The sequence below is a fragment of the Amia ocellicauda genome, chromosome 4 (assembly GCF_036373705.1).
Source record: "Amia ocellicauda isolate fAmiCal2 chromosome 4, fAmiCal2.hap1, whole genome shotgun sequence".
NCBI lineage: Eukaryota > Metazoa > Chordata > Actinopteri > Amiiformes > Amiidae > Amia > Amia ocellicauda.
The window spans coordinates 10,837,667-10,942,084 of NC_089853.1; the positions used below are offsets into that span (position 1 = coordinate 10,837,667).

A 104,418-nucleotide genomic window follows, 5' to 3' on the forward strand; every position below is an offset into this window, starting at 1 on the left:
TTGTGCTTACCATGAAGCCTAGTAATAGCAGCCTCCTGCTCTACTAGCAGGGCTAAGAGTGGGGCCAATACCAAGACCACACCATATAAGCACAGGGTGTAGTCTCGCACCCCGTGCTCAACATACAGCGGGCTAACCAGACTAGATAGCCACAGCTGGATAGTTCAATTATTAATAATGGAACTACACTCACCTAAAGGATTATTAGGAACACCATACTAATACTGTGTTTGACCCCCTTTCGCCTTCAGAACTGCCTTAATTCTACGTGGCATTGATTCAACAAGGTGCTGAAAGCATTCTTTAGAAATGTTGGCCCATATTGATAGGATAGCATCTTGCAGTTGATGGAGATTTGTGGGATGCACATCCAGGGCACGAAGCTCCCGTTCCACCACATCCCAAAGATGCTCTATTGGGTTGAGATCTGGTGACTGTGGGGGCCAGTTTAGTACAGTGAACTCATTGTCATGTTCAAGAAACCAATTTGAAATGATTCGACCTTTGTGACATGGTGCATTATCCTGCTGGAAGTAGCCATCAGAGGATGGGTACATGGTGGTCATAAAGGGATGGACATGGTCAGAAACAATGCTCAGGTAGGCCGTGGCATTTAAACGATGCCCAATTGGCACTAAGGGGCCTAAAGTGTGCCAAGAAAACATCCCCCACACCATTACACCACCACCACCAGCCTGCACAGTGGTAACAAGGCATGATGGATCCATGTTCTCATTCTGTTTACGCCAAATTCTGACTCTACCATCTGAATGTCTCAACAGAAATCGAGACTCATCAGACCAGGCAACATTTTTCCAGTCTTCAACTGTCCAATTTTGGTGAGCTTGTGCAAATTGTAGCCTCTTTTTCCTATTTGTAGTGGAGATGAGTGGTACCCGGTGGGGTCTTCTGCTGTTGTAGCCCATCCGCCTCAAGGTTGTACGTGTTGTACAAATGCTTTGCTGCATACCTCGGTTGTAACGAGTGGTTATTTCAGTCAAAGTTGCTCTTCTATCAGCTTGAATCAGTCGGCCCATTCTCCTCTGACCTCTAGCATCAACAAGGTATTTTCACCCACTGGACTGTCGCATACTGGATGTTTTTCCCTTTTCACACCATTCTTTGTAAACCCTAGAAATGGTTGTGCGTGAAAATCCCAGTAACTGAGCAGATTGTGAAATACTCAGACCGGCCCGTCTGGCACCAACAACCATGCCATGTTCAAAATTGCTTAAATCACCTTTCTTTCCCATTCAGACATTCAGTTTGGAGTTCAGGAGATTGTCTTGACCAGGACCACACCCCTAAATGCATTGAAGCAACTGCCATGTGATTGGTTGGTTAGATAATTGCATTAATGAGAAATTGAACAGGTGTTCCTAAGAATCCTTTAGGTGAGTGTATATACAGAGCGGACCAACAAGAACCAACTCAAGTGCCTTCCACTGGACAGCAGTGGCCTCCAGCACATCTAGCATAGCTAGGGCGGGGCCACAGACTGCTGCCAAAGGAACTATATACATAGCGAAGCACGAGTGCCCTCGCTAACAACAGGAGCAGTTGTCCACGGTCAACTTAATAAGGAGTGGACAAGCTCAACTGTCTATTCTAAAGAACTATATACACTACGGGGTGCAGGAGCCAGTTCATGCACCACATGCAGGACACAGGAGCAAGTTACCCACTGCCGACCAGCAGCTAGCGGCAACAGATGCTCTACTGATGTCAATAAATGAACTATATACACAGCGGGGCACAAGAATAAACTCAAAGCCTACCGCTGAATACAGCAGCAGCGGCCCTCAGCACAGCTAGTATAGCTAGGGCGGGGCCACTGGCCTGCTGACAGAGGAACTATGTACAATGGCAGGGTACAGGTGTAGAAAAAAAAACACATGCACTCCCACCTACTGAATGAACTGTATACAAGTCACAGTCCAGTAGGAAGGGATAACGGTTCTGCATTGCTTTTCGCAAGCATGCTCAACAGGGGCAGACAGGGATAGAAAAGCTAGGAGCCAGTGCCTGACAGGCTACTGAGACTCAACTGAAGCCAACACCGGATTTCCAATAGAAGGAACTGGGCCCATCACGTCCAGCCTGTAGAACCGAACAAAGGTGTGCGGTGAGACCCAACTCGCAGCCGCACAGATGTCTGCCAGTGGGGCGCCTTGAAAAAGGGCCCACAACGTGGCTACATCTCGAGTCGAGTGGGCCACCAGGTGTTCAGGCACCGGGACTCCAGTTGACTCATAAGCCATGGTAATTGTGTCCATAATCCAGTGCGATAGGCGCTGCTTTGAAAGCGCGTGGCCCCGCGTCTGTGCTCCGTAGGACACAAACAATTGATCCGAGCATCGAATGTCCTTGGTGCGCTCCAAATAGCACCTGAGAGCCCGCAGCGGGCACAACAGGTGTAGCCTACTCTCCTCCTCCAAAGAGAAGGGAGGAGGATGGAAAGCCATCAACTCAATAGGCCTGTTGATATGGAAAGGAGACAGCACTTTCGGGAGGAATGCAGGATTAGGCCAAAGCGTAACCCTGGAACCATCTCCCACAAAACGGACACACGCAGGGTGAACGGACAGGGCGTGTAACTCGCTCACATGTTTGGCTGACGTGATTGCCAGCAAAAACGCTGTCTTCAGTGACACTAATCTTAAGTCAGCTGACTGCAAGGGCCCAAATGGGACCTTGGAAAGCGCGTCCAGCACTACATCAATGCGCCATGCGGGCAGAGAAGGAGTGCGGGTAGGCCTCAGCCTGCGCGCACCTTTCAGAAACTGCGCCGCTAATAGATAACTTAGCGTCTAGATAATTTAGTATGCGGACCCCCGGCAACACAAGGGGGCCAGCACTGCGTCCATGCACTTGGAGAAAGTGCGAGGGGCTAGAGACAGGCCAAATGGGAGAACAGCGAACTCGAACACTTGGCGTGCCTGGGGGCTGGCCTTCTAGGCCCTGCAGTTTGTCTGCGGGCCTGGCCCAGAGGTACTGCTTGGGGGTACACTCGGGCTAGCTGTAGCGACTGCTCTCTCTCCTGAAGGGAGCGTGCCAACATGCCCTCCACGGACAGTCCAAATGTGAACCCGGGTGAGATGGGGGCATCCATCAGCTGAGTCCTGTCTGCGTCCAGGACTCGCCTCGCCTGAGAAAGCCAGAGTTGACGTCGTGCCGCCACAATGGCTGCCAGGGAACGGCCATTCGCACGTGCCCCATGGTGCATGACCATCACTAGGACGTCTGCTGCCACAGCCTACTCTCCAGTAGGCTATGGGGCCCCTGAGGGCCTCGCATCGGGGGCCTCCACCAGCTGGGAAATGTAGAGGGCCAGCAGGGACTCCGTATTGCGGAGGCGGGCCGCCTGGGCTCCAGCCTCATATGCTCGGCAGAGCATTGCCTCTGTCACCCTGCACTGCCTGTTAGGACAGGACAGGTCCCTTGGCGTCGGAGAGAGAGGGGGCAAAGACACCAACGCCGAGATGGGCACAGATGGGCGCAGCCAGTAGGGCACAGATCTGGTCCTTCCAGGTTTTGAGAGCCAGGATAGCAGCATCTCGCCCCCTGTCCACAGCGCTCAGCCCCTGCACCAGTGACTCGGTGGAGGGGAGACCGATGGTGAGGGAGAAGAGGGGGATGGGGCCCGGGGACGCCTCTCCGCGGGCCTCCCTCTATGTCCCCTAATTGTCGCAGCCAACGGTGGGACAGAAGCCCTCTGGCCTGACAGAGGAGACAGAGGGGCTAAGGGCTAGGTGGAAAGCAGAATCCACCAAAGCCCTACCTTTGCTTGGAGAAGTGGAGAGCCTGACGACACGGCGGCCACGCTGGCTTCCAGGACGTGACTGGGACCCCACATGCTCCCGTGCGCACTCCTGTGTGCGTGCACGGACAGGGAGGGGCCCACAGTTGTTCCGCTCCCCTGGTCCGGTCCCGGAGAGAGGGGGCAGATCACGTCACCACTCCAAGCCGGTAGCGTGCGGTGGCCACATGTGGCATAGCGGCGGGGGCGGGAGGAGGAGGAACAGGGTCTCTCCATACCGTCAGTATTACGCTCGTGCACTGCGACGTGCGCACGCAGCGAGTGCTCCAGTCAGCGCAGGCACCGAAGGCACACCAGCAGCCAAGGAGCTCTTGCAACAGTGGAGCGCCTAGTGGGATTTGCCACTGTAAGCACGACTCCACCGGCAAAGCAGCACAACACAGTGGGGGAGGGGCACTACACGCCGACCACATGCTACTGCATTGGGGCGCTGGGTTAAAAAAACAGGGAACACTTCTACCAAATTGTGCCTTTTCTTTTGTGGCAACAACACGGGAGGTCCCGAGGAGTAACACCAAGCACTGCCAAAGTGCGCTGAACAAAGCACTGCACACTGCAAGAGCCGCTCGGGCCGTACAAGCCTAGTCACACCACGTGTGCCGGGGGGGGGGGGGGGTACCAGGGACACAGGGCGTCACGCTGTTCAGGATCCGGAGGGCTCACGGTAGAAAAACCACCTGCCGATGCGGGGCTTAACACACCAGAACCACTGCACGGATGAGTGAGCGCAGCAGAGCTCAATCCAGTAAACTGGAAGAGCGAGACCTCCTACAGCCGCAGGCGCAGGCTGTAGTGCGCCTGGCGGAGGAGCCCCTCTCTTACGACAGACCGAGGCTTAGGCCGGGCAGCTGGCCTCGGCTATTTCTGCCGCTGCGTACACTCTCGCTGTGGAGGAAAAAGTCCTGTGGACAGAAAACCAAAAGAGTGAACTAGCCTGAATAATAATAATAATAATAATAATAATAATATTAATATTAAATGACTAGTAGTCGTGTGAAAGCCGAGATGAACCGAGGCGCCAACGGACTTCCACGGCGTGGACTGAACAAAACAGCGTGGCTAATTAAAATAAAATTAAAATAGCACAACAACACACAACTGTAGCGAATCGGTGGAAGGAAAGCACAGTATGTGCTGCCAGCCAACCGAAAAACGCAGATTTCTGGTTTGGACAAACACAGAGGCTCACTTACACGTCTTGACAAACCAAGGCGAAGGGCAAAAAGAGGAAGTCCTTTTGCAGACGTCACCTTTTATACAAACAGGAAGCGGAAGGGTCCTGTTTGAGTGACAGGCACAAGGGCCAATGGCAGCTTTGATAGACAAAAGTCTACGATGCGTTCCAGCGATGCGCGCTGAAAACTCCTCCCTCTTGGGCAGTGCTTCTGACTCGAAAGATAACACATATATATATATATATATATATATAGTGAAATTACCAGGGTGAATGCTCAGAAGAGAGTAACCCATTTTGTCTCACTGATTTAATAAGCCTGGTGTATAGGCTTGTTAGTCTAGTAATGAGCAATTTGCACATTAAAATATCTGAAGGTTCAAGGGCTGTGCTAAGAAGACTGACACAGCACAACAGTCACAGCAACTGGAGTATCAGTTGGGCTGACAACTACTGCAGTCACAATTACAGAATGCTAAAGTGTGAGACTTTGTTTTCACACAACCAATGCATTGTGTGCTAGGATCAGCTATAGTGCTGTTTGCCGCTTTCATCTTGTCGCAGTGTCCATGCTGCTATTTTTGTAGAAGGATGTTACGGATGCATTAAAGAAAAAAAGCAAGGAGTATTACGTTGTTGCTGCTGTAGTCTGCAGCCATCAATAGCTCTGAGAAGAAGAGAGCTGTCTGTCCCTTCTGTTTGTGCCCCTACCGGCTACTGTAGGCTCTGTCAACTTGGTGGGAATACGAATTGGAGCAAGTGAAGGGGGAAATACGGTTTGTGAAAAGCACTGCTTGTTTCCTGGTAGGGTAAGCTTCTACTTTCCATTTAAAGTCAAAATCAATGTTGGCGCTGATCATCTTTTAAAACATTTTGTGATACTACATCCTCCACGATATTTATAAAAATAAGTAAATAAATACACCAATAAACCACAAATATCAACAACAGGAATATAGTGGAAAAGATTACAACAAGATTCTGTGTTGAGTGGCCTGTTTTAATCAAAAACCGTCTGAACCGTCACACTTTCCCTTACTGTATGAAAATGTATAGTAGGCTTAAGGGTGATATTTTTTAATGTAATGAAAATTGGGAGGGGCATTACAGTAAAAGGATAACCTAACAAGAGTGGTGCCGTTCCAGTTATCAATGTCCCTGTCCCTGTCACAGTTACAATCAGTTGCTTTCAAGGGGTGATAAAAACAACCAAAAAAAGCAGTAGAGGCGTCATTCAGCTAAAATATTTGTGAGAGCATAGTCAGAAAAATAAATCATACAAATATTGCATAATACGTACCTTTCCTTACATCTAGGTTATTGTATTTATCAATGTTTTTAACATAATATAAACTGTAGGGTGAAAAAGACAACAAAGCCTCTGTAGTTTACAACTATTTAATTTTAACTATGTATTTAATTTACACTTCTTAAAATGACTTATATTAACTTTACCAGATCATATCCCCCACAAAAATATGAAATTCTGAGTTACAAAATGTTAACCTTCATTGTAATAGGCTGGTCATTACATTTTTCAAATTTAATAAAATAAAGTTTAAAGTTGGAGACAATAAAAGTAATAATCTTAGACCTTGTCAATTTACCAAAACAAAAAGTCCCATGATAAAGATGGCTTTTCTGTGCAAAAAGTTTAGATTTGATAATATTACTTGTTAATTTCAATCTCCCACTGTGGATGAACAGTTTAAATCCAGGGTGATCTATAGTCTAAGTTTAACAATGATGGTGCATAATTTGTAGCCTTCAAACTTCCACCGAATATACACGCAAACATTCAGACTACACAAGATCGACAACATTATAAATCAAATTGAATTTTTATGAACATTTTTCAACAATCAGCATGTTCAGTATATAATGTACCTTGCCACCTCACACTCAACTTCTAAATGACACACCAGATACAAACTGATACAAACTACGTATGCGCTGATTAAGGCTCTGTCACAAAATGATATACTGTATTTCAAAACAGTGAGGGGCCATCTTATTTACTGAAATGTTCATAGGAAAATATGATTTGGTTATATTTTGGGGGTGCACATGCCGTCCCGTACCCCAGGGGCATGACGCCACTCATAGGCAGATAAGAGATGATCAAATACCTAAGGAGGTATACAATTAGTGGGTTTCTCTGGGAACAGGAATCAGTTCTGTTACAAGTTAGTGGGACAAAAAGCACTATACACTATTATGATACTATTACCGATTCGTTGTTACTCCTCAAGAATGATATTGACCACATGGGAGAGCATTTTATATTAAACTCTGAAACCACATTGGAAGCTTCTAATGGATGTGTTTGGGTGTTTGGCTAACGAAGGTTCATGAGAGTTCAATCACCCCAAGTCTAATATTCTCCTTAGTGGGGATGTCATTAGATTGAAGTCCTTGAAATCTGGTGCTTTTGACATACCTTCCAAGTAATGAAGCCTCAAAGAGAATGTCAAAACAAATTACATTATTTGGCCAATGAATGTTGGAAAACTTCCCCAGCTTTTAAAGAATTTTATCTTCCATACAAATATCTACCTCAGCTGTGTTCTTTAGAAAAACGTGGTTACCACTCTCATTCCTATCCAATACTTTTGAACTTTTGCCCTTTGTCATTGTTATCCTTACAGAAACATCGTGTTTTTAAATTTTTAATTTTTATAGGATTTGCAGTTTGTTTAGTGAATGTAGAGTGAACATCCTCATGATGTCCTGAAAAATCAAGTTCCTTCATGTTCTTATATTGAGCAGATGTTCCACGGTGTTCAGAAAACTCCCAGTCAGAAAAAGGTTTGCCATCTCTATATATCTCTACATATCTCTAGATATACATAATTCATTTAAAGACAACAGACCCTTTGTTAAGCTGATCTAGTTAATTTTGCTGAATACAAGTGTGTTTGATTTTAACGGCAGCTTTTGTGTTTTGCTTCAGTGTTATTTACATGCCAAGAAAACATTGCATTGAGCCGGGTCCTGGAGCAGCAAGAGCTCTCTCAAGTCCAAAATCGGACTTGTGTGGAAAAATACATTCTTCTTTTGATGCTGGTGAGTGATAGGAGATCAGAAGTACTCTCTGAGCCCATCTGAGGGTGCCAGTTTCAGAGTTGTCTGTTACTTTGCTCCAGGATCCGTACATTCACAGGTAATAGCAAAACAGACTTAAATGATGTGTTCCACTGCATTGCCACACAATGAAGATAGAAAAGTGAACAATTAGTCTTGCATTCTGTTTTGGTTCCCTTCCATTTGGCCATTAACAGTCTCCAGAACTCTCTTCTGTTGTGCTTTTTTAAACAGTCACTGTTTATTTACAAATTCCTTTATACAATTGTGTAGAGGATACATAGTTATTGGTGGTTTTGTAGCTCTTTGAGTCTTTAATCCTCGTTTTCCATTTGTTTTAACACAATTTCCTGGCCCCGTTTTTGAGACTATTCTAAAATAATCTGTCTATGACATCTATACAACATACACACAGAACACACAGATAATTAATATTTTGTCTCCATATTTAATGCAAAACAATCATATATCAAACTAAAGCAGAACTTGAATGCAGATAGAGATGCACTATTTATTAGACATAGTCATGGCAAGCTTTTGTTTCAGCTGTGAAAACTGTTTCTGTGTGAGGTTTGTTTCCTGGCAGGTAAAGCAAAGAGTGCTTTGTTTCATCAAGCGCTTCAATAAGGCATCCATTTTCGTCTGGACGAAGTTCGAATAATTTATATGTTGATTTCCTTCAATTGAAGGGAAAATGTTACACTCTTCCCTGAAAATCTCCAGGAAAGGGTTCAGTAAGCCATCTTATTCAAGAGGCTTTCACATTCACAGGGCACTCCTTTCAAGGCTTGTAAAATACACTGTAATATGGCATTGTGTTGTTGCCTGATCTGTCCCACTCTTTGTCCTCCTTTGCAGGGAAGTATCAGATCCCACTGACCACTGTACGAAAGCAGTAAACTTCAGGACAGGAATGTCAAACTCTATTCCAGGCGGGATTCAATGTCGTCTGATTTTTGTTCCAACTGCGATACTCAGTTACTTAATTAATGTAAGTATATTTTAATTTCTGATTTTAGATATATATATTTACTTGCTTGATTTGTTTTAATTACTTTAAAGTTGAAAGCTTAAACACACCTGATGAATCAGTCCTCACAGAACTTTGTGCGGAGCGAGGGAAGGGATGTTCAATCCCTCCAGTTTTTCGTTTCATTACAACAATTAAGTAGCTGAGAGCTGCACTAGACCAAGATACAGAAGATACACACCCCTCCCACCCCCAGGAACTGAGTCGGACACCCTGACTCTAACCTGCCTCTGTAAGATGATTGAACACTGCTCTTGTATCATTTTACTGGACACCATTTAGATCGACATCTAGCTAGTGTTTCTTCATGGATATCGGGGAATGATTATTTCAGCTTACCAGGGTAAGCCCCCCCCATTGGTCTTCCATGATGTCACATGACCACAGCAGGCAATCCACTTCAGTGATATCACAGATCTATTTATAGCAATCTTCTCTGGTGCTAGATGCTCTCCAAAGAGTTTCCCCTTGTACTCTCTGACTGCGGCTGTTAGTAGGCTGTTAGATGGCCGATCCTGACACAAGGTGATAAAAATAAACCCTTTAGTGTGGTAGCAAATGTACTGGCATCTGTCTTCTCATGAAGGGGAAAGATTCATATCAGCGTGGTAGAAATTGATCGAGATGACTCCTTTAGCTCCCCTAAAGGTCCTGTCACATACTGTATCGTCAGAATAGCAGAGCACTCAACAAGGACTTTATTCAAGAGGCTATAATTTCCTTTATATTATTATTATTATTATTATTATTATTATTATTATTATGAGCAGCAGCAGCATCGGCACTGATTTAGGATACAAACCATAGGAGCATATAATATTATGTGTGTGTTTTTTTTGTTAGAGACTTTGTTTGTCCACTTTACATGAGCTGTGTTATACATTACCTATAGATTATAAGGTAAGATTTAAGGGCAAGGCAAATCTATCTGTAACTAGCAAGGGCTGCCCAATCAGTTTATCAGTGCTTAACAAAACTTTATTCATCAGCAGCCCACTAATACATCAGTTGAGCCAGTTAGGCTGCAGAAGAATTCTGTAGGCATATTAGAAAAGCCAACACCCCAACAGACAGACACACTCACCAAAAAACATTCATAAAATAAGTAATTTGTTATTTCTTTAAGCTCACCTATCAGTTCTGCTCAGTGCTGTTTAGCTTGACTGTTGAAAGCGTTCCTCTATCTCCTTGCCTCTGATAAAAGCAGTGCAGTGAAGGAAGTTGATGAGGAAGGGGCTCCCTTTGGGGATGGCTTTCACCCCAAGCTGCCCCATTAATATGAGGAGGAAAACAGAACAATTTGATAACCAGTCAGACATGCCATGTGAAGGGAGTAGTATTGTCAGTAAAGAGCTGATACAGTTATTAGGTATGATTAATAGAAGAAACATTTGGGGATTAATATAATGCTTTTATACCTAAGTTGCTCTGCAAAAAAACTTCTGAAGAATTTTGGGGTTAGTTAAATGAACCAAGGATTAATTAGTGATGGTCTGTTTTGAGATTGAGAAAAAAAAACTGTTTGATATTCTAAAACTTTCAATATATTTCAAATATATCATGGCATTTATTTACAGCTTAGAAGGTAGTTGACACTTTTATTTCTGCGGCTTAAGTGTGCCAATGACATTGACTTACTTTGCCACGTCATGTGGACAACTGCAGCCACTATTGTGATGTGAAAATAAACTGCCGTACTGTTAAATAAATATGGGGTTCAATATATGATTTTCTATCAGTTAGGTTCCCCATAAGAAGACCTCTCAAAGGATACTGAAATTAACTTTTTTTTTTTTTAAATTCTAAGGATATATGCCGTTGGTCATGATTCATTCAGAAGAAAAAAACATGAAATTATGTTACCTAAGGTTTGGAGTTGGGAGACATAATTCATAATCCATGAACCCATATACACAACTATAGACCTAAAATAGAAACCTGTGAAATAGAATACATTTCTCTGTTCTTCTAAGTGAAATAAATGTACAAGCATTAAATTATGTATTAATAATAATAATAATAATAATAATATTATTATTATTATTATTATTATTATTATTGTTATTATTATTATTATTATTATTATTATTATTATTATTATTATTATTTTCAGTTACCATAAACAGTTACCTGGATAAGGTCGTATGCTAAGAAAGAAAGAAATAATAATAAAACATAACAAATGGATCAAGTTTTAATGCTTGTTTCAAAATCTTTCTACTCCTAATACTCAACAAAGTAATGTATTCCCCCCCAACCAGAAATTATTGATATTATAACCCTAGTATAACCCTTTTGTAATATAATTTAAATACTTACATTTAAATGTACACTTACATTTCAATACCCCCACCCTAACATTTAACTTTTTAACTTCACACAGCATCTGGCTTTAACTAAACTAAAATATCATGCCTCTTGAATATCCAAACACTTAAATCATGAATAATAATAATAATAATAATAATAATAATAATAATAATAATAAATAGTATAGAATAATATAGTTAATTAATATATGTTCTTCTTCATGTGTTTTCATCAAATGGTAAAGACTTTCACCTCCTCGTGTATTCTTACATTGTAAAGAGTTTCATTTAAAATTGTTAAAGCTTTTTATTCAAATCACGGTGACAGCATTACTGCTCAATTGATTAGATTTTTGTTTCTTTATAAAAACATCTAAATAAATACGACAGACATACAATAACTAGACAAATGTGTTTATGAATGCCTTTTCAGTTTAGCATTTTTGATGCACTCAAAAGCAACAAAATCAACAACAACAAACAATAATAATAATAATAATAATAATAATAATAATAATATTAATAATAATAATAATAATATTTTTGTTTTATTCACTTAAAATTTTAACTCTATTAAAAAGTGAGTTTGGTGATTTTCCTAAAAATAAAGAAAATATATTTGCAACCACATTCTCAAATATCATTTTTTTTCTTTAGTAAAGCTAGACACAGCTAATGTAGATAAGGTAGAAGGCTTCCCTTAAATATTAAGACACCATTTTCTGCCCATTTAAAATTGACATATCTGTTTATATTTGTCTTTATTAATTCACCACAGAACATCTTATAAAACATAACATGAAAAACATGTGTAACATGCATTAGAAAAAACCCTGGCTACACTAGCCACAGAGATCAGAATAGTTTTTTCACATTGTAACAGCATTTGTTACAGAACTCAGCAGGAAGCCATGGAAAAACTAAAACATGTATGGAAAATAAATGCTATTAGCTTCTGTGGAAATTTACAGATGAATTGAGTACACTGTTTATTAGGTCTTAATAAGGTATCTGATCAACCATATTCCCTGTCTCTACAAAACAAACAAATATGTGTCTGGTTGGTTTGCTTTATTTAAAAATACCATTCATGTTAACAATTAAGAACTGTCTTGTGGGCTGTTGATGAATTCTTATGAACATATTTGATAAAATACGTTCCTTTTTATATATAACACATAATTTATATCTGTATTGCTATTTCCTGTGAATGTATGAAACCTGGAGAAGAATACCGAGACAAGCCAGGAGTGTTCGGTCTACTGATGATCACAAAGTCAAGGCTGAGGAGAATTGGTGTCTGCACCAACATGTCCTGCTATGTATGCCTAGAAACCAGTCAGACTGGGACCTGCAATACAGAACAAGATAAAAATGAGGCTGCATTGTTAATAAAAGTTTGTGGGTCTAATTCCAGCTCAGAACCCACCTTGTGGGCAACAAGCAACAAAGAAAAGATGGTAAGAGGTAGGACGTCAACACAAGTATGCAAGTGAGAAGTATGCCACCAGAGAATTTGATATATCTGTAGAAGCCTATACCTATGAGGGGCCATTCAATAAAAAAAAAAGTGGATATGTTATATAGCAGAAAAAATAAATCATATACCAAAATGGATATATACAGAAGCGTATTGCTGCCACCCAAAAAAAGAAATACTTTTTTTTTTTAGGCGTGTTGTTACCCATAAGAACTACAAATAGTTTTGGACTACATTTTTTTTTTTTTTTTTTTTGGCAACAACACGCACCGCAAAAATAAATAAATAAATAAATAAATAAATAAATAATCCTATGGCAGCAACACGCCCCCAAAATATGAAAAAAAAAAAAAAAACTTTCCCTTTGATGAAAAGGAGTTTCCAACTCCACTGGTTAAATACATAGTCCTAGTCAGTTAGTCTGTTTAGTATTTATTTTGTCAGGAGTCTCCTGATTTTATTCTTGAAAAAAATTGTACATACAATTTCCCGTGTTCACAGTTAACCAGCTTTAAACCAAACACAGTGATCAGCAGAGATCCACCCAATGGTCCAGTGCCAGACTTCCAATGAAATGACACAGGTGCATTTGTGTCCCCATGTAGATTTCAGCCAAACTATTCACTTGAAAGATCATATGCATTTTGTAGTCTTTGGCTAGGATGAATGAAATCTTATTTAAGTCAAAGTCAACAGCTAAAATGTTACATACAAGTAACAATACAAATAAAAATACTACTGCTAATATATTATTATTCATGTGACAGAAGTGTATTCCAGCTAAATTGAATTATTAAAGTATTTATTATGATTTATACTCTGGAAATTCCTACCACAGCTTCCAGATATGTGGGATAAGGCATCAGGTCCTCTGAGCAAAGTCAGTCTGCACAATGGTGAGATACCTACACACACAAGGACACACACACACACACACACATTTAAACACATTGTACTGGGGATCGAAATGCACAGCCTTTATAGTCAAATGGTGGGGCAAGGTTAGAGTGGTCTTACATTTTTTCGTATTTCTATCAGTCTTTGTTCTGATTGCCAACTTGTAGCAGTAATACAATGCAAATATAGACACCATTCACATGTTTCATAATTAAGATTCATAATTAAAATATCCCAAGTTGATCTACTTGAAACTGGGCAGGAATTTTCTAAACACAGGAAATAGTGCTGAAATATTTATTTTTTCATTAAAAAAGAGACAACTGATTCTTCAAAACAAAACTCTTTATAGCTCATCTGTTCAGCAGACTATGAGTTTACATAAAATGTCTACTGGTGACTAAGACTGTCAAAAATTGGAGCTGCTTTTTCCATTGTGTATTTATAAATCAGAAGATTACCAAAGAGAGTAGTTGAATTTGGTTGACCAAATAAAAGTTTTTTGTTTTGAAGAAATTAATATTTTTTATGACATTTTCCATGATTTTTGTAATGGCTTGTTGATAAGCCAATATAATGGTCCTTGAACTTTTTAAAGTTTAATCCAAACTATATCCTTTCCTTCTTTTTTTCTCCCCTTCCTCATTCCCAAATAAGCAGTTATCATGTCCTTATTATACAATACATAGTTTAGTAAGGAATTGTTGATCAGTAGGTTTTCATCTCTTGTTTCAAACATACAGTGATGTTTTTGTGATCAAGATCCCAAAAGTTTTAAAAAGGGAAGATTTATATTTTTCCCAGGTGCTTTTTTAAATACATATCAATGTAACAGCAATGTATTATGTATGTATGTATTAATTTATATTTAATAATCTATATTTAATATAGACTAAATAATTTGCTGATGTTTTTAGTTTCTTCTTTTTCTATATCAGATCAGTATGACTAGTTTTAGTTGACAATATGTCTTTCTCCAGGACACTCCTGACATGAAGAATGTATTTTTCAGAGAATAATTTATTCAAAACTAAGTCATTTTATAGCTATAGGCAACTATATAACTCTAGAAAATAGAAACAAAGTCTTCTCTAAATATTGTGTCAAATAAATGTTGCTGAAGAGTTTAAATCCTCTCATCCTTTTTATTTTTTATTGCATAAAGCCAGTACTGTGGAGCCATAGAAACCAGCAGAGGTAATTATCAGTTTTTTTATTTTTGGAAAATGTCCGTAACATGCCTGAGAATCAGTAATTATGTCAGGAAAGAGACAGCTGGGTTGTCTAATAAACACTAATACACAATAATGGCAAATAAAAACAGAGGACAGAAGTACAAAGGTACAAATTTCACAATGCAGGTTTTCAGCTATGTTTATTTACTTTGTAATTCAGGAATGTAGAAACCTGAAGAATGTCTGGCATCTGAATTTTGTGGAAATCATTGCTTTACAGATCTGTATGTATACAGAATTAAGTTCTGCTTAGAGAGTTACCGAACTGGACCAAGTAAACAAACTAAAGCACATTTTGTCTATTATTTTCTATTTTATGAAGGAACCCAAGCCATACATACATTGATAAATTCCACACAATTGTATTTACAAAATAACGGGCATAATTCCTGAGCCTGTAAAACCAATAATTGAACTCAAAACCAATTTAAAAACAACCTATTTGTGACCATGTGCTATAAGCACATTAAACAAAAGTGTTGTACGGAATTATCCAAAATGTTTATTGATTTTTCATTTCACTTTCATCCACATAGTAATTTTCCTGTTGCCAAATACTATTTATACATGTAGCACAAATGAAGCACAACATAAACCTGCCACATGCATGCATGCATATATATATGTTTTGTGTGTATAAACAGATGATATAACCATTGCGTATTGTTGACATTTAAAGCTGTAATACTGAACCTTCAGAAACAGTGTATAAACTCCACCAAATTGCTATTATCAGTGATCTGCCTTAGAGCTTGTAAGCACTCTTGAAATATTCAAAAATTGTTTTTTGTTTTTTTTGGTATTCTTTGTTTTTCTAAAGTACTAAACTGCGTCACATTTGAGGCTTTTAATGCATGCACTAAATAGGACTTGCTCGTTGTCTATGTGCTCATAGCTGTGTCCCAGCCAGGGTGCGTATTATGTTTTTATTTTCATCAACAGGAAAATAAATTCTGAAGAGTCTCATTAATTACTAATCAACAGAGCTTGGCCAGCATAACAAAATCGACGTCAAAAATACATTTAATTCACTAGACATTTAGGTAGTCCAGACGCACAGATATATTTTAATCATGTTGTTTCAAATGATAGTAACGAAGGATCAGGGTATATAGTACTTTACTATGGTTATTACGCATTAAAAATAATAATAATCTAGACAACATTTTAGAGCTAGTTAGTGGTGTAGACATTTTTACATTTTGTTGGCAGGATACTAACGGCTGAACAAAACATTTGTTTGTCAAACAATTTAGGACATATATGTTTAAGCATGAAAGATGGCTATTTGCAAGTCTTTGAATGGTAGTCTGGATTTGTTCATTTTGTTTTTTCTGCTCTGTAAAAAGCAACACTTCCAATTCCAACACTTCCAATTTTAATTTTATTTGGTTTGGTTAACACAAACAGACAGGGCTTTTTTCATATTCATATTCTAAATCTATGACATGAAGATGTTATATTTATATATACACACACGAAAAGAGAGACCTGGTATATTGCTCAGTCAATCTCTAAAATGTAATCTGAAATAAAAATAAATATGGGGAATAAATGTCCAGTTATTTCTCCTCAATACTGGGTATTGCTCTTATAATGTATTTTGAATAATCCATGTTGAGCCAGGTTTGGTATTGAAATCAGCCTGTATGTGTTTACAAATGACGTCACGGACCTAATGGTGTACAAAGAAAACAAAGACTACGCAAATGCACGGCCTAGAATAGCATAAAATGGGCCTTCATTTGCGTCCCATATTACTCACTTTCCTCCCCCCTATTGCATAATGTAACACAAGGGTAACAATAAAGTATTTGCTGCATAATACACATAACAAAGCTTCAGTTCTGTAGTTGCAGGCTGCTACTCCAAGGTAATAGTCTAAACCAGTGGTGGGCAACCCACAGCCCACAGGCCACGGGCCACAAAATGCATCAACTTGTGGCCAACGACCACCCCCACCCTCCCACCCAAAAAAATATTTTTAAAATGATCAATTTGAATCCCTTAATAGATTGTTGATATTTATTTACTGTATTATTTTGCTCTTTTTAAATTAAAATTGTGGCTTTTAACTGTGCTAAAAAGGGGTCTTCTGGCCCAGGCAATCAGTTATTGGACAGCAGGACTTACAGCCCACTGAGCCCCTTGCTCACCACTGGTCTAAACCAATGGCAGGCTGTCATTTGGTTATCAGACATTTTGTCATGGTGTAAGTCGTGTGAGTAAGAGGGCCCTCTCAGCCCTGAGGCACAAAAATAGTGACAGTTGTTTCTGTGCTTTCATACACAGTACCTTGATTCAAAAGTGTTTAGAGGAGTGGTAATTATGATAATTGTCTTAATTTTGGCCAAAATAATACCTTGCCAAATTTGTAAAGTGATGTATTGTAATTCGTAAGTTTTTAATATAGGGAAAAAGGCACTGATTGTTTTGCTTTTCGCAGCACTCTTTGTTTATTCTTACAATAGCTTTGAGTTTTTTTCTTCCTGAAGAAAGGAAGAAACTTTTGACAGCCCCCAAATACATAAAGACCTCACTTTTGGATTTGGACTGGTCTGAAAATACAAAGACAAAAAGGTGGCTGTGCTTCACCTGTTTTTTTTTGTTTTGTTTATGTATTTACTTTGGAAAAAGTTTGATATCAATTTTAAAATGGTTTCCTTGGTGTATTGAATGGGCAATAATTAGTATATGTCTATCAAAAGAAGTCTTTCTATTCCATCAATCAATCACACACTTGATATACAGTTAGGTCCATAACTATTTGGACAGTGACACAATCGTCATCATTTTGGCTCTGTACACCACCACAATGGATTTGAAAGGAAACAGAATTTTAAGAATGTACCAAATAGTTGATTTGGCCACACCTAATGTTTTTGCTATCTCTCTGAGACAATGCAAAACTGAAGAAAAATGTCCCAAGAACAAGCAGGAACTAAAGACAGCTGCAGTGCAGGCCTGGCAGAGCATCACCAGGGAAGAAACCCAGCATCTGCTGATGTCTATGGGTTCCAGACTTCAGGCAGTCATTGACTGCAAAGGATTTGCAACCAAGTATTGAAACTCACAATTTAATTCATGATTATGTTAGTTTGTCCAAATACTTTTGAGCTGCTAAATTTGGGGGGACCCACATGAAAATTGGTGTAATTCCTACACCGTTCACCCAATTTGAATGTAACTACCCTCAAATTAAAGATGAAAGTCTACACATCTTGTTTCCTTTCAAATCCATTGTGGTGGTGTACAGAGCCAAAATGATGACAATTGTGTCACTGTCCAAAAATGTATGGACCTAACTGTATCTATATATATATATATATATATATATACACTCACCTAAAGGATTATTAGGAACACCATACTAATACTGTGTTTGACCCCCTTTCGCCTTCAGAACTGCCTTAATTCTACGTGGCATTGATTCAACAAGGTGCTGAAAGCATTCTTTAGAAATGTTGGCCCATATTGATAGGATAGCATCTTGCAGTTGATGGAGATTTGTGGGATGCACATCCAGGGCACGAAGCTCCCGTTCCACCACATCCCAAAGATGCTCTATTGGGTTGAGATCTGGTGACTGTGGGGGCCAGTTTAGTACAGTGAACTCATTGTCATGTTCAAGAAACCAATTTGAAATGATTCGACCTTTGTGACATGGTGCATTATCCTGCTGGAAGTAGCCATCAGAGGATGGGTACATGGTGGTCATAAAGGGATGGACATGGTCAGAAACAATGCTCAGGTAGGCCGTGGCATTTAAACGATGCCCAATTGGCACTAAGGGGCCTAAAGTGTGCCAAGAAAACATCCCCCACACCATTACACCACCACCACCAGCCTGCACAGTGGTAACAAGGCATGATGGATCCATGTTCTCATTCTGTTTACGCCAAATTCTGACTCTACCATCTGAATGTCTCAACAGAAATCGAGACTCATCAGACCAGGCAACATTTTTCCAGTCTTCAACTGTCCAATTTTGGTGAGCTTGTGCAAATTGTAGCCTCTTTTTCCTATTTGTAGTGGAGATGAGTGGTACCCGGTGGGGTCTTCTGCTGTTGTAGCCCATCCGCCTCAAGGTTGTACGTGTTGTGGCTTCACAAATGCTTTGCTGCATACCTCGGTTGTAACGAGTGGTTATTTCAGTCAAAGTTGCTCTTCTATCAGCTTGAATCAGTCGGCCCATTCTCCTCTGACCTCTAGCATCAACAAGGCATTTTCGCCCACAGGACTGCCGCATACTGGATGTTTTTCCCTTTTCACACCATTCTTTGTAAACCCTAGAAATGGTTGTGCGTGAAAATCCCAGTAACTGAGCAGATTGTGAAATACTCAGACCGGCCCGTCTGGCACCAACAACCATGCCACGCTCAAAATTGCTTAAATCACCTTTCTTTCCCATTCAGACATTCAGTTTGGAGTTCAGGAGATTGTCTTGACCAGGACCACACCCCTAAATGCATTGAAGCAACTGCCATGTGATTGGTTGGTTAGATAATTGCATTAATGAGAAATTGAACAGGTGTTCCTAATAATCCTTTAGGTGAGTGTATATATATATATATATATATATATATATATATATATATATATATATATATATATCCTGTAAATATGTTGACAGTAAAATCACAGTAGAAACAGAAAGGTCTTGGTAAAATTATATCAAGGGAGATTATGTCTGAAGTCTCCCTCTTTTACTGTAACTTAATTCAAACTTGATATTGTGTGGGGTAACATGACTTAAATAAATTCACTAGCATGTTTTGTCTTTTGAATAAAGCTGACTGACCAGCATCTATTTGTGATTGAAATCTTGCTAATATGTGTTCTTTCTCAAAAAGGCAGGATATCATGGAATGCACTACATCTACACAAAGATTAATTGAATCAGCTGTAAAATAAAATATACATTCATTATGAAAAAGAACACCCCTTTACATTGGATCACATATAAGCAACTATAGCCAAATTGACTGATCTGTCTTCAGCCTATTTGCCAAGGCAAACTCTTTGTCACAGTTCTGTTGGAATGCATTTTGTTGTGTGAAATCCTTGCTGGTATTTACAGACACTGTTATTAAAGGTGATTTCATCTGTTTGGTATTTGTTTAAATATAAAACAATTGAATGAAACACATTGTCAAAACTTCATTGTCATCAACTGCCACTTTGACTGTCCTGTTCTGCTTTGTCTATAATAACAGAAAGTTAGGCAAATGGTAGGTTATAGATTCTGAATTTACCTCTAAAAATATGATTGAGCACGAGTCTGAACATACATACAATAGCAGCAACAATGAGAAAAATATGGTTTAAAGCTAGAATATAACTAAGAAATGCAGAATCAGGACAGATTGTTTGCTTGCACAAGGAAGTGCAACAGAGGAAAATGTAGTTGCATTTGGTGAAAAACTTTCCTCATCTAAACATCTCCCCCTGTTAGTCATAGTATCACACCTACAAATACACTTGGCATGCAGTCTCTCAGCTTTAGCAGTGTATCATCGGCTATTTTTGCTCATTCATTTTGAATCATCTGCCGTAGCATTTTTTAGATTGCTTGCGATCGTATTCTTCCCTCGCCTGTTAAGCTTATCCTATAACATCATAACAAGATTGGGATCAGTCACTTGGAGGGAAGGGCCAGTGTTTCAAATAATTTAGGTTGAGTTTTGTAGCTTATTTAGGGCGATTCTCATCCAAACCAACACCCTTACTGATGAAACAGCCTCAAACATACACTTCCTGAACTTGTCTCAATTAGTTCAGGTTCTGAAAGATGCCAATAGCTTTCTGACTCAGAGGGCAGAGGAATTTAAAGTTTCATGGCTGTATAACTGTTACATTTTCTTTAAAAGGTGTATATTTCTATCGAAGCATAGTTTTCTTAGATTCATTTTGAAGGGTTTTCCTTTACACTTTCCAAATCATGAGATTATAGAAATCTGTATCAAAGATATATTCAAGGAGGGGAAAACATATAAAAATGGCTTGTCTGTAGACTTGCAATGAACCATTTAAAAGTTTAACTACAGATTCATTATATAAAAGTAAAGCTTTGGAAAACTTTTTGTAGTACAATTACATTTAGCAAAACAGCTTGATTTTCCTGAGTTTTACTTATCAGTATATGTTGGTTGTTTTTGGACAGATGGTACCAGGGAGATGTAGGAATGTTGTTTTTAAAGCCCTGTTAGAGTTTTGATCATTTTTCTTTATTACACGTCACAAACTATGGTGGAATTGTAATTGTAAGTGCAAGACTTGTTTTCAGAAAAGAGGAGTGCATCCATTCAGATTAAACTTACATGCATAACATAAGAAAACAATTAATGGAAATTATGTATTTTAAACAGATTCCATCTTATTTTATCTGTGTGTTTGAGAGAGAATGGCAATGGGAATTTCAGTGAGTAAAGGGAACCCTTTTAACAATACCTTTTTTATTTTTCTTGCACTTAGATTTTATACTGAGTTATATGTGTTTTTTGTCCCATATTTGTAGATATGAAATTGTGCAAGAGGTCTCCTTGTCAGTGCTAGTCGATCCATTGTCTAAAGACAAAAATGTCATGGGATTTTAGTACTTAATTTTCACTGATAGGAAAAGTAAACTTTTTTCCACCAGTAATGTCAAAATGGGAATGGGTTAATTACAAGAGACTACCAGGGTAAATGTTAGCAGTAGTTTCAAGGTTTCCCATTATGTTATTTTATTTTTATTCTGGTCTGTTACCAATGTTAACTTTTAATGTAATTCTATATTAATTCTATTCTATTAAGGCAAAAGATTACTGTATTTTTTTTTCAAAAGAATATCCCAATTATACAAATACACCTCCACCAAAATGTTGATATAATAAAGTTATTTTTGGCTATGAAAATTTACTATTGAATTGGAATTGGAAGTCGCTAGTAATTGATAACGTCAGAATTGGGCTTATTGCTGGATCCTGCAGTGAGAGATGTGTCTAATTTTAAACACAATAACAACAAGAGGGGAAATGAAAACAGGATCTATTGTAGGGGCAGGTTTGGTATATTTTAAGTTGTAAACAACTCTTATGCTCAGATTACTGAAAGAGTGAATGTTTAGTTAAATAACCCTATAAACAGCGGATTCAACTATCAGAATGTCTGACTTCAAGTTTAGCCTAATACCAGTAGAAAAAGTAACTGATATATTCACTAAATCTATTTTACTAATACAATTCCCAATAGTTCTATAGGGAACATAATATATATTATTTTATTATTATTATTATTTATTATTTATTTATTTATTTATAACTGAATTATTCTATTATTATTTTTAATAATCTGCTTGGAAAAAGATGTGTTGACAGAAAGATAGGTGTCAATGAATAAATCACTGCTTTTTCACTCTCCTAATTATCAGACTACTAAATTATTGGTCACCTGAATATTATCTATCAATTCAGATTCAAAGTAATATTGCCCTTTTTGAGCAAGACTGCCTGCATACCGTAGATACATGTTTTACATTTGTTTAGAAACTCTGCCCTTCCTGAAAGGAGAATACAGTCAGCCACGTTAACAACATTCTGGAGGAAGAACATTTTTGACATGCTATTGCAAACCTTTTTGTGTTTCAAACAAGAAGGTTCTACTCTTTACAAAAGATCTGTGCTTGTGATTTAATTTTGGAAGAACAGGTTAGAAAGATTGCACCCCACCCCCCAACTCTGGCCATTGATGCTTTTTTCTACTTTTTTCAGCAAGAAAGTTTAAAGCATTTATGTCATTATCAGGGTTATATCAGCACTGAACAATCACAAGACAAAGGGACAGTAAGGAAGTGACCAATGGGGAATGCCAGAAGGGTTTATCCAGCAGTTTATGCATCTGTGTTAAATTTGCAAAATGGTTTTTGCTCTCTTGAAGTAAATCTTCCAAAGCTAACTCTTAGGTTAAACAGACAAGCAAACTAAACCAAAAGATTATGAATTTGTGTTTCCTGTTTCCAGCACTGCTGTTGTCAGTTGCTAGATTTGTACTTTGTAAAAGTATAACAATTGGTTTCAGAAAACTGAGGGGGAGAATGTGACTTTAGATCACAAAACCTTTTCAAAATGACTGACTGATCTTTTTTGTTTGTTTGGGGTGTTGTTGGTAGTGGGGGGGGGGTATTGTAGCATTTAAAGTAATCAAAAATTGGGACTTGTAATGTACTTTGGCATCTTATTGCACTGGTTTATTTTTGTATCTCCTGTTCAAAGCAGTATTAACAGTGTAAAAACACCCAAGGCTAGCTTGTTTAGATTTCAAGGCCAGTGCCATGTACAGGAAAGTTTTCAATTGTGTACCAAACCCTGGTCTTATAGTAATGGTAAAATTATACAGATTGCTTATATTCAAAAAGCAATGTGGTTTTAATTATTTCATTATTGTGTAAAAGTTCTTTGAAAACCTGAGAAGGAAGACTTTTTTGGTCAAATGGTTGGGATCTTCCTATAAGGATTCTCAATTGTTTCTGAGAGAAAAGGTGCATATAGTATATGTATGTAAAACTAATATTAATACTTTTTTTACAGATTTTGAGAGCATTAATAATAATTATCATCATCATCAGTTGTTTTATCAGTTTTAATATAATACACATTTTCATGAGCAAGCAGTCAAAACCCAGTTACAACAGAATGTGGCGGGAATACAGCCTTAAAGTAAAGAGGACCGAATGAGTTTAAGAACTGAAATTATACAAAGATCACAAGCCTAAAATTTAAATAACAACTTCAGCTGACAATTGGCAGAGATGCTAGCAGCTGTTGATAGAAGACTCGATTCCAAGGGTTCCTATGATACAAAAGCAGCTACCAATATAAGCAAGTCTTCAATACATGTTAAGGGAGAGAGAAGAAAATACTACAACAACAAGAATCTTGGTGGGTTTAGATTTAGTGGGCTGTGTAATTCTGCAGGGTGTTAAGTACATATACACTGTACTCATACAAGAGGTCATTCATAGCACTTTCCTTCAACTTATAAAAACATACAAAGAGACAATTAAATTTGACCAGTACTGGAGGATCATTTTTTTCCTGTCTGTCTTTAATTTGTACAGATCAACATGAGAAAGACTTGGCGTCACCAGAATAAAAATGTGAAAATTACCAAAGATGATTACATGCCCCGAATAGCATCTTTGGTGAATTGAACAGAGAAGCTCCTGTGCACAGTGTCAGGTAAAGGATCCCAAGTGACTACCTTGTTGTTTTTTCCTTCTCATTTTTTTTTCAGTTATATCCAAAAGAGCTTACTATGTGGTGGATGAGAAGTTAGTTAAATAAAGTGACAGACCAAGGATGTTTAATTTAGAATTGTTCTTGTTGGAGTTCTAATAATCTAGTTTCAATGCCCAACAGATATCATGACAAGAGATGCATGATATATAGTGATTGTATTTTTAACATGATATTACTGCAATGATATTATGTAAGCAGATATATCAATGGTTTTATCATGTCAATAGATACCTATTCATTTTGATTGTCTTTTTTGGATACTGCTCTTTTGGTTTTCTCTTATTTCAAGCAGGAGAAATATTATGCATCCTTTGTTCACATGATTGATTACCATTGGGTTAATTAAATCTAGAAAATCCAAAAGGTTTACTGCATATTTAATGCATTAATACAACAGTTCTATGGTACAGGAGTGTAAGTTCTTAGGAAATTAATATTAATCAGTAGGTTGGCTTACTCTCTAGTCTAAAATGAAACCAACAAGACAAAGTTACAAAAATATTGAATAGTGAATATTGCTGAATTTATCACAGACTCACATGCATGCAAATGCAATGTGAAAAAGTGTATAGTCATGAAAAAGTACAAACATTTTGATCAGTGCTTCAGTCAAAAAGGGGCTTTAATCATTGTACTTTCTTATCATTGTGCATTTTTATACCTTCACAAATATCTGTGACAATGGCCTACTTGGAGAAATACATAGAGTAACCAAAGCAATAGTCTGATTGATAATATATATATATATATATATATATATATATATATATATATATATTGTCCAATTCTTAAATTAATTAACATTTTAAAATTGTAGAGAACAAATAGCAACTAAATGACATGACAGTTTAACCCATTAATGTATGGAACTCTATTTTGAACATTTGCATTCACAAAATAAAAATACATGGTCCCTGGAAATTGCTAATAAATCACTGGGCATGACACGGACAAACACACACACACACATATATTGGCTAGTTTGTTAATATCAATATACCATACTATATTTCAAAGGTTTTAACTGGTTCTTAAGGACCATGGATTTTAAAGGCTCATGTACTGAATGATATGAATTACATTTCAGTAACATAATTTTCTGTGGGCAGGTAGAAATCTGCCAGTTAAATGAGGTAGTAGAATTATATACGTTATATTGTTTATATATATATATATATATATATATATATATGTGTGTGTGTGTGTGTATGTGCGCATATATATATATTAACTCTAAATTAAACTTAAGAAGCTCCCATTTAGAAAACATGTATATTTGAACAATAATTTCTAATTGTTGCTTAACATTTCTAAACAATTAAACATCAGTAATAAGAATATGAGTAGTGAATATTCATTTTTTAGATTGATTATGTTGTAATGGCTCTGTATAGTTTTTGTTATAATTATATGAATAACCTTGACAAATGTCAGACAGCCTGCATTTGTTCTTGATACAGGCTTGAAAGGGAAACAGATCAGTAAGATGGCACTAAATATGGGGATTAATTGAGAACAATATAGAAAAGCTTCTAGAGAAAAAAGTGTAACTAATTAAGGAAAACACTACTGCTCTATAAATATATATATATATTTGTTAATCATGATTTCCAGCTGCTTAAGAGTGATAGAAATGTGTTTCTTGTTTTCAGATTCAATGTCTTATTTCAGCACAGTGGAATTTATACGGAAGGGCCTGGCAATGCCCAGCATGACACTGACTGAGGGACAGAGAAAGAGATGGCAGGGGTATGTTCAAATTGGAGAACAGCAAAATGTATGGACACATACATACATACACACAGTTTACATGATATATTAATTCCTATCTAATTTGGGGGGAAATGCAGATGGGAAGTAAAATGACAAGAACTGCAGTTGAAACACGTATATGTACAAATATAGATTTTACAGGACCTATTTTGTATATACTGCACATAAATATAAATTCTGCATTTAAAAAAAAACCTGATTTGGACTATTAAAAATTATACTCTTTAATTTACAGGTTAAATTTGGTAGATTTGAATTTAGCCTTGTATTATTTTATACTTTTGAAAAAATCTAATTTTGTATCAGAAGGTTATAAAAAAGAAAGAAATGTAGTGATTATCCCTATGTTGATAGGGGAATATCGGCTATTCACAAAAGAACGAAAAAATAAGTTGTTACATGTTAGTTTTCCATGTAATTGTCTTTCTGTTGAGCACTGTCCTTTTTACAATGTTTATTTCTTTGAGAAATTTCTTTACAGTGAAGTAGCTGTCACTTAGGTAGATGACAACAGATTTTCCCACTTTTTTCTTTGCACAGGTAAACTTAATTTCCCCAATTACTGGTATGTTGGTTTATGAGATTCTGTTATTATTATTATTATTATTATTATTATTATTATTATTATTAAAATATTAAGAATACAATAATTTGACATGTTTGAAAAAAATATATGTGCTCATTCATAGACCACATTTTTTTCTCACTGGTCTAGTTGATAAATCTCTAAAATTATATTAGTATCAATTTTGATTCAGAGGTACCTTTGGAAGCCAGCTATTTTGAACAGAGCAATATACTGTTTTTAGTGATTACATTGTATATACATTTAAGTTAAAATCTCTGAAATTATATTAATATATAGTCTGTAAATTGTGACTCGTTGCTAAATTTGGAAGCTGGCTTTTAATACACTGTTTTTAGATACAAAATGATAGCATTTTAAATAAATATGCATTACATTGTAAAAAAAAAATACTTAAAATATATGTAAGTTACTTTTATTTCAGTTTATTTCAGGTATGCTAATTTCCTCATGTTTTATTCAGCTATATGCTTCAAAATATATAAAAGATCCTCAACTGGAAAATCGAAGGGGCTGCCAAATATAGGAATAAAAGTGTTATAATTATAATGTTTGCTATTTTAAAATAGCTCGCTTTTTAGATGCAGTCTTTATCGAAGGGTTAAGTATTTTCTTTAAAAGCTGCCTACTTGGGTAATATACCATTACTTTACATAAAAAGTATATTTATTAATAGATACATATTTCGGTGCTTAGGCACACAGACAAACATGCAGCGCAAATCTGGCATTACTCATTCTGCAGACATTTTATGTTCAGATAAATATTATTTTTAGTTTAAAAATAGTTAAATTGTTAACCACATTAGACAATTAGAGGCCGTTTGAAAATCACGTACTCGACACTTGGTTCAGTCAAATCATATAATGAATGGCTTAAAAAACATACAGTACTTCAATTGGTATGTTAAAAGAAAATCTCAATAATGCAATTAGAGCACAAATAAAAAGCTAATGAGGTTGCAAAGGTACATCATTTCAAGTCATTCCATAAAGAATAATCTTATATAAATCACAAACCTGCAAACAGAAACAGCACACAGACAGAGATTTTTGAATCCATCTATAATGTAAGTAGGATACAGGTGCAGCACCTTAGTAACTTTATCTTGAGATTGTCGCACACAGCAGGCGTGTGTCAGGCAAAGATTAAATATAGAATCGCGCTGTCCGCATCCTATAATGCTGATTCTAGGAAGGGAATAAACATCTAGTAACAGCATGAAAAACATCATCATGTTGAGTGAAAATAAATGTAATTCATTTACTTTATATATTAAGAAATGTGTTATTATGTTATACTTTATTCTAATTGTTTTACAGTCCGAATTGTTGTGAGAAAGGAAGCTGAAACACAAGTGAGATAACATATAGTAGTACTGCGCTGTCTATGTACATGAATGGCTATACTTTTGATCTAATCGTTATTTAAAATCAGTTGTTCTAAGTTCATATTCTGACTTGTAAATACATGTATTCTGGACAATTACGATTGTGGTAGTATGATTACATTTTCTTGTTGAACTACACGCAGGAAGATTAGTAGATAAATTAGATATTCTCAAATTCTCTGCATGTTACAGGTCTAGTATATATCGTGTAAAAGTGTCTCAGAATTGTATTGTATTTTTTTTTTTTAATAAAGGTTCGTTTGTCATGTGTGGGCATTTAGATTTATATAATGTGGATTGTAAAATAAAAACCTGTGCTGATTATTGAAATGTTGTATGCTTTCTTCTTCCAAAGGGTTAATACATTACGGTCTGTGTTAAAATACCATTGTAAATTATTATTAAAATACCATTATAAAAATAAAGTAAAGGGGGCTGTTTACATAATACAATTATGTAACTATCTGATTAAACAATACAGTATTTTTAGACAACGATGAATTATACTAATATGCTGAGGGGCAGTGCATTTTAAATATGGGTTGAAGAACTGAGAGTTTTTAAATGTGTCTATTGTCGGTACAATGTTGTGTTTTTTGTTTTCTGTGTTTTTGTTGTATTCTTCAGGCTTTAAAATATCCTTATTTAACACACATTTGAGTGCATTATTAAAAAAAATATTTCCTTCAACAAATACATGTATGCAATATACAATAGCATGTCTATGGATAGTGGGAAAATATTTTGTATTATTTTAATAAATTTGTAAGTGTAGGGACAATGGGGAAAAACATGCACACAACAATATATATTATCCTACAATACATAGTTTTTTCTAAAGGCTACTTTGATCTGGGACATTGCTTAATATATAGGCTAGCACATACTGTTCTCCTCTGTATTACCTTGCAGAAATATGAAGTGCTTTCCCTGCTTGTAGCAGTGAGTTAGATGTGCGTATGTGTGTGCATATCTGCGTGGTGTGTGTGTGTGTGTGTGTGTGTTTAACCAGATAATCAGATGTGTTTATTAAATTGTTCTTAAATTGTATCTCAATATTGGTGTTATATAGAGAGCTAGAAAATGCATGTTTGAATTTACCATTGTATGGATATGATGTATATTAACGTGTTATTGTGTTGTGTTTTTCTTTTTTATACTTACACACAGTAAATAAATTAAATTATAAATATTTACCCTAATCTAATTGTACTTAATACAAACCACACAGCTAGCCGTCTTCCATGCATTTAATGCGTTTGTTTTTTTAATCAAATACAAATAAACTATGAACTGTATAGTTTCTGAAAACTGCTGATATAACTTCTCTACTTCCGTGTTTGAAAGCTGCTTCTGTTTCGCGAGACTTTCCAGGAGAGAAGTGGCGAATCAGGCGGCTTGCTTTGGGATTCTGGGAATTGCAGTTTTTGTAGCACGTATTTTTTTAAAAGACGCAGCAACACCTGCCACTGAAATTCGGTGTTTGGACAGAATAACACACTCACTTTTCTCTGCCTAGACGACACATGGCAGGTCTGAAATTCAGAATTTGAGACGTAACATCAAAAACATTAGTCGAAAGGCATATAAAAAAAATGTTGGATATTTTTCTTTAGGGGAGGGGGGAGCTGAAAACTATGGGCGTGACGTAAAAAGGGCCTGATCTGTAAAGTATTTTCTATTTGACGATGGAACATCAGTTGTTAAAGATTGACATGTTTGTGGACCTATAGCGTCTTTGAAAAAGCGCGCTAGGGGGCGAGAATGGACGGGCACTTATTTTGACCAATCAGGGCAATCTTCCATTTATGACAGCTACCCATTCATAAACTGTCGTGGGCAGCTCTGCGGGCGCGTGGGTGTGGGGGTCAGTCCTACCCTGACAGAACTCCGCTGCCCAACCAATCCGAGGGCTAGAAATCAGTTGGCTGTCATTTGTAGCCAATCAGATCCCTCTAAGAGTGGTAAGTGATGCCCTTCTCCCTCCCCTTGCTCAGTCTGTAAACTGCATGAATGAGAGTGGCGTTGTAAATGACAGGTAGTTTATCCAATGAGAGAAAGGCGTGACTTGACAGACTCTCAGATAGTCCAATGATCAGCGGAGGTGGGCGACTCGGAGGAGCGGAGTAGGAGGGGGCGTAACTTGCTGCTTCTGGAAGACGGTTAAGAGTGTGAGTGTTGATGGTGCAGCCTCGGCTCCAGCGGGTCTTGCTCTGTTTTCCACGCTTCCCACTCTGAAACGCGGCGTCTCACCTCAGATTAGCAGTCATGTCGGCCTCCTGCGAAGCCTTCCTGCGCTTCGTCGAAACCCCTCTCTACTGGATTGGAGCGCTGACCGCGGCCTGGGTGTCCCTAGTACTTGTCTACCGGCTCCTGGCTGGTTTTCGTGTGTGGGTGTTGGGTAACGGGCAGCAGGTGGGAACACAGCTCGGCAAATGGGCAGGTGAGTCTCCCACATTGCTCTCATTTCCTCCTAGTCCCAATATGAGACGTGATGGGCTGCGCGGTTGCAAGTGCGGCCCGTAAATTAAAGCCAGATTTACATAGACCTAACTGGTATAGTTTGAACAAATGCGGGTGTATAGTAGCAATACTTGGAAGCACAGAGTTCAATCCGGTTCCTGCCGGGGAGAAGGCGGCAGGCGTCCCCGATTACAGCCCCCCCGGCTTAATTTAAGTCTGGCTTTGGGAATCCAGTCTTAAGCTCATCAGCTAAGCAGCACCGCACTATTTAAGTCATTAGGTCATAGGTGATCCTCCTACCACACTTTTCTTTCGAGGTAAAAATAAGACGCGGTTATGTTTTTATTTGTGTTTGTCTGCTAATTTTGTAAATAGTTTTGTATTTAAAGCGTTTTGCACTTGTATATCCGTGTTTTGTGAGATGCATCTGAAATGCCTCGGCGTGTGTAAGGGGGTGGGGGTTGGGCTGGTTAGGCAACAGTACAGTGGAAAGCGCAGCAGCAGCAAATGCAGTTTGACCCAGTAATCCAGTTCTGGATTCAGTGCCGTGATTCCCCATTCATCTGCCCTGTCCGATTCGTATTCATATGTGCTTACAACCTTACAGTCACAATCCTGGACCTTTTTGCCTCTGTTGTCCTGTTTACACGGCCACTTCGCTCCAGTGAATCTGCGTTGTCGTCGTACTGCTCTGTTTAACATGCAGGTTTCAATGATGCACATCTCGTCGCGTCGTTGAGGGGCTACACAGCAACAATTGCAAGTGATGTAGAAAAGTGTTTCAGGGGAGTGTAGCCTTAATCAGTTACATGCCGATTGTAAATCAAATAAGTAATGTTGTTCTCTGCAATGCGAGACACCCCCCATGCATGCTAGTTTAAAACGTGTTTTGATCAGGTAACGTCGCCTAAGTGAGAAATTAAACTAAAGTGAAGGTGTTCTAGTTTTCATGCCTCTGGTGCAAATCACTGTCTACATTACTTTATTGGTGCGGTTATATTAAAGTGAGGCATGGTGGGCTGAGTTGAAATTAAAAAATAAAATAAAAATCAGTAAGGGAATATGGCTGCCAACTGCAGCCCTGGGGTGAACAGTATCCTATCAAGTGAATATATTAAAGTGCTGCAGTGTTTGGTTTAATTTCTTTGGAAGAACCCAAGATGGGAGCCACTCTACTGGCTACCATTGATCTTGGAAGTAGACTGTGACAAGAGTTGGGCAGTGTTTGGGGTTATCCCATTAGACAGGTACAGGTAAAGTGCTTATTTAATCCCACACCACCTGTTTGGGCTTCAATCAGGTTTTTCCAGTGCGACCTCAAAGATGTTATCCTGATGTTGAAATGAGGAAGAATAGGAGACCTCTTGACTTCGACAACTGTCTCCATCTTACACCTGTCCTTGTGGAGGACCACTATACCCTGGCCACTGTAGGTGCTTATTTTTCTGTAATTTCAGCACCTTTCTGTGACTTCTGGTATAAGCAACATGTATACAAGCTTGCACACATTACACTTTAATGGGGGAGAATTACAGAAACTTGTTCAGTTTACAGAATTAGGCATGGGCTGATCCACACTGGACTACCCTTGATAGAGAAATTGGCATCTTCAAAGATCCCTTTGACTTCATACAGTTCATAATGATGGTTTCTGTCATTCTCTGGTAGAAGCTGTGGCTTTTCCCATCCAAGTTGGAGTATTTTATGAGTACCTAACAAAATATATTAAAGTAAAAATAAATGAATACTATGCTATTACTATAAAAACAAACATGATGAAGACTGCTCTCTTTGAATGAAACTGCCTTCTGTGGAACATATGAATGTCAGTTTTGCTTGTTAAAATTATTTATTGATCAATTTACCTGGAAGATTTTTTTTATTTTTTTTTCAAGCTAAGGAATAAATAATCCTTCCTTGTTGATTTATCACAATTGAGGTTATTTCCTGGCTAGTAAATGTAGTAGATCTGCCTTGCTTATTTTATTTTTCTAGTTACTACCTTTTACATGTACACTACTGGTCAAAAGTTTTACAACACCTACATTTTTCCAGTTTTCATTTAAATGTATGCAGTTCAGCATACATAGCAAAGCATAGAACAAAGAAACCGTTTAAAACTATTCCATGATTTATTTTTAACAATTTAACCCCTCTCTTGCACCAAATCTGTGTACTTCTATTTTATCCCATGTGTACTCTTCACTGTTGTGGTGTTTGCCAAGTGTTTGGCCACACAGTCTACTGATCAAAACAAGACCGTCCACGTTTTGGTAAAAACTTCCCCCTGGAGCAGACTGCATGTTCACCCCCAAGGCTCTGAATGACGGCGTGCAACACGGAAACTGTAAATCAGATGTATCTGAGAATGAAATGCCAAGAGTAAAAGCTTTCAAACGATGTGCGCATTGTAGGAGTGCAGTGTAACTTCTATGCACAGGAGCTGTGTGTAACACTGCAAAATAATGCTTAAGAGGGTGTAGTAACAGTATATAACTATGACATGTACAATTATTTTTCTGTTTTTGGTAAACTAAACTTTTTTTTAACCTGGCAGTTTACTGCTTACCTTTTGTACCATTTCAGGTTATTCACTGGACATGAACTGCTTAAATTTCAATAAAAACTGGACAGATGGGGGTGTTCTATAACGTTTGACTGGTAGTGTAGCTTCTTGGGAATTAATATCAACTGAAGTTGTTTTACAGGCAAACCTTGTGTGGGGGAGGAGCAGGTGTTGAATTGTAATGAGAAGGTTCTTTCCTGTAATTCCTGCAGCACAGGTCTCGCTTACTAGGGTCACTCATAGTCTGATGGAATGAGGCAAGAGAGTTGGAAATGTGCTGTAGCACATCTGTTAATTATTGACTGAGAGATAGACAGGACTCCAAAGCAGATTTTTATAGTGGTATTGCTGTGGGTCAAATGGAAATGGAAACCAAATTTTAAAAATGTGCCAAAGACTTAATGGCCTGAATTTAATTGAGTGCCCAACTAATTCCTTTCCATTATGAAGGCAGTGGTGTCCACTAGGCCAGCACCTAAGGAGTCCTAGCTGAAATCGATCCACTCCCTTCTGCAATGAGTTGTCCTCACTGTGATCATATTTATACTGCAACTCTACATCTACAATTATACCGCTACCCTTGCACATCACCGCTTTCCCCTTTTGAGTGGTTGTCCTGGTTGAACCTCTGCATATGGCTTATTCCAAGACTTGGCAGTATTGAGGAGGAGGACTTGGGTTTCTCAAAATGTGAAGGTAAATAACTTCAGTTTAATGAGTTACCCTACTAAATGTCGGGTAGTCTTAAATAGTCTTTTTCAAATTTCAAGCTACATACAAAAGTTGAAATTAATGATTTATGCAAATTCAGACATGGATTGGTGTCGTACCCCTCAGCTTTGTAATCGTAAGGTCATTGTTAACCTTTTCAATGTATTTTCTATAGGGAGCTTCTGTCCCCTTTATTGCTTAAAAAGCTAGTCCGTTTTAAATGTTAATTAGCAACAGTCTAACGAAGTTTTGAGCACTGCATAACCAGAGATCATGTAGGCTGGTGGAAGATTTGAGGGCGTTTCCACCTCTTTCAACACTGGCAATGGTGTACTCCAATGACCCCCGTCTAGATCTCGTCTGAACTTTCCTCTCAAATTGCAGCTGCGATAGACAGGGTGGTGTTGTGTGTACATAGTTCAATTAACTTTGCAGTGGTATCTTGTTGATTTTAGATCTAGATCTTTAGTCATAGAATTGATATCTGCTCTCAACAGGCTTCTAGATCTATTACATTTACAAGTGTACTATAGATTCTTAGCTGAAGCACCAAGAATGCAACATGTTGCTTAAAATGTACATTTACACTATGCCTTTGTTAAAACCTAATTTAAGAAACTGGATGGGAATTTTTGTGTGTTAATGTAAATGAAATTCCATTATCTGGGTCTTCTTACAGCAACTGCTGTCTTCGTACCCCCCCAATGTGTGCAGACATCAATTTAGTTCCTGAAATACCAGTCCTAGGGAACTACTACAGGCTATAGCATTGTAACCTTTGAATATGTACAATAAGCATGCATCATCCCAGTGGAGTACCAATACTCAGTTAAGAAGTAAGGCTTAAATGACTTGTGTGGTGTAGTTAATCAGTTTACAAAAGCATACCTTTGTTGGCTGGGGTGGGGGAAGCTATTTGTACACTTCCCTTCCCTTCCCTTTGCTATGATTGTGTTATGGTGGGCAGACACATTTGAAATGTTTTTTTTTTTAAAGTTCCCAGGAGTGCTTAAAACTGATAAATTCTTCTTGGAAAGGCCTACTCTGCTAACATTGTTAGTTTGTCTTTAACAGATCCATGTTGCCTGTCCTGTGCATAGTTTGAGAATCACTTTTAATGAACTCCAGTGTTGTATTTTTCTTTGTACTTGGGTTTTCCAGTCCTATTACATTCATGCATCCCATCTTCAGTTGGTTACATTCACAAAGTGGGGAGAGTTCTTGCAAAATTAAAAACCTTCCAAATCTAAACTGTTTCTAATGTAAGTTCTTATTTTGGGAGCAGGAATGCAATGCTTGTCAAACTTTCATACTTGAAGAACTGCCAGTTCTGATAGTTAATTGCCAAGTAATCTTACTCAGACTCAACAGATTCTTGGTATACAATATAAACTTGTCAACAATCCTGCTATTGCATCCAGTCACTTGCCAGGGGTAATTAATGTGGCTTTTCATTCGGCTTTCATGTATCATTCTATTGTAAGCTCCATGGCAATGTAATGTTAAGTATTTTGTCCAACAGACTGTTTCAAGGTATGTTTCAAATACTTGTGTAGTGCCACATCGACAGCTTCCTGAAGACTCTTAATCCTAATCTCCTAATCCATTAAAGCAGACTTCTGGATGTACAGTTTAATATACTGATGTGTTCTGCCCAGTGCCAGTGTAAGCTTTTAAAAAAGAAAAGTGCAGTCTCTGTACCTGGTCAGTTTGAGATTGTGGTCTCTCTTGTCATAAATTGATCAAAGGCAGAGACAATTCTCTGGATTATTTTAAATGATCTCCTCTGCCCCCCAAAACAATAAATACAGAGCATGAGGTGGCATCATGTCCAACATTGTGGTGAAATGTCTTGCTTCCATTCTATTGTCCTGAAGCATTTATTATGAATGAAACCTTTCCAAGGGTTTAAGTACATTTTTCAGTTTGAGTACATGGCACCTTTGGTGTTGGGTTACATGCACACTTTAGCTTGATGTTTCTGATTAAAATTCCACTGCATGAATAGAAATAAAAAAAAAAAAAAAAAAAAAAAAAAAAGTTGGTGATATTACTTGGTGAAATATTATGTGGATAATTCCTGCTTCTACTTGAATTTCTGCTCTAACTTTCAGTTGAAAGTATTGCGTCATAGTTTCACAATGTACAACTAAGTGAACGAACAGGTGTGGGACTTGTACTTATTTCAAAACTATGTAGCTGAGAATGTGTAACATTTTCACTTGATCCAGTTGCACTCCAAGAACCTGCCTGTTCAGAGCCACTACTGTGTACAGCAAGTGGCCTTTGTTTTAGAAGCACTAACTGTTCCTGAGATTTTAGTTTTCTCCAGAGAATAGAGTATTGGTGTGACTTTATCATTATGACTTTATGATTGTATGTATGCTTCATGTTCAATTTGAGAACTATCTGGGAAGGATTGTGAAAGTATTTTGGGCGGGGGGTCAAGTAGCCTGCCTTAAGGTGAAACAGTGAGGGTCTGGATCACCCAAAAGACATGCTACTTTACTGTGGACCAGGTTGAGTGTTTTATAGAACAACTTTATTGCTTGCACTTTTTTAAATATAAATCTGAAATTGGGAATCTTTCAACATGGGGGTATGCTCTTGTATACATTTTGGGGGAAAAAAAAGAAGAAACTTGGGGTCTCAAAGTTTTAAAGTGTTTTGATAGTCTAATCTAAATTAACAAGTTACAAAGCTTTAACTTCTTGCAAGTGTAATCCTGTGATACTTTGTGTCTGGAAACATACATATTTCCAAGCTCCACCTTACACTTGCAGTGCTGAGTTGTAGATCACTGCCTTAAAATGTTACGATTTGTGGTGGGTTAATTACCTCTGTCAACACAATAATTCACAAGGGGTAGAATCAGGTTTTGTTAGTTTCTTAACCAGTCACTGATTCTTTTGTACAACAGTCGGTTTCACAACTTGTTAAGCTAGGTGTCTTAACCGGTTTTTTCCCCTTGTCTCTGGAATGTGCTCTCTGAAGTTCTTGATGTAATTAAAGTTCAAGTCAGCCTTTAAGATCTGATTTGACTTGGTACCTGCCAATTGCAAATCACAAACCATGCACTTCATGGCAGGTTTCCATTTAGTAGATGTCTATAGCAAACCACAAGCTAATGTCTGTGCAGGTGTTTGGTTGGTGAGTACATCTCCCGGCACTCCAGGTTGAAGTGTCTTCCCCAAATGAGCACCTTCTTAAAATTGCTTATTTGTCACATTTGACAACACCATTTCATTTTTTTTGCTAGCTAGAAATTCCTCACTTAATCTCCAACTTTAGGAAAATTTGTTTAACCACACAGTATGTTGAATGATTCACCCACCCCGTGTTTTTGCCTTCTTAAAGACTACGGTGTTGCATGAATTATTCTGTAATGTTCCAGCACTTAATTTGTAGCACAGTGTATTTTAGAACTAGCAGGTTTAATATATTAGTTCAGTTAAGTTAAATGTGTATAATGCTGATAATCCAGCAGACAAGTCTGAATTGTTCCTCCTGTTACGAAAACCCAAATGTAGATCTTTGTTCATGTCGCACAGTTCTGTTAGCCACTGTACTTTGCTCTGTTTTATGGAGACACCTTCTGGAGAACTATAGTAGTGCATCTTGCTCAGAGGACACTTCTGCTTTGGTCTCCTGAAATGCTTTTGAAAATTATGAATGACTTCTGCAAGAACATTCTTAAAAATTAGATTATTTTGTTACACAATAATGGCCATTTAGACAATTCCTTTTTTTTTTACATGCTATTTAAAGAGTAATCTCAGTTTGTGATGTTTTTTGGGCAGGAGAGTGGTGCCTTATCACTTTTACTTGGTCTAGGAAAAGGTAGTTTTGTAGTAAAACAAGCATCTCGTATTAGATGGTTAATCCTCACTTCTGATGAGACCTGGCTATACCAGTCTGTTAATCAGCTGTACATTGAGTCAATTCCTTTTTTCCTGTATCGCTTGAATGGCATCTTTAAGGTCCAACAAATGGTAGCTATAGTAGATCATATATTTGTAGGGAATGTTGTATTACATGTGATAGTCTAAACCAAGTAAGTCCTCTCAAAGCAATCTGTTTCTATGTGCTCTGTTGCCATTTTCATAACTCCAAACATTAACTGAAAATTTAGTCACGTGTACCCTGGTTACACTAGTATATACCCCCCCCCCCACACACACACACACACACACACACACACACACACACTATGACTACTATTGTTTATAGTACAGTAATGGCCATTTTTGCCTCTCGATGCTGTGACCCCCTTCTGGAAGGGGGTAATGACCGTGAGATGCAAAGGGGGTCTGTTCGTCGCCTCCCTCTCTGCACAAACGGTTAAGATGGAGAGATCCTCCCTCCGTGAGCCAACAGCAGCAGGGCGATATTATATAAGAGTGCCAGGGTGCATTATAGCAGCTGATCCAGCATACATGTGGTACGGGGTGGGGCTCTGGGCCTCTCAAATGCCCTGTGTGTTCTCTTGTTTTGATTGGGTGATGGGGAGCTGTGTTCCCAGGGGGCCAACACCACTGCTAATGGTTGCTGCACCCCTCCTATTTTTAAAGCTTTTAGTTTTGAGCTGTGGGTGGGGTGGACAGTATTTTGTCAAGGGTCAGTCTAGCGTCTACCATGTAATGGGGAAACGTCCACTACTGAGACTGAGCCCTCTCTGGGTCAATAGGGTTCACTTGCGAAGTGTCCTCCCCTGCCTCCCATTGTATTTCTGCTTCCCGGCCCTCATGAATGTGAAGGTGGTTTAATTGAGAAGATCTCTCGTGGTTATGCAAGAGGAATACTCGCCATTCATGAATCGCTGTGCACTGTGGGAATGAGAGGCTCGATACAGAGCACAAAGGGTTAAAGTGTGTGTGTGTGTGTGTGTGTGTGTGTGTGTGTGTATAATAATAAATATATATATATTTTTTTAAAGAGCACTTCCCCCCCAGGCCCCTCTAGAATATACTGGGGATTGATTTGTTTGAAATACAAGTGTGTGTGTGTGTATATGTATGTGTGTATATATACACAAAGATGGGGAGAGATCCTGTTTTATATTTGAGAATCGGTTTGTTGGTTTTTTGCATTTTCCTCCCCTTTTTGTGAATTGGGGAGCGTCATTCATGCTGAGAGGTGCGTGTGTGTGTGTTGAATGGTGACTCGATGTGACTGGCTCCACAGCAGAGATGCGGGGGGAGGGGGAGGGCAGATGCAGCTATTCACGTGACAGGTAAACAGTCTAGGACACGTGCCATTACTGGGGCTGCTGGATGAAGTGCATTGCTAACATCCGGCCCCTTCCCTCGGGCTATTCCTATCTCCATTCTCCATCTCGCCACTCCGATCTCTCCCCGCTACCCCTCCTCCTTCTCTCCTGTTTGTGTCACGACTCTTTTATTTATTTATCTCCAAGAGGAGGAGAGAGGGGGAAAAAAGAAGCCCATCTGTCTTTTAACGCATCCTTTTTTTTTTTTTTTTCACCATCCTTACTTTATATTTAATATGTACATTTCCCACCCCCCCCCCCCTTTTTTAAGCACTTCCCTGTTTAGTTTTATTTTTTTTTATTTGCTTTAATTTCCAAAGCATTGTAAATTGGTACTGTGATGCCCTTTCTTGTTACTGGAGCAGTGCAGTCAGCCCAGAGTCGACTTGGCCAATCATCCCACTGCTTCACTTTTATTACACAACAGCACAAATCAAGCTGGCTATGTTAAGTTTCGCTCCCATATATACCAGCGTTTGCCTGAAACCTTGCCCTCTGCATTCAAAGAACCCCTAAAGTGTACACATGTAGTCTTATTGAAATGTTTTAAATGCAGTCTTTACATCCAAATTGCTTCTGCTTTAGGGTGTATGACCCCACAAAGTGTAGCCTAAATATGGATTTTAATGGACCTGAATTTTCTGTCCCAAAGTTGATGTAATTGAAGCACATGCAGTGTTAAATGTGTTACTTTAGCTATTGTGTTCTGACTGGAAAATTGAGTTGCTTGAAGTAATGCTGAATAAAACTGCAAAACAAAATTCCTTAATAGCATACAACCAGTTGAGTATAGTTTTCATGCGGAACGTATTGGAAAATTTCCCTGATTGTAGAAATGGATAACTTTCGTAAATGTAATGTAAATATAACTAAAGGTGTACAACTTTGTTCCCTGAAAAAATCTGTAAATATTAGGTTTTATATATTTCAGATCTGTTTATACATGTTTTTGTGTAATGTGTGTATTTATAAATATATTTAATCCATGCATTCTGTAGCTTTTTTCCATCTTTGGCTTCTTGCAGTGCATCACGTCCTTTTTAATGTTTTCACTTTCAATAATGGCGCATTCATATTTCTCAGTGACTTTGTTCTTTTTAAACTGGCCCATTATCTCACACACGGGTATTGGCATTCTCCCAGGTATCATTTGTCAAGCACAGCTTTTCTTCCTTGGACCCCATTATTTAGCGACCTTTAACATCACTGATGCTGTACCTTGGGTTGAAATCCAACAATCATGCCACACTAACCTGATGTAGATTCCTCTGTGGCCTACTATACATTTTCATGAAATGCTGAACCTTCCCAAATTTGAGATTTATTACAAAGCTGTTGATTTGAACTGCTTAGTAGGACCCAATGTATTAAGTTTGTACAGTTACCTTATTTCATGAATTTCTTGTATGAATCAAATCTTTGGACAGATTTAGCACTCTTACCTGTGTGTGTGTGTGTGTGTGTATGTGTGTGTATATATATATATATATATATATATATATATATATATATATATATATATATATATATATATATACACTCACCTAAAGGATTATTAGGAACACCATACTAATACTGTGTTTGACCCCCTTTCGCCTTCAGAACTGCCTTAATTCTACGTGGCATTGATTCAACAAGGTGCTGAAAGCATTCTTTAGAAATGTTGGCCCATATTGATAGGATAGCATCTTGCAGTTGATGGAGATTTGTGGGATGCACATCCAGGGCACGAAGCTCCCGTTCCACCACATCCCAAAGATGCTCTATTGGGTTGAGATCTGGTGACTGTGGGGGCCAGTTTAGTACAGTGAACTCATTGTCATGTTCAAGAAACCAATTTGAAATGATTCGACCTTTGTGACATGGTGCATTATCCTGCTGGAAGTAGCCATCAGAGGATGGGTACATGGTGGTCATAAAGGGATGGACATGGTCAGAAACAATGCTCAGGTAGGCCGTGGCATTTAAACGATGCCCAATTGGCACTAAGGGGCCTAAAGTGTGCCAAGAAAACATCCCCCACACCATTACACCACCACCACCAGCCTGCACAGTGGTAACAAGGCATGATGGATCCATGTTCTCATTCTGTTTACGCCAAATTCTGACTCTACCATCTGAAATCAAGACTCATCAGACCAGGCAACATTTTTCCAGTCTTCAACTGTCCAATTTTGGTGAGCTTGTGCAAATTGTAGCCTCTTTTTCCTATTTGTAGTGGAGATGAGTGGTACCCATTCAGACATTCAGTTTGGAGTTCAGGAGATTGTCTTGACCAGGACCACACCCCTAAATGCATTGAAGCAACTGCCATGTGATTGGTTGGTTAGATAATTGCATTAATGAGAAATTGAACAGGTGTTCCTAATAATCCTTTAGGTGAGTGTATATACACATATTTGTGAAGCCACAACACATACAACCTTGATGCGGATGGGATTATTAGGAACACCTGTTCAATTTCTCATTAATGCAATTATCTAACCAACCAATCACATGGCAGTTGCTTCAATGCATTTAGGGGTGTGGTCCTGGTCAAGACAATCTCCTGAACTCCAAACTGAATGTCTGAATGGGAAAGAAAGGTGATTTAAGCAATTTTGAGCGTGGCATGGTTGTTGGTGCCAGACGGGCCGGTCTGAGTATTTCACAATCTGCTCAGTTACTGGGATTTTCACGCACAACCATTTCTAGGGTTTACAAAGAATGGTGTGAACAGGGAAAAACATCCAGTATGCGGCAGTCCTGTGGGCGAAAATGCCTTGTTGATGCTAGAGGTCAGAGGAGAATGGGCCGACTGATTCAAGCTGATAGAAGAGCAACTTTGACTGAAATAACCACTCGTTACAACCGAGGTATGCAGCAAAGCATTTGTGAAGCCACAACACGTACAACCTTGAGGCGGATGGGCAACAACAGCAGAAGACCCCACCGGGTACCACTCATCTCCACTACAAATAGGAAAAAGAGGCTACAATTTGCACAAGCTCACCAAAATTGGACAGTTGAAGACTGGAAAAATGTTGCCTGGTCTGATGAGTCTCGATTTCTGTTGAGACATTCAGATGGTAGAGTCAGAATTTGGCATAAACAGAATGAGAACATGGATCCATCATGCCTTGTTACCACTGTGCAGGCTGGTGGTGGTGGTGTAATGGTGTGGGGGATGTTTTCTTGGCACACTTTAGGCCCCTTAGTGCCAATTGGGCATCGTTTAAATGCCACGGCCTACCTGAGCATTGTTTCTGACCATGTCCATCCCTTTATGACCACCATGTACCCATCCTCTGATGGCTACTTCCAGCAGGATAATGCACCATGTCACAAAGGTCGAATCATTCCAAATTGGTTTCTTGAACATGACAATGAGTTCACTGTACTAAACTGGCCCCCACAGTCACCAGATCTCAACCCAATAGAGCATCTTTGGGATGTGGTGGAACGGGAGCTTCGTGCCCTGGATGTGCATCCCACAAATCTCCATCAACTGCAAGATGCTATCCTATCAATATGGGCCAACATTTCTAAAGAATGCTTTCAGCACCTTGTTGAATCAATGCCACGTAGAATTAAGGCAGTTCTGAAGGCGAAAGGGGGTCAAACACAGTATTAGTATGGTGTTCCTAATAATCTTTTAGGTGAGTGTGTGTGTGTGTGTGTGTGTATGTATGTATGTATGTATGTATGTATGTATATGTATATATATATATATATATATTATACGCACACAAGTCCTTAGTATATTTTGTTGCTATTGTAAGTCTGGCCTATAGAGGGAGATGTATCATGCTATATTGTAGTCTGGCATTTGCAGTTTTTTTTTTTTTTTTTTTTTTTCCTTTCTCCCCCCCCAGTTTTGATGTTAAGATTTTGACAATGTGAAGCATACATTTATTTTAAAAGGTCCCTTGATGCATCTAACTTTGTAATGTACGTCTTCAAGTCCAGTCTTTGAGCTTGCCAAGAAACCACAGGCTACAATATACTCAGATGAGTGTCTTGATTTATTGTATAGGGAGTGGAGTATCGTGTGATATTACATAACCCTTTATCTATACACATTTTCACTGACCACAGGGGGATGTTTTAAACCCCTATAACCCCCCCTACTGGATGTTCTCAAACTTGAATGTGCAGGCAAATATGTGGTCTAAAGTTGTTTCTGCATAATAAAACATTGAAAAAATGAAGCCACAACAAAATTACATTTACATTTGGTGAAATGTGTTTAACTACAAAAGTGTAGTATTTTTAATGTAGTTACTTTGTTCATAGGGAAAACATTTGAGCACTTCAAATCCAAATGTGTGTAATCATAACTTGTTGAACCTTACAAGAAACCTGCTTATTTCCAATTTAATCTTTCCTAAGGAACTAAAGTGACCATAAATGATTTTGCAAAGGGAATGAAGGTGTGCTGCACTCCATGTTGTAACAATGGGCTAGGCCAAAGAAACTGACCTACCCTTGAAAAAAGTATAAAACTAATCTATTTTAAGTTATTCTCAAGGCCACATTCCACTTCTTTGAACCGTTTTGATTGAGAAGTTTTAAAATTTGCAGTTTGCTTCTAGGTCACTTTTTATTTTATCTAAGCTCTTTGCGCTCCCCCCTTTGCCATTTAAATGGAAAAAGTGCAGTCCAACTGGGTGGGTGGTGATGTGCCGTTACCAGTTTAGACTGTCAGTTTTGTGGGTATATAATGTGACTGACTGATGGATTCAAAAACCTACAACCATTTAATTTTTTTTTTTTTTTTTTCTTTTAGTACTTTTGTACCCCATAGCCTAGCCATGGTCACAGCCCACACTAGTGGAGACTGTGAAATGTTTTAAACAATTTAAATCTGTATATATGAAGAATGTAGATTTTATATATTTTAGCAATTGTTCTAGATCCCTGCAATTCCACATCTTTGTATTTTGGCCTCTGGAAGTTTTAATCTGAAGCTTAAATTCCTGTAGTCAAAATAATAACTGTTCTGAAGTCTGACCTTGCATGGAAGAATTAGAAACTTGCACAGGTTGCTCCAGGTCTCTGGATTTCTACATGCGAAAAACTAGGATGCATTCTTGCCTTTTCAGTTCTGCTTCCCAAGTACAGTACTTATTTTGGTTTACAGAGAATCCAGTACGTGTCTTAATATGAAAGGGCTTAAAAGTTATGGTTACACTTGTTTCTTGCTGATCTTTACCCATTTTGGCCTAAACAATTAACTTTTTTTCTGGCAAGTGAACTTTTACTTAAGCTTCTAGAAACATGCTAGATATTATGTTGGCAAATCTGGCAAAGACTTAAATCTTTCAATTGGTAAAAGATGCTCTCTAATGCAGTCCATACAAATAGATGGGGGGCAAGTGAGACAGTCCTGACCAACAATTTGCAAATGAGGATATAGCTCACTCCCTTTTCTTAACTTTGCTATTGTCAGCTTGGCATATTTAAAGGGGCAATTGGTGTTTTAATATTCAGAGCAGTTGATGACCCCAGTTCTGTTTTAATTTTGAAACCTTCATAAACTAAATGACATCCTATATATAGTTGGCTTTATGTGGTGGATGATGACATTGAGGCATTGTCCCTCTGTTTGCCCCTTTATGGCAGTCTTCACCGAGGCAGCCAGCTCTGCAGCCTTCCCTTGCTGCTGAGGCTGTGTATTGAGGAGGTACTGAATGTTTAATGCCAGGAAGCTGAGTAGCTAGTTTGTATTCAAGGGCTGTAGCTGTACCAGACAAGACTGCAGCAGGGAGCTGCTATTTTTAATCTCTCCCATTCTTTTTTTAGCCCGTAGAATATTTAGTAGCAGCGTTGTAGTGTCAGGATGTCAATATTTCTGAACGTGACTGAGAAAAAAAACGCATTTACCATCTTCCCAACGCTCACTTTTCTCACAGATATTTTTTATTTTCCTCCCAACTGCAAATGTATATTTTTCTACAATGGGGGGGGGGAACCTGGTTTGTTTGTGCATCCGTCCGCCTTGATTCCTAAATCGTGAGCGTCAGCCACTCTCATTCACGCTGATTCTCATTCACGCGATTGCTTACGCATCTGTTTGACGTATGTCACGGGTGTCTTGGAGAAATGCATGAGCCCCCATGGGGGTGGGGGGTGGGGGGGAGAATTAAACCGCACTGCAGTGTGGAAGGGGGGGAGGACCCCATCACCCTTTTCCTTCCACTCTACCGTCTATAGGTTGCAAAGGATTTATACATTTTAAAAGCTTGTGTAAAGATTTTGACTTAGTGAATTCTAGTAGTGATTCTCTGGTTGGTTGACCACCAAAAGGTGCAGAGACCTGCAAAAATCACTATCTAGGACACAATTGATGGGACGGATGAAGGTCAGAATATTATAACACACAAGGATTTGTCCATAAATTCTCCTGGTATTTAAATCGGGTGAGCAACCTCATAAACATTATCAAAAACTTAATGATTATAAATGAGCATAAATGAGCATAAATGATTCTTTCTGAAAGAAAGCAGCTTAAAATCCAAATCCATATTGCACACTTTAAATACAGAATCACAAAAACCTCTGCAGCCTTTTTAAAAGCACACCTTCAGTGTGTTTAGTAAAAATGCATTGCTTTTGTAAAGTTAAGCATGAAGTGATGAGCATCTAGGTGATAATTGGTTTAAAAACAAATGTGTACAACATTGAATTTCAATATATGAAAATACAGCATTTTACTATCCAATTAAACCAATATTTAATCTGGTAACCTCCAGCTGAAAACATCAGAATTGCTTTTGTGCTCTGTTTGGATCTGTTGGACCATTGTGTTTTTGCAGTAAGTAAGCCTTGCATCTTAATACTTGTCTGTCTTGGGCTTCTAAAAGGCTTTCCCTGTCTCTCGGATCCAAGAATCCCCCCCGTTTTTCACTTGTTCTTCTGGAATTCGAATTCCTGGTAGCCTGGTCTGAGTTCCTTGCACTCCCTCCCTCCCACGCACCTCCGCCCACTCCTCTCCCTCATAAATATTCCCCCTCACACGCTCTTCTCCTACCCACGCATGCTCTGGGACTTGGGAGCATTTCTAAATACAGCTCACTCTGGCCCAGGTCCTGCGCCCTTTCACTGGCACTCTTTCCTTGCAGCTTCCTGCACAGCACTGCTGCCTTCTGCCCACGGCCAAATGTGCAGCCCTTGAGTGCAGTCTTCAGATTGCAGGAATTACTCAAGTCTTTAAAGATTCACTATGCATTTAAATGTAACTGCTTATTTGATAGGGCGGCAATTGATTAAATCGCAGAGGTTGTTTTTCTCTTTGTATTGATGAAAAGGCAAATTTGTGAGGTACAGTTGCCTTGATAGTCTGGTTTCTGGTTTTATAAACCATGATTCCTGTTCCAGGATTTCTTTTGATCTGCTTACTAAAATGCATTTTGAACTAGAGCACTTTTCTACATGTCATTTTTAGGTGTTCACCCCCCGAACTTTGTTTTTGTTTGGGTGAAGCTTTTGTTCACAATAACAAGGAAAGACTAGGAAAAAAGGGCATAATTATTTTTAATGAAGCAAGTGTAGTCTTGATCAAAAGCAAAATCATTCTGTAATTCATATGGTGATGTACAGCATAGGTAGTCACAAGAGTGGGCAATATGGTCCCCCAAGAATAACGCAATTTTAGACCAAACTGGTGAATATACTGTAAATATCACAGTGCATTCAAACATGACATATTGCATTCTTCTTTCCAATATAGTTTAGAAATTATGGGAATTTGTGCAATATCTGTTTTGAATCTACACCCCACCCCAGAAAATACATGTTTAAATGGTTGAATTAGAATTTAAGTACTATGTTTTAATTTAAAAAAAAAAAAAAAAAAAAAAAAAGTACAAATGATAAGGCACGATACCAATTTCCAATTGAGACCTACCTAAATCGTTCCAGTGGGTCAAATCAGACTTTGAGTATGGGGCAGACTCAACCTATTAATCAGATGTATTTAATAGAATGGCTTTTATGTGCTCAGATGAAAACTCCAATATCTTTTTTGCAAAATGATGGGGGTGGCAGAGTGTGCACTGCATCCACTGTGCTTGCCCTCTCCTGCAATGCCCCAGCAGCTGAAAGGGCCATGGTATCCTAGGCAATCCTAGGGCATCCCCTGCTGGTCACCTTATCCTGTCCCAGCAGCTCTTGCCCACTTCCCAGCAGTCACTGGGGACCTTCTGCCAAATCTGGGGGGGGATTTATCAATTCTGGCAGCATGGGACTGAAGATGTATCGGCAGTTTTGTTTTTTGATGCACATTGACTGTCATTAACGTGTAACATTATTTTATACTCCCTCGTTGGCAATCCTCACCACCCTGCAAGATCATTTCTCAAGGCGGGTAAATGTGCAGGTAAACTGTAAGACTCTTAACCCCTCCACTTTGATACTCTGTAGTATAGCCACACTGATTCTGGTGTCTTTCAAGCTGCTTTCCCCAGTAACAGCTGTCAGTCCAGTTTCCAGTGTGCATATAGTACATACATCTGCTGCAATCCCAAATTAAACCTGTACTTGTTTTTTCCCTGACACATTTTTTGCATGACTTATTGTTTTGAAAATGTTACTCTTAACAATTTACAATAAATATGATCAATGAAGAGCTGCTGGTGAACAGAACCCAAAGGGGAGACTGGGCGGGAATGTTTTACTATGCTTGTGAATGACCTTACCCAATTTAGTGAAGCCAGATGAGGATATGCATTTCCTTGCCTAAAACATGATCAGCCTGACATGAAGTGTTCTGTCATCTGACCATAGAGATTCTAGGAAACTATTACTTAAAAAAACAAAAGCAAATGTCTACACACACACTCATCTTGGCTGCAGGCTTTCACTCTCCTCACTGCTTGCCTTTCATTCTCCCCTTTCTATTTTTAGCCACCCCCAGGATACTTGCTTTAATTTTATTGTTCGTCATCACGCGCACCCCCCCCTTCCCTACCCCATCCATTCTCTTCACTTCTCCTCCCTCCTTCAGTGCAACTCCAGTGGATTGTGGCTGCCGATATTAATCTTTAATCAGCCCTGAGTTCTCAAGCAGAGGTCAGGAGGGTCCGCCTAGAATACTGAGATGGGAGAGCGCAGGAGGCTTTTTTTTTTTTTTTTTCCTCCTCTCCCCCTTCTCCTCCGCCCTCCCTGTTCTATAAATAAACCCCTGCCTCTGGCTCTCTATTTTTAGATGTGAGAACTGAAACAGGGGTGATTGGGTACTGGCTTAAAATAGCCTGCTGTCTTGGCAAGGTGAGGACAAACGGAGCAAGAACATCAGAGAGCAGCCGAGCAGAATTAAATCCAGTTTAATGGTTCAATCTGTAATTTTTATTTATTTTTATTCTCCCTCCTCTCCTGTCCCTTTTTTTGAATTCAGACTTCAAATCATTCTTAGTCTCTTGCAGTATAGCCTCTGCCAGTGTTGTACTTCTTGCTGCTGCAGCAAGTTAGGATCTGTGGTTATAAATTGCTGAAGTGGGTTTGGGCAAACTACTCTTATTTGTATATTAAGGGAAACCAGAATGATGCAAGATTTGTTTTTCCCCAAGTGTCTTAGTTTTCAAATGTTTTCATATGGGGCTTCTAGCGGGGGGTGTGGGGAAAGGACAGACTGAAAGACTGCAAGGGTGCATTCTAATGTAAGTGAAGACCCTTTACAAGGTTATTCAGCACAAACCTCTGCAAGCCCCAAGACTGTACTCTCCCTTGGCAACTTTGGATTTCTCTCCTGATCCCTATGTGATCATGGAAATGCTGTATTAGTATGCATCTTACCAATGCATGTAGTCAAGTATTTCAAGATCTATTTCAATTTATTTACATTGTGTTGGGGGTTCCAGTGTTTCTTTCTTGCCCTCCAATATGATGTGGATAACGCCAAGACTAACCTTTTGATCTTTCCCAAGTTCCATGGTCAAGCCCTTAAAGAAGTGGGCATTTTTTAATGACAAGGGTTTAGTGTTGTATTAACTGCAGATCATTGTACTATGCACCTAGTAGTTTGTTATAAAGGTGTGGCCCCCCGAGTAGAGCAGGTTGTGGATGTGCTATCCTGGAAGGTCTACAGTTCAAACTTTTTTTTTTTTTTAAATGTACAGAACCTTTTGGAAGTTTGTATAACCTGGAAAGCCTGCTTAATTGAGTAGTTTTGCCCAAAAATATTTTTAACCACCTCCACTTACAGACAAATCTTGAACATTAAATCCCAAGCTTATTCTTACAATATATAAGAATAGAATGGTTATACAAATATAGTTCATATTAGTATCACCTTTTAGATTTGCTGCAAAAGTGACATGTCTGTGTGTGAGTGAAGAAGCTTGTGTAATCTGCCTCCCCAAGGAGTAGAATCCAATCGTTCCCATAAAGGGAGCATCCTTTCAGAGTGCATCATCTAATGCCATTACTACAGTATCTTTTAATATTATATCATGAAATCCATTCTAGCTTACGGTGACGAAAGGTGACTATGGAAAATATTAATTCTGCTCTGGATTATGTGTAAAGGTTTTTGTTGTCATATATATATAATTGGCACTGGTTAAATCTAAAATCCTTTCTCTAGCACTTACAGTGGGGGGAAAAAAGTATTTGATCCCCTGCTGATTTTGTACCTTTGCCCACTGACAAAGAAATGATCAGTCTATAATTTTAATGGTAGGTGTATTTTAACAGTGAGAGACAGAATAACAACAAAAAAATCCAGAAAAATGCATTTCAAAAAAGTTATACATTGATTTGCATGTTAATGAGGGAAATAAGTATTTGATCCCCTATCAATCAGCAAGATTTCTGGCTCCCAGGTGTCTTTTATACACGTAACGAGCTGAGATTAGGAGCACTCTCTTAAAGGGAGTGCTCCTAATCTCAGCTCGTTACCTGTATAAAAGACACCTGTCCACAGAAGCAATCAATCAATCAGATTCCAAACTCTCCACCATGGCCAAGACCAAAGAGCTGTCCAAGGATGTCAGGGACAAGATTGTAGACCTACACAAGGCTGGAATGGGCTACAAGACCATCGCCAAGCAGCTTGGTGAGAAGGTGACAACAGTTGGTGCGATTATTCGCAAATGGAAGAAACACAAAATAACTGTCAATCTCCCTCTGTCTGGGGCTCCATGCAAGATCTCGCCTCGTGGAGTTTCAATGATCATGAGAACGGTGAGGAATCAGCCCAGAACTACATGGGAGCATCTTGTTAATGATCAGCTGGGACCATAGTCGCCAAGAAAACAATTGGTAACACACTATGCCGTGAAGGACTGAAATCCTGCAGCGCCCGCAAGGTCCCCCTGTTCAAGAAAGCACATGTACAGGCCCGTCTGAAGTTTGCCAATGAACATCTGAATGATTCAGTTGTGAACTGGGTGAAAGTGTTGTGGTCAGATGAGACCAAAATCAAGCTCTTTGGCATCGACTCAACTCGCCGTTTTTGGAGGAGGAGGAATGACCCCAAGAACACCATCCCCACCGTCAAACATGGAGGTGGAAACATTATGCTTTGGGGGTGTTTTTCTGCTAAGGGGACAGGACAACTGCACCGCATCAAAGGGATGATGGACGGGGCCATGTACCGTCAAATCTTGGGTGAGAACCTCCTTCCCTCAGCCAGGGTATTGAAAATGGATCGTGGATGGGTATTCCAGCATGACAATGACCCAAAACACACAGCCAAGGCAACAAAGGAGTGGCTCAAGAAGAAGCACATTAAGGTCCTGGAGTGGCCTAGCCAGTCTCCAGACCTTAATCCCATAGAAAATCTGTGGAGGGAGCTGAAGGTTCGAGTTGCTAAACGTCAGCCTCGAAACCTTAATGACTTGGAGAGGATCTGCAAAGAGGAGTGGGACAAAATCCCTCCTGAGATGTGTGCAAACCTGGTGGCCAACTACAAGAAACATCTGACCTCTGTGATTGCCAACAAGGGTTTTGCCACCAAGTACTAAGTCGAAGGGGTCAAATACTTATTTCCTTCATTAACATGCAAATCAATTTATAACTTTTTTGAAATGCGTTTTTCTGGATTTTTTTGTTGTTCTGTCTCTCACTGTTAAAATACACCTACCATTAAAATTATAGACTGATCATTTCTTTGTCAGTGGGCAAACGTACAAAATCAGCAGGGGATCAAATACTTTTTTCCCCCCCACTGTAAGTGAGTAGTAAGTAATATGCAGCATACATGTTTATGTATCTTTGTGAAACTTGACCCTAAGCTCTAATGGGTAAATTTGTATGTGGCATTTTGTTTCTGGAATAATTTGTGGTTCATAGTGGACACTACACCTTTTCACTTTAACATTTTCCAGATTGATTTAAGCTTTACAATACCTACACTTACTCATTACATGTATGCAAGTGTAATTCCTAAAGTCAGGGTTGACCACTGGATTTGATTTTTTTTTTTTTTTTTTTTTTTCCTGAATTGACACTAATTGATAAGTCTGAACTGACCACCTCTACCTTGTGTTGTCTAGTACAGAGCACATTAACTGACTTTTCCTCCTTTTCCTTCTCTAGTTGTCACTGGAGCTACAGATGGGATTGGAAAAGCATATGCAGAGGAGGTAGGACTTTTTTAAATTTATAACATCCATAACCATCAGGTTATTTCAGAGAAGGTAAGATGTAGGGGTTTCCTTTTGTGTCAAAGGTAACACTACAGCTAATTTTTCAGCTTCTGTGGTTTGTTAGGAGTTTTTTCTTCCTCCACTACATTGGAATGTCAAATGTTCTGTATTTGGAGGATTTAAGTGGCACACAATTATTGCATATCGGTATACCATATAGCATGATTCTTTCTTTACTGGTGATACATTACACTTCATATGTCAAGGATTAATGCGGTTAACAAACAAACCGGTTAACTTACAATAAATTGGAACATTTTGCCTACTAAAAAAACTCAATTTTCCAGGTGCATTGTAGTTTGGAGAGCTAACCACTCTAAGGCATGCATATGGTCTGGCCTGTACTCAAGCAATATGAGCTGTGAAATATTATTTTCCTTTAATGGAGTAAAATAACCCCCCCATAACTATTGGAGGTTAAATTCCGTTCAAAGTAGCACTCTAAATAAACCAACCATTAGATCCAAGGTTAGGTTCTTTCGTGTCCAGTATGAAAGCATATGAAACCTATCCAAATTGACATGTAGCAATAACATTAAGCTATACACTAGCACTTCCTGCTTTTCTAAACTTGTACCCATCTTTAAAAATAGGTTTAAATTTATTTGAACTAACTTTTAAAGTCTGTATGTCCATCTATCAATTGGTTTCTCCCTCCAGTCCACCTAACAATGAGTTTTCAAAGTTTTAAAGGCTACTTCATTGCAGCTGTCCTCTGTACCACCTTCATATACATAAAATCATAAACCTACTCGGGTAACCTGCTGTAACGTGAAACTCTGAACCTGGAGCCCTGAAGATCAGGGTTGCACTGTCTTTGAGGTCCATGAATCCTAATTGTCCTTGCTTTTCCAGCTCGCTCGCCGAGGATTTGCCATTGTTCTCATCAGTAGATCCCAGGAGAAATTGGACCAAGTCTCCAAAAGTATTGGTAAGTTTCAGATTCACAACTTCAACTAATTGTCAACTTCTGGTTTGTGTGAGTATTGATTTTATTCATCTTTTTCAAGAAATTGGTACCATCTCAAAACCTGTGGCTAACTTTTTTTTTTTTTTTTTTTTTTTTATGCATCGTAACAGCCCATAGATGAAGGATTAAATTTAGAATTGTAGAAGGTTGATTTGGATTCCATTTCATGTAACTATCTTGCTTAAGTTATAGGCAATATCTAATCCAAGCTGCATCTTGTAGGACCTCGGTGAATAGGATTCCGCAATATGGCATTTTTGCTTGTCCCAAGACCCATGGTGTTGCAGTTTTGTTCTTTGCGACTTGCTTAATGTAGTTTTGTACCTATTGGTTCTCCTTCCCTTGTTTCGTTATGGATTCCTTTCAGGGTTTTGAGTAAAATGGGTAGCTATGGTGAGCCCTGGCTGTCAAAGGATTTCCCCTTGGTATGAATGCTTAGTGTTATTAATAATTGTAGTAATTTTAAAACATTTTTTGCCAAGCATTACTGTCTGCAACATTTTCATAATTGCTAAATAGGAACCAGTCAGGACCAAATTGTGAAGATTGTGCATTTTTCTTCAGATGGATTAGTGATCAGTACAGAGAACCACAATGGTTTATTGTTGAAGGGAGGAAAAAAAACAAAAAAAAAACTTCAATCTTACAGATTAGGGTTATTTTGCCCTGGTATGTGGCTGTGTATTAAGGTGTGATAGCCTTTTTGCTTAAGTCTCCTTTTGTAAAGGAAGCCCTGCTGTAAGCAGCCAGTTCATGCCTTCTCTTAAATGTGCAGTTCTGTTTATTAGGCTAGACCTTTTAACTGCTGTGACCTGGGAAGCTGATGAGATTGTTTTTGGTTGGCAGGTTTGCACCCCCCTTGATTTTTAGTCTTCTGTCTTTGAGAGAATTTTCTAGCAACCGAGCATGGTTTCCTCTCTGGCATTTACCTTTGAAAGGCACTTTGGGAGCCCTGGTTTGTCTGAGCGAGCGCCCGTGTGTGTGCTGCAAGCGCTCTGCTGCTCTGTGTGTCGTGATGCGGCTGCACGGCATTCGTGTGTAAGTCGTCTCCTGAATGAATGTCACTCGGGCTGATGCAAATGAGCCTGTGCTATTTTTAGCCTTGTTGAAAGGCAGGCGTTCAGCCAGCTGTGCATCCCGGCCGCCACAGGCCTGCTGGAGAGCACAGAAATGTTATTTCGTATCGAGGGAGATCGGAGAAATTCACATGCATGTCCACACACACGCAGAACATGACTTGGAGACATGAAGAGAAGGACATTTTTCAAAATGCTAAATGCAATCCTAAAAGCAGAGTAAAAGATTTTAATATATTTTGTACAGACTGCCTATTTTAACAGTGTAAAATATTGTAGTACATTGGGATCTTTACATTTTTTTTTTTTCTCCATAAATGTATAATCTGATTTTAGAAGTTTTCAATATATGCAGGTTCTTGGTGCACATCTGTATTGCTGTTCATATACAAGGAAAAGCCAACTTAAACCAAAGCAGCCCCTGCAATGCTATTGCATGATGCACAGGTATATACTGTCTGGAGTAATGGTATGATTGTGTGTGTGTGTATAATGTATGTGTATACAGTGAGGGGGGGGAAAAAAGTATTTGATCCCCTACTGATTTTGTATGTTTGCCCACTGACAAAGAAATGATCAGTCTATAATTTTAATGGTAGGTGTATTTTAACAGTGAGAGACAAAATCCAGAAAAATGCATTTCAAAAAAGTTATAAATTGATTTATAATGAGGGAAATAAGCATTTGATCCCCTATCAATCAGCAAGATTTCTGGCTCCCAGGTGTCTTTTATACAGGTAACGAGCTGAGATTAGGAGCACTCTCTTAAAGGGAGTGCTCCTAATCTCAGCTCATTACCTGTATAAAAGACACCTGTCCACAGAAGCAATCAATCAATCAATCAGATTCCAAACTCTCCACCATGGCCAAGACCAAAGAGCTGTCCAAGGATGTCAGGGACAAGATTGTAGACCTACACAAGGCTGGAATGGGCTACAAGACCATCGCCAAGCAGCTTGGTGAGAAGGTGACAACAGTTGGTGCGATTATTCGCAAATGGAAGAAACACAAAATAACTGTCAGTCTCCCTCAGTCTGGGGCTCCATGCAAGATCTCACCTCGTTGGAGTTTCAATGATCATGAGAACGGTGAAGAATCAGCCCAGAACTACACGGGAGGATCTTGTTAATGATCTCATGGCAGCTGGGACCATAGTCACCAAGAAAACAATTGGTAACACTATGCCGTAAAGGACTGAAATCCTGCAGCGCGCGCAAGGTCCCGCCGCTCAAGAAAGCACATGTACAGGCCCGTCTAACATTTGCCAATGAACATCTGAATGATTCGGAGGAGAACTGGGTGAAAGTGTTGTGGTCAGATGAGACCAAAATCGAGCTCTTTGGCATCAACTCAACTCGCTGTGTTTGGAGGAGGAGGAATGACCCCAAGAACAGCATCCCCACCGTCAAACACGGAGGTGGAAACATTATGCTTTGGGGGTGTTTTTCTGCTAAGGGGACAGGACAACTGCACCGCATCAAAGGGATGATGGACGGGGCCATGTACCGTCAAATCTTGGGTGAGAACCTCCTTCCCTCAGCCAGGGCATTGAAAATGGGTGGTGGATGGGTATTCCAGCATGACAATGACCCAAAACGCACAGCCAAGGCAACAAAGGAGTGGCTCAAGAAGAAGCACATTAAGGTCCTGGAGTGGCCTAGCCAGTCTCCAGACCTTAATCCCATAGAAAATCTGTGGAGGGAGCTGAAGGTTCGAGTTACCAAACGCCCGCCTCGAGACCTTAATGACTTGGAGAGGATCTGCAAAGAGGAGTGGGACAAAATCCCTCCTGAGATGTGTGCAAACCTGGTGGCCAACTACAAGAAACGTCTGACCTCTGTGATTGCGAACAAGGGTTTTGCCACCAAGTACTAAGTCGAAGGGGTCAAATACTTATTTCCCTCCTTAACATGCAAATCAACTTTTTTGAAATGCGTTTTTCTGGATTTTTTTGTTATTCTGTCTCACTGTTAAAATACCTTTTAAAATCTAACATTCAAATTATAGACTGATCATTTCTTTGTCAGTGGGCAAACGTACAAAATCAGCAGGGGATCAAATACTTTTTTCCCCCACTGTAAGTGAGTAGTAAGTAATATCCCTCACTGTATGAAACCTTGCAGATGCAAACTGGAACAGTCTCTAAAGGAGTTGCAGGTCAGTACAATTTGAATTCCACAATGCATTTTGTCTGCATTGTTTACTCCACTTGGCATTTAGTTTTAACTGGTGTATTGCTGCCTTACAATACAAATCTCATTACTTTTGTAGCAATTGAAGTAGTCTAACTATTGGCAGCCAGTAGAGGGAACATGCCTATTGTGGTCAAATTGGGGATTTTATTTTCCATTATTAAACATTCATCTCTTACGAACTTGATCTTCACATAACTATTAGGAGGTCACAGACCCATTAAAGTACTACAGTATTTTAGTCCAGTTTGCTATACCAGCATACCTCTGACGAAGCATGGTCTAATTTATACTACAGCGACAAAAGATGCACACACAATCTGGAATTGACTGACTGTTCATCGACCAACTAGTTGGTCTGTTTTTCATGCTAGGAAGAAATCTGCATTAGCTGGCAGAGTGCAGACTGAGCTCTATGAGCTGAGGTCCAACCCAGCCCATGTAGCTTCCTGATTACCAACGAAAAGTTAGGGGTGATTTAAATTGGTAGGCCTTCACTGCTTGCCACTATTGAGCATCTACTACTGGCTTTGTGGATGCCTGCAGGCTTACAGTACCATTAGAAGGGACGCGCCTCTCCTCCAGTCGGCACTGAACCTCGTGTGTGGGTTGTACAGACTGCAAGGTGAAAAAAATAGGTGATTCCATATATTAAAATAAGAAATCAACATAACATCCAGAACATGCATTGCCAGACTATTGGAGTTATTCCATTGACCTGACTTTAAAACTACAACTGGTTAATGAGCTCCAAAAGACCCATTTTGTCTTGAACATGGACACTTCCTACTGGTTTTCATCAAGCTACAGAGACGAATGTTGTGGGTAATGAAGGAATGGGCTGATAAGTTATCAGATTTCAGGCTTTAGATATTGGAAAATCAAATTAGTCTCAATGATGCAGCGCTTGGAATGAATGCTGGGGAAGGATCAAATTGTACAATACCTTCCCACAGAAAAACTGCCTGTCTGACCATCTGGTTCTAGTGTGTTGCTAACCCTCTTCTGAAATAAATTACCAAATAGAGCATGTGACAATGTCAGCCTGGCTGCTAATTTGCTGCCCGTTCTACAAAGTCTTGGACTGTGCATGTACTCGAGCAGAATCTGTTTGGATGGGAGTGTAGGCTTTCAGAGTGCCTATATGTGCAAATTTGATATTGAACAATCCTCCAGAAACTTTCAAATTGCTAGATCTGTAAAGCTAGTGACTTACACACAGTAGCTCAGTGGTTACAGCACTGGGCTGCCAACGCCCCATCTCTTACAAAAGAGTGGTAAAAAAGAGTAGTACTTGTAGTAAAAAATGTTCCAACTTAAGCAAAAAATAGACTGCTGCACTAATGAAAGCAGTTTGTGTATCCCTATTGGTCCCCCCCTCCTCTGCCCACTTCATCCCTTTCATATGGTGCCTTCACCACAGCCCATTGGCTAGTGATTCAAGTCTCTAGGGATAATCAGACAAAAATGGTAATTTTTTAAAGTGTTACATCTGTAAAGACATGAAGAATGGGGTTAAGTTCCTAAGCAGTGTAGTGCTGCTGGAACAGTATGCCATGCTTTAAGCAGGCACTCAATGCTTGTGTGTGTCCTCCCCCACCCCTGAACAGAATCCCAAAAACCCTTGATTGTTAATGTGAGGGGCATATTAGGATATATTCCCTGCCTCCCTAGTGGTTGGGTACTATTTTTACGTCTGAGCTTTTTTTCGTTCACAAAGCGGCATCTCGTCGAGAGAGAAGCGCAGAAGAGTGCCCCTCCCTTATACTTTTCCTATCCATGAGGTTTCCTCCTTTTCTCTCAATCCCTTATTCTAGTCCTCCCATTGCCCTTAGTTTCCACTAAGCATCCCCCCTCTCGCAGAAGCCTCACACTCCCTGCTGCCTTTAGCATTCAGCCTGAATGGGCACAGTGGCATCATGGGAAGGGCCTGCTGCTGTGCTCGGTTTCCTCAATGGAACAGGGGCTGTTGGGGAAAGAAGCTTCTGGATCACTTGTGCCATGAATGGGATTTTCCTTTTGAATGCAGTGGCTCAGTTTTGTGAACAGGGAGATTTGTGCATAGTTGGCTGGTTGTGCATCCTGTGAATATGTACTTGCCACTTTAAATCTACTTTGGGATCCATGGTGATTTTGAGAAATCACAGTCAACGAACAGGGGCTTTCCCTCTGGGCAGTTTAACTGGGGTTAATAGAGAGCTTCTGTTAGGCAGATGGAAATGATGAATTGAACAGTGTCTTCAGGTGATCTTTAGTGTCTCTCCTTTGGATAATAAAATAAACAAAATGGTATACATTTCTAATATTAATCCTGAGATTTTTGACTGACTGGTTAGTCAAGGTGTTGTCTCATTGTCACTTATTTGCTAGCAGAACTTCGGAAGCCATATAAACAGTCAATCATGTGATTTCCAGATGATTATTTGTAAGGGAATTTTCTGCTTTAAGCAGTTTTATTAAAGGCACTCTGCATTACAAGTCATTTTACCACATACAGTAGCATGTAATAGTACAATTGTTTAATTTACTGTAACTATGATTTATCAGTTGTGCATAATTAACCTAATGTTCTACACCGCATCCCTCCTAATTGCACAGGTTCCTCTATTACTAAAGCACTTAATGACCAATCGCAACTGCTGAACTACTACAGTTAGCGTTGTCCATTTTGAGGTCTTCGGGTGGTCACTTGGTCCCTAAAATCGGACTTTAGCCAGAAACATTGTCAGTGACCAAAAATGGGTTGCATGGCCTGATGGTGGGCAGCACTGTGCAGTAGTGGTTAGGGCTCTGGACTCATGACTGGAAGGTTGTGGGTTCAAATCCCGGGTGAGGCAGTACTGTTGTACCCTTGAGCAACAAACCCGATCTTTTAATTTCTACTTCTGATAATGATATACTTTTTTTTTTTTTTTAATCTTGAACCTTAGAATTATAATTTTATTGGTATAAAATATGCAGTGGCCAACTGCCACATCAGACAACTCTTCTCCAGTAATGACCAAGTTTTTCCGTATGCAGTTGGATCAGAACTTCATGGCCATAATGAATGTTCTAAGTTTTGCTTGTTCATGCAACTGCATATTTCTGGAACTGAACTGAACCTGGAAGCTCTTGGGTGTCTGATAATGTTGGTCAAGACCTGTGAAAACTTGTGCGTGGAATGAAACTAAGAATTATGGTTTTGTTAACTATAATAGTTACATCAAAAGTATTTAATTGAATCTTGTAAAATGTTTATTCCAGTTGAAATGCCATCCCAATTGAAAGGTCCCTTGTTCTTTGGCCACCAGTTAAGCTTTTACTCCTCTACGGATTGGTTAAGGAGAGGAGTTATTTATATGCAGTAAGGTTTGCTTGAGGTAAGAAGTACAGGTTGATGCAATTAACAAGGAGCATTGCCCAGTAAAATTGTCCTCTATTAAAGGGAACAAGGCCATCCCAAGCTATTACACACATGACAGTGACGAGGTATATAATTGCATTGCAAGACAAATCTCCACAATAAATGCAGTCTAATTCATTGTGACATTTCTGAGCTGCACTGGAGTGGACAGCGTCAGCATATTCAAGAGCATGAAGCTGAAATAGTAATGACTGTCTTATGCGTACATCCCATAGAGAACTTTCTTCTAGCATCCCATCTGTAGCTTTTTAATATACATGTACACAAAGTGGTTTGTAATCAAATCTTGGTCAAGCCACACTGAAATTTATGTTTCACATACATATGGAGAGATGCACAATACTCTACCAAATGAGTAAAGGATTATGCTAATGTTTTAATGGTTAACTTGCCAAATTTTCTTCAGGAACTGCCTGGTTAACTACTGCTGATGTAATGAAATTTTAGTTTTTAGTTTTAACTACTTTTTAAATCGTTCTTGCTGTGCTAGCCCAAATAGAAGTCCAAAAGTCTCTTGCAAAAAATGCATAGTTGAGTAGATATGGCCTGAGCCCTGCTGCACAGATATGTAACTTTGGCTGTATGGTATTTATGCAACAGCACCAAATGTACGATTTTCTTTAATCTCACAATAACAGTGGCTCAGGGGCAATCATGTATCCACCCAAAAAAACGGAGGATCGGCTTCAATAAGTTTGCTTGTCTGATCTTGTAGAGTTCTACATAAAATGAAAGGATAGGCTAACCATTCAGTCACTAGTCTCCTTTACTAATGTAATTGTGAGGAGGGTGGGTGGAGCTGTCCAAAGCCTGAACAACCCACTTACAGTATTTTAGTGTTAATGGGAAAGTTATGATCAATTGCTGCCATTTCAAGAACTTCTCCTGAACTTGTATGCCTACTTCCTGAATGTTTTGTATTAAATAACACCATAATGGATGACATAAACGATAAAGCCAGATGTTTTTGCGTGAGGGAGCCAATTACAAGAGGTTCAATACTGTTGAAAATGCAAATCATTGTAAAAGGAATAATCATAGATTAAATCTAAAATGGGGAAGGAATGAACAATTATTGGATAAATTGGTCAGATATGAATATTATACTACTGGACAAAAAATGCTGAGGTGTCCATTACGCTATGGTAAAGTAGATTTTTGTTTGGTTGCTGACTATCCTGACCTTTCTAATGCACTTCTAGTAAAGGGCTCCACATTCGTACCCAGATTATTTTAATAAAATACCATAATTCTAATTAAGTGCTATCGGTGGCTGTTTGATCTGAGAAACTCCAGTATACTATATTCCATATAATGTAATTCTTATGAACAGAAAGCATCCTGAATTTTGTGGAATCTATTGAACAGTACCAGAGGTGCCATGTTTTAAAAAAAAAAAATCCTTATAGTATCTTTTGCTCATTGCTGCGACCCTCGTACGTGCATTGTTGACAGAATGATGCATGTCCTCTGAAATGTTTACCACCAAAGCCTGTTTTTGCACAAAGTCCACAATGCAAGCAGCACAGCTATGTTGTAGGGAGTACTAATGCAGCTTTTGTTGATCACACCAGGGAGCTCATGGGCACCTGGTAAGCCGCAGGGTCCGCTTCTATGCAGCAAGCGGAGTAAGCCAAAACGGCATTACCTACTCTTGCCCAGCCATTAGAAAAGGAGATGTTTACAGGGATTTGTATTTGTATAATGCAACCTATATTTTTGAAATCTTTCCATGGAACCCAGGTGGTCTGGTATTCAGTAAACCATGTCTTTTGACTATTTGTGTCCAAATGATTGGAATATTGAAAAAATATATATTTATTTTCAATAGAGTAGCCTCACACTGAATCATCTGTATAACTGAGGAATTCTCCTAATTCATTCAGTGTCATTAAGACTAATAGGGCTCCAAAAATTGTAATTACAGTCGACACGTTGACAGACCTTGGGAGTGTTTTGTATCATGTGGTTCTCTGGGAGGCACTGCCATCTACAGGCTGTCCTCGGTTTCCTTCCACCACTCTGCTCTCAATGTATGGAGGTTTTATTTTTGTAGTCTACACCAATGATTTGTCTGACCACAACAACAAAGTGTTTGGGCTTATTTTTATTTCTTTTTAGATTCCCCAGCTATTAAACCGATTCATATTGCATCAGATCTACGCTTGGGGAATATGCAATGAGGTCTGGACAGAAATCTTAGTTCTGGATCAAACGTATGTTGTCACATTTGACATATCCCCGGTCTGTATTCAATTAATGAATTCTGTACTACACAATTCCTCAAACCACCGCTGAAAAGCAAATGTCTTATCCAGTAACTTGGATTTAACCTGTTTTCTGAAAGTACTGGCATGCATTAGCTTATTGTATTTATCTGTAATGCAGAATATTACAAAATATTTATAATTGGTGAACCTTAAGATGGTGCTCTGTCATGTCTGTACTGTGGAAATCACTGTCGTCCCTGGATTACTTCTCTCAGCCATACCCAAGCGGTCATCGATGCTTTTTACACTTTCCCAAAATTTACACATCCTAATCTGTGATGGGGTTGACTGATGGAGTTGTTAAATGGGCAAGTGAAATCCTTCTGTACCATGATTTTCTCAATTCCTGTTCAGTTGCGTACAGCTGTTCTGAGTAGTGCAATATAGTGCAGTAGCTTTGAATGGTGCTGTCCACTGAGAGGAGGTGCTGAAAGCAAGTTCTTCATGGTTTACTTATGCCCTGTTTTCACTGTCCATGTTTAGGTGCACCGTGGCTACATCCAGGTGTTTCTACTATTGCTCATGTGCACCTCTGACTGTGCCCAAACTAGTTTCAGAAGGCAGTTTCATATGTTTATTCAGTGGAAACCGGGTATTTGGCAGCAGGAATGTTTTTGCTAAAAACGGAGAGCCATGTCTGACACCTTTTTTTGCTTTTTAATTTTTTTCCAGAGAGTCAATTCGGTGTGGAGACGAAGACGATTGCTGTGGATTTTGGTGGCGGAGACGAGATTTACCGCAAGATTGACCAGGGTCTCGCTGGGCTGCAAATCGGGGTGCTGGGTGGGTAATCTCTTCAGTTTGAGCTCATGTACCTTTATATTGAAGGCTAAATCCGATGCTGAGAATTGTTTGTAAAAGGACCTCTGGACTTCATACATGTGCATGCATTTAAAAATGTATAGATTTAAGACCAAGCATCCACCCAGTTTAATCAGAAAAATATGAAGTGTGGATCAGAAGGATAATCTCAAAACAAATTCTGCAGTGTGACTAAAGGGAACAAAATATATAATGACCTGGGCTTGCAGTAGAAGTGTTTTTTTGTTTTACATTTGATCAGCCTTCGACTTCATCTGCTGTTATTGTTCTTCTGTTGATGCTACACACAGCCTGCTGGACTGCTGAGGTGCACAAACATTCACATTTTAAAAGGAAGTGTTTGCCATTTGGAATAAATGTACATTTGGGACTTTGCAGGCCATTCTTTTAATGCACAGCTATGATTTTTTAAATAACAAATTTGCGCCTCATTGTGCAATACATTTATTTAAAGCAGAATTAATATTCTCAATTAATAAAACGTACGACTTGAATGCTTTTTGGTGTGGAACACCTCAACCCTGTGTGTTGTATCTATATGGATGAATGTATTGCCCCTTGTCTAATTCTTCGATTTAATAACCAACATAATCTTAAAAATTAGTTTGCCTGTTCAGTGTTGTAATTTGAAGTGTTATTTAAATTGCCTTCCTTCATTGTGCTCTAGGTGTGGCTTTTCCTTTTGAAACCAGATCAAGTGCATCATTCTACAGGAGACTGTATTCCATTCATTAAACACTGCTGCCATCTAGTGTGTGAAAATGTACTATGCTTTTCATACCTTCACACTGTACTTCACCCAGTAGCTTCACTCTCATTCAGCTTTAAATTTAGGTGGATTTGAAAAATTTATGAATTTGCCACCTGCCTGCCTTATTAGTTTTCAATGAATTAAAGTCCTCCAGATCTGCAATTGTGGTCCTCCACCCTGAATCTCTGCCCATGATGACGTTAATTTAATTACTAGTGCTCAAGAGGTTCCAGTTCCATCATTGACATGGTGTACTGTTGAAGCTGTAGAGATTTGGTGTTGCTCTGTGTGGGCTTATTTATATTAAGAATTGGCTCCCCTTTCTTGATCTGCTCTCACCTTTTACTTCTCCCCCTGTGCAGTGAATAATGTGGGAGTTTCTTACACCTACCCAGAGTTCTTCCTTAACATCCCTGACGTAGACAATGTAAGTATGCAATTCATTTTGAATTAATTAGGCGGGCAACTGCTTATTCCCTTGCAAAGACTGGTTTCACGTCAGAGATTTATCGCATCTGGTGGTGGGATCGCTCGTCTGCATGCCGTGCTTTACAACTCGCTTTACAAATAATTAAGTTGACTTAAACGCTTTGAGAAACTTTGATCAGTTGGCCTCAGTTGGAGTGCACTTTGCAGGTGTGTATGATGCAAAAAAAACAGTGCCTTTATGTACAGGACAATTACCTGACCTTTATTGTATGCAAGTTTTACATTTTGTATCGATACAACTTTTACTGAACTTCCTGCATGGTCTGATTGAGTGCATCCTTTACATCTAGCAGTTGTAAGACTATAACAAAGAATTGGTGTTATGTTCTGCAGATGTATGATAGGCTGAGGGTGCTGGTGCAAGTATACGAGCCTCTGATAGTTTAATTCTCAATGATCGAAAGAGGGGTGGGGTACTGACCTACATTTAATAGTTGCAGTTTTGTTTTTTAATGTGGACCAAGGCTGCAACCTGGCATTGGTTGGATGGGGGTAAGATCAGGAGTTGATGTATGATTTTAACATTGGACTAAAATGGTTTCTGCATGCTTCCAAGATGGACCACACCAAATTAGTGGTCCTCTTCTGTTAATGTGTTACAAGTTAAATATGGATGGTCCGATTTTGTGTTGCCCAACCAGTGTGTTAGGTTTCATTACAACCACCAGTCTCATTAAACCCATTTGTCCCCTCCCTGGGAAAATTCCAGCACCTTATAGGATCTTTGTATACAACAAAATGCTTAATTCTATTCCACAGGTGTCATGAATACGATTGATTTCTGTAATACATAAAATCAAAGGCAGCTCCATGAAAATTGACCAGCTTCTGCATTCTGGATAAAAAAATTAATAAATAAATAAAATACTCTAAATTGAAATGAGACAACTACACCTTTTACTGGAATATTCAGCCTGTCCCATTAGTCTATAAAAAATGTATAAAAATGGCACTCACAAATTTCTTGTGCTGTGCCTATAGTGTATTCTAATGAACATTGTGCTTGGGACATTTGCAGTGAATCTTTTAAAGGCTAATATAGTACAGCTTTTAATCTGGTTCTCTTCTAATTTCAGGTCATCAACAAAATGATTAACGTCAACATCACGTCGGTCTGCAAGGTAATGCACAGTTTGTTCCATTTGTCCTTTTAAAAAGTAAATCCCAGCTGTACACCCACCCCCACCCCCACCCCCCATATTTTCTCTGCTTTCCTTATTCTATTTAGTTACCTACAGTTTTGTTGTTTTCTTATTTCAATATAAAGTCTATTGCCAATGACATTACCACTAACCAGCCTAGCAAACCATTTTGGTTTTAAAGATCAGACTTATCAATAATTATAGGTAATGGTGGGTGTAAATGTAAAATTAACTCTGTTGACCAGGCCTCGGAGCGTCTTGATCAGCAAGTATGACTGAAGCTTCCTTGACCACTGCAATGACTTTCTTTCTGCTCAAAAAGAAAGCACCACATGCTACCTTTTTCCATTTTAAATTTGGCATTTCTCCTTTTAAATGTTGAATTCAAGGAGAGCACGTGCTATACCAGTTTTCCATTTGTGTAGAGGTATCTCCTTCCTTGGATCTTAGGGCTAAGAATGGAAATCGATCAGTTTAAGGAAAGTGATGGTAGTCACACACAACACTGGTCACTAGAATCAACCGCCTGAGTTTTAAGGTTGTCTGGTGTGTGGGGGTTACTTGCAAACTGCATTATTTTTCTCTATCTTGGGATATTGTTTGGTTTCAGAGTGAGCAAATATGCTTCCTTCCTAATCACACCAAGATCTGAAAGATCTGCACACAGCCCTTAACCAGTGGCATCCACAGGGCCTATTGGTTTCTGCAGCCCACCTTGATTTATTGAAACTCTTCTTAAAATATATAATTGGCCTTGATAATGGGCAATATACTATAGCCAAATATTAGTTTGTTTTTTTATATATATAGTAAATGCCAGACCATCAGGATTGTTACTTTGGCTGCTTAATTTTAGGGATTAAAAACAAATGTATAAGCCGACTGCTACAGTGGGATGTTCAACAGCAGTTGTTGTGTTCAGGGTCCAATCAGGTCTCTTTTGGAAAGTTTCCCTATGTATTTAAGGAAAGTTTTAGGCTTTTTTTTTTTTTTTTAAGCGCACAAGCTCAACTGTGCTGCTGCTTGTTTTTGCAAGTTGAGCGCACGAATGTGGAGAGAGGTGGGTGTCTGTGCTCTCCCCTCCCCCGCTCTCGCTATTTTACCTGCAGTTTCTGTGGTTCCCAGAGCAACAGTGAACTGCACCCACGCTGTCTGTTCCCTGCCACCCACGCAGTCCTTTCTCTTTCTCTCTCTCTCTCTCTCTCTCTCCCCCTCTCCCCTCCAAGTCCGCCTACTGCTCCAGCACCCGCAGTTCTTCTAACTTTTATAATGAAGACAGACCAAGCTATATATGTCCTTTCTCTCTCCCAACCTCTTACGGAGTTTAATTCATAAACTGCTTCCGCTTTCTATAGAAACTTGCATTCATAAGTCGGTATGGCAATAAAGTAGTTCTTTACCATCTTCCTACGGTATTTAGTAGTTAAGAGCTTGCAGAGTTTTAGGGAAAACCGGTGATTTACTGACATGATTTGAGTGAAAGGGGTAGATGTGGGGTCAATTCAACCAGTTTTGAATCCTATGACCAGTATAGTAACTAACCAGTGTGGTTCACTCAAAACCTCTTGCTCCCCTATGCTTTCAGAATAGTTTGGTATGGATGCTGTATTCCCTTATTAAGAGTTTTCATGAAGTCTTGTTCTACAAATGTTATGAATTCTTTAAAAATATTAATTTTAGGATCTAGGAGTGGTTGTTAATGTCTCTGAATTTGTATCCTCCTACCACCTTAAAAATAAACCCAAGAACATCACAATTGTAGCCTGGCAGTGTACAGGAGAAGTTCTCTAACAGACTTCCATGTAGAAAAGTGCTGAAACGCACTGATCACTAACTTTTTTTTTTTTTTTTTTTCTCTTCCCATCCCTCTTTCTTAATGCCAGATGACCCGGTTGGTGCTGCCCGGCATGGTTGAAAGGTGAAGGACTTTTGTTTGTTTTGGTAACTGAATGTGTTTTTAATTTAATTTAAATGGGCAGGGAAATGGTTACTAGAACTCCTATAGTCCCCTGGGACTTGCAGTTTAAAGCTGGCCCTTAAACAACTCTGACCGCAGGATTAGTGAGGGACCAGTTTTGAGGAGACTACACTGCAGGGTGGTTAATCTCTGCAGTTAGTGTATATTCATTACACTGAAATGAACTCCTCACATCTTTTCTGCTGGCAAAACATGTATTTTTGGTCACCTTGGGGCTAAGTGGGAGCAATTGATGTGAGGTGTACTGGGGTTGAGCAGGCTTATTCTCAAAATATATTTTAGCTTGGTCTGCATATTCAGTCATTAATATCTTGCTTAAAATAAGAGGGCATACTGACCATGCTATTTATTAAGGATGCATTACATTGGCTGCAAGTGGCGTCCTAGTGCCTTCAGTCTAGCTTGCAGGCGAACAACGCTTTTGTGCACTGGTATCGCGTACTCGATCTTATGACTCATCGGTGGATGTTGGAAGGTTGCACCCCTTCCAGAGTGAGGGGTGCTTCCCTGCTTTGCGAGGGAGGGAGGGAGATCCCTGTCGAGCCCCGGTGACTAACTTGTCTGTATGTGCCTGTGTGCGTGCGCAATTCTGTACAGCAAGGTGGGAGCGCCTTTGACTGGCGGCTGAATCATCGTTCAGGTTCCCCTGCCCTGCGCAGCTCAGGGGCTCTCCTTATGCAACGGTGTTAAGAAATTGTCGTTGACTCATGGTGACTAACATACAGCCTGCGAAGGGGGGCCGTGGGGGATTCTACCAGTGTGCTCCTATTGCTGCTGTCCTTCCCAGCCAGGCAAGCCCAGGTGCTGCACTGGGGGCGGCCCTACGCCTGCCTAGCACACGGGCACCCCCGGCAGGTGCTGCCCTGGGCTTGGGAGGGCCAATGTGCCCAGCTGTGGTGGACGTGCCGAAGGTTTGGAGTCAGGGCCACCCCGCCTAGAAGTGCAGTTTTTGTTCATGAGCAGTTGCTGGGCACTTATGCTTCAAGGGATGCTGGCTGCAGGTTTGAAGGAGAAGCTATAGTTTAGCATCTCAAACTGGAAGTTATCCAGTGCTGTTAAAAAGAAATGCCCATAGTACTTGTCGATGTACTTGTTCCCAATGCAGTTTGCACTCTTATGAGCTAGGCTGACAATACTTGTCATGTAATGAGTGCATATGCTGTAATTAGATATTCCTGAGATGCAGGTGATTTATAGTAGACTTCCGCCCCCCCCTCCAAGTGATGGGTATATTTCCTCGTTGCCACATTTGTATTAAACTTCTCGCGAGCAGAGAACATCAGAGATGTCACGTGGTTGTTGGATGACTTAACCATCGTAATTGTGAAGATCTTGCACAACCTGACTCAGGCCCAAGGAGCAGATTGCTCCGGTTCAGTTAGGATAAATTCAAATTCGCTTGATTTGGGGGATCTTTATTTTAGCATTCAAGGGCAAATGCATTTGTATTATAGGTCATGTGGTGTGTAACTTGGCAAGCTGCTGTGGGACCCTTGTATAAGGGTGTTTTTTTTTTTTTTTTTTTTTTTTATCATTAGTAATTCACACTTGCTGTAGTCTTTCAGCAGCGTCTCTGTACTTCAAACTAGTCTGCCCGACACCAGAGCATCATGTATGCAGTGCAGCAGCTACAGTGCAGGATGAAGCAGAGTTTAAGATAACTTGAATTATCATGAGGGAGAACAATAGTTATTTGAGCACCTTTTTTAGAATCTTTTTTTTGTGTATGTGGAATGGTTTGTCAAAAGTAAGTCAATGTACAGTGTGTGGGCAAGGCTAGTTCTCAACTAATTGGTGATTTTCAGATTTTTTTTTTTTATAATAGTTTGAACAGAAGTGATAGTATAAGTTGGTTAAGGATTTTGGTTTTTTAGTTCCCAATTTTTTTTTTTTTTTTTTAAACTCCACACACACTTCCTTCAAATTTAAAAAATGCTATAGACTTGATGGAGACTTACAAAATGTCCTACAATGGCATTGCATGTGAAATGTTAACATTCTCACAATTTCTCTTCTGAATGACTTCAAAACTTTTGTGAATACTATTTGATGTATAGGATTTCGTCAGTATTTAAATCGCAAAGGAGCATTTTGGTACGTGCCACTGAAATAGAGTATTCTTTAAAACTTCCACCCCCCCCCCCCCCACCACGGTGCAGTATTTAATGACTGAAGTCACATAGCAACGGATCTATTGCAGTGATGCTTTCGAGGCAGACCCTTGCTGATTCTCTAGGTAGCATGCACGCTTGGGGATTTCAGTTGCAATTTGGGCAAGGCCAATTATCACCCATTCTAAAGATCCCGATGAAGAGACCAACATTTTGACTCTGATCTCAATTTCCACACAACCGAGACGCCAAAACTAAAGTGCGATCTGATTGGAATGCTATAAATAGATCATTCTCACCAGTGTAATTGGTTCACTGGACTGATGAGAGAGGGATCTCTGTTTTCTTTGTCTCTATGCTCTAACAGGTATCTGATGCCTCAACCATATTCTGTAGGTCGTGCATGGGAAGCGGTTGCCATGGCAACACCAGGCAGTTGCAATGAATAGAGCACGCCGTGTTACTGTGCGTCAGCGTGGGTGTGTGTGTGTGTGCCAGCTTGATGCCGTGTGTCTGTCATCACTGCTTGAAAGGGATTCTTTCAGGCATCTAAATATTCCAAAAGTGTCCATCAGTTTATACAAGATTCCAGGGTTTTTAAATGGCAGGAATGCGTTTCAATCTTTTGAAATCGGAAGTCTTTTGCGATGTTATTTTTAGATCTCTTGGCATGCTACACCATTCAGTCATAACCTCAAGCACACCGTTATTGTAGCAATGGCCAGTATAGGAGAATGTGTAATGCTTCACGTAGGGACTTGCATTTGAAAATGGTCCTCTTCCTGTAAAATTGGGTGTTAATGAAGCAGAGACCATTCTGGATATGTGGGTCATTGTGTGTGCCTAAAGGAGAGGGGAATTTTTTTTTTTTTTTTTGTGTGATTTTAAGGATTTGCTCCACATGCAAATAATGTCTAAGTTGGAATGTTTGCAACTATCCTTTTTGTTAGGATATTTGTTAAACATTAGTAATATTTATCGGATAGTAAAGTGTCATTAGTTTTCAACTTCAATCAAACTTCGCTTTAGTTTTCCTTGAGCAGGACCATTTTCTATGCTTGTTTTGATTTGCAGGTCAAAGGGTGTGATTCTGAACATCTCTTCGGCCAGTGGAATGTACCCTGTCCCACTGCTCACTCTCTACTCATCCACAAAGGTAGGCCGGGCCATTCCAATTTTTCAGCTGCTACGGTATAATCCAGTCTGTTGTCTTGGGCATTGGGTGGTCTCGACATTTGTCGTGGGACTCATTACTGCCTCGGACGTTCCAGTTGGCCTCCTTCACCACTTTCCTCACAGACCTCTGTAAGCACAGTCCCTTTGCCCCAGTGATGTGTGGGGAAAGCTGTTGGCGCTCAACTTTCCTGCTCATCCGATTTTGTGAAATAACATTTACATTTAAGTGTCCAATTTGTGGGTGTGAATATTTAATTGACTTATGGGATATACAGTAGTTGCACATCTTTTACAACGTGTAACTTTGTGACGCAGGTAATTTCATGTATAATGACCAAGTAATGACACATTTGCCTACGTTGTAAGTCTTTGCATTAAGTAATAACTTCACATTAAGTGGAAATTTCGGGGCAATAGTGCAGTGTTGGTGAATGCACAGAACTCCACAGGGAATGTATGATCTGGTACAGTCTCCCATAAAACTTAATATTCCATAAAAAGTGGAGTTCTCAAAAGGATACATCAACACCTGTGTTTTTACTTTATAATATGGAAGCAGTCAGTTTCAAGTTTATTTTTTTTATTTATTTTTTTATACACAGTTGACAAGCTTTTGGGCTGTAGGTCAATGCAGTGCAGCTAATAGTAGCCCGTTTAGTTAACGTCTGTGTATATATAATTTTCTTTCCCCTTAGGCTTTTGTCGATCTCTTCTCTCGAGGGCTGCATGCCGAGTACAAGAGCCGGGGGATCATTGTTCAGGTAACGCTCTGTGCTCCCAATAAAGAGGCCCTGATCCTCCTTTCTCATTGTATATTGTTCCCATGGAAACCCTGTACCAGCCTAGCAACAGCAGCCACTTACACACACCTCTAGGACTGTGACGCCAGCAGCTCTTAAAGGCACAGGCGGCTCGAATGCATCTTATTTCTTATGTGAATGACTAGATGGCACTCTTCAAGATGATGCTTTACAATGAGTCCAAGCTGCAGCTCCTGTTTGTATTTAGTTGAATTGTTCCAAAATAATAGTTTGCTCCTTGGTAATTAACCTGTAGCTCCTATAAATACTTGTAGGTGTCATGTGACAGTGCTCTGAATACTCAAAACCCATTTTAAGGTTATAGAGAATGAATATACAGTGGGGGAATAAAGTATTTGATCCCCTGCTGATTTTGTATGTTTGCCCACTGACAAAGAAATGATCAGTATAATTTTAATGATAGGTGTATTTTAACAGTGAGAGACAGAATAAATACAAAAAAATCCAGAAAAACGCATTTCAAAAAGTTATACATTGATTTGCATGTTAATGAGGGAAATAAGTATATGATCCCCTATCAATCGGCAACATTTCTGGCTCCCAGGTGTCTTTTATACAGGTAACGAGCTGAGATTAGGAGCACTCTCTTAAAGCGAGTGCTCCTAATCTCAGCTCGTTACCTGTATAAAAGACACCTGTCCACAGAAGCATTCAATCAATCAGATTCCAAACTCTCCGCCGTGGCCAAGACCAAAGAGCTGTCCAAGGATGTCAGGGACAAGATTGTAGACCTGCACAAGGCTGGAATGGGCTACAAGACCATCGCCAAGCAGCTTGGTGAGAAGGTGACAACAGTTGGTGCGATTATTCGCAAATGGAAGAAACACAAAATAACTGTCAGTCTCCCTCAGTCTGGGGCTCCATGCAAGATCTCACCTTGTGGAGTTTCAATGATCATGAGATCAGTGAGGAATCAGCCCGGAGCTACACAGGAGGATCTTGTTAATGATCTCAAGGCAGCTGGGACCATAGTCACCAAGAAAACAATTGGTAACACACTACGACGTGAAGGACTGAAATCCTGCAGTGCCCGCAGGGTCCCCCTGGTCAAGAAAGCACATGTACAGGCCCGTCTGAAGTTTGCCAATGAACATCTGAATGATTCAGAGGAGAACTGGGTGAAAGTGTTGTGGTCAGATGAGACCAAAATCGAGCTCTTTGGCATCAACTCAACTCGCCGTGTTTGGAGGAGGAAGAATGACCCCAAGAACACCATCCCCACCATCAAACATGGAGGTGGAAACATTATGCTTTGGGGGTGTTTTTCTGCTAAGGGGACAGGACAACTGCACCGCATCAAAGGGACGATGGACGGGGCCATGTACCGTCAAATCTTGGGTGAGAACCTCCTTCCCTCAGCCAGGGCATTGAAAATGGGTCGTGGATGGGTATTCCAGCATGACAATGACCCAAAACGCACGGCCAAGGCAACAAAGGAGTGGCTCAAGAAGAAGCACATTAAGGTCCTGGAGTGGCCTAGCCAGTCTCCAGACCATAATCCCATAGAAAATCTGTGGAGGGGGCTGAAGGTTCGAGTTGCCAAACGTCAGCCTCAACCTTAATGACTTGGAGAGGATCTGCAAAGAGGAGTGGGACAAAATCCCTCCTGAGATGTGTGCAAACCTGTTGGCCAACTACAAGAAACTTCTGACCTCTGTGATTGCCAACAAGGGTTTTGCCAACAAGGGTTTTGCCAAAAAGTACTAAGTCGAAGGGGTCAAATACATGCAAATCAATTTATAACTTTTTTGAAATGTGTTTTTCTGGATTGTTTTGTTGTTATTCTGTCTCTCATTGTTAAAATACACCTACCATTAAAATTATAGACTGATCATTTCTTTGTCAGTGGGCAACCGTACAAAATCAGCAGGGGATCAAATACTTTTTTCCCCCCACTGTATATATTTCCAGTTGTTGAAATACCTACATTGCCTTTTCACAATTAAGGCATATTGGTAAAATATTAAATTCTACACTAAGTACAAAATGTGTATTTCACTTTGAACCTGCACCACATATAGGACATACTATGCCATCATGATCATAATGTGTATGGAGGTATGATTTGTAGGAGTCATGCCATTCTGCAGATCCTATAATCTCGTGGATTCTAGTTTATGGTAAGTGATGTCAGAGAAGTGGGACAGTTCCCCAGAACCTCCCCTTGACCACAGTCGGGATAGATTTAGGACGCATGATTTCACGAACATTTCCTTTGACATTCCTGAGAGATGCATACATCTTGGATTTGAATTTCAATACCAATGCCAGAAGAATGGAATAATTAACTAAATGGCTTCTGTGATGCAAAGTGTTTTGAGAATTCTTACACCTTTACAGTACACTAAAATGAAACTATATCTTGTGAGAAATTGTCGCTTGGTTGAACTTCTATACCAAAAGGGTTGATTTTATATGAATGTTCTATACAAGACCCCTTATTGAATTTATCAAATTGAAAAACAATGTTTAAGAAGCTTGTGTGTGTGTGTGTGAGGGGTCGGTTAAGGTCTTGGTTAAAATCACAAAGTAGTAACCACAGGGTGTGTTTTGCAATTGTTTTTTGTGTTTTATGAATTGTTCTCTTAAGTTGTATTAGGGCCCCCCCATGTGGTTATTTTGTGCAGTACCAGGATTTTGCATTTATGCTTTCCCTATTCTTGAAGGTGATTTTACTGTTCATTATCTGTATCTCCATTCTCCTTGTATTACCATGATCGTGATGCATGCTTTAGGACCCAGTGCTTTTAACAACTATTAGTTCATAACTTTAAGTCTGCACCCCCAGAGTGTCCTGCCTTTCTTTGTGGCCACCAAGATGACCAAGATCCGCAAGCCAACTCTGGACAAGCCCACCCCAGAGACCTATGTCCGAGCTGAGCTAAACACAGTGGGACTGCAGGACCAGACCAATGGATACCTCCCTCATGAGTTAATGGTGAGCAGCCAGTAAAATGTACGGCACAAGAGCCTTGGGCTTTCAAGGGAAGTGTGCATCTCTAAGAGTGCTGAACCACTCAACCCCCTAGGTTGGAACAAAACCTAACAATGTAGGGGGTCCTCCAGGACCAGGAATGACAACCACTGGTTTAGTGACTTGTTGGTTAAACAACTTGGGCTCCTTTGCACAGATTGTGAGCAAAATGGATTTATTCAGAAAGAGTGCTGAAATCGCCACTCTGTACATTTTGTTTTTGACGTGTTTTCAGACATATTGGTAGTGCCGTTAAAAGCTCCCATAACAAGTTTATTGTAGTGGTGGATCCTTTGGTCTATGTGGAATAAACCAAATATCCATGATCTAAGCTGATGTATGAAGTACTGTGGACACAAGTAAATGCATATAAATGTAATTAATTGTACTTTCCATTGGTTATTCAAATGAAATGTTGCAGTAGTTGACTTATAGATGTTGCCTGAGGCAGTAAGGCTAGCCACTGTGCTCTAATTTTGTATTTTTCTTTTTCTTTTTTCTTTTTCCCCCCCCACTGCAGGGCTGGGCAACCACATGCCTGGTGCCCATGCGGATTGTGATTTTCTTCGGTATGAACATGAACAAGAAACTGCGGGCACGCTATCTGAAGAGACAGAAGGCGAATTAAAGGCAGAGAGGCCCGTGAAGTCTCGGCTGCCCTGCCGCTTTTATCACGGAGCAGGGCGCAGGGGGATCTCTTACTCTCCTGATGGAGGTCAATCAAGAACCAAAACCAGTATAATGCACGTGGCTTGCACAATTTTTTTTTCCCAATATTTTTTTTTTTTTTTCCTCCTTTTAAACTCTTTGAGATCCGGCCTCTGGATCTGTTTGAGGTGTGACTGTGGGATTGGGTACTTTTTATTGTTGCACAGTTCTCGTACTATGGTTCGGGCCTTGTCTGAAGCACAGACTTATACAGGAGTCGATAGTTTTAAGACCTCTATCAGGCTGGGAATTCATGTATTCAATATAGCCCACAAAGGCTGCAACTAGTAACTGTTGGTAAAGGAAGAAGGGAGTCTTTTTTTAAATGCCCTTTTCAAATTAAAAATTGATTTGTAAATCCTACAGTTATCCTAACCGTTCCATCTAGCCGCCGCAGCTATTAGCACTGATGCACAATCGTTTTACTGTGTATGTTTAGTTTTAGACCATTTTCAGGGAACAGAATTGTTAGGTTCTGCTCCGTGACACTGTGTTAATGGGTTGAGTAACAGGTGGGCAAGGAGAGTTAGAAAAGCCTTTTTTGTCCAAGCTGCTGTAAGTTCAGATATTATCTATTTAAACAAATGTAACTTTTTTTTTTTTAAACTTGTTTTGACCTTTATGTGTAGTTACTCATAAAATTGAAGTTTGCTATATGACTTTGTAGATCCCATGCCACCCTCTAGGAAAACTGAAATCTCTGTAAAACCCTCATACTCCTAGGGCAGCACTTTTGCATGTTAGTGTATAAGAGAAAATAAAACCTATCCATCCATTTACACTACCCTGCAGTATTCTGACATTCCAGTGACGCATTGCATGATCCTGGAGGTGAAGGCAACGTAGAACATCTGCAATGAGCTGATCACACTGACACTGAAATGGATGACTTGTTAAAAAAAAAAAAAAAAAAAAAAAAAAAAAAATCCAAATGCAGTCAGTGGAATTTCAAATCTAAATGATGTACTATGTACATGTACTAGTTCATACATAACCTTATGCACTGAATTAAATGCAAAAGTGTTGCTTTTTGGAATGGGTAGACTTTTTTTCTTGCTTTTGTTTCCCTCCCGTTTGTCGACTTGCAACCTGTTTCGTATAAATTATGCACTTATCCAAAGGATACAAAAAAACAACTATCCTTTATAAGACAAACTAATTTGATCTAATTGGTGGCTTTATCTAACTGTCAGTCTGAATGCAAATGCTATGGTACTTGTAATCCAGATCATCTCTACAGCTGGACCTAGAACCAGCCTGTTATGATGTAAAGAACAATGGTCTGTAGTCTAATGTTCACTTAACAAAACCCACCTGTATAGGAATGAGGGTTCAACTTAGAAATGTACTAATTTTATTTTTTGTGTGTTTACTTTGAGACTTAATTCCTTGCACTTTTTCTTGTGCTATAATGCAAAAGGGGTGTGTAATGGTACAGAATTTTTCTAACCTATAGCCTTTCTGCTTTGATTTTTCACAATTGAACAAACTAGTTAATGAAGTCAAACCCTGTGTGTTAATGAGAATGGAGAATGTGTGTATTGCCTGTGCTGACTGGCTCTCTGAGATGCTCCTCCTGAATAGATTTGGAAAAAATGAATAAAACTGATGACTTGAGAATTTCTAGCAATAAAAGCTTCCTAAATAAGTCTGGTGTGTTTTTGTATTACTTTTAAAACTAAAGCTTCAAATTTTTTCATTTTCTTTTGGAAGCCTTTGTACTAATCCACTCTTCTCACCACTGCAACTCCTTTTCCAGCACTGGAGAGATGTAAACTAACATCTGTCCTCCGTTTAGTAAACTGTCAAGTCCTCTCCATTGGCTGCTTTTCACACGGAGTCCAGAATGCAGACCGCAGAGTTGCCAATAGCGCCATGGACTGGAAAACATTGCTCTCCTGTTCAGCACAAGCTGTGGAGCTTTGGCTGAACTCGAGATCACCTAACTAAAGCAGCACTGAATTGCTGCAACTACTTGCATTAAGCAGCAAAACTTGTCACTCTTGCAACCACCATAAATCTAAATATAGGGTCTTTGGGTTTCCACTCCCCCTTTTTATTAATTTGAATCATTCCATAGTGGCAATTTAAAGCATACATTTAAACCTTAGACTGTCCTGTCAAGACTTGTAAGGATTTTTGAGGTTAATGATGGGACCTTGTGCTTTTTCTTCCAGATTTAAGAGGCTCTCACTAAATTATACAATGACTATGTAATCTAACCCTCTCAACCCGAAAAATGAAAACCACTTTGACTTCCATCTGTGGGACTCTGTACTATAAACTTTCAGTACTACTCTGAAATTATTCCTTTTAAATCCCAGCTAGGGCTAAACTGCTCTATAAAATATGGGTTTGCATCGGTTTGGATTCACTAATTCAGATCCAGTGGGTTAATTTGTTCCCAGCAAGAGGCAGTCAAACAACCATTATAAACCAGAATCGTATGCTTTGGTATTATGGTGTCTTACTTTTGTACATACTGGGTTGCAATCTTTGGTCATTTATCTTTTGTATTGTGTTATTATTTGAATGTTCATATTGTATTGAACCATAGAGAATGTTAATGTGTGGTCTTGCTCAAATTTATAAATGCAATAATACTGGGTTTATTGGCGAGGGGCAAAGCTCATGTATTCATGGTCCCATAATGGTCCCAAAACACCCAAATAAAGGCTGATGCTATATAACAGGGGTCTCCAACCCTGGTCCTGGAGAGCCCCAATCCTGTATATCTTCTAGGTCACCCTAAATCACCAATTTCTAAATACTAGGAACACATGTAAGTTATTAATCAATTAAGCAAATCAACCATGGGAGCTCTTGCTCAGAGAGGCTGCAGGTATTCTGATAATTGCTTAAATGGTTTCTAAATTACTGAATTTACCAAACCATAGCTTCACTGATCAGACTGAAATACTTCCAGGCGTTTATAAATTGGCAATAGAAGGGTGACCTCTCAAACCTGCTGGATAGGGGCTCTCCAGGACCAGGGTTGGAGACTCCTGCTATATAATATAAAACGAAGGCACTGCATCTGCAAGTTAAACATGTGATACTGTATGCCGCTGTTAGGAAATATAAATATTAAAGTTCAAAAACTTAAACTCTTCACATTGTGGTGTGTGTGGTGTGGTTGATATTCTGTTCACAACACCATAGCTCATACACCATTAAATGCAAAATTCCCACTATTATAAATATTAATTCAATGCGACACTGTTGAAACCTATCTTCTGAAAATATATGGCGCAAATCTGTTTATCAATTGATAAATGTTTTTTAACCTGTGAAAATTGTAGCCTGAAAGAAGCGCGTCTTTTTAATGAATTGTAAAAGACAGTAAAACGAATAGTCGAGTCGACTGGTAATGAGCAATTAATTAAGTATTTCCCAATGATCAGAGTCTACTAGAGCTTCAGTTTTGCTAAAAAATAGTTTATACCTAACGTGGAAGAAATTATTCTTCGAATGATTTTCAAGACAACTAAATAGTATTTTTGGAAATATTGATGTGTTGCAATGTTTAAGAGCATTTTAAGTATCTACAACTTATAAAAGACATTTGAAATAACGTATAGCATACATTTGAATTGGGGCTAATGCATAACAACCTAATTTATAACATTATGCAGAAAGAATATGTCTTTTTTTTTTTTGGAAACTAGCAAGCAAAGAACACAGCCTGCAAACACGTCGGACATCCACTCGTCTCTGAAAAGAGCAGGAACCTTTGAGCTGTTCTGCGTTTCCGTGGGCCGGGGACGGGGTTTCTGGTAACACGTGGTTGTACAGAGCTGCAAACATGAGCGATCACAGGTTTGTTTTACACTGGCTTTTAACAATTGAACATATTCCTGGGATATAATTGTTTTAGATACTTACACACATTTTTTTTTAATATGTCGTGTCTGCAGATTGCTCTTGTCACGTCGTTGTGTCCATTGTTATAGAAGGTAGTGGAGAAGAGCCGCCTGTAGATCTGTCTACCTCAATTGTGGACGAAGATTACATTTAGCAAACGTACGTAGTGTGTTGTAATAATGGTTGAACTTGATCTGGTTTATCAGAAATAGCCATTACACACACAATGCCGATTCATAATCTGTTTTTACAACCAAACTAAGAAATATAATCGATTGTCACTAGGTGTCAGTAAAACACCGAGTCATTTCTCTTGGTGTTTTTGTAGTTGGATCAGTGTTGTATAGGCTATATCATATTATTATCATTGTTATTAAGAGTTTGTATTTTGATACAAAACAACGTATGGAGTTAGCCTATTTGTACCGACTTTTGATTATAGAAACTGAATAGGACACTACATTTACTTGAGCAGCAGCAGCAGGGCAGGCCTGGCGGTAATGTTGATGTGTTACACAGACAGTGCAGTGTAGTCATTGATTGATGCATTCAATTATTGCGATTTCTTAAAGTATGGAAGCATATTGTGGACTTAAGTATATACATAAATAAATGTTAAAATGTTAAATGATTAAATGTATACATTTCAGCATGTATTTATTTATGTTTTTAATTAAGTGCACTGTATGCTTCCATACTAACCGTGTGTGTGTGTGTGTGTGTGTGTGTGTGTGTGTGTGTGTGTGTGTGTGTGTGTGTGTGTGTGTGTGTTTCAGATCAGTGTGGCGCTGAGGTACTGAATATCTAATGGCAGACAAGAGACAACGAGCCCGAGTCCAAGGTGCCTGGGCAAAATCTCTCCCCAAAGCCCCTCGCCCTCCAGGTATCTACATTGGGTGATTCACACTGCTCATAATCATTGGGCATAATAAGACTGAATGAGATGGGGTAGGAATAGGAATGTATATATATTTGTGGTCTATTTTAAGTAAGTGAGAGTCTGCTTTCTGTGTATATGATTTTGGCAGAAGATTCAGGAAGGATTAGCTCACCTTTTGCAGCCTGGGGGTTGGCGGAGAGGAAATTCGAGTTTCATCAGCCTGTACAGGTGAGGTGGCCTATTAGTCTTAGTGGATTTATTATTATTATTGTTATTATTATCACACATAGACAAGAGGCAGGAGTGTGGTTTGTCAGCTCCATTCCTGACCCAGTCTCTTTGTTCTTCTCTCTCTTTGTTCCTCTCTGCCAACAGCCAAAGCGGGAAGTCCCAGCAGAGAAGGTAATAGAGTGAGTATTGATGGCTCATTCCTCCAGCAGTCAGCGTTTCTTATTCTTTGCAGGTGAAAATAAGAACCAAGTTCAGCAGGTTAGATCTGCAACCAGGAAAGCAAAACAACAACTAAAACAACCGTAATAATAATTCACCTTCAACTTCTAATATAAAATGTTAAAATACATTACTTTGGCTTTCGTCAGCGTTATCATATACAAAATGCATTTAAAATTGTGGATCTTTGGGACATGTTGTAATAACTGAAGCAAACGCCAGACTCCCAACCCCCTGCCCCCTGCCCCCTGCCCCCCCTTCCAAGCAAGATCATTAGCCCCAGCTCAGTAGCGATCTGGAGGATACAAAATGGCTACTGTACTGGCCGACAAAGCATGGTAATAGGGGGAAAGGTTCAGTGTGAATGTTCTTCTGTTTGTTTTTTTCTGCTGCTGTGTAGGAAGGAGGGGGAGTTTGTGATCAGCCATGGTCCCACTGGCATCTCCAGGTGAGCTCTCACAGCCTGCCTGACCTTAAGTAGTAAAGACCTCTGTTTCAACAAACCCCATTAGAGTCAGAGTCAGAATGGTTTGGCAAAATATTTTAAAACTCAAACAATATGTATGCACCCATACGATCAACATGTGCATGGGCAATGTGCATCATTTTAAAAACAGATGGGATTTTATAGTTGTTTTTGTTGTTCTTTTTAAATCCTATTTCTCTGCACAGATTTCAATTGGAACTGATTTCCACCAGAGGGGGGCAGTGCAGTGTGTTTGTATCTGTGCTGATCTGCCTCACACACACACTGCTGCAGGCTTTACGGGTTTCTTTGAATCATCCATCAGTCACTGGATAGAGATAGACCAGGGGACACTGGCTCTCCAGGACCAGATAGCCCTGCTTTGCATACTGCCCTGTAAACAGATTATACACTGGACGTCATATTAATGAACTCTGACTTTCAGGGCCATGACAACCAGCATTGAATTCAAATTGTTCATTTGCAGGCATAACAATGGGAATTAAGGTGAAGTGGAGTAAAGCGTTTAGTTTAAATGTATCCCTTTACCTAAGGTGTCTTACAAGTTTTAGAACAATATAATAAAGTAACAATGCTATATTCACAGCATTACACTGTATTGCACAAATGCTTTTGGAAGGATCCAGACAGTGACACGTAAGGAACACATATCACAAGGAACAGAATGGCTTTCCACATTCTATAGCATTAATGTTAAGGCAACCTTAAATTACTTTTCAAGTGGTTATATCATCTGCATTTTTTCTTTTCCTTATTAGAATCTAATATACATAGGCCGTAAATGAGTGCAGATGGGAATCAGATTGGCATCCCAGGACTCTTGCTCACTGACCTAACATTACACTAAAATACAAGTGAGATACATCCCCACCTCATTTCCTGTCTTTTGGCTTTGAGGGTCGATTTCTTAAAGTAGTTTTTGCTGGATATAGCTGGCATGTTGTTGTAACTGGTCTTATCTAGAGTATGGACAATAAGGAGACAAGGATCGTAATTCCTAATATGGTATGCTAACATGTAACAGGAAGTCTTTTGGGGAAATGTAGTCACGTGGGGGAAACAAGTAACAAGGGCGACTATATAACTTTACACAACTGAGCGTTTGAGACATTGAAAGCAATTGCTCCCCAGAGTTTAGTCAGAGAGAGGTATGTTGCCTTTGACCCTGGTTCTGGAGTGCTGTGATATCTTCTGGTTTCCATTCCACCTGAGTTCTTACCTACCTAATTCAACTCATTATTGACCTATGTGGACACACACAACATATCTCAGTTTTTAAGGAGCTGAGGATTCGCAGAGACCTATGGTTTGAGATTGTTGTGGGACCATAGTGTTGCACACCTGATCTGGTGTCAGTTACAGGCTGCTGGGAAAGGGGGGGCAGGGTGCTCTTTGAAATCAGTCGTGGAGGCTTGTGTCAGTTTTCTAAAAGTTTTGATGGTGATATATCTGTGGTGTTTCCCACTAGGCTCCGTGTTGTTCCCTCCTTCCTTCCCGTGTCCGAAGCAGACTGGGCATTTGCAAGGCTTCACGAGGAGCTCCCGTGGCAACAGAAATGTAACGTGAGGCAAGGTTCGGCCTTTTGACTCGCCATCTGTGTCACCCCTCACTCATTCGCTCTTGATTTCTTTGGTGTATTTCACTATTTCTTTCATAGGGTGTCTTTTTAGCACATATAATCATCACATGTAAGGTTGTAGTTTTCTAATTTATTAATCTGTCACCTCTGTACTTATGTCATTTTTTGTATGTTATTGTTATTATTATTATTATTATTATTATTATTATTATTATTATTATTATTATTATTATTATTATTATTATTATTTTCAACTTACTACTAAGTAGTGTAGCTTTAAGTTAAAATAAAAAAAGTATAAACAATTTTCAGTTGGCTCCCGCTTCCACCCCAGAGCTTCAGTGTGAACACAACACGTCTGTGAGTTGCAGCACTGTTGAGTCATCAGGGAGATGGAAATGTGCATTCTAATGAAATTGATTAACAAGACCTCTGTAGATTATTTTTGGCATAGAAATAAGAAGAAAACATGTATACAAAGACATTTAAGTCCTGTACAATTACTGTAGTAGTACCTAGTAGTAGTTTTATGAGTCACATTAATACAACACTTTTGCTTGAAAAATGCTCAGTGCAAAACTAAGTAGTACAGTGGCTTAATAACATAGTCCTTGTACATGGAATAATGATCCAAGTTGAAGTATATTACATTGAAGTAAAAATACAGTGCAACAATGAAAATGTTTCACACTGTCCCTTTATGTTGTATTATTGTATTGATAGGACAAAGTAATGCTTTGAACAAAGTAATTGAACAAAAGTGACCCAACAAAGTGATTGGCCTAGTCCAACATAAACCCTGCTGTTTTTGCACAAGGGTTGTTGTGTTTACTTGTGAATTCATTATTCCTTCCATTAAATCTTTTGTTTTCTTGTAAACTTAAGAATAATATGTGGCTTTTGCCCAGACTGAGCAGCAGTCACTATGGCTTAATTAGGCACTTTTTATGGCTAGAACTGTAAATAATGGCATGTTTAAATTGTATTTTTTGTTTTGGATTTCTGATAGAAAGTTTATTTGTGTTTAATATGTTATATACAGTATATATATATGTACGTACATACATACATACACAGTGGATTATTATAGTATTATTATTATTAACTATTTAGTTTCCAATAAAGTAATTCATAATTATACTACTCTAAATTGGAACACTGTGTTTCTGAACCTATATTGAGTTGCCGTTTACTGCTTTCACCTTCACTGGAGGAGCTCTTAGAGTAACATTTTCTACATGCGTGCATGCATGCATGCATACATTCATACATACATATATATGTGTATATATGGTGATTGTATTTGATTGTTACAGTCAGTAATTAGGTCTTACTATTACTCTGCACCACAGATCCCGCTGTTTGTGGACAAAGGTTCAAGATGCTGTCTCTCTTTCAGGAGTTTCCTATGCAGAGCCTAGGCTGACATGTTGGTTTGGAGAGCTGCCTTATACCTACTCCCATTCCACTCTGCAGGCCAACTCACAGGTATGGTCTGCCTGGCTCACTATATCACAAGACACTGACAAGGGCAAGGAAATGCATCGTGTTATAATAGTACAAACACAAGTTCCCTTTTGTAATTGCCATTTTTTTTAAACATACATGTCTATGTTTTCTCTGCTCCCAGCCGCCCCCCTGTGCCACGTTTGATAAGAGTTCAAAATTAAATTGTTAAACTTAACAACAAAAACCGAGCCAAGAACAAATTCTCAGACGAGAAGCAAGAACTTTCCCTTGCGCTGGACAAAACTGCCTGCCAGTGCCAAGCAGAAACAGGGGTCCTGTTCTCTTTATTGAAAATAAGATTTCCTCCTGTCTACATGCTGAATATAGAAGTGACTGTGTTCTACTGTGAAACTTAGCGGCAAAGAAAGGAGGTTGGTGATTTGGTTTATAGAAGGAACTTTTTATGGTGCAGTGTGACTGCTTTTGATTTTAATAATGTCACTATGAATTTTGGACACACCCTATAAGGTTAGAGGCATGGGTATAGTAATTGTCCGTGTGTGTGTGTATATATGTGTGTGTGTATATATATAAAATAAATAAATGCATCTGCAGCTCCAAATTTTGCCCAGGCCCATATCTCACACTGGTTCTTGTTTTTGTGTTTTTGTTTTTTTCTTCACTGTGTCAGTGGCATCCTGTCCTGCTGGAGCTGAAGCACCGAGTGGAGCTGGCGTCCGGTTGCTCCTTCAACTCTCTGCTGTGTAACCTGTACCGAGACTGCAAGGACAGTATCGCCTGGCACAGTGACTCTGAGCCCTCGCTCGGGTCCCGGCCCACCATCGCCTCTCTCAGCCTGGGGGACTCCCGCAACTTCCATATGCGCAAACGGCCTGGCCCGGTGAGGGATCCGGGGTGCGGCGGGGGCAGGGGACAGTGAGGAGCAGCAACAGCCCTGACTGCCAATCTTCATTTATTTGTTCTTTTTATAACAGGCTTATTTTCACCCACTGCTGTATCAAGAGACTAAGCAGCATCATTACTTGCAGTAATTGTACAACAAAGGAGAGCAGTGCTTTCTAAATCGAGTCCTCCAGGTGTTACAGCTCTCTTACACTGATCAAACAATGGACTTCAGTTGCTTCAGCTGAAAGCAGTGATAAACAAATTCAGTTAAATTGCGTAGTTAAGGGGGTTCCTTCAATCAGTTTAGGCAAATCTGGCCCTCAAGGCCTTTAGGGTATTGAGGTATTTGTTCCAAATTATGTATACTTTTTTTTTTTTTTTTTTTTGTCTAGGAAGTTGAGACATTTAAAAATGACAACTTTTAACCTACAAGACTGGGGCAGCTCCAGTTGAGTTGAACTTTGGTAATCTCAAAACATGATGAGGCTGATTTCAGAGCCTGTGGTATTAATTACATATTTGATAGTCCTTGGTAAAATTAAGAGCAGCATACAACATCATTTGAGTAGGCTATATTGTATGTATGAAAGAATTAACACACAAACTAATGGATACACAAGATGCTAGTATATTCCGACTTAATCATGCACGGGTCCCAGATGAGTAAACCCACTGACAATGAACATGCAAGGCACTATACACTTGTGCGGGGCCACGCCCACACAATCGGTAACAGGGCGTGGCTCACTAATGCTGCATGACTCAAATGCAGACAACAACCTCACCTCACTAACTCTGACTGACAGGTACAGATACCACCTGATGGGAACCTAAAGATGCAGACTGACAGACATACCTGTGGCAGAAACCCCGGCAGCCCCAACATACACATACCAACCAATCACCTATCAGTGGGGAAAAACACACAGCTGAGGAATAATTAGAATAGATAAGTGGTGTAATACACACTTGTTTTTGTGATCTGATTATTCAGAAACACAACTGCATTGAGGTGGATATGGGACAGAAATAACTCTCGCTACACTGACCTTGTATGCACGTGTATTCATTTAGATATTGACCTTATCTAGCTCTGTTTATGGTGTACAGGTGAACCACATATCTGAAATGAACCATACCTGTTGTGGGATAAGCATAATCGTGGCTTGTGTTGCATGATTAATATGTAATTAAACAGTTTGCCTTTTTTATATAAAGCAATAGATTATTTCCAAAAGTACTTTAAACTTCCCTTGCAGTTTGGAATATTTGATTCATGCAGCTAGAAGTCAACAACTAAACTGCAGTGTGTTACTGGAATCGTTACTTTTCAGGTGCGTGAATGAGACGTCAAACTGTTAGAGGTGTTTTACTCTGAGCAGTGATCTCCTGCTCTAGTCCTGGAGAACAACATGCATTCCATTCAAGCTTTTAATTATATAAGCAATGGCAGTTATTGACTTAAATGGGCAAAGTTAACCAAATAGGTTCTGATGGAAGATGTACTTTAAAACGTATCGACTGGGGCTCCCCTGAACCAGGGTTGAAGACCACTGCTATATGAAGTCATGACTGTTGCCTCTGTGCTCCCTTGCAGGAGGACAATGGGGACTACACTTATGTGGAGAGGCTTCGCATCCCATTGGCTCATGGGACACTGCTGTTGATGGAAGGGGCAGTGCAGGAGGACTGGCAGGTAAATCTGATGACCATTCAGAATCCCTTAGCTGGATATTTTGTTTCACTAAGCGGAATCCCAAACCAACCGTTTTGCCTTCCGGGTCTCGGTCCGATTATACTCTTCACTCCTCAGGCAGTTGGAACAGTCTTGAACTATTTTGTTTGGGTGAACCCCATGACAGGGTTAGTATTCACTGCTGGCCAACGGCAGGGTCTCAGACTTCAGATACCTCGTTTAGCTCTCCATACAAGCAGGTGACCCCAGTTGAAGCAGTTTTGTCCAGGCGCAGGCAAGAGTTATGGGAGGATTTGGTACATTTAAAGGCCTGTTTTTTGTTTCTACATCATGAGTTAAAGCTTTTGAGAGAGTTCTATGGGAAAACTGTGTATTAACAAGATGAGAACAGACTGAACAGAGTTCTGTTTGTTAATGTTGGCAAGGATATATCTACAATAGGTTATTTCTGAAACCAAGAGCTACATGCCAAAAATAATTAATGATTCCAGAATCAACAAGACGCACAAGTTTTATATAAGAACTTGGTTACCAGAAAACCCCTAACAACAACCGCAACAACAATCGACCTAGGGTGTCTCTAGGACAGGGTTAGGGAGATAGATTCCTTTCTGTCATAATTTCTTTCTGTGACAGCAGTTCCCACCTTTGTATCCTTTTTTGTTCATAACTGGATCTTATTCTGGACATTTTTTAAACTCATTAAATGAAAAGATTGAAGCTGGGTCCCTGCCCACTATAGTTTAGATCTCCTTCAATTGAACAAATATACTAACATTGTCCCTAAAGGTTTACATTCACAGTGAAGGCTGTAGGTGGAAAGCTTCCTGATATATCTTCATTCATGTATGTTTTAAATTGATTTCAGACACCTACATAATATATTACTGTACCTCCAAATAATGTTATTTTCCTTACCTATTTAAACCCAACACATAACTTACTAAACAAACTGAGGATTATTTCCAATATACTCTCTATCTGTCACTTGCTCTGCTTTTCTGGCTACATTGCTTTAGACTACGCATCTAGCACTTTGGAGCGGTTTGCTTCTTTTCTGCAGCTACACTGTGAACCAAAGTGCTCCAGTGGGAATTAGAGGCCTATTTTGAGGAACATTTTCCACATAACCTAATAAAGGAAAATGGACCATTCAGCCCAAAAATAAAACACACCCACCAAGGACAACCATTTGGCTGAGTCCCCTGGGAATATGAGAAGGAAAGATTAGTTAACAAATCATTTTGACATCCATCTCGCTATTTTGTGTAATGTTATGTCAATTTGAACCAACACAAGCTTAATGTGTTTAGACAGGCACAGACAACAAGGTGACAAAAGGCCAGCAGGATGCTTATGTATAGGGTGAGAAGCATTGAAATCCAGGGAAGAAGTGCTAAAACCATGCAGTGTACTAGTAAAACTGTAGTGTTCATTGGTTGTCATTCAGCATATTATTAGAAGATTGTTGCTGTCTTGGATAAGGTTCAAAGAAGAAGGACTGACGTAATTCTCAGTCTGGAAGACAATTCATATATGGACATGTCACGTGTCTGAGGAGTATCCCTTTAACCACCGATGTGTTTGGAGATCTTAGGAACACTATATAATGTTTAAAGAAGTGATGTATGGTTTGCCACAGGGATGTCTTGACACTTGAAAAAGGCCATGGTGCAGAGACAGGAGTGAGTAGGTTTCAGTATAACATTCATTGTATGTAAGTGAATTGAATAGCTTAAAACCAAATTCATAGGCTGTACTGTAAGAGTTTTCTCTCCTCTGTGCTTAGTGGTTTCATTAACTTTTTATATTAATAACCCAAGGTTGTGTTTATTTCTATATGTAAAGTGCTCTGTGGCAACTGCGAAGGGTGCTACATCAAATAAAGATTGATTGAATTATGGATGCCAATATGTGCTCGAGACAAACGTCCGCATAGCACAAGCTGATAAATCCCTATAGTGTACGCTGTTTGCGTGCGTGTGTGGGGGGTGGCTGAGAGCAGGTGCCAGAAATCAAGCATGTGTCAAATTAGCAGATGCTTTCACAGTTTGGCAAGTCCATGTTTAGTAAAGTTTAGTTCTCGACCATTCATTTTAAAATACAGTTTCTGTCACAGTGTGATTTCTGTGTCGGGACACTTTGCGTTTGCTAGCTGCCATTTGGCTTTTATGTTTTACAAGATGCATTCCATCGATGCTTTTCTGCAACTCGTCATTAAAAGTGCTATTATGACATTACCTTCAAAGACATAACCTTTGCGTGCACTCCCTCCTATGTAAACAATGCAAGAAGAGGTACGAGCATTGCGGCGTAGGTCAAAAGCATATATTCACATTTAAAATAGAGGAATAACTCTTATATAATCACACACTTCCTCTGCTTACATAAAGTGAGTCATAACTTGGCCATATCACCAGACATGACCCCTGTAAACTCACTGTTCCTTAAAACAGATTCTGTCTCATCTTCTTCATAGGGTGTTACGATGAAGTGCATTGTTGGTCAAAAAATAACTAACTCTTTATCTTCCTGTTGTCAGGTATTTAGGTTGAGGAGTTATGGTAAAGAAAATGACATTCTGTTCTCAGAGTGTCAGGTAATACCTTTAGATTTATGTAAAAGGGTAGGTTTTCACACAGTATGCTGACCCCAAACGCAAAGTCAGACTAAATCTATGTTACCCATATCACAAAGTCTTGAAAAGAAGCGTATAGGTCTTATTCTGCAATTTTCCTAAACCCCATACAACAGGTATGAAATTATCTTGACTGGACAGTGAGAAAGACCGCATATTCAAGGACATGATTTAGACCAAAGAGTCGAAAATACAACGTAACTAACTACTAAAGCAAGTATCCAGATCTGGAAGCCAAAGGGGGGATGTTCTGATGAGAGACGTTTGCAGTCGAATTATATAAACATACCCTTTCCCATTTCCTTTAGACAAGGCTGACTCATGTGAATTGGTAAACCAGGATCCGTCAATGTGTATTTTATTTTTTATTTTTTTTGTTGCTGTGTCCACATAATTTCATGTATTGTTCCCATTCAGTATCCTTCCTTTAGACATTCACCCTGTATCGAGTCCTGAGTACGACAACTGTACTACAGTTGCATGCATTTGAGCTAAATCACCCTGAACTGCATTTAACAAAAGGAAAGAAAATAAAGAAATATACATGATTGTGTTTTATATTGGTGGTTTGTTTTTGTCAGCATCAGGTACCCAAAGAGTACCACGACAGGGGCCCGCGGATCAATCTGACGTTCCGCACTATCTACCCAGAACCCGGCGTGGCCAGAAAATGAACCTGGCAGAGTACCTTTTTGTATTTTGAGAGAGAATCAATGGAGAACAGAAAAGACCCTCCTAACAGAACACTTACAGCTAGTAAACACAAGTTAATTCTTGTTGAAACGCTACAAAAATATTTTTCTTGGGAGGGGTTTGTTTTGTTTTATTTCTTTCTGTTCCTTTTCAGTACCAAATCCCGCTAGTTATTGAAAAGCATGACATTGAGAGGGGTCTCCCAATAAGATCTCCTAATGCAAATGTACATAGCAGGCTGGAATCCATAATAATCATAAAGCTTAATGGTAAAAGAATGACAGCAAGAATGGCAAGTTGATTTCTATATAATTTCACTTTGGTTCCTAAACAAATCTGATTTAGCTGTATTTTAAACTTTTATAATATGGCAATTAATGGTATGTGGTTTATATATAGGTAAGGGTAACTGCTAATAAATAAAGATACATAATATTAAATCTTTATCAGAGCAGTGAAGGTTTAATAAACATGTTCACTCTTTTTGTGTAAGGAATAAAATGTGAGATTTTGCACAATACAGTGAGTGGTAGTGCATTTTATTTATTTGTACTAACTATCATTGAATACCACAATATGATCCTCATTTTTGCCAAAAACCTGTTTTGACCTGGCTGTACACAAAAGGTGTTTTCTGGGAGGGATGTAGAATGACAGTCACTGAGATGATTGACAATTAACATCTGTAAAGAGTTTGTATTGATCAATCAACACCTGGGAAAGAAAGGAGGAAGCATTGATTCACCCATGAGAGATAGTCGAGTAAGCCATTCTAATGTTCTCAAGAATAATTATTCTCCTCTTTCTCACAAGGTGAATCAGTTTCCCCTCCTTTCTTCCTACACAGTGCTGATTAATCAGAAGCAACTCTTGCAGCTGTTTTGCCATTTTAAGTTCTTTACCCCTCCAAAAAAAATAAACTGTACAATGCTACTCAACATTCTGCGTGTTGACTTTTTGTAGGAGAGTGACTGTTGTGTTGGGAGAGAATTTGTAAATTTGTAAAGCTGATGTATACTGTTCTGAGGACAGCCTTACATGACCTTTGCTCCCCCTACTTATCCTGTTTATGTGACCTTTGTGCCCAAGACAAATGTTTGTAGTCATAACACTACTTGACTCTAACCAAAATATTGTGTTGGAATCTATAAATAGCATCGGTCTATGCCCTATATGAATTTATGTAAAGTTTTGCAATAATTAATCTCACACTACACTATACAAAATAGTAAAATAATGGTACAATCAAACTCAATGCAACTGCAGTAACTACCTAGTCCACAGTACTGTGTGCATTATAAAATTAAAAAAAAAATAAAAAAAATACAAAGACTCGAAAGTCTAAATCCAGAATAGATTGTTACAAATCTTTGGTATCTTTTAATCCTGTCCTCCATTGTTGGGGGGTATTTTATAACTAGTGTTAATATCTGCAATGGAAAGGATTAAAGACCGAACAAAGATTACTTTGCAAAGGAGTCTGAAGAATGTAAAATTGAATTGTTTGCATGGATACATGTTATACATGCATTTGTAAACTAGTAAAGCATGATGCAACCTGTTTTACCTGTCTCGTCCATGTGAGTGTGAACTATTAAGCGAGTGAACCAGGTGACTGATGATGAGAGAGGCTGGATTTTGGTGTGGAAAATTGGGTAATCTGTTTGAGTTGTGGATGGACTAAGGGGATTGCATTCAACTCTGCAGTTGAGTGAGTCTGGGATCGAGTGGCGTGTCATGTTTCTCTTCAGGTCGGGAATGCCGTCACTGCAAAGGCTTGGGATCTTGTCAAGGGCAGCATATGCCACCCTTACTGAGAACTGGTCAGCAGTCACACACTGCTCCGACACATCTATATTTAGGTGTTTGTAGGATACCTGATCTTATTTTTAAACAGGATCTCAAAATACCCTCCCACCCCCTCCTGCTCCTATGGGACATCCCATATCTTTTTTTTAACTTTTCCTTTTTTTTGATTGGGGAGTTTCAAGGGAACTCTTGGGGGGTTCTTTGCAATTGCTGGGGTCTCCAGTGTTGAGCTTTTTGTGTCAGGCTCTTACCCAGACTCTGGTATGTGGCAGAGAGTTAGAGGCCAGTGTTTGGCAACCCTGGTCTTAGTGGACTCCCAACAACTCAAATTAGTTGCCGTTAGCTGGCAGTGAAGATAGAATCAGTCCCGTGTCGACCACACTGTAAATCAGCTGCTTACACAGTAGGGTATGCATTGCACTTTTCAGAGCCTGTATTGGCTACATCCATAGCTTTGAGACACATGGATTAGCAATGGGCAGCTCCAAATTGGGACGGTATGCAAGTTCAAAATCACAATATTCCTGGACAACATCACTTTATGTTGTTTAAATCACCCACCTACCTCTGTTCCTTTTGAACTGTGTGCTTTGTTATTGTTGTCCTTCAACCAGTTACACACAATAACACACTATTAGTTCTGAGGGGATAGAAAAAGTAGTTTCTCCACACTGAAAGAGCGGTGCAAAAGTGTGGTTTTGAGTCTGGTCTTCAAGGGATGACTTTATTTCATTGTCAAAAGAAAGGTTTGCATATTAACTGTGAAAAGATAAAATAACAGTATGCTGCTTAGGCAGCTTTAGCAACAAGTGGGGACAACTTGGCTTGTTCTTCAAAAGGCAGCCTTCATTAAAATAACCTTGTTCATTTCACAGTAAAAAGTAATTTGTCCCGACTGCACTGTGTCTTTCAGTTAGATTTCATTACAGGACAGGGTTTGCTATATACATTTTTTGGGTTACTCCTACTATGCAGAGGTTGGTTAATTCTTCTGCCTATAAAAAGTACCTATAAAACAAAAAAACAACAGTATCTAACTACATTAAGCTTGTTTATACTCGATAAAGGCCATAAAGACTGGAGTTATTTTAAGGATATGTTAAATGGGAAAATTGAGAAGAAGAAGAGAGAAGAAGGCCTGGTCTGTCTATAAACCAGCGTGCCACAAATATTAGCTATTGTGCACTCGGCCACTTGAAAACTATGAAAGAAAGCCTTGCTAGACAGCACTTTGTAATATCACTTATTCCTTCAGAAGATGAGTGCTGTGCCCTTGTCTAAACATGATTTAACCGGCTGAAGGACGCAGAGTGCGTTGAAGAGCATTGAGAGTGGGAGCACAGTCCTCAGGAATGGTGCTGGTTTTGGGCACAGCTCTGGTTTAAGGGGGTTGAAATTGCTCTGGGTGGGGGATGGCGTAGCAGGAAATGAAATCCCTTTTGGACACCTGTCAACATAATTGGCAGTGAACATTCAAAAAAGCAGAAACGGTTTCAAATGAGTTTTGCCTCCTGAGTAATAAGCTGCAAAACAACAGCTACAATAAACCGAAAAGAAAAAATAAACTGTACAACAGCATCACATTTCCCCAAACGGATGTGCCACAGGGAGTGTGTTTTGGCAGTGAATACAAAACAACACCTAAAACTAACTGTTTACTGGATTAGAACATTCTGGACTATTTCTTCCTGAGCAATGTGCTCAATTGTGTGTGATTCCCAGAAGGAATTGTTAATTAATTTTATTACATATTTTAATTTTTTTGGTATTTGTGTGTGCCTAGGTAACTTGTATCAGACTCAAATCCAGGCCTCAAAGAGGGCAAAGTCTGTAACATGCCAAAGTGAAGTGAAAGGTGCATTGTTTCAGAGAAGCTGTTCTCTGCAAATGTGTCCCACAGTTCCATCCGTTTGTTTGTCGGCTGCGTCTACCACACCTGTTTATGTAAAGAAGTGCCTCCAATTTTCAGTCCCAAATGCACCTAATCTTGGTGTATTTTCCATATTTGTTTTATTTCTCAGTTTTATTCTGTTATGATATTATTAATAACAATGATATTTTTTGTTATGCACTGTGGTAGGACAATGTTTCCTCTGCATGCCACATCACTAATTCTGATTTTCATATTAATAATAATTCCATTTATATCAATTTCCCTCATACATATTTTCCTTTAGGCATATATTTCTAAAACATCTTACTGTACAGGACATTGTGTGTTTTTGTTAACACCTATGCTTGGGTTACACAAATACGTGTGTGTGTGTGTGTGAAAGCCAAGCTATTAAGAATTAGTTATTCAGTTACACAATTAGTTATTCAGTTTTTATGTTAATTTACCATTGCTTTTATAACATGCAAATACAGGGCAGTTACTACTGGGTTTTTGATACTGTGCGATGCTCTATTGTAAACAATTGATCAATAAAAATGTTGAACCCCAATCTAAAGGAACACTGCTTTCACTTTTTATGAATTCACTGTCTGAATACATGTAGTAAAGGAGAAACAAGACACATATTTGAAAGTATAGAAGAGATGTATGGAACAAAAGGTGTTGTAGTACAATGGGGGTGGAGGGGATATAAACTCCATTATATTGATGAGTTTGAAAAACATTAGGATTGCTTTGTCTTCTAGTCTCCCTGTCCTGTTATATTCTGCTGGCAATCTGTTTCAGTTAAAAACTAAAATGAAATCTAGATCAACATGGGGACTTCGCTGAGTCAGATGTTTATCAGTATGCATAAAAAATTGTGTATTAAACATCCTTTCTCAGTCCTATAGACCATGAGCTAACAATCCTGCTTCATGTTCAATGCTTTCGGCCAGAAGTTATATTTGGAACACAGTCCAGACATTACACTGACCCAGCAACACACGTGGAAACATGAAAATAAATCGTCTCTCTGCCGGGAGTCTTCTTGTTTTGGAAAATGGTGTAATGTGCTTTTTCCATCCCTTATGATTATGTCTCACATTCAAAATGATAAAATGCTGGAACACAGTGATCTGTTAAGCATTACTCAGGCAAGGCTGTGCTGGAAAGTTTTAATACTTGAAAATCTCAAATTGAATGAAAAACTTCAGCACACGCAGTAAGCTCTGAAATGATCTTGCTGACTGGAAGTGAAAAGCATCATAACACTGATTCATTAGAGTCACGTGTGCAAGTAGGGATTTCTGCATTTCTCTCCCCATCCAGTGCCACTTGACATCAGCTAATCAATTTCTTGAAGTATTTATCATCTTCAGCATTGTGTTCAGGAACTTTGGGCAATACTCTTCAACTCAATCTCAGTTCCATATACTATATAAGCATTATATCAGCCAACTATGAATACTGTATTTCTGTCCATTGTCACCTCAATGCTATTGATCTCCCTGAGCAAATGAATATGAATGCTTTGTTTTCACTCTTCTGCCAAGCACGTCCTGTAACACTGCAGTAAGGCAAGACCATTAGGTCCAGTTGCTGCTCTTTTGTTTCACGTGTTTTTAAGGTCAATTTCAGTGTTGAAAAACAAACACTTTACCCACGAGTCACGTGCCTAAGGGTCTTACATGACGCTTAAGAGGTGAATAATATTATGCCTTTTGCAAATATCCCTTTTTATTTTTGTTTTTCCCTGTAACTGTGTGTTGTGGAAAATCCACCATAAACATTGAGGTTATCACCTCTGAGCTACATTACATAGCATTGTGAGGTTAGCGAGTTACCATGGCGGCAAGGAAAGAGAGGAAATTGGATCAAATGTTTATACACACACACACAGTCCCATATAAAAGTATTGACGCCCTTCATCTAAAACAATGAGTGTATTTTCCTGAGCATTAGAATTTTAGATGTTATTATTGAAGGAAAAAAAGAAAATTAATTTCAATATCATGTAAAAATCTGGAGGGAAATCAACACCAAGAACTCTGTAAAACAGACCAATTTTCTGCCACTTGTATTCCCACCTTTTTTCCTCTAACATTTTTTTCTGAGTGCTGTGCACAAGTGCTGTTTATTGACACGGACTGAGCTGTCATGTGAACAGACCAAAGTATTAAACTGTACTTAATTATTCTTTTTCTTTTCTTCCAGTTTAATGAAAGCATCAAACGAGTGAGCGATGGTAAACATTCCAGTTGTCTTTATTAAAATTACATTTTGCACTGTGACAACATTTTTGAGCAGCCATGAAAAATCACAGTTGCCAGTACAGAAGTTGAATCGGAGCCATTCGCTCACTTTTCGAGATGCCCTGAAAGCTGTTGGTTAATCTCAGCTCTTGGCCACACCTGTTAGCACAACACATGGCTTTGAGCTTCAGTCCATTGCTGGAGACTGTAATTTTTTTTTGGTTCTCCTGCACTTGCACGCACTTATCTTTTACCAGCTGCTCTATAAAAAAAAGGAAAAAAAATATCTTAACAGCTGGGCATAAGTTTGAGTTCACAGTGACTGTACGATGTCCAGCGTAATGCAAACCAACACACCAAGCCTAGGACCCAACTAAATTAAGTTCTGGAAATGTGTTTAATTGTTCCACAACATGAGAAACCCATTCAGGCCTTCTGAGTGGCACAACTGCTAAAGGCCCCTAGCTTACAATGTAGGTCGGTCCTGCAATCTAGAGATCATAGGCCTGAATCTGAGATATGTTTTTAACCTGCCATGACCAGGATTCCCCCGAGAGGCCCCTCGCATTTGACTCCAGGCTTGAGGCTTGACTTCTTTTGAGGATTCCTGGGCTTTCGGCTCTACTGCCAGTCTGTAGCTCTGCCCTTTCTGCTGGGGACTTGCAGTTCAGAGAGATGTTGGCAGTGCCGGTTTCAGGTTTTGGTGCAGTGTCTTCTATCGACATTCAATAATTGTATAGCAGCAAACAACCTCTGTCTAGGTATCTAACTGTCTATCTGTGTATCCATCTGTGTGTTTATCTATGTTTGTCTGTCTGTCATAAGTCCATTATTATTATTATTATTATTATTATTATTATTATTATTATTATTATTATTTATTAGCAGATACCCTTATCCAGGGGAAATTTACAGTTTATACAAGAAATATTTTAAAGCTTTACAGTCAAATATTTCTGTCTATGTATGTGTCTGTCTGTCTATCTGCAAGACATTTACAATACAGTCCTAACCTTTCACTTACTGCGGTTTGTTTTCATGTTGTCTCCCCTCTCTAATTGATATTGTACAGCTCAGTTGTACGGAACATCTAAAGATACATTTGGAAATTAGAGAAAATAGGAGGTCATCCAGTTCTGCTTGCTCATCCAATTTCATCATTGCACCTACCAGAAGGATGTTGGCAGAACAGCAAGGCATTTGATGGGAATTATGTTTCTACAATGGTTTACCAGTAAGAGGAGTCAGTGCATTTTGCACTTTCCTGGAAGCCTTGCCCGATTGCAAGTACATTGTGAACAACAGAGATATGTCACTTGGGTGAGTTTCCCAGTAGGCAATACCTAGACGTGTCTGTCAGAAGGTCCAGGACACTTTGTCATTTATAGCTCCCACAGCCGCGTGTCTGGTTCAAGCTCTAGTGCAGGCTGTTAATACAGGGCCAAGTATACCGATTTTGCTCAATGCCAGCCTGAATCTGAATGTTTTTTTGTTGCCCATTTCTGGGGAGTGGGTGAAAGATAAGCAGGTTAGTAGAGTTAAACAGAACAAGTTGAATGCATGTAAGAATAAATAAGACAATGTACATCAGCGTGTATCTGTTTCAACACTTAAAGAACCCAGTGTGATATATATGACATGGACAGAGACATGGTAAATTGGGGGGAAGATATTTTTCTCAAGCCCATTCAAAATGTGTGACAATATACACCAAACTTGTCCCGATTCCTATACATGGTTTGTTAAATAGTTATGTATTTTATGATCTGAAACAGAACTGCTGTCTTGCATTTGCATTGGCTCAATGCACTCTCCGGCCTGTTTGTGCATCCTATGAAACTCTTGCAGCTGTTTGTACAGACTGCACCAGTGACAAGTTTCAACAGTAGGTTTGTTTTGAATGAGCCAGCTTGCATGTGTATCGCTGTAGCTCTAGCAGCTGTTTATAGGAATAACTCATCTGTGACAAGTTTTAGCAATGCATTGACTATTAATTAGTTATTTTCTGTGACTTTATATTGATTTCCTAGAGGACACAACACACTGTATTTTGATAATTCCCTTGTACGCCTTAGTAGATGACGCCTACAACTGAATGCATGGGTAAAGTGCAACGAAAAAATAATAATCAATGAAACATGTAAGTTAGGACAATTACCTTTTGTTTGAGGAGGGGGGTTGGAGATGAGAGGTAGGCATTACATCTTAAATACAGCCCCTGCCAAGTATCAAATAACCATCTTGGTTCTCATGAACTCACTGACTGGGGGCCTGTCTTGAGGGAAACCCCTCTGGTCAGTTTTTTCGTGGTTGTAAACAACCCTGACAGAGATACAGCAGTGTGCATTCACAGAGGCTAGTGAGCATCTGGAAAAACACAGCACAGCCTCATGGGAAAACTGCCAAGCCTTTACTTTAGAGATGACACTGTCTTGTTCACAGTGACTTGGATGTTCTTTGGACACCTAATAGACAGATCCCACAATGAATGCTGTATATACTTTAGAAGGTGGGTGAGGTGGCGTTGGGGGGGTGGATTTGTGATGCTATAGAATGGATGGTATTACTCAGAGGAAAGATACTGAGGAGTGAAGGTCTTTATTTTCATCTCTGGCCATCTCTTTTGCTGATTCCCCAAACTGACATTGGTTACAAGTTTTGGATGGTGCAGATATTGTGAATTCAGCAGCATTGAGCACAACCTAATAATAATAATTCAGTGCTCTTCAAATGTCCATGTTTATCCATTTGACTTGTTTAGGTGTCTGTAATACTATGTAAAGCTTAACTTTGGGTGTGTGCTCAAACATTGTGGGTGGCTCAACAACCATATTTATAAACTGCACTCAGTGAGGTTTTCTGTAGGACACAAACACACACATTTTGATACGGACATGCATGCGCTGCCTGTAAAACAATACAATTTTACCCAGACCATCCGGCAGGCAATTCCAGCAGGCGATTCCAGCAGGTCTACTGGTTCACCATGTAGCCTTAACTCCAACTATCCTTAAAATACATAGATGTTTTTGGACACCTTCTATCTCACATACTTGTATTCCTCCTTTAGTGACTTAGTAACTGTATCCTGCACTGCTCATCATGTCTGCCAAACTGCGTCCCACAGAGCTGCATTTCCATAGTCCTCAGACACACAAGCATTTTGTTTTCTGTCATCCAGTTTAGGCTGAATCCATTCTTCAAAGCAAATATGTATGAATGTCTTTCTCTCAGACTGAGTTAGGCCATGGTCAGTAGCTATGGTGGTCTGATAAACTATGATAGTAATAATTATTTTATAGAATTATGACAATGGGTCCTCACAAGTAATATTATCATTATTACATGTTTGGCAATCCACAAAGCGCCAAGGGTGGCTGTTTTAGTGTTGTTGTAACATGCACCAAGTGCCTGTTAAAAAAAACATATATTGCCCTTCATACCTTGCTCTAAACAGGAGTAAGTAGTGGGGTTGTTACTGCCCTTTGTAGATGAATGCTCTGTGTATTTATGAACTATAATCCTAGGAAAAGGTCAACTGCGTTTAGACTATGTTATGAAGTTATAAGGTGAATGCTGTTTTTACACTCAATTAAGGTAAGGCATTAACTGAATCCTATTGATTTGTATATGGGCATGTGTGTATTCAAAATGTGGAGAAATGAAAAGCGTTGGCAAGTGGAGTTGTAGTTTTATTGGCCTAAAATATTTCACTCTCTTTTATTTTAATGACCTGTGTAAAATCTTTTTTTTGTGTTTTTTTTGCTATAATTATCAGTTGACCTATATCATTTGAAGGAGCTTTCCAAACACACTGTGTCCCATATGTGATTCCTATCAGAAGAGGTACGTGCAGGCTATTTTAATTCTCTGTGGCCTCAATGCAGTCTAAATCTAAGATCACATGTGTGGAGATTCTGTTTTTCTGTCTTCTTGTTTACAGATTGCAGCCTTGCTGAGAGTTTCTTCTCTGACATTTCTAGTTGTCATGGCAACCCTTCCGCAGTTGGTGGGCCAGTGACTATTATCTGTGGATTAGCTGGCTTTCTGTTGCTAGAAAACATGCGTCACTTTCTTATTGGCCAAAACCTTTTGCAGGTCCTCTTTTGCCCTTTGTAACAGGAAAACTAAAACCTGAAATGTCAATTTGCTGGTTTGCTGGTTGAGAACCCAGTTTTTGGAAAACAGTTTGTTTCAGTTTTATATGTTTTTAAAATCTTTGTGAAAAACAGAAACTGAATGCACTATTTGTCCAACTTGAAAACAATTGTAATCCCCCCCTCCTCCTCCCAACCCTAAACACAGAATAGATGTAATTACAATGGGTCTTTGTTTCCTTGTGTTTGTGCTTTTCTTGGAATCAAAACGTTTGGAACAATATTCTTCAAAAGGTTTACATTTTCAGATGTTGTAGACCCCTAAATGTAAAACCTACCCATTTGAGCAACAGAATTTCAAAACCCCTATATGAGCTAATTCCCATAGAACAAAATCCCATGGCGGTCAGTATAACCCTAAAGAAAAAACATTCCACAGTCTAACCCTAACCAGAAGTCCTTATACTAATGAAATATATATTTATTGTAAGTCTTTGTCAATTTTTCCTGTGGGATTTCATCTGTGTAGAATATCCACTGTAGGCTATTTTGTCCTGATTTGTTTGAAACAATGCTTTGGGCAGTGACCTGACAGTACATTGAGACTTGACAAAAAAGGCACATGGAGAAGTACAAAATGTTTCTGATTTTTAAAAAGGAAAAGGAGTATAATGTGACAGACACAGTTACGAGTGTTCCTAACAGTTAAAAGTCACAGGACCTGATGAGAGTTTATAACGCATCACCCTGTGCTTGTTTAATGAAATGTCTCTGTCGTTTACTCTGTAGGACCCTCTCACACATCACGTATTCTTCTCAGTATATTACACTAATGGAATTTTCCATTGGTAACAGAACAGCTTCTGTTTAGACTTCTTGGAGATGAATGTTGTTTATTTTTCGCAGTTCATGACGGATTCGTTTTTGTATTTTTTTGTGTGTATATTTTATTCTTATAGAAGCTATTTGTATGACTGATAAAAAATGAATCTTAAACAACTTAATGGGATGGCCTAGACCTAGACCATGTGACAAATGACAAAAAAACAACACCTTCCAGCCAGCAGTACGCAGACATTACATTTCACTGCGTATTTGAGTCAATTAGGGAGAAAATGATTCACATCATATCATGTGATTTACACTAATCAGAAGCCAGAATTAATAAAAAAAGATAAATAAATGGTTTTGAACTAAGGCTATAAACTGGTCAACATATCAACAGTTACAGTTAAAAGTATTCATGGACTTCATTTGAAATTTGGTGATTCATTCAGTTTGATTATTATTAACTAAACTACACTTACAGGTCAGTGATATCTGTTCAGTGTTTACTGACCACCGATTCGGCTGAAGGAAATCTGTAGAGATTCCAGCTGACAGAGGTGAGTTTAAGTTCTCGCTTCCCCCATCCTGACTGTCAAACATCTTCACTCAGTACTGTGAGTTTAGTATGTCTATAACCCATGACACAGGGATAACTTAGGACCTGGGTTGGGAAACGGATTCCAGTTCATTGCAGGGCAGCACTAACAGACACACACACAACTACAGGCCAATCAACAAAAGCAGAACATCTCTGGGTTAGTGGAAGAAGCCAGAGCAAACCCTCATGGCCATGAGGAGAACATGCAAACTCCACACAGGCTGCCACACAAGGCCAAAATTGAAACCAGGTCATTGAAATTGAATTGAAAATTGAACTACTGTGCTACCCTGGCACCCCTAATCCAAGTTCCGTAAATGCCACTTTCAAAACATGGTGAAAAATGTAGGAAATAGAGGGCTTTTCCAATTTAATATAATTAATTAAATAAACAAACAAACAAATGCATTATTAGAGAAGCCGTGTTTTGCATTTGCATCTAATGTGTGTATGGGATTTTCTTTACATTTATTTACTTGCGGTTGGTGGCTGGTCATACAAAGAGCTGCAGCATAAAAGCAATGAGTTCAGGAAACATCCGGGATGGCATCGTAAAGATGCTGAGGTCTATTTGGTACCCCTATTTTGAATGACACTTTCTGAAGGTGCAGACCATCCTCATTCAAAACAACAGGGCATTTAGGTTGAAGCAATATACCAGAGAAGGAGACACCTTCTACTCCATCTGGCAGATCTGAAATTCAAAGCAAAATGTTTATTCCCTGACCCCCTCCTGACTATGTTTACCAGCTGTAGTTTTACCCACCTGCTAAATAGGGGTAATATAAGTAGTAAAGACAGTTTAGATGACACACTGTCTGCAGCGATGCAAGCCTCAGCTTCCAATGTGGTGTGAAAAGATATCATCCCATTACAGATCATGTCATGAAGTAAACCTACTACCCCGCATGCATAACTATCCCCTGCATATTAGGGTTATGATTCAATACCTTGTCAGCGACTTGTTATACAGTTAGGTCCATAAATATTTGGACAGTGACACAATTGTCATAATTTTGGCTCTGTACGCCACCACAATGGATTTGAAAGTGAACAATCAAGATGCGCTTTAAGTGCAGACTTTCATCTTTAATTTGAGGGTAGTTATTTGGGTGAACGGTGTAGGAATTATACCCATTTTTATATGTGGTGCCCCCAATTTTAGGAGCTCAAAAGTATTTGGACAAACTAAATTAATCATGAATTAAATTGTGAGTTTCAATACTTGGTTGCAAATCCTATGCAGTCAATGACTGCCTGAAGTCTGGAACCCATAGACATCACCAGATGCTGGGTTTCTTCCCTGGTGATACTCTGCCAGGCCTGCACTGCAGCTGTCTTTAGTTCCTGCTTGTTCTTGGGGCGTTTTACCTTCAGTTTTGCCTTAGAAATCAAAACAGACCAATCAGAGAGAGAGCAAAAACATTAGGTGTGGCCAAATCAACTATTTGGTACAGTCTTAAAAAGAAAGAACGCACTGATGAGCTCAGGAACACCAAAAGGCCTGGAAGACCATGGAAAACAACTGTGGTGGATTACAGAAGAATTCTTTCCCTGATGAAGAAAAACCAAACAGTTGGCCAGATCAAGAACACCCTCCAGGAGGTAGGCGTATCTGTGAGTAAGTCAACAATGAAGAGAAGACTTCACCAGAGTTAATACAGAGGGTTTACCACAAGATGTAAACCATCGGTAAGCCCCAAAAACAGGAAGACCAGATTAGAGTTTGCCAAAAAACATCTAAAGAACCCTGTACAGTTCTGGAACAACATCCTATGGACAGATGAGACAAATATCAACTTGTACCAGAATGATGGGAAGAGAAGAGTATGGAGAAGGAAAGGAACTGCTCATGAAGCATACCACCTCATCTGTGAAGCATGGTGGAGGTAGTGTTATGGCATGGTCATGTATGGCTGCTAAGGGAACTGGTTCCCTTGTATTTATTGATGATGTGACTGCTAACAAAAGCAGCAGGATGAATTCTGAAGTGTTTAGGGTTATATTATCTGCTCAGATTCAGCCTAATGCTGGACATTGGACGGCGCTTCACAGTGCAGATGGACAATGACCTGAAGCATACTGCGAAAGCAACCCAAGACTTTTGTAAGGTGAAGAAGTGGAATGTTCTGCAATGGCCAAGTCAATCACCTGACCTGAACCCAATTGAGCAGCATTTCACTTTGCTGAAGGCAAAACTGAAGGCTAAATGCCCCAAGAACAAGCAGGAACTAAAGACAGCTGCAGTGCAGGCCTGGCAGAGCATCACCAGGGAAGAAACCCAACTACCCTCACATTAAAGATGAAAGTCTACACTTAAAATACATATTGATTGTTTCCTTTCAAATCCATTGTGGTGGTGTACAGAGACAAAATTATGACAATTGTGTCACTGTCCAAATATTTATGGACCTAACTGTAGTTGATGGAGGTGCTAATATGCATTATTTCACTATTTGGTGAGCCTGCTTTTTGGGTGGTGGTTCATCTGTTTGTTGTATTTGGTGGACTAGTATTATGATTTAAAAGCAGTGTTTGATCTTCTTGTCTTTTCTACTTGCACATTGCACATGCTGGACCCTATTTAGGCCAATTTCTAATCCCTCTCCAGAGATGCATTCTTATTTCACCTTACCTAAATAGATTTTTATTGTTTAGTATTTATTGTACAGTATTTTCATTAGTGGTGTTCCCAAAAACATCCTTACCTGACAGGAAATAGATATTATTTTTTGCAGAATCTTCCCTAAAACAGATTTCAAACGTAAGATGAGCATTTTGAATCTTTCCTAGGACTGTGTCGGTGTTCATCACGTTCTTGCAGTCTAGAGTTCTTGCCAATTATTTTCTTGGCTGATGTAGCAGCATTAAGGATTTTTGCTTTATGTTTGCCAATCTACAACTTTATCTAATTGATAAGCCGACCAGATTTCTAAAACATTTTGCTGGGCCGTTCATCATTTGTTTTAAAATGATTGCATGTGATTGCATTACAGTCATTAGTAAAATGAAACAAACTGGTAATTTGCCCTTTTAAGATGCATTTTCCAGGACTCTCAGCTAAAGTGGTTTCAATTCATATCATATGCGCCAAAAACTGAAATGTCAGAAGAAATTATAATGCTAATTTGTTCATGGCAGGGCTCTGTAGGGCAGTTTGACTCGTTCACTGTACTGTTGACCAACTCTGGATCTTCAGTAATCCTTCACTAATTGGGCAGAGAGTGTCATAGGTGACTGGGAGGCCGGTACTTTTCCAGTCCTCTCATCTTACTAAACTCTGAATCCTGTGGGCTTAAAATGTGACGCAGACCAGATCACATTGAAATGAGACATGGGTAGACTCCACTTAGCTGATGGACAGCTTAATTAAGCAGCTGAGTATAACCAGGGGAAATAATGCAGCTGGTTTGAATAAAAAAAAAAAACTGAAAGACCCGATGGGGCGTTGCTTTGGGGTCTGATTCGGAGCCCGTTCGCAGTTTAGTGGCTGACCTTAGCACTCTTGCCCATAATGCACACAACATTTTCTCCCCAAACCAATAACTGTAATCAATGAAGGTAGTAGTTTAAATATAGGATGTGAAGGCACGACTAGTCTTTGGGTTGCATCAGCCCATAGCTGGGCAAACTGAGACATTGTGCCCAAGTATGCCTGAAATGGAAGGGAGAAATTCATCTGATCTGGGCTAGCGGCCAGATCACCTGTTACGTGACTTAGAAAAACGAAATCATA

The 104,418-nt window shown here is 39.3% G+C and overlaps 2 protein-coding genes and 1 long non-coding RNA gene across 4 annotated transcripts; all 3 read left to right on the top strand.

Annotated features, from left to right (window-relative positions):
- Nucleotides 1-14,682: 14,682 nt before the first annotated feature.
- LOC136747804 (uncharacterized) lies at nucleotides 14,683-28,386 on the top strand. The gene is made up of 3 exons (XR_010816542.1): nucleotides 14,683-14,991; nucleotides 24,127-24,247; nucleotides 25,960-28,386. It is a non-coding gene; the product is annotated as an uncharacterized LOC136747804 (long non-coding RNA).
- Nucleotides 28,387-30,209: 1,823 nt separating this feature from the next.
- Nucleotides 30,210-76,228, top strand: hsd17b12a (hydroxysteroid (17-beta) dehydrogenase 12a). The gene is made up of 11 exons (XM_066701018.1): nucleotides 30,210-30,499; nucleotides 51,585-51,631; nucleotides 52,550-52,625; nucleotides 62,281-62,391; nucleotides 63,544-63,608; nucleotides 64,747-64,791; nucleotides 66,696-66,730; nucleotides 69,976-70,057; nucleotides 70,773-70,838; nucleotides 73,687-73,836; nucleotides 74,393-76,228. The coding sequence occupies exons 1-11, from the start codon at nucleotides 30,325-30,327 to the stop codon at nucleotides 74,498-74,500; spliced, it is 960 nt and encodes a 319-aa protein (XP_066557115.1). The 5' UTR covers nucleotides 30,210-30,324; the 3' UTR covers nucleotides 74,501-76,228.
- A 2,065-nt stretch (nucleotides 76,229-78,293) lies between these two features.
- alkbh3 (alkB homolog 3, alpha-ketoglutarate dependent dioxygenase) lies at nucleotides 78,294-89,740 on the top strand. Of its 2 annotated transcripts, XM_066701021.1 has the most exons (11): nucleotides 78,320-78,399; nucleotides 78,498-78,603; nucleotides 79,221-79,327; nucleotides 79,473-79,552; nucleotides 79,700-79,734; nucleotides 80,175-80,222; nucleotides 81,730-81,833; nucleotides 83,240-83,328; nucleotides 83,981-84,190; nucleotides 85,793-85,891; nucleotides 89,111-89,740. In XM_066701021.1, the coding sequence occupies exons 3-11, from the start codon at nucleotides 79,252-79,254 to the stop codon at nucleotides 89,201-89,203; spliced, it is 834 nt and encodes a 277-aa protein (XP_066557118.1). In that variant the 5' UTR covers nucleotides 78,320-78,399; nucleotides 78,498-78,603; nucleotides 79,221-79,251; the 3' UTR covers nucleotides 89,204-89,740. The 2 variants fall into 2 exon arrangements, with proteins under 2 accessions (XP_066557117.1, XP_066557118.1); XM_066701020.1 differs by lacking the exon at nucleotides 78,498-78,603 and having other exon boundaries at nucleotides 78,294-78,399.
- The last annotated feature ends 14,678 nt before the right edge of the window (nucleotides 89,741-104,418 follow it).

Excerpts from the sequence above, each read along its gene's own strand:
- hsd17b12a (XM_066701018.1), top strand. The coding sequence starts at position 30,325 with ATGTCGGCCTCCTGCGAAGCCTTCCTGCGCTTCGTCGAAACCCCTCTC. Across the intron at positions 52,626-62,280 it reads CCAAGTCTCCAAAAGTATTG|AGAGTCAATTCGGTGTGGAG; the intron begins GTAAGTTTCAGA and ends ATTTTTTTCCAG. Across the intron at positions 66,731-69,975 it reads CTGCCCGGCATGGTTGAAAG|GTCAAAGGGTGTGATTCTGA; the intron begins GTGAAGGACTTT and ends TTTGATTTGCAG.
- alkbh3 (XM_066701020.1), top strand. The coding sequence starts at position 79,252 with ATGGCAGACAAGAGACAACGAGCCCGAGTCCAAGGTGCCTGGGCAAAA. Across the intron at positions 79,328-79,472 it reads CAAAGCCCCTCGCCCTCCAG|AAGATTCAGGAAGGATTAGC; the intron begins GTATCTACATTG and ends TGATTTTGGCAG. Across the intron at positions 83,329-83,980 it reads CTCTGCAGGCCAACTCACAG|TGGCATCCTGTCCTGCTGGA; the intron begins GTATGGTCTGCC and ends TCACTGTGTCAG.